The following is a 129,329-nucleotide window of genomic DNA, read 5'->3' as shown; positions in this document are numbered from 1 at the left end:
CAGCTGAATTTCCCTGGGCTGCTGGAGTATTGGAATGCATGAGATGCAAATGCATGTAAATGAGGGCATCCCCAGCTTTCTGGGGCGGGCGTGAACCTCCGGCAGGGCTGGGGGTGCTTCTGCAGATGCTGGGGGTGGGGACGGACCGAGAGAAGCAAAGCCCCCTCAGGATCCCCAGCTCCGGCTTGCACAGGGTTAATGCCTGTGCTGCCTCAAAGGAGTGGAGCTGCAGGGCGCTGGTTAGCCGAGGCCCCGCACAAGGACGTGCCTTTGATCTGGGAGCAAGGACCTGAATGCACAGGCCACGGGCACCAGCTGGCACCCCCGCCGAGCCTTTGTCCAGGCCGCTACCCCGAGAGAGCCGGGACTGTGCCAATAATTGCCTGGGCGGAGGGATGATCTGAAACTTGCTGTCGACCTCAACCCCTTCCCCACCCCCCACCATCCAACCTGTGCCTTGAGCCTGCATGACCACGCACAGCCACCGCCAGAAACCGGGGTGGCCACTTTCTAGTCTGCAGAGGACAAGTCTCCTTCAGCCCATCCCCCGCCCCTCCTCCTCCCCCCAAGCCCCTCCTCCGCTCCCCCCCCCCCCCCCGCATTTTCCGCTTCTTCCCCTCCCCCCGACCCCAGGCTAGCCGGCCATCCCGCCCCAAAGCAGGTGCAATGTTTTTATCTTCAGGAGCCATATTTTACGAAGTAAAAAGAACCAGATGAAATTAACTTTAACATATTTTCTTTCACCCAGTATATCCAAAATATCGCCAGTTTTAAATTGCAGTCGACATTTAAAAGTTATTCATGAAAGAGTTGACATCCTTTATCGCACTAAGCCTTCAAAGTGCGTGGGGATTTCCAAGCACACATCTGGATGGTCTCTAGCCACCTTCCAAGTGCTCGCCAGCCGCCAGCCACTCGTGGACGGGACAGGTCTGCAGTGCCTGAGCCGGAGAGAGAAACTGCTGGGGGTCCTTTCTGTCGGGGTAGCTGCTGACGCTTGGGTGCGGGCAGAAGTCGGGCACGTCTCCCTGGGAGCATCTGCCCGCTCATGGGCAGAGCCAGGCTGCACGGAGGGAGGACCAGCCTTAGAGGAGGCCCCAGGGCTGCCCCGTAGCTTTGAGCAGGGATCTCAGACACCCTTGGTCCAGGTGGGCGGGCCCCAGGTAAGCTATGACCCTCCCTCCCGACTCCGGGTGCCCTCCGAGGTGGAAGGCAGTGACGTGCCTGGTTATTCTCCCAGGCCTGGCTGCAGACAGACTGGGGCTTCCTTACCGAACCCCTCCGCATCGAATCTCTAAAGCGGGGGGAATAGCACCCCTCCTCCGTAGGGTTGTTGCTGCACTAAGGGGATCCACACTTGGTGCAGCCCCTGCTGGGACCACCCACCCCCTTGCTCATGGTTGAGGGTCCTGAGGTCCAGAAAGCGGGGGAGGGGACATGACATTGTCCAAGGTCACAGTGCAGGTTAGTTGGCGGGGCAGTCTGGTTAATCTGGCACGCATTCATTCGTTCGTTCATTCCTTGGGTCACCGGTCCCATGTAGGCACCTCTGCTGGGTGCGCCCATGCTTGGGGAGCTCAGGACACAGCCAAAGGGAGAGGCAGGTGTGGAAGTAAATGACTTGCCCTGTGATGAAGCTTGTGTGGGAATGCAGGGGTGCCAGGAACACAGAGAAGGGAGGGGCCGGCTGGCAGAGAGGGCAGCAAGGAAGGCTTTTCAAAGAAGGGTTCCCTGAGCTGGCTTTCTTAGGAGAAACATAAAGATAATGACCACAGCAGTGAGAGCAAGTGACATGCTTTGAACACTTCCTGTGTGCCCAGCATGTACAAGTACTCATGCATGTATGCCTCAAAACAGACCCTGTGACGCCCTGGCCGACTTGGCTCAGTGGATAGAGCGTCAGCCTGCAGACTGAGGGGTCCCGGGTTCGATTCCAGCCAAGGGCACATACCTGGGTTGCGGGCTTGGTCCCCAGTAGGGGGCGTGCAAGAGGCAGCCGATCAATGATTCTCTCTCATCATTGGTGTTTCCATCTCTCTCTCCTTCTCCCTTCCTCTCTGAAATCAATAAAGAAATATATTAAAAAAAAACAAAACACAAAAACAGACCCTGTGAAAGAAGGTCTGTTATTAACCCCACTTTACACATGAGAAAACTGAGGTAGAGAAACATCCATTAACTTGCCCAAGAACACATGGCAAGTTAGTGGCCAGGAACCGGATACACAAGCAATCTTGCTTCCAAGTCACAGATCCAACCACTTCCCTACCCCACATAGGAACAGGAATCGTCCAGACAGGGAGCGGTGGGTGAGGGGGGCGGGGGAGGGGGAGCAGAGCTGGACACAGGGCTGGGCTCTGTGGCCCAGGGCATTTCCTCACGGCCAGTCTCAGCAAGACGGAGTGGAAATTTCCCTACAAGCCACACGGAATCTCTTTGCTGGTGGCTTTTCCTCATTTCCCTGTCACCACCTGTCGATTCGGGATCCGTCACCGGGGAAGAAAAGTATTCTCTGATGTCATTTGCAGTACCCTCTCCACGGCGGGTGCTGATCACATGTGTAATGAATCACTCGATTAATAAGATGAGTCCGCAAGTCGAGATGTTAGTTTTAACGTGTTCTCCTCGAGAAAGAAAGGAAGTCCCTCCCGGTGCCCTTCTGTCCACCTCTGGGGGGTGAGCCCCTGCCTCAAGGGCACACCCACCCTCTCCCTGAAGGTGAAGTGCAAGGCAGTGCCACAGGGCCAGGCCACAGGCGGGAGGAGTGCCCGGGGTTTTGGGTGCTCCAGCCTGAGGTCACCCCAGACGGCAGGGCAGGAGGGGGTGCCCACAGAGGAGGCCAGCTGAGATATCCTAGGAAGTCGGCCCAGGGATTTTCCAGGAAGCCCAGGAACCACTTCCGCAGGGTGCTTTGCATAAATTTACATGGCAGAGAATTTTCTTCCCATGCTGTGTTCCTGAGGCTCTGACTCCAGGGAGACCAGAAGGCCAGACGTGACTCCGGATGCAGGCCTTTGCCTACTTTCTGACAGGCCGGAAGGGGCTGCGAGGAGGGGTGAGGCTGGGGTCGCCCATCTCACGCCGAGGGTGACCAGGTGTCCTGGTGTCCGGGACTGAGGGTGTCTCTGGGGACAGGAATCTTAGTGCTTGGACAGCACCCGCCGCTGCACATGCTGTCGTGTTCTGTGTCAGGGCACGTGACCACCATTGATTGAGCACCAGTCACCAGTGTGCCCCGTGTGTCCAGGAAAATCTCCCTTGTCCAGGTGGTGACCAAGAGGAGACAGTATAGGGGAGTCCATTTTCGGGTGTGAATAGTCAGCATTCTGCTCCCCTAGCATCTCTGCCTGGAGGTGACTAACCCACCCATCCTCAGTGACTCAGAGGCGCGCCAGCCCTGTCCACAGCACAGGCTGTCCGGCTGTTTGGGGAGGCCAGACTCACCCGACAACTGTCAGGACAGTGGGGACCAGGAAGGGGTCAAGGGCTGCAGGCGGGGCTCAGCCTCCCGGCCCGGAGGAGGGAGGTCAGTGTGGGTGGGCAGTCAGAGAAGGGGCCCAGAGGAGTTGGGGTACCGGGGTACTGTCACACAGGGCAGGGGAAGAGCTTGGGGATGTCTGAGCTGGGGAGTGGTGGGAGGTGCTCGGGGAGGGGCCAGGGCGGGAGGGCAGAGGGAGCATGTAGGTAGCAGTCTGAAAGGAGAGTTCACTCAGTTTGCTCCTATTGATTCTTGGGAGCCGGCAGAACTTAGGGAGAGGTGTTCTCGCTAGCCAGAAGCTGAAGAACTTGGGACAGGATGGAGTGTGGGGGTGAGGGGGTGTCCCCAGAGCAGGGAAGACTGGCCCAGGAGCAGGGGGAGCTGGGAGAAGCTGTCCCGGGAGAGAGAAGAGTATCATGGAGGCTGGTATTGACCAGAGTAGCTGTGGGCTTTGGATCAAATCAGATCCACGCTCCCCCGCATGTTGGAGCAAGAGAGGCCCCTGGTCTTCCCCAGCCGGAACTTGGTCCTCCCCGGAGAGCGGGGGACCTGACTGGCTGTGCCTGAGCCTGGAGCGCCCTCAGACCACCTCCGACCTTCGTTGCCCTGGCATCACCGGAAACCGCTCAGCCAGGGCTCAGCCAGGCTCAGCCACAGCAGGGCGTGGGCCCTGAGCTGCTGGAGGAAGGGCAGGGCCAGAGCCAGGTGCAGGAACAAGGGAGAGAATGGATCCCGCCCGCCTACAGTGAGCCGCCTGCGGGGGCCCAGGGACAAAGGACACTCCCGCTGGTTTACTTTGGAACCCGAGGCTGCCTGGCTGCTGGGGAGCAGGGGCCTTGGTCTGGAACAGGGGTGGGCAAACTTTTTGACTCGAGGGCCACAACGGGTCCTTAAACTGGACCAGAGGGCCGGAACAAAAGCATGGATGGAGTGTTTGTGTGAACTAATATAAATTCAAAGTAAACATCATTACATAAAACGGTACGGTCTTTTTTTCAATAGTTTTATTCATTTCAAACCGGCCGGATCCGGCCCGCGGGCCGTAGTTTGCCCACGGCTGGTCTGGAATCTGGTTTCAGAAGCCACTCAACCCCAAGGGCCCTTCCTGAGACCCAGGGCCCCACACTCAGGGCCTCTTTACTAATGTATCGAACAGTGCGCTGTAGCAGCGGGTCGGTGGGTATTGTAATCTTGACGTATCGACGAGCATAGACGATACCTGTTGTGCCTGTGCTGGGACAGGGACTTAGCCTCAGTGTCTAGTGGCCGTGGGTACTGCTAAGCACTTCCATTTTGCTACCTGCATTCATAAGGGGAGGAAACGCTAAATTTCAGGAAGAGGTTAATGAGAGTGAGATGCACTCTGCCCCGCCCGCCGCCCCTGCCCCCCCCCCCCCAATTCTTTCATTCTTTCCCCATCCCTGTGAGGGGTCTGTTAGGAGCTCGTAAACTACAGTAAACTACACGGAGAAGCAAAGCTAATCTATGCTGTTAGCAGTCAGAATAAGGGTTACCCTTGGTGAGGGAGGGTAGTTAGTTAGTAATGGGAGGGGAACCTGTCTGAAGGGCTGGGAGCAATTTATTTCTTGACCTGGACGCTAGTTACCAAGTTGTTCGGTTGGGACATTCACCCACCTGTACACGTAGGATCCATTCACCAATCTGCAGGAATAGTTGATTGCAATACAAATTTTAAGAACATCTTTCCTGCCCTGGCCGGGCAGCTCAGTTAATTGGAGAGTCATCCCGGACACCAAAAAGGTCACAGGTCAATTCCTGGTCAGGGCACATGCCTACATTGCAGGTTCGATCCCTGGTCAGGGCACGTTCAGGAAGCGGTCGGTGTTTCTCTTCTCTCTCGCTCTGCCTCTCTCTCTCTCTCTCTCTAAATAAAATCAATTAAGAAAACATCCTTGAGTGGGGATTAAAAAGAACAACAAAACCACCTTCACTAGAACAGACGTCCATGCAGGTGTGAGCTTGCGCGCACGTACACACACACACACACACACACACACACACACACACACACCCCGGTGTGTACCGGTCAGCCTCTGCAGGTCCATGACATATGCGTCTCTCCAGATCCGTTGCAGGCGTGTGGACACAGATGGATACAGTGAGGCAAAGAGGAGGTTTCCCAATTTACGGGTCTAGCGGTGGCTCACGGTGGCGAGGACTGCCTTGCCTCCAGGCGGGCTTTGTTGTTGTTGTTGTTTTGTTTTAGTAAAAAGAATACTGACTTTATTGTTCTCCTAAAAATAGTACGTGATCGCCTTCGATAACTCAAGCACCGAAGAACAGCGCAAAGGTGGTTATTACTGTGACCCCGGTTTCCACAAACTGAGAAAAGAGCGCGCCATTCCCGTTCAGGGACGAGGTCGTGCCCGTTGTGTTCAAAGGCGGAAGGTAGACAGATCCATGCTCTCATCCATGGGAACCTGCCTCCTCACCTGCCATCTTAACCAGGAGGCTTCTCTAACTTGACTTGGATGACAGGGGGCTGGGGGAGAGGGTGGTTGCAAAGCAGAGGTCCCGGGACCTCCAGGCCCTCCGCCACCGGCCGCACACACTCCGGTCTGCGCTTCGCGGGGAGCGGAGGCGCCCTGGCGAGGCCTGCCTGTGTGGTGTCTGCTCGCTGTTTACCTGCCACCTGGCCGGGTGCCCGACTCACAGCGATCCACGGCACTTGGGGCTGGGCGCCTTGGAGGGCTGCGTGTGGGGTCCCCGGTGACAGGTTTCGCGGGAGTAAGATCAGGGCCACGCTGGCCCTTGGGTGACAGAGAGGGATTCTGCCCTGGCAGCGATCTCCAACAGGTGTCCACCCTGCCCTCGGAGCCGGTGCTGGCCATTCCCGGGGCTGATGTAATTAGCGACACCGCTTCCCGGCCGTGTCCCCGTCAGGAGCTGTGCCGGCCACATCCTGTTTTGGTGGGACAGTCGGGAGCGCATTCCTTGGTCGCTGTGTCATGGGCAGAGCGTGTTCACACCAGGTCCTGGATCATTTGAGGGCACCAGGGGCCACATTCTCCCGGCCGGCTGCACGACCTAGCGGATGAGTGGCCACCGTTTTCCGGTTCTGTTGTCACTTGGGATCAGCCCTCCTTTGTTCAGAATGGGGGGCGGGAGGGGGAGGGGGTGTCTAGCGGAGGCCTGAGGCGCCTGAGGTGCTCCGTCAGCGTTTCCCGTCTTTGCCAGGATGCCTCACTGTAGGGATTTCATGGCAATCTTCTCAGCAGGGCTCCTCAGCAGCTGCGTGCCCCCGGGTGCCAACATCTGGATGACACCTCCAAACGTGTTATCCAGCTGTTCCCAGAAGCCAACACAGGATTTGCCTGGGTCTCTTGGCAGACACAGACGCCCCCGCCTGTTGCCAGATGTTGGCACCTCCAGGCCTCACGTGAAGTCTGGGCCCCCTCCCCCAGGCAGGCCCGTGGTGGCGTGGGGAGCCCAGACAGAGTGTCCCCCACTCTGCGACCCACCGCCCTGGCTGGAAAAGAAGCCCAGAGTGTGGGCTTCGGTCCAGGAGGCGTCTGATGACCCTCCCAGGGCCCCAGGGTTTCCTGTGGAAGGGACAGGCTTGAGAGGGGGCTGCACTGGGACCTTCTAATGCCCTGGCCCCTCACCGATGTGTTCTTTTTATCACTCAGTCCATCATTCATTGGTTCAGGACCAGCCCTGCTGGAGATCTGAGATAAAGAGAGGGCAGGCCTGCCCCTGCCCCCCTGGGGTGTCCCTCTCGGTCCACCGTGTGTCACACAGTTGTGGGAAGTGTCTCAAAGTGCACTTGGGCCCAGCCGTGGTGGCTCGGTGGGTGAACATCGACCTATGAACCAGGTTACGTGCCCAGGTTGCGGGCTCGATCCCTAGTATGGGGCATGTGTGAAGCAGCCAATCAATGATTCTCTTTCATTGATATTTCTCTCTCTCCCTCCCTTCCTCTCTGAAATCGATAAAAATATATTTTTGAAAACATTTTAAAAGTGCGCTTGGAGAAGGAGCCAACAGGTGCCGGAGTTTCCTCTGTGCTGAGCGAGGCAGAAAGAGGAGCTTCGATGGCGCCATCACTCTTGCCCACTTGCACTCAGACGTGCTCTTTGGGGTGTGAGGAGTGACTGTCCTGTGCACACCCGCAGCCTGGAGGGCCCCGGGCTTACCCAGGCCAGCGTCCACCAGGTGTGCCCGCGGGGAGGCCGGGCCTGGTCTGGCAGCATCTTTGCACACCGTGCCCTTCCCTCTGCCAGCACAGCCGCCCCCCCCCCCCCCCCGCAGGTCCACCACCCTGCCCTCTGGCCCTGGGCGTGGCGTCAGGCCTGGCATCTGTGTCTTCCGGCTTCCCCACAGGCGGCCGAGGACAGCCTGGGCCCCAGCAGCAGGATGAGAAGATGGCAGACGTCCTGGCACCTCGGGGCCCCAGCAGCTTCCACAGGTTCACCCGGGAGTCCCTGGCGGCCATCGAGAAGCGCCTGGCGGAGAAGCAAGCCCGCGGCTCGGCCACCCTGCAGGAGAGCCGGGACGGGCTGCCCGAGGAGGAGGCTCTCCAACCCCAGCTGGACCTGCAGGCCTCGAAAAAGCTGCCGGATCTCTACGGCAACCCGCCCCGAGAACTCCTCGGGGAGCCCCTGGAGGACTTGGACCCCTTCTATAGCACCCAAAAGGTGACTGTCGCCCCCCCCCCCAAACCCCACCCACGCTTCCCCACGGCAGTTAGGGACAGGGACAGGGCGTCACACTGGGCTCTTTGGGGCGGGCTCCTCTGGGTGCTGGGGGAGTGAGTCATCAGTGATCTATATTCCAATCACCTTCCTTTTGGAGTTCCCGAATGAAAGGCCAGACATATGCAGCCCGGGATTGTTTGGTGTTAGGAGGAGAGAGAGGGCAGCCACAGTGACAGTCTTGCTGCCCGGTGGAGTCCCTGCTTGGGGAATTGTCTGGGGTTAGCCTTCACCTGCGGAGCTCTGCGCCCCATCCCCATGGTGTGTGTGAGCTGGAGGCGGGCCCTGAGTCCTGACCTGAGTTGAGTTTGGGCCCCAGAGCACAGCATCCCCGCTCCCCACTGGGGACGGTGGGCAGCCTCGGACGACCCACTGGGCCTTGGCTGGCAGTGGGACCAAGCTGGCCGGTGGGAAGTCTGAGCGGGTGGGGAGGGGCTTGTCTTGCCGTTGTCCCTCCTCCGTGTAGGGAGAGGAGGTGGCTTTTACCCACTGGACAGGGTGAGTCAGGCTCCCGCCTCGTATAGATTTCTATCCAGAAGGTGAGCTCCCCGTCGGAGTCCCCGCCCTGCCCTGACCTCACCTCTCAGGACTGAATGCCCAGCCCTGCACCTGGCCAGACCCCGGGCACGCAGGGCTCCTGCAGAGGCCTGGTCCCCAGCCTCGCCACCCTCACTTCACCCTCACTGCTGGAGGAAAGTGGGTTTGAACTTGGGGGACAACTTTCCCCAGAAGGCAGGGACCGTGGACAGTGGCTGCTCACGGCGCTGCAGTCAGCACAGGGCGGAGGAAGCAGTGAGCGCAGCCGGGACCTGTGTTCCCAGGGCGAGTGCAAGTCCGTGGCAGGTGTAAGCGCCATGTGTCTGTGTCACCGGGCACCTGACTGTGTGAGATGGCATTTAGGAGACTGAGGGGCTGAGGGTGGGTGTGGCTCCAGACTGTCTCCACGCATGAAAGCTGGTGTGAGTGGGCGAGGGTGAAGGGAAAGCCACGTCTGTGTGTGTGCACAGGTGGGCAGGGAGGCCTTGAACCTGCCCTGCTTCCCCTGGTTCACGTGACTCAGGCGGGGTTCCGGTTGGTGGCTGGGGCCACAGTTTGGGTCAGAGTTAGGCTGGAAGTTGGGATTTGTCAGGGTGGGTGGCCTTAGGTCATGGTTGGTCAGAGCTGGAAGTAAGAATTCGGGTGGGGGTAAGTCAAGGCTACCGTGGCAACTCAAAGGGGTGGCTAGGTCGTAGTTCGCTGGGACAGGCAGCGGTCGTGGCACGGGGACCCAACGGCCGGGCTGAGCTGAGCTGAGCGGCGGGGGCTGATGGCAGCTGGGCCTGGAAGGAGTCAGGGACACTCTCTTCTGTCCCTGTGACCCGGAATACTTGAACCGAGGCCCAGGTATGATTCTGGTCTCTAACTGCTGTCTCTCCTTTCTGACCCCTACCACACTGCCCACAACCCAGAGGGCAAGGCGGGCACCATAGCAGCACATTTGGTCCTGAGATATCTGGTCAACTCGCCCCCCTACCCAGATTAAACAGAGCCTTGTCTCAGCAGCAACGGCCGCCTTAGAGAAGCGAGAGCCCAGCGCCGTGCCGCCTCGGCCGTGCCACCGTACAGCTGGGCAGGGGCATGGCCGCTGTCCTTGGGGGCTGGCCCAAACACCCACTTGATGCGCCTGAGGCTCAGCCACAGTGCTTATGCTCCATCGTGCTGTGTAGACAGTGTCTTCTGGAAGCTTAGGGAAGGGTCTACCTTGGGCTGCTCACAATCCCTCCAGGGGAGACACTGTGTCACGGGATGGGGCTGACATCTGTCCTGGGTTCTGGGAGACAGGGTCACGGGAAGGGAGACAGGGTCACGGGAACACTGTGCTCTGCTGGGCTAGGGTCTGCCCTTTCCCCACCCCTGGTCTTCACCCCTCGGGCTTCACTCCCCCGTGGTCCAGTGGGGAAGCCACACCAGGCAGGGAGGGGTCCAAGGGAGAAGGGAAGGAGGGACCGTCAGCTGGGCCCCGGCCGCGGCTGTGACAGCAGCTCAGCCAGGATCAGGAGAGCCCTTCCTGTTGGGATGGTCATTTTGAACGTAAAGGAAATCCCACCCACCCTTGACATTCTCCTGAACTTGACCTCACCTCCTCCCAGCCATGGTGTCCCAGCGAGAGTCCAATGACCTTCAGAATATGCTGCTCCCCGATCCCTCACCCCTCCCTCAGGCCCGCTCTTCTTACCACCCCACCCCTTAGCCAGGACTCTAGGGTTTAAGCCAATACTGCCCCCCAAACCTGTCTCCACCAGGGCCGAGGGGCTGCCACCCCGACCTAAAGCAGCTCTCTGTCCACAGACCTTCATTGTGCTGAATAAAGGCAAGACCATCTTCCGGTTCAGTGCCACCAACGCCTTGTACGTCCTCAGCCCCTTCCACCCCATCCGGAGAGCGGCCGTGAAGATCCTGGTTCATTCATATCCTTTGCGGGCAATGCCCTCTGGGCCCCATGTGGCGGGTGGACAGGGCAGGGCCAAGTCCTCAAACAAGCAGCCCGATCATCCGCCGGGAGGAGCCGGTTGGAAATGCAGTCTCCGACCCCAGCCCAGACCTGCCAGCCAGCACCTGTGTTGTAACACGGTCCCAGTGGAGTCCTGGGCCCGTGGAAGTTTGGGGAACCCTGCTCTGATTTTTCAGGGGAGAAATGTCCTAGGAGCTAAGCTACTGAGCGTGCCAGAAGGAATGAGGCCTGTCGGTGTCCCCTGGCTCTGGTACTGTCCCCAGGTGTCCCCTCCCCCTGCACCTCCCCACCCACTCGCAGGGACCTCCAGCAGGTCCCCCCGGCTCAGCCAAGGAGAAACCACTTCCCAAGAGAGAGGCCTCTGGCTCCTCAGCACATGGGCATCTTCCGAGGGGGGCAGCGCTTGCTTTTTGATTAGGTGTTGACACAATGTTTGCAGTTTCGGAGTATCTCAAACAGCCCGGGTTAGCGTTCAGTAATATATATAAACCACGGCCTAAAAAAGCCGCGGCCGCCCAGGAGAGCTGTGGAGGATGGGGGACATGTACTGGTCTTAGACCACCCATGGGACGGGGTGCCAGCATCCAGGCACGGCTGTTCTCCCCACTTCAGAAGAGGGGCCCCACAGACAGCCCTCCGAGAGGGCAGAGCTGGCCGCAGAGTCCTGGGCGTCCATGCTGCTGGGCTCGGCCGTGTGATTAGTTGTGGGTGTGGTGGGCTGGCCGGATGGAGCCCCCGAAGGTCCCTCTAAGTTCCCCACTCTGGAGGGCCAAAGGCAGAGACCTCACCCATGAACCTCTGGGCGGGCAAGAGGCTCAGGAAGACAGCTGCCCAGGGAGGGACGAAGTAACCAAGACCGTTGCTGACAGCTCTGGGGTTTTCCTGTCTGGGCTGGGCTGAGGATGGCTCCCCCGGGGTCCCATGCCGATCCTCACCCCAGGGGTTAACAGGAGGGGCTCAGTGTTGCATCTGTTCTCTGCATGCAGGCCCTCTCGCTCCCCTCCCCCACTCACGCCTGCCTTTCTCAGGAGGTGGCTGAGACACGTGTAAGGCCAGGGAAGTCCTACACTTAACGCTGTGCAGCGGCATCAGCTGGGTGGGCAGACACGTCCGTGGAAAGGGGCCTTATTCAGGGGGCAGCCTGCCATGCACAGCTACATCTTACTTGGTGAGGCGAGAGTGGTTCTAGGTTTAATTGTGGGCCCTTCTGCCACTGGTCCCAAGCGCCCTGTAGATGCCCGGGACTTTGCTGGGCACCCTGAGGGTATTAAGCTGAATAAGACCCTGTCCTTGCCCCCCTGGGGAATGTTATCGTCCCCTAAGAGCGATGAGACAGCTACAGGAATAGCTGTCATCCCTGCAGGTGTGTGGGCACAGCCTGGCGAGAACAGTGGGGCGGGCAGCGGAGAGGAGAGACCAGCCGCCTGTCTTGCTCTGAGCCTGACTGCGGCCTCAGTGCGAGGGCGTGGCCTCCCTGGGGTTTCTACTCCTGGTATCTAACCAACCCAGCACTGCCTGGCAGCGGCAGCAGGCCCCAGAGATGTGACAGCAGCCCCAGGGCCCCTGCACAGCCCGGGGTGGGGGTGGGGCCGATGAGGCCGGGGAGGAGGTGGGCCAGGGAAGCGGTAGGGACACTGGAGGTCCCAGCCTAGCTAGAGGGGCCATGGAACAGTGATTCTGAGGCTGGGAGGTCCTGGTACCACCCAGCAGGACTAGCCCTGAGGGCTCTGAGCCAGCCCCTATCTCCCAGGACAGCTGCCCCAGGGAAGTGGCTCAGTATGAGAGAGGCCCTGTGCTGGGCTCCTAGCGGCTGCCTTGGCACTCCACTGCCTGGGGAGGGGTGGGGAACCATGGCAGGTCCTCAACGGCGCCCCTTAGTGGGCTCAGGGGGCACTGGCAATGAGGAAGGGGCCTAGATCTGTGAGGTTTGGGAGCAGCTCCGTGCCCTGAGCCTTGCCATGTAGAGTGTGGTCCACCCACCAGTGGCATCAGCATCATGGGGATCTTGTAGGAACTACCAAATCTCAGGCCCAACTTGCAAACGTTTTAGCAGGTCCCAGGGATTCCTGAATATACTGTCGTAGGGCAGTTGTTCCCAAAAGCCAGTCTGTGAGGGCCACCTCCGCCTCACCTGGAACACCCAGCCCTTTGCAGCCCTCAGTCACCAGTGCGAGGCCTAGGCTCCACGGCCTTTTCATGCATTAAAAAAAAATAAAGGTATAATTCACGTACCATGGAAGTCACCACCCCAAGCAGAAACGCCCTGCCCATGAGCAGTCACTGCATCTCTAATGCTCACAGATGTCATGTTTCGAATTAGGAACTTCCCCTCTGCTGACATTTTGTATTGTGTTAGAAGACATCTAAGATGTACCTTCTTGCCCATTTGCAAGTGTACGGTACAGTGATGTCACCTTCACGCACGTTGCTGTGCAACAAATCTCTAGAACTTTTTCATCTTTCGAAAGGGAAATGCTGTACCCGTAGCTAGTGGCTTACATCTTTACTATCCCTTCCAACGCCTAAGTCCTCACAGTGCAGAGGTCTGTGCCAGGCCCTTTGGAAAGGGCAGGAGGGGCAGAGACAGGCGGAGAAGGGGGTGGGAACGCAGCCCCCGCTCACTGGCCACAACCCAGGCGCTCCCGGCCGTGCTCGCGAGCGCACGCTGATTCAGCTCAGCTGTGCCCCGTGCGCCACGCTGGCAGTGCATGCTGGGAAGGGGCCTCACAGGTAAATATGGGCATGTTGAATTATGGCTCCCTGTGTGTTTCTGCTAACATGCTGCAAGATGTGCTCCTGCCGGGATTAAATAAAAGGAACGGACTGAACTCCCAATCCCGCCGCAGTCACATTCAGAGGCCTCCTGTTCACACCAAGAGGCATTCGCCTGCCTGGGTGCCCAGGATCTGTTCACAGAGCCTCCCACGTCTCTAGCAGATTCAAATGGGCAATCAAACCGCATGTGTGTGTGTGTGTGTGTTCGCTTCATAGCACAAACCTATGAAAACACCCGCACCGTTCCTTCCCTTCCCTTGGGGACTTGGCTCCTTGGGAGGCGGTCCTCGCTGGCTTTTTAACCAGGAGGCCGGGCGTGGGCGTTTGGGGACAATGACACGACAGGATGGGAGATGTTCCGCTGAGCTCAGGCCTGGAGAGCTGGCCTGTGCTTCTGCCCACACACCGGACCAGCTCAGTCATCGGCCAGAAAGAACCAGGCAGTGCAAACAGGTGTGGCCTGGCCAGGAGTGCACCTGACTCATCTCTCTGGTGCTGGCTCCGGGCTGGGCTCCAGGGGGGACCTGGGGATGCTTTGGGCAAAGCCCGATGGACTTGAGGCTCAGTCTGGGTGGGAAGTGGTCACACACACACACACACACACACACACACACACGTGGCTGAGAGCAGTGGAAGGGGCGTCCTCAAGGCCAGGAGAGCCAGCAGGGTTTTGAGCATCAAGTGGCAGAGACCAGAGTCTGCTACGCCCAGACAGGCAGCCCATCACTTGTCTCTGTGGGGCCCAGACTGGCTGCAGGACTTGGGGGGTAGAGGGTGCTGTCTCCTCTGGCTCTTCCCTGAGTCCGTGCAGCTCCCCTCTGTCCGTGTCCAGGCAGGTCCTCTGGGCCAAGGCGGCCTGTCCACCCTGCTGCTCCCTGCCAAGGGGCCTTCTCCGCTCGAGTGAGAGCTGTGAGCGGCTCCCCCACAGCCAGGAGCGGCTTGGCTCCACGGAGGGGGTCTGCGCCTCCTCAGCCCACCCTGCTTTGCCACGACTGCTGGGCTGACTGATGGATAGAGGAAGCCGAGCCAGCCTCCGGGGCCTGTCTGAACACCTCCTCCAGGAAGCCCAGCTGGAGGCAGGGCTGGTTTCTTATAACAGCCTATCTCAGAGCAGCCCCGTGAATCCAGGGCCTCCCTGTCTCCCACACAGGGCCGGCTCAGGTGGCAGTTCTTAAAATGGCAAATAAGTTCACTCCTCCTGCATGGCCGTCTGCTTACACTTTTTAAAAATATATACATATATGTGTGTGTGTGTGTGTGTGTGTTGTGTGTGTTTGTGTGTGTGTGTTGTTATTGTTGAGAGAGAGAGAGAGAGACATTGATCAGCTGCCTCCTGCACGGCCCCTACTGGGGATGGAGCCCACAACCCAGGCATGCGCCCTGACTGGGAATCGAACCAGTGACCTCTTGGTGCGGGATGACACTCAGCTCTTGAGCCACACCGGCCGAGCTGCTTCCTCTCAGGTGTGAGCCCTGCGTGTGTTTGGTTCTCATGCTGCTCTGTGGGTGGCAAAGGCCCAGGGTGGGATCGCATTCCGCCTTGCTGGGTGAGGGGGCTGCAGTCTGGAGGCAGGGGGTGGCCCAGGTGACTTTTGTTGTCATTGTGCAGGGGCCCCGGTGTGGGGCAGCTGTGGCTGAGCTGGGCTCTGCCGTGGGCCAGCTGTGTGCCTGCAGTCATTTTCTGCGGCTGCTGTAGCAAAGCGCCACGAGCCTAGCAGCTTAAAGCAACACGAAACTATCCCGTTGCAGTTCCTGGAGTCAGAAATCCAAAAAGTTCTCCCGGGCTAAAATCAAGGCATCGTCAGGGCTACCCCAGTGTGGAGGCTCTGGGGGAGAATGCCTTCTAGGCTTTTCCGTCTGTAGCGGCTGCGTGAATTCCTGGCTCTCGGTCCATTTCATCTTTCAGCCCGTGACAGCTGGTGGAGTCTTTCTCACACGCATCCCTCCGAGGCTGGCTCCCTGCCCACCCCCCCCCCACTCATTTGTAAGGGCCCTGTGATGACCCTGGGCCCACCCAGAAAACCCAGGATAGTCTCTGCATCTTAGGATCCTTAGTTTAATCACATCTGCAAAGTCCCTTCGCCACATCAATGAACAGTCACGGTTTCTGGGGATCAGAGTCTGGTTGTCTTCAGGGGCTGTTAGTCTACCGGCGACAGTATCCTTCACCTTCACCTCTTTGTGCCTTGGTCTCCTCTGTCTGTGAAGTATCTCCTCATGGGTTGTTGGGAGAATCCAATTAGTTCATGGATTCAGACAGCAGAGCCTCGCACCCGGCTCCATAAGTGCTTGCTCTTAGCATCATTTCAGACTGCAGGGCTCATCTGGGATCCTTATAGAGGGCTTAGCAGCCTGTGGGGTGAGTAAAGGCTGGTCAAGGGGCTTGTTAACTGTCTGCCCGATGAGGAAAGACTCGGCATGGAGCCCAGGTGTGGGGTGTGTGTGTGTGTGTGTGTGTGTGTGTGTGTGTGTATGAGAGAGAGAGAGAACACTAAGATGGGAATCTGATCCTGCCTTTGAAAGCTGGAGAAGGAGGTGGGCCTGACACAGAGATTGTCACATAGGCAGGTGGATGCAGACACTAAGCTAGGGGTAAGGGGGGACCTCAGTGCCTGGGGTGGGGTGGGGGGGGGCGTTGTTCCCTGCCAGGGAGGGATGCAGGCTCCCTGGGGGCTGTGGCTTTGGAGCTGAGCAGCTGTGGTTTGATTAAGGGGTCTCCAAAGCCTGACCCCTCTCATCCCAGATAAGAACCTGGAGAGTTTATTGTAATTGGGGGCCAGGCTCGGCATGCTATTGCCCAGTTCCCTAGTCTCTCTAGCGCAGTGGTTCTCACCCTTCCTCATGCCACGACCCTTTAATACAGTCTCTCATGTTGTGATGACCCCCAACCATAAAATTATTTTCGTTGCTACTTCATCACTGTAATGTTGCTACTGTTAGGAATCGTCATGTAAATATCTGATATGCAGGATGTATTTTCATTGTTACAAATTGAACATAATTAAAGCATAGTGATTAATCACAAAAACAATATGTAATTATATATGTGTTTCCCGATGGTCTTAGGCGACCCCTGTGAAAGGGTCGTTCGACCCCCAAAGGGGTCGCGACCCACAGGTTGAGAACCGCTGCTCTAGGAGGACTAGGGGTGTGGAGAGCTCCCACCTGGATTACTTGAGAGGCCTCACTTCTGCCTCCAGCCGGGGCAGCCCCTCCACTCACAAGTCTGATCTCCAGCCTGACTGCATTGGTCTCCCCATCTGCCGGGGCCGGGTCGGGCCGTGGAAGAGGTGGAGCTGTGGTAGGAGGAAGGAGGCAGGCCCCTGGAGCTCAATTACCGCAGCTCCTGGCAGCCCGTGGGAGTGAGGGGCTGAGGCTGGGGCAGCGTGGGGAGCCTGGGGCAGCCGCAGGGAGTAGGAGGCCCAGCCTCTCCTCTCTGGCTGGGGAGGGGATTTGTGAGGGCAGCAGAGTATTCCTGTTCCAGGCCAGGCCTCTTGGGGGTGCCCCAGCCCACGGGGCGCCCAGGGTCTGCCCCTTGCTTCTCTGTAGGTCTTGCAGGGGTGAGGGAGGCCGTGGAGATCAGTCCAGCCTGAAGCAGCAGCTGGGACTTAACAGCCAAAGAGTCAGGGTCAGACGAGGCCTGAGGCAGTTCAGTTCAAGGCCAAGGGCCCAGAAGGATGCCCGGAAGGATGCCCCGGACAGTCCGAGCATTTGAAGAGCTCCCCTCTGGCTGGGGACATTGACAGTCAGAGAGCAACCACACGCTAAGGTGCTCCTGCTGGGGAGTGCTCTATTGGGGGTGCTCCAGCGAGGGGTGCTCCTGCTCAGAAAAGGGGGGGTGCGTCTTAGAGGAGGAGAAGGTGTGTATGAGGTGGGAGAGGGGACAAGAGTGAAGAGATGTGCAAAGGCAGGAAGCAGCTGGGGGAGCAGCCCCCTGCCTCCCGGGGCCAGTGTGTCCCAACAAGGTACAGAAGCTGTGGCCGCAGGACACTTCGACGGAGAAGTCCTAGGCCACAGGTCAGCCTGGGCTGCTCCTACAGAAGTGGGGGGGGGGGGGCGGGGGGAGGACTCGGACCCTGCACCATGGCCTTCCTCTCCGACAGTGGCCCCTGAGGAGGTTTACAAATGCCACCTCCCTCCAAAGAGGCTGTAAAAACCTCTGAGGTTTGGGCGTGCCCTTCCCCCCTTGCCTCTGGATGGGCCCTTCAGGGGACCTGCTAAAGGTGCAGGTTCGTGTGTCTGGTCCCTCTCAGGGGCTGCAGTGCCAGGGAGAGGACAGAGGCCAGCCTGGGTGGGGAGGTTGGTAAGGACTGGGCACAGCTCCAAAGTGTCTTCTTGGAGCCTCTGTCTCATGGATGTGGCAGCTCTGGCCTGGGAGTGACGACCCCTGGGCCAGGCCCCTCTGGCCCTGGTGGCCTGGCTGGCCCCCGGCGTGGTTTTCCTTGACCCCTGGCCCACGCTCTTCAGCATGCTCATCATGTGCACCATCCTGACCAACTGCGTGTTCATGGCCCAGCACGACCCTCCACCCTGGACCAAGTATGTCGAGTGAGTATCTTCAGGGCCTCTCCGGCTGGGCCCTCCCTCCCTTCCTCTTCTATCCTGCGGCCCTGCCAGTCACCCCTAAAGAGGGCTGGGCCCAGGCTCAGGGACGCACCCACCTGGGGGGTTCTTGGCCCAGCCCCCACCCTCTTTTGCTGCTTCCCCTCCTGCCAGCTTCCGGCTCTGAGTTGTGCCCTCAGGGGAGGAAGCTTTCCAGGTTGGCAAAGTAGGGGTTCCTCCCAAGGAGGCCTGAGGACATGGGAGAAGGCCCTCAAACAACAACAACAATAATAATAATAATAACTGATTGAGCGCTTAGCGCATGGCAGACGCTGCCATCGAACAGTAAACATCATCATCTCCTTTAACCCTCACGGCAACCCAGGAGGGTAGGTGCAGGCACATCCTATTTGACAGATGAGGAGACAGAGGAGGAGAGTAGTGCCTTGCCCGATACCGTGCCGCTGGGAGGTGTGGCCGCCCGGAAGAGGCGCAGGGCTCTCTCCACTTCAACACCACACTCTGCCGCCTTTTCCCTCCCAGTCCTGCCTCTGTCACCATGTGCACCGTTTAGAAAACTGCTTCTGCTCCGTCCTTCCCCGATGACAGCCTTACCCGCGGGTGCTGCGCAGACCTCAGAGGCCCTTGGTGCATCTGGCTCCTGTTTTCAGGAGATGGAAGCAGCTTGCGGGTGGCGGTCCCTGTTCACACAGGACCCCTCAGTGCTGCCCCCTCCCCGGGGCCTGCATCCAGCTGCTGGGACCTGGGAGGCACAGGGGGTGGCCCTCTCCCATTCCTGGGGGCCACAGCCCCCGCATCCAGGCATTTAGGAGCCTTCAGCCCACCCCAGGCAGAGAGAACAGTCCCTACCCGTCCTCAGGTGTTAGAATAGAACCCCCTTTCCAAGGTCACGATAGACCTCTGTAGCCACCTGCCCTGTAGGCGGTTGAGCGCGGACCATGCTCTCTCCTCACTAGCTGCTGAGGACCCACATATAAGGTGAGGGGCTGTGACTTGGGTGTCCTTACTGTCCCACGGGGCAGACCCAGTGGCCACCGTAGGCCTGTGCCCACGGACTCCCAGGGCTGGGGTAAGGAGGTCGGTGGAGGGTCCTCTGACATCAAGACAACCAAGAGGAGATGGAGGCACAGGGGGCACGCGGCAGGCACTCTGTGTGAGGAACCACATGGGAAGATGGATTGTTAGCTGGAGGTTGGAGACAAAGCTCAGCCCACACCGCCAGCCCAGCCTGGGGGCCCTGAGAGGGGACTGCGCAGGACTCATGCCACCTGGGGAGCCGGGGAGCCTGGCCACAGGCTTCGCCTCCCTGAGAGACCCGTCTCTCCTCCCAGGTACACCTTCACTGCCATTTACACCTTTGAGTCTCTGGTCAAGATACTGGCCCGAGGCTTCTGCCTGCATGCGTTCACCTTCCTTCGGGACCCGTGGAACTGGCTGGACTTCAGCGTGATTATCATGGCGTAAGTACCTCGCTCCCCCTCTGCGTTGTGCGGTGCCGCGCCAGGCCACCCTGAGGGGCAAGTGCATCTCGCTGCGCCCCGCCCTCCCGGCCTCCCCTACTGCCGTCCACATTGTGGCTCTGCATGGGGCCGTCTAACAGCCCACCTTCCTGCCCTGGCAGGGGGAAGTCAGGATGGAGCCCTCAGCTCATCCTGGTGGGATAGCTGGGCCCAGAGGAGCTTAGGCCACGGTGGTTAGGTCCACTGCCCGTCTGTAGCCGCATGGCAGCCCTGTGCTCAAGGGACACCGTTAACATTCTGGTTGAGCACCCTCTGCGCTATCCACCAAGGGAACCCAGTGTTACAGCCCGAAATGCCCCAACCACGGTGAACAGTGACTGTGAATGAAACCACAGTAAAGAGAGAGAAGGAGCCTGGGGAAGTGGCATCCCCAGGAACTCAGGCCACGCCCACCAGCATGTCTGCTCTGCCCAGTCGTAGACTCCACATCAGCTCATTTTAAGGCACCTGGTCCCTGACACGTCCCACAGGGTCCTCCCACCAGCCAGCGAGGTGGGCTGGATGGAGAGTCCCTACCCAATTTTACAAATGAGGAAACGAATGCCAAGGAGCTCACCAGGAAGTGAACGCGACCCCTGGCCTGCTGCCGCACCCGCTCAGGCCCCGCCTCCTCGCCCGGGAGGACACCCTGGCTGAAGGGCTGGGTAGGAGCCTGTCACTCATGTCCCAGGAGGCATCAGTGTCCCAGGCATCGGGTGCTGGGTTCTGGTGGAGACAACCCATCAGGGCGGGCCTCCCCAGCGGGAGCTGCGGGTCAGGGGCTCAGTGCAGACTTAGAGCAGCAGGCCGATGCTGGGGAGAGCTGAGCGAGTGGGAGAAAGAGTAGTGGGGCAGGAGGACCCAGAGTGGTGGGGCTGGGGCAGGCTCCTCCCAGGCCACAGTAAGAGCCAAGTGCAATGGGAGCCAAAGACCGCTCTGGCTGCTGTGTGGACAGGAGACAGAGGGGAAGGGTGGAAGCAACAGAGCAGTCGAGAGGCTATTTTAGTAGCCAGGAGGGGGGGGGGCGTGGACTAGGGTCCAGGTGGAGAAGGTGAGCGCCACGGTCAGATTCTGGATATACAGTGAAGATAGGGCTGACCGGGAATCCCAGGGCCATCTCTGGCTGGAGCCGCTGGGTGAATGGTGTTACCACTTGTTGAAATGGAGAATGGAGGGAGGAGCTGGCAGAGGGAGGCAGGGAGTCCAAGGGCCACTTTGGAATGTATTAAGTTTGACAACATCCAGGGTGAGACATGGAGTCAGCAGCTGGAGGGTCCAACCTGGAGCTTGGGCTAGAGGTCTGAGCTGGAGACGTACGTTCAGAAGCCATCGGGGTGCAGAGGGTGTTTAAAGCCAGGAGACCGGCTGAGCTCATCCAGGAGGGGGTGTAGGCGGAGCAGGGAAGCCGCCTGGGGGCTGGACCGAGGGACGCTCCACATCTCGGGGGTCCAGATGCGGGGGGGCGGAGGGGGAGGAGCAGAGAGCACTGCCAGGGAGGGTGGAGGGAAATCGGGGGAGAGCAGTGTCCCAAAAGCCAACCGAGGGCTGGGACCCAATTTGAAAGATACCACAAGGCCGGGTGAGGAAGGCAAGAACTGAGACTGGACCGTCAGCGTCAATATTGCTAATGACCTTGACAAGACAGGTCAATGAGTGGAGGACTTACGCCTGATTGTAGAGAGAGGGAGGAGGGGAGGCGGAGCAAGTGGAGACATCGATGTTGTGAGATTTGCTGAAAACAGGATAAAAAGCAGGGTGGTGGCCAGAGGGGAAGATGGGTGCGGGGAGGATGTTTAAAAAGGGAGGTGTCTTTGCAGGCGGATGGGCAGCATTCGGGAGAGAAGGAAAGTTTGGGGTGAAGGGGGGGATTGCAGGATGGAAGCTTGAGCAGGCCGAGGGCGGGGGAATCTAGGGCCAGGCGGAGCGTTGGCGTTGAGTGGGGAAGGCAGAATTTCAGGGGGAGAGGGAGGTGGACTCAGAGAGCCCATGACGAGAGGAGAAGAAATGTCTCTTCTGAGTGCTGCTGTTTTGCTCAGTATAACAAGCAGGATGGTCAGCTGAGAACATGCGGTCTGAGGAGAGTGGGAGCGGGCGTTTGCACTGACTTGGGAAGGGGTGGTATGGCCGCTGTGCCCCATGGGAAAGGGGCAGTGATCCATGGGCCCCTGAGGCCCCAGTGTCACAGGAAAGGGGCTCGGCAGGAAGGACACCGCGGCTGCCTTCCCACCCCGGAGCCTGAGCAGCACGGTTTCATGCGGACGATGCCCCTGAGCCTGGGAAAGACACCGTGCCCTGGACCCTTGTCTGATGGGCACCAGGCTCCGGCCTGTCTTCAGCCCATGACTCTGGGAAATGCTCTGCGTGACCTCAGGCCCTTAGCCAGTCCTCCTGTCCCGTCTCAGGAGAGAATCCCGGCCTCCATCCCCCACAGGACCCCACGGGGAACCGCTCCTTCCGCTCGGAATCACAGAGCAGGTGTGCCCGCCTGCCTTCACCCTGTGCCAGAGCCGGGACGGGGGGGACAGAGCAGAACAAGGCCTCAGAGGCCACCGTTGTCCCACAGAAGCAGCAGGCTCGCTTCCCCTAGGACCGCATGGACCCACTGGACGTCAGCGCTGTGCTCTGGGCTGGGTTGGCCCGGCAGCTTTGACTGACACCGGTTCTGTCTCATGAAAACAATTAATGGCTGCCGTGGGAATGCAGTGAAATGCATTTTGCTCTAGCCAACTGGTTCAATAACGCGGGCTCTTGGGATAATCAAAGGAGCCTTAAGTGGCAGCAAAGTTGTATTCGATGAAACTCCCCATCCCATCTCTGTCTTATGGAGATGGGGAAACCGAGGCTCAGAGAGAGCCTGCACTTGCCCAAAACGGTAGAATGAGTCGGCAGCAACGTCTCCTAGCTCATAACCATGAGAGGCACCCCAAGTCTGGTGTTCCTGGCCAGGCTTCGACCTGACCCCCCACCTCCACCTCCACCTGATTTCGAGGTGGTGGGAGGGTTGGAGGGGGTGCCAGGAAGCCCGCCAGACTCAGCCTGCAGCCCGCCAGCCAGAGCTCTTCCTGTGGCCCCCTCCCCGCTGGGCATTACCTGCCAGTTAGCACAGCCTCCCACCTTCTGGGGTTGTTATGGAAACGAAACCTGGAGGGGAAGGGGTGGGGGGAGCAGAGAGGAGAAGGTGGCAATCATCCCCGAAGCTAATGTGCTGAGGGTGCCCTCTGCCTAGCAGCCCAGGAGGGGCCATCGGCATCGAATGGGAGGGGGCACAGCAGGCCCGGGCGGTGCAGGGAGAAGGGGACGGGCAAAGACGGGCAGAATCACTTCACTGGAGCCTCAGGACAGGCAGGTCTATGAAGGACAGGAGGGGAGAAGCAGGGATGGTTGGTTCCCTCTCGGATCTACACAGTACTCCCCTCTCCCTGGAACCGGAAGAAAAAACCTTGAAGCCAGAGGCCAAGCACGGAAAGCTTTCCCCCCCGGCCACCCCCCTCCACGCCCCCGTCCAGCCAGCCGCAGGAGACAGGGCCCAGAGTCCCCAGCCGGCCGTGGCATCCATGAATGGCAGCATGGGCAACGTTTCCCGCTTAACTTGACCGTCAAAGTTAAGGCAGCACTGTGTCTGGACAGAGTCCAAGCCTGAGAGAGGAACGTGGAACAGAGGCCTGAAGGTCTGACCCGTCAGAGAGATCGGAGTAGCCATCAAAAGTCGAGAGGGAGCGCGGACCAAATCAGTAGGTGTATATGGGCCAGAACAAAGGAGGTGACTTCTGCTCCCCGCCGGAAGGTGGGGCTGCATCCGATTATCGCTGCCCTGGAGGAAGATCTGTTAGCTGAAGTGGGTCCAGGAGGCAGAGTGGAAGTGGAAACTGCCTGTGGTGTGACAAGAAGGAAAGTTCCGCGGACTCCCCATCCCTGCAGGGATGTAGTGAGCAAGGAGGGAGCAGACGTGGTCTGTAGGCCCCGTGCGTGGCCATGGAGGACGCTGGTGCCAGCCAGTGTCAGCGCTGGGCCACACTGGATGGACTCTGCTGACCCCCGGACACCGAGTCCCCTGACACAGCTGCCAAGTCCTTCTCTGTAGACACCCCCGGCCCGAAGGCCGATGCAGAAGTTCCGAGTAGAGTGGAGGGGCCTGGTGCCCCGACTGCCTGGCAGAGTGAGTCCCGCGGCACTGCCCGCCCACCCTTGGCACTCTCCCGGCGTCGCTGGGCTGACGTCCTGGGTCTGACATCACTCAGACACCAAGTCAGACACACTTGGTTAAACATCAGACGGCCCGAGTCCGCTGTTCTTTGTTAAACATCAGACACCTCCGGTTAAATGTCAGACACCCGGCACGCGAAGCCGTTGGTTAAATATCACAAGTCACTTGCCATTGTCCCGATGGCCCTGGTCACACACTGTCCCTCCGTCTCTCAGACATTCTGGTCATGTGGCCCCTCCACACGTGTCCTCACACTCTGCTTGGGCAGGTTCCTGCCCCCAGAGAGCACTCCTTCCTCCTGTGCCCACGGAGGCCATGGAGGTCCAAGCTGTAGGCGGGAGCCCCCGCCCACTCCGCTCTGCTCAGCACCACTGGGCTCAAGCAAACCCCAATGGCTGCTCACCTCCAGAGGTCTCTCCTCCTGGGGAGACCCAGGGCATCCCTGGGGGACAGTGAGGGTCGGGGGTGAGACTGGGGTGGACTCATGCCGGGGGGAGGGGTTGGAGTCTCCCTCAGATCCCTGGTCCTGCTTTTTTCTCTTCTTGTGTTGGCCACTGCCTGTGAGCAGTGGGGGAGCTGAATGATCAGGCAACCTCCCTTCTCATCTTCCAAAGCATCATGTTGAGGACTCTGTTTCTCGGTTGACTCCTGATGGTTGTGGGGAGAAAGTGGACAGCCCTCAGACACCCAGCCACACTTCCGGGGTGGTCTCAGCCGGGCCTTCAGGGTCCCCTGGTGTGGAGCAGCCAGGCAGGCACAAGCGGGTGATCCAGGCCATAGAAAATGCGGAGGGAACCCAGGCTCAGAAGCCCACCTGCGCCTCTATCGCCTGGCCAAGGCCTACTGGGAGAGTGTCCCTCTCCACCCCGCTGCGTCTCCATCCTCAGCCCCTGCCTGCCACGTGTTGCGTCACGGTCCCCAGTGTCACGGCGAATGTGGCCGAGTCGTTGCCTCCTGGCACCGGGTGTTCACGGGACCATCACCACGGAAGCCGCCTGGGGCTTGCTGTGTGGAATCCCCAAGGCACCCTCGCGGAGGTCCCCGTGGCAGGAGGGTTCGGCTCAGGGAGAGAATTTAGGGGAGCCCCGCGCCCATCCACACTCCTCCCTATGCGGGAGGGCTGGCCGGGAGGGCAGGCTGAGGTGCTGCTGTAAATCCCAATAACTGTGGTTTGATTCTGCAGGTATGTATCAGAAAATATAAAGCTAGGCAATTTGTCGGCTCTTCGAACTTTCAGAGTCCTGAGAGCTCTAAAAACTATTTCGGTTATCCCAGGTAAGACGCCAGGCGCGCCTCGCAGATCTCGGCGACAAGTGACTCTCTCTCTGTCTCCCCCTCCCCCCACCCCCTCCAACCCACCCACCGTGTGTCTCCTCCTGGCGTGTCGTCACTGTGTCGTGTGTGTGCGTTTCCCTTGTTGCAGATACACAACTGAATTTGTGGACCTGGGCAATGTCTCAGCTTTACGCACCTTCCGAGTCCTCCGGGCCCTGAAAACTATATCAGTCATTTCAGGTGAAAATCAGGTTAAACGCCAAGGCTGGAGGGACTTTCCGGCCGCCTGAGCGTCAAGGGGACCCTCAGGAAGGCCCCTCGCATGTGCCTGTCAGCAGAATACCTGCCCCAGAGCTCGGGTGTGGGAGCGGACGGCAGTGGGCACGGCTGTCTCCCCAAAGCTCCGGGAGGGGCTTCACCCACCCCAGCCAAGCCCACTCGCACAGACGCGGGGGGACATAGAAACCCCCTGGCAGGGCCTGGAACGAACCCAGATTCTCCACCAGATCGGAATTTCTTTCCCCAACTGACAGCTGTTTGAATAGCTGAAAGCTTGTATGTGACTTGCTTCTGCCTGAAGCATCCTCCTCATCCACACGGGGAACAAAAAAGGAGAACCCCGCCCGCCTTTCCTGGCGGGTGCCCAGCCCCTGCCTGCACCCCCTCCGGGGATCCGTGCAGAGCCCAGGCCCAGCCCCAGGCTGTGAACCGAGCGAGCGTACTCTGCGGACAGGCGCGGCGGCCTTGGCGTCTAACAGCCCTCGCTGCATGGTGCGGTAGAGGTTTAGCAAAGCGCGCATGGTAGCCTCCGGCAGAAATTCTCCTTGACAGATGTTGGCAACCGCAGCAGGAAGTCTCCCAAGGCCAGCCGGCTTCCCTAGAAAGTCCGGCAGCCCCATCCATCCAGGGAGGCTCCCGAAAGACACACGGTTTCAGAGCCCCGAGGGCCCTGCCCAGCGGCTTTCTAGGGCTTGTTCTGGAGCGGAGCGGGGAAGGCTCTTCTGCTCGGAAGGCAGCTGGAGACTTGCACGCCGCTGATCTGGAGGGTCAGGGCTGAGGAGAGGATTCCGTGAGCCGGGTGGTTGCACCTGCTCCTCTGTGACAAGCTGGTGGGTCCCAGCCCCTGGGCCTGCATTTGGCTGTTACTGCCCCCACCGAGGCAGGCGCCCTGCTCTGAGCTCCCTGGAGGTGTTCAGACTCCCCCTGGTGGGGTTAATTATCTTATGAGGAGCACTCCCCCCTTATGCGGTGTTCACACCCAGCCTCAGAAGGTTCCTCCTGGCCTCCGAACCCACCATGGGATATGCAGAGGGGCCACTTGCCCCTCACAGGCGGCCCAGATTCCTGCTGAGAGCCAATAGCAAGGGGGAGCCGCTGCTCCCAGCCACTCCCATGGAGCTGCCCCATTGGGACAGGTGTCCTTTGCCTTGACAAGCACATACATGCTCAGAAGCCTTGGGGTCTGTCTTCTAGGGTCTCAGGGACAGCCTCAGAGCACACCTCACAAGAGAGGTTAAGCACACTGACTATAGCAGTGAAGGACAGCCATGTTCTAGTCTCTTGTAAGAAAGGCTGACAAAGAAAACTATTTCTCAGTCCTGGGGGAAAGCAGAAGCCTGTCAACCTGAACCCAGCCCCCTGGGGTCCCTTCAAGGTGCCGGCAACCCAGGGAAGCAGCAGAGAGCAGACCCTGAAAGTGGTCACTAGGAAAATGCTGTGGCCCATATCCTGGAAGGCTCCCCGGAGGAGGTGCCCCCTGAGCTGAGTCTTACGTAGCCTAGGCCCTCTCCAGACCTTGGCCTCCTTTCCCATAACAGGGGGATGGAATAGGAATGGTCGGTTTCTGAGGGCTCTTTGCCCAGCCTGTTAGACTTTTAGTGGCCAGAAAGTTTTTCATCTGGTCCCCCCAGGACTTGGACCTTCCTTCCTGGGTCTTTTCAAAACGCATCTTGTTATTGCTTTGGAATTATTCTTGCCAAAAGTGAACCCTGTCATCGATATGAGAAACATTAAAGGGGTTAGTCTGTGCTCACCAACCAATGACCAAAGACCACTAGGTGCCTGGCTGGGCCTTGAACTGGATGCTTTAGGCCAAAGAGGCTCCGACCTAGCCGTTGAGACAGCATCCAATTTGGGTGTGCAAGCTGCTGCCCACCACCCCTCACCGAGCCCCCCACAGGCCCCCAGGCTATGGGCAAGGTCTCTGGGCCCAGTGGGCAGAACCAGAGTGTGCCCGCTGAGGGGTCCAAGAACCTCCACTAGAGAAAAGGGGTCCTGGACTCCAAAGGACTCGTGAATCCCACCACCACCACCACCACCGCATGCCCAGACCCCTGCGAGGTCCCCCCACTGCCCAGGCGGTTGCCAGCATCTGCCAGGACGATTTCCACAGAGAGTGCTGAGTGCCTCTGCACCCTGGGCAGGCAGCAGCGTTGGTGGCACCATGGCTGAGAATTCCTCTCCCGTGCCTGCCCCCCGCCGCCTCCCTGTCTCGGGTCATGGACACAGCAGCCTCAGGCACAGCTGCCACGGGTGCTCCTAACACATTAACCGGCTGGACAATGGATGGATGGAGCTTAATCTGAGATCTGGCCGCTTGTGGGGGTGGGGTGGGGAGGTGGGGGGAAGGTGGACGGGGTCGTGGGGCAGGGCCCTGCTGCTGGCAAAGAAGCTCCCTCACGCCCCATGCTGTGCTCGAACTTGAACTTCTCGTAGGGCAGTCGCTCAGGTGTCAGACGGACCGTGTCTGCACCTGCTTTTCTGTCACCTCACTGTGTGGCGCTGGCTTCTGTAGGGAGCTGGGCTGTGCGACTAACAGGTCACGGCCTCTCCGCTTTGGGGAAGGGGATGCGCAGGGTCGGGTCCCAGAGGCACAGGGCAGAGGAGGAAAATGCAATACAGGCCCACCCCGCCCCTGCCCCTGCACCTTTCCCAGAGGGGGACAGCGAGCCAGAACAGGCCCCTGAGGACATTACCAGCAGGGCCTTGCCAGACCTCCCCCCTGCCCAGCCCCCCAGCACATGGACTAGACCCTCCACCAAGGGTGGCTGTGTCTCTCCCCGTCACAGGATCAAGGCTGCGCCCCTCCATTGTCCTTGAATGGGCCTCACCTCAATCGCCTGTCTGTAGGCTATGTTTAAAGGGGCAGGCCCAGCATACCTTGGGACAGCGCCAGAGGGGGGCAGGCTTTGAGTCTTTGCTTCCTCAAGCAAAAGGCATTTTCCACGCCCAATTCACGTACGAGGCTAGTGGAGAGCAAGGGGGACTGGGTGCTCTGAAAACACACCATCGGATGGCTCCTGCCCCAGGGGAATCGGGACAGAATCTCAGAGAAGCAGAGTCCTCCTGCACTCTGCCCCCACCTCACGATGGCCCGTGTGGCCCAGCACCCCCTCGGGCCTGCCCCCGTCCGGGGGAGCGGGAGGCCCGGTGCCCGGGAGTGACCCCATGCTTGTGGTCGCCTCCCCCAAGGCCTGAAGACCATTGTGGGGGCGCTGATCCAGTCCGTGAAGAAGCTGGCGGATGTGATGGTCCTCACCGTCTTCTGCCTCAGCGTCTTCGCCCTCATCGGCCTGCAGCTCTTCATGGGCAACCTCAGGCACAAGTGCGTGCGCAACTTCACGGAGCTCAACGACACCAACGGCTCCGTGGAGGCCGGCGGCCAGGTCTGGGACTCGCTGGACCTCTACCTCAACGATCCAGGTACGCATTCGCCCCGGGGCCCGGGCCAGGCTTTCTGAGGCCACCAGGGCCGGGCCACCGCCCACACCGGCCTTGCCACTGGGCAGGCCTCCCTGCAGGGCCGTCCAAACCCTGTCTGACCCCCCCCCCTTCCGCCCGAGATGCAGCTGCGGGCTCAGGAACCCCAGCCCCTACCTTTGGACCCAGAGAGAGGAAGAAGGGGAGCAGATGTAGGGCTGCCCTCCAAGTTCTCGGGCTGGGTGGAGATGATGCTTCAAGGTTGGCAAAGAAGGGGTTCGGGCTCGATGGAGAGCCAGACGGGAGCAGCAGCTGCGACATGTTGAGGAGGGACTGACCCTAGAGACCGTCCTGTCTGCAGAGAGGGGAGTGTTGGATGGGGAAAGGGTGGGACACGGAGCCAGGGTAGCTTATCAGGCTCCAGAGCAGAGGCCCCACCTGCATGGCATGAGATTTTTTTTCAGTTGACCTCGGGGTTCCTTGCCAGGATGTTACTGCCACACACATGCTCCCCAGAACCCCATGAAAGGGATGGGGCAAGCTTAGTGATTGCACAGTCATGTGAGCCCCTGAGGTGCCATTGCCCCATGGGTGACACTGCCATGCTCCGGGCTGGTGGCCAGCACATCTCTTGGCGAGTGCCATGGGTCTGGACCGAGGGAGACACTGTCCTAGGCCGTATTCCACAAGGACCCTGAGGGCCACTGGGAAGTGAGGGCCTCTCGCTTGCCCCGGCGACCACTTTGGGAAAGCAGCATAGGCAGAACCTCAGAGGGGGAATTGGCATATGGCTCAGCTGTGGCCGCACAGCACTGGCTCCAAGGGTTCATGGGCGCCAGTCACCTGGAGGACTTCGGAAAACAGACTGCGGGGGGCCCACCCCGAGCTTCAGTAGATTGGGGGGCAGGGCACCCAGGAAGTTACATTTCTCTCCAGTTCTCATTTGACACCGCGGGTCCCAGGACCAGACTTGGAGAACTGCTGCCTAAGACTAAGGCAGGGAGCAGTGAGTGCTGGGGACGGACGGATGGCCACAGAGAGGAGAGGGCCTGGCCCTGCCCACCCTCCCCCCCGGCCCTGTCCGAAGAGACCACACTCTGGCCACGGTGACTGGGGCAGGCGCCACTTCCATCACTTTATGCACAAGGAAGTAGATCCAGACAGAGCCGGGCAGTCGCCTGCTGAGGCCACGCCGTGACTCGGCAGCCCAGCTGGAGCTCTGCCCAGGCCCCTGCCTCCTAGTGCAGGGCCTCTCGGCCCGGTGGCCCCGTGTGTGGCACGAGGCAAAGTGCAGATGCTCCCTGTGGGGCCTTCTGAGTCTCCCGAGAGAGCTAGGGACTCTGGCAGCTGAATGTCAGAGGAGGAGGAGGAGGAGGAGAGGTGGGAAGACCACCACCTGTGTCTCTACCTCTGCAAAGTCCTGGGTGCAAGGCCAGAGCCCAGGCGGCTGGGCCACCTTGACCCTCACCACTGGATATGTCTCTTCCAGGAAATTACATGCTCAAGAACGGCACCAGCGACGTGTTACTGTGTGGGAACAGCTCTGACGCCGGGTATGAGGCACTCCCCCCGCCCCCCGCCCCCAAGGACCACCTCGCCCAGCCAGGGGAGTCTCCTGGTGCTTTCTCAATATGCTTTCAGGTTTGGCCTGTGACCCCAGGGTCAGCAAGGCCTCCCCCTGCCTCCCTCCCTGCCAGGTCCCTGGCAGCTTCCCCAACCCTCTCCCCTACAGCAGAGATGGCTGCGAAAGGGGTAAAGAAAGGGATGGGGGTACAGATCTACAGGGAGGGCGAACAGGGCCCTGAAGATGGGGTGGGCCCGAGAGTAGCCTGGAGGCCCTGCAGGGCCCCCAACTAGCTCAACCCCCGCTCCATTCCTGGGCTGCTCCTTCCCACTCCCTCCCTGCTGGTCTGTGCATCGGCTCAGGAGTGAGTCTGGGCTCCCCCCGCAGCCTAGACCCTCCCCCAGGCCATGCAGGCCCTGGACCTGCGTGTGGTACCTGCGTGTGGTACCACAGGCCCAGTGTCATGTGCACACCGGGGCCTGGGTAGGTGATAGGCTATAGGATGTTAGGGGAGGGGACACGGGCTCACCTGGTGGGGAAGGTGTCTGTGGGGCTGTGGTCCCCCATCTCTGAGTAGGAAGTGCCAGAGCCCTTTGTGCCACTAAGAGATTGTCTCAGGGTCTGAGGACATCAGCAAGGCACAGAGGCCCTTGGCTGATCCTCCCGCTTGCTGAGCCCCCCCTGCCCCTTCTCTCTCCTGCACGGCAAGCACACGTGAAGCCAGCCCTGTGCTCCGTCTCTGGGGGAGAGGCTGCCCCTCCAGCTCAGTGAACTGTGGGTCTGCCTCGTTGCACCCCGTGCACAGTCATTCTGTAGACGTGGCCAGGGCCAGCCCGCCCAGCCCAGAAGCATCCCCCAACCCCGTGGCCCAGCCTTTGCTCTGGGCTCCATCCTGTTCAGCTCAGCCAAGCCTCACTGCTGGCCTGCGTGTTGGCACTGTGCTCACTCCCATGGGGTGGCAGGCAGAGGAAGAGACGTGAGCCAGGCCCTTAGCACTTCCTCTGCGAGGGGCGAGGTGGCTCCGACAGCAGCCGGGATGGTGTGTCTTATGGGCAGAAGGGGGCTGGGTTTGAGCCCAGCAGAATACAGACGGATGGAGAAAAGGGGAAGACAGGGTCCCCGGCAGGAGGAGGCACAGCATGGAAAGCCGTGCGGACAGCACCGGGCAGTGGGGCACACCCTGGGCTGCCCAGGAAGACGAACCAGGCCCAGCAAGGGTGTCGGGAGCAGAGGCCCCCTCACAGCATGAGACGGAGTCTGCGTGTCTGGCTGCAGGACGTGTCCCAAGGGCTACCGGTGCCTGAAGGCAGGCGAGAACCCCGACCACGGCTACACCAGCTTCGACTCCTTCGCCTGGGCCTTCCTGGCGCTCTTCCGCCTGATGACGCAGGACTGCTGGGAGCGCCTCTACCAGCAGGTGCGTGAGTGCTCGGGCCAGCAGAGGGACACCAGGAACGGGCTCAGGACCCCGCACCGGGGCCCAGGCTGTCCCTGCCAGAGTGGCTCCAGCAACTGAGGAGGGTCCGGGGACAGGGGGCCCTTGCATCTGAGGGATGGGGGCTCAGCAAACGAAGAAACTCTCTGCTGATGACCAAGTACCCAACCTTGGACACTCTGCTCTGTGAGTGGGACTGTCCTCCACCCTATGTGATGGAATAGTCCCCTCTGTAGGTACATGTCCCTGCTGACTGTGACAGGCTGCCCCTCTGTGGGTGGGACACCACTCCCTGTGCATAGGCCATTCTCCATAGGACACTTCCCTCTGTAGGTGGGACGCGCTCTAGCCCCTCCCCAGGTGTGGCCATTTGAGCTCCTGGCACATCCGGGCTAGGCCACTCTGAAATGCCATGACCATGACCCAGAAGGGGGCCCAGGGAGGATGACCTCTGCCCCCCGGCTCCCCCAGACCCTGAGGTCCGCAGGGAAGATCTACATGATATTCTTCATGCTGGTCATCTTCCTGGGCTCCTTCTACCTGGTGAACCTGATCCTGGCCGTGGTCGCCATGGCCTACGAGGAGCAAAACCAAGCCACCATCGCTGAGACGGAGGAGAAGGAAAAACGATTCCAGGAGGCCATGGAGATGCTCAAGAAAGAGCAGGAGGTGGGTGAGCGGTGCAGCCACGGGGCCTCCAGAGCAAGCCCTCCCCTGACGGTGGGTGCCTGTAAGCACGGTGCCTGCTGAGTGTGCTGGTGCCTGGAGGTGTGGTGCCCGCTGGGTAAAGGTGGTTCCTGTGAGCACAGTGCATGCTGGACAAAAGAGATCCATGTGTCCATGGACGTAGTTATCCAGGCCACTGGGCGCCTTCTGGTGGGGCAGTGAGAAGGGTCCAAGGTTGGAGGCCTGAGCCAGCCTAGAAAATAACCACAGAGCCATAGGCGGTTTGGCGCAGTGAATAGAGCGTTGGCCTGAAGGTCCCAGGTTCGATTTCAGTCAAGGTCACGTACCTCAGTTGCAGTCTTGATCCCCAGCCTGGCGGGGGCACATGCGGGAGGCAGCCAATCGATGTGTCTCTCTCCCATCGATGTTTCTCTCTCTCCCCCTCCCTCCCACTCTTTCTAAAAAAATCAATGGAATAATATCCTCTGGTGAGGATTACTAAAAAACAATAAATACAAAGAAAACCTCAGAGCAAGCCTGTTGGAAGCCAGGCTGTAGACATCTACTTTCTTCTCACTGCCCCATGCCACCACCCCCAGCACCCATTTTGGCTAGCCAAACCTTCTAGAAGGTCCTCTGACCTCTAGCTCTTTCACTTCAGCTCATTGACACCCCATCCATCTGTCCCCCACACTCGCCTCTTCCAAACGCTGCCATGTCAGCCACGATTCTCCTCCTCCCTGGACTAGGTTCTTTCATAGAACATTCTGGGTCTGTCTGAGCTCATCTCTCCATGATGCCCTGATGTGGGAGTAAGTGTGCAAGTCCCCTTACTGCTGGGGAAAACCAAGGCCCCGAGAGTTACCTGGTGGGTCTTAGCCTGCGACTGCTTGTAGTCCCGATGACCAAGACATCCCTTCTTCCGCCCTGTTCCAGGCCCTCACCATCAGGGGTGCGGACAGCGTGTCCCGCAGCTCCTTGGAGATGTCCCCTTTGCCCCCAGCCACCGCCCATGAGAAAAGGAGCAAGAGGAGAAAACAACTGTCTTCGGGGACGGAGGAGTGTGGGGATGACAGGCTTCCCAAGTCGGACTCGGAGGATGGCCCCAGAGCAATGGTAGCCCCCGCCGTGGCCCTGCCCCCGTTAGGGCAGATCAGAAGCCCTTCATGTCGGGCCCCTGGTACAGTCACAGATGGCTGCTCCCCAAGGAGGTCTGGGTGTTATGATATCCCACATTCAGCCAGGTCCCCAGCATTGATCTGGGACTGGTAGACACCCTACAGTGTCCATTGGTAGGACTCCAAGGACAGGCCCATATGAGTGAGGGGCATGGCTGCTCGGGCCAGGCTGGTCTACACTGCAGGAGCCTTCCTGCCTCCTCTCCCCCTGACCAGCCTTAGCCCAGGTGAGCGTCAATCTCAAAGCCCCAGAGGCACAGGCTGCAGGTGAGCAAAGGTCCCCGAAAGGACCAGATTGCTCTAGCCCCGCCCCCCTTCCCTGAACACCCCTCCCCTCGGCCCAGCTCACCCAGACTGTGGCCAGCTAAAGCCCGCAGTCGTCTGAGAAGGTGAGCTGGACGGATGCCACCAGGGATGAGCTGGGAGCACTGGGAGGGCTGTCGTGGTGATGTCCCCTCTGCCTGTGCCCTCAGAACCACCTCGGCCTCACCCAGGGCTTCAACAGGACCTCCGTGAGGTCACACTCCAGGCGAGGGAGCATTTTCACCTTTCGCCGGCGAGATACGGGGTCGGAGACAGATTTTGCCGACGATGAAAACAGCACGGCGGGGGACAGCGAGAGCCACCGCACGTCACTGCTGGTGCCCTGGTCCCTGCGCCGGCCTAGTGCCCAGCCACAGCCCAGCCCCGGGACCGCAGCTCCCGGCCACGCCCTCAATGGCAAAAGGAACAGCACCATCGATTGCAATGGGGTGGTCTCCTTGCTAGGGGCAGGCGACCCTGAGGCCACCTCCCCAGGGAGCCGCCTCCTCCGCCCCATGATGCTGGAGCGCCCCCCGGACACGGTGAGCCAGCCCTCGACGCAGCGCCAGGGCAATGCTGGTCTCCAGCTCATCACCAGGGTCGGGTCAAAATACACTCACCCCGTATTTACTGAGCACCGGGTGTGTGCCGGGTTCTGGGGGTGCGTTATGCTGATAAACAGGGATGATAGTTAAGTATTTAATAATTGGTAAATGGTAGCTCAGTGTTTAATCATTGGTAAGGCCGGGGCACTGAGATGCCACGGTGGCACGGAGCCAGTGTCCTGAGGACCCGTGTGTGCCCTGTAGACCTGTAGACCTGCTGGGTCCTTGGCAATCCGGAGCCTCCTGGGAGAAGGGCCAGAATGGCAAGGGGACACTTCCCAGGTTTTGGCCAACAGTTAGTCACCAAGTCTGAAACGTGTCAGTACATTAAAACCGGTGACTCGTCGTGTGGAGGATGGGAACAGAGAAGAGGGAGAAGGAACCCCATTCACTAGGAGGCATTTAGACAAATGGAAGCAAAGGTGGGAGCCAGGCTGCTCTCTGAAACTCCCAGGGGTCGTTTAGAGGAGTGGACGGCACCCCAGGTTCTGGAGACGAACTGGTTTATAATCCGGCTTTGGCTGCATGGCCGTGGGAAAGTTACTGTGTGTCTCTCGCCTGTAAAATGGGTTAAAAATGCCCATCGCAGGATTGTTGCAAGAGTGAAGGGGCTCACGTGGGTAAGGCGATTAGGATGAGCATATGATGTTGTGATAACATCATCATAACGTACTGTCATTACCTCGTCTGGGGGAGGCAAGTTCCAGGCCTAGGAGACAGCAGTGCAAAGGCCCTGAGGCAGAAACGAGCCTCGCCGAGGGGAGGACGTGCCATGAGGTCAGTGTGGCCGGAACCCAGGGAACAAAGGGGAGAGGAGTTGGAGTTATTGTCGACAAGGTAACGAGGAGGGGCAGGCTAGGTCATGAGAGACCAGTTAGAGTTGTAACCTCTCAGTCAGCCAGTCCCGTGACAGACTGATGGCCGCCTGGTCAGTCCTTGCTGACCCCTGACCCCCATCACAGTGCCCAGAACAGGCCACCCAGGCAAAGGGCAAACACGTGGCTCAGACCCCAATGCCTACAGGGAGGTGGAAGAGGACAGGCTCTCTGAGGAAGCTGGAACAGGACAGGGAAATGGTCAGGAAGCAGGAGGTGAGGCTGAAGAGGAACAGCTCACAGCCAAATGGCCTGTTTTGCTCAGACGCTTGCTCTAGCTGCGCGACTCTGCACAGATTCACACAGCTCTCTGTGTCCCCATTCCCTCATCTGTAGGGACAATAAAGGGAATGTCCACGCCAGCAGGTTGTGGCGAGGACTGAGTTAACACCTGCCCGATGCCCAGCCCAGTCCTTGCCTCACGTTCCAGTCATGATTATTATTATTATTATTATTATTATTATTATCATTATTATCTGTGATTGTAATTATTGAGCAGGAAGGAATCAAGACTCCTGGGGCATAACGCACAGCGCCTGGGGCCCTCACACTCTCTGGGGAAACCAAGGAGGTGGGGGGGAGCAGACCGCAGCTTCCGGGTGAGTCCGGGAGGCCCCAGGCCATCCCCTGTAGGGTGGGGTATCTGACTTCCCAGGAGCACCACATCCCAGTGGCTGCAGACCCCCTTCATGCCCAGCCCTGGAGCCTCAGCCCCGTGGTTACAGGAAGCAAATAGAACCTCCTAATCTCGTTAGGGAGAGAATCGTCTCGTAGGGCACATGCCGGGAGGAGTCCGAGTTCAAACACTTCATTACCGGGAATTCTGACCTCAGCATTCTCACTTCGGTAGGGCCCATTTGTAACCTTAAAGGGATTAGGTTGGCCAAGGGGGTCACTTGCGAAGTTAAAGGAATTAGTGGGCCGAGATGGAGACTCTGAAAAGTTAAAGAGATTAGCAGGCTGCAGGCCCCGGGAATGCCTTCCTGGCTTCTGGTTCCCGGTGAGACGCGTCTACCCATTTCTCATCGGAAAACAAAGCAGTGTCAGGCACGCAGTGGGTGCCGAGTCAACATGGGAGGGCAGGGGGGAGGGCCACCCCAACAGACAGCGCATGTTTCATTTATCCAGATTGCTGACCCCTTGCTGACCCCTGACCCCCAACACAGTGCCCAGAACAGCCCACCCAGGCAAAGAGCAAAACACGTGGCTCAGACCCCAATGCCTACGGGGACATGGAAGAGGGCAGGCTCTCTGAGGAAGCGGAGCAGGACCCGGAAATGGTCCTGTTCGCTGTTCCCTGTCTGCCTGGGAGTGCCTGTCCCAGAGGGTCAGGTGGGGCCGGGTGAGGCACAATGAAGAGCCACTCCCTAGATTTCATCCCCCGCCCCCTACCATCTAGCAAGTGAGGGGCAGAGCTAGAGCTCTAACCCCAGCCTCCCCGTTCCCAAGGATCTATCCATCCACCAGGATGTATCCAGGGCCAGCTGGCTGCCTTGAGTGCCACGCAGTGTTTGAGACTCCAGGGTTATTGCAATGAACAGAACAGACAAGAGCCCTGCCCTGGTGGAGTTCGCCTTGTAGTCAGGAAGACAGATGGTGAATGGGTCAGCATTCCCAGGTAGCAATAAGGGTCATGTTATAGGAAGTTGCCAGGGGGAGGGATGGGGATGGGAGCTATTAGTTAGAACAATGGGGGAAGGCCTTCCAGCGGAGCTGACATTAAAATTGGCAGGCAATGATTTAGGGAGCCAGCCACAAAGACATGGGGGTGTAGTGTTTTAGGCAGAGGGAACAGCAATTTGAAAGGCTCTGAAGAGAAATGGGCATGACCTGAGAGAGCCGGGCAAGACCAGGGGTGGTGGAACCTGCAGGAAGGGATCTGGAATGAGTTTGATGAGTTAGGATTTGGACTGTGCAGAGCCTTGTAGGTCCTAGGAAAGTTTGAATTTATCCTGAATCAGATGGGGAGCAGTGGGCTGGGGGGAGCTGTTGATCAGAGGCATAGCATGATCTGATTTTTAAGGGACTCCCTTTCTGCTGTGTAGTGGATATAGGGAAGAGAAGAAGAGGCCAGTTAGGAGGCTATTGTGGTAGTTTTAGGAAAGGGGTGATGGTAACTTGCACTAGAATGGTGTATCCGTCAGCTATTGCCACACGTAATGGTGTGTAACAAACTACCCCTGAAGTCAATGGATGACAACAAGTTTTTATGCTCATGCTCAGTCCTCTGCAGGTTGACAATGGTTCGGCTGGTCTAGGTTGGGCTTGGCTGGGCAGTTCTGCTTCGGACTTCATGTTGGCTTGGCTCCACACTGGGTCAGATGCGGGGCTGCTCCTGTCTGTGTGCTGAGTGAGGCCCAGGCTGCAGGAGTGGCAGCTACCGAGGGAAGCTCTTTTCTGGGAGGATGACTGGAGCACAAGAGCAAGGCCAATGGCACAGCTTGTTTCAGGCTTCTGTTCGCACCATGTCCACTGACATTGCATTGGCCCAAGCAAGTGTGTCACCAAGAGGACAGGGAAGTTTGTTGGTCCACCCTGGAAGGGGAAAGAGTAAATACTTGCTAAATGATAACTCGAACTCTTACCAACAGTAGAGGAGGAGGCGAGAGGTTGGGAGGATTTAAGACAAACTGGTGAGTTCAGCTGGCCAGGAGTACCTAGGTACTGTTATTACACCAGCCACCTCAGCCCTGGCAGGTGCCTCTGCTCGCATACTTCCAATGATGGGGAGCTCACTACCTCCCTGGGCAACCTTTCAGGGCAGTCCCCCCAATTGCAAAGGTTGACCGGAACTTGAGCCCAGATAAATTTAGCTCCCACCCCAGGCCCTGGCTCTGCCACCCTGAGCAGCCTAGGCCTATCCTCCCTGTGACCTATAAATGTCATAGAACCTTGGTTTTGCACGCTGAGCAGCCAGGTGCCTTCAGCAACCCCCGGCGCTGGCTCACAGACTGTGGCTATGCAGGGCCGCACTGATGGGCAGCCTTCGTGGGCCGCCCATGGTTCTGTGACGGGGAGGGGGGTGCTGAGTGAGCCTAGAGACGGCTGCTGCATCCGCCTTCGTCAGGACACGTCTCCGTCTGCAGGCCTGGTTCCTTCCCCTGCAGCAATGATGCGAGCACATTGAAAACAGGCCCTAGGGTGCAGACCAGGGCACACACATGGCACTGCCTCGCTCTCTTCATTGTCTGTATCAGAGTCAGTGTCCCCACAATTGATTTTCAGATTCTTCCTACTGATGCGTTGCTTTGTTCCTGTGGTACCCGGGGCAGTGCTGCAATGGGCATCATCGCATGTATATTTTTGGCGCGTGTGCATAGTTATTTATGAAGTCCGATTACCAGATGAGTAATTGCAGAGCCAGTTTACCATTCTCTTGGTGGACAGAGCCAAAGTGTCTCCGCAGAAGTCCCCACCAGCCACGCGGAAGGAAGCCTCGTGCTTTATGCTGCTACGACTGTCGCCAGGGAGCGTGGCAGATTTTTTTTCAGCTTCGTTATGTTCTTGACTCTAGGGAGCTTGTGGTCAATTAAGACTCCCGGATCGTCCTTGCATGGACTAACATGTACGACAGCATCTGGTTAATAGAACTGGGTCATGTAGTTCCTGTCCACAGTCAAGAACCACCACTGCCTGGAGATGGTGAAGAATAGAGAATGAGGGAGAGAATAATTGTTGAGAGGGGTGGGGGCATGTTAACTGGGAGGGAGGTGGGAGCAGAGAAGCCCAGCACCCGCTGTCCCATCAAGACCCCCATCCTGTCTCCCTGTGACCTCCCCAACCTGAGTCTGAACCAGCTGCCCCAGGCCCAGCAGCTGCCCCAGGCGCAGCGGACACCAGTCCCCAGGCTGACGCATATCTCCCAATGGTACGCAGACCACTCCGTCGGAGGAGCCAGGCAGACCCCAGATGCTGACCCCCCCGGCTCCGTGCATGGATGGCTTCGAGGGGCCAGGAGAGCGGCAGCGGGCCCTCAGCGCAGTCAGTGTCCTCACCAGCGCCCTGGAAGGTCAGCACCCCCCGGCCCTGGTCTCATCCAAACACTCCCACTTCTGGCCTGGGCACCCTCGTCCTTAACCCAGACCTGAGCCAGGCCTCCCCCAGCTGCTCGCCTGCCTTGGACCATCCCCCAGCTGCTCCAGACTTCTCCGTCTGTGTCCCCTGCCCCAGATGTTTCATTCCTTTCCGCTTGTCCTTTCCTGGGCGTTGTCAGGAGCCGCGTCTGTCGCTTTCAAACTTTCCCACAAGTGTCCTGGCCTGTCCCAGGTGCCGATCAGTCTCATCTGGTCCTCCCCTGAGCACCTCCCTGTCTGCCGGGGGCCATCCTCTCCCCAGCATGCCTGCTCTGGCCTCATCCCAGCCAGTCCCACCCTCGGCAACCCCCACCTTGTTCCTCCTGCCCCATACGTGTTCACAGTTTCTCCGGCCTGTCCCAGGCACCACCACACCCCCTGTCCTAACACGTCCACAGCTATTCACTCCTGAGTGTCCCTAATATCTGAACTCGCCTGTCTCGGATGGTGCCTCCTTTTCAGTCTGTCCTGATCTGTCCTGTCCCAGTTTTCCCCACATCCATCCCTGCCCCCTGCCCCCTGCCCTGTGGTCCTCTTCTCCCATATTTCCAGGGTAAGGAGTCAAGACACAGCCCGCTCCCCTTCCCTTTGTCTTCCCTGCCCCTTTCGAGGACCCCCTGCCTTGCATGCATCAGCCCTGTCCCTTCCTCGGCTAAGCCACACATCTTTCCGGAGCACCCTGAGTTATGTATGAATCAGTCAACAAAAGCAAACCAGCTCCCCGGTGTCCCCCCAGAGCTGGAGGAGTCTCACCGCAAGTGCCCGCCGTGCTGGAACCACTTCGCCGAGCGCTACCTGATCTGGGATTGCTGCCCCCTGTGGATGTCCATCAAGCAGAAAGTGAAGTTCATGGTCATGGACCCCTTTGCCGACCTCACCATCACCATGTGCATCGTGCTGAACACGCTCTTCATGGCCCTGGAGCACTACAACATGACGACGGAATTCGAGGAGATGCTGCAGGTCGGAAACCTGGTAAGGGCCGCTGGGAGCTGACTCCAGAGGGGGCATCCGGATGCGAACTCTCGGCCAGCTGTCCCAGCCTGCCTGGCTCTGGGCGCAGGGACCCAGAGGGCAGAAGGATTTTCCGATGGTGGGGTTATGGTGGAAGGCATCGTGAAGTACGGAGTTTCAGCATCAGCATTTAAGGAACTGAGAGATGCAGTTGGGAGGGAGAGGTTGGGAATGAAGGTGAAGGAAGATGCTCAGAGGTGACAAAGCAAAAGGGAGGTGGGGGTGAGCCTGAAATGGGTGGGGACATGAGATTTGGCAATAGTAGATGGAGGAGGGGAGGGGGTGCAAAAAAAGGCAATTCTCTTATAGCCAGAGTTTCTGTAGGTGGACATCGATGTTTGTTGGATGGAGAAGAGGATGGATGGATGGATGGATGGATGGATGGATGGATGGATGGATGGACAGCTGGGTGAGAGGGATAGAGAGATGGATGGATGGATGGATGGATGGATGGATGGATGGACAGCTGGGTGCAGCGAGTAAATGAGGCAGAGCCAGATTTGAATTCTGACTCAGCTCTTACGAACTATATGTGACCTCAAGCAAATCACTGTGGCTCAGTAATTGCACAAAACATATTTCTTGAATTTAATAAATGTGAAATTAGTATGACAATGTCAGCTTCATGGGAAGCTAATGAGGACTAAATAAGTTAATACGTGTAATGTCCTTGGCTCAGAGTTTGATAAACAATAAGCAGTAAAGATAAATGATGGCTGTGGTTATTACTGCTGTTGTTATTATTAAAGAGACTGTCCCTGGAAGTCAGGATGTCTGGGTTCTAATTCTGATTTCTTTCTCTTGAGATGAAACCAAGCCCTACCTCTTCACTAGAAAAAGGGGAAACTGAGGCCTGAGAGGGGGCATAGTGGTGACAGAGCTGGGCGTGTAGCTTCTGTCTCCTGACTCTGAGCGACAGAGCCCGCTTGGCTGTGTCCAGATAAACACATTCAGCCCTTCCCCCAGGGGAGCCCCGGGAAAGGCTGGCAAAGACCCCACTGGTTTCCAGAAGGAGCTCCTAGGATCATCACCGAGTTTGGGGAGAGGAAGGGAGTCATTTGCTCTAACCCCTCTCTTCCTGCAGACCCAGCCCTGTCTTGTCCAGCTGCACAGGGGCCCACCCCCAACCAGGCAGGCAGGTCTCCCACACTTTGGGGTGTGAAGATTGTCTTCTCTTATTACTGTCCATATCCAGGACTCTGGACAGTTCTCTGCAGGATCCAGTCAGATGTTTTTACAATTGTGTGCATTTGCTATCATTCTAGTTTTATATGCAAACAGGAGGGAAAGCTGTGTCCCAGTCTGCAGGTGCCTCATCACCCAGCTGTGCCTCCCTTGCGTTGGTCTTCAGATGGCGGTTACGTCGGGTTTCCGTTGAATGTGGTTTTAGTGGAATGTGACCCTTGGTTTGGACCGAGCTCCAAGTCAAGGTGATGGGGAGCTCTGTTGGCTTCGCCGGATCATTAAGTAGTGATTGAATCGCAGCTGTGTTTAACCTGTGGTTCGATTATTACTAGTAGGTCATGTAGTTGGATTATAGCTCTGTTTGGTTCTGTTTTGAGGGCTTCATTGCTAGCATGTAAGGTTTGTATTGTCTTGCAGTTAATATATTTTAGATGGTTTAAATAGTCAATGGAAAGAAACAAAACCACAAAAATAAACATGGGTGAATAATCTTGGTAGGGGAAAAGCCTTTCAAAGCGTGACACTCAAGACAAATTCCAGAAAGGAGGAGATTTCTAGAGCTGAGTAACTTTTAGCCCATCATATAATCAAGCATTAAAGGCCACGCTGTAGGCAAGCCTGAGAAGTCTCTGACTGCGAAACAATGAAAGATATAGCCAACATTCTTTGATGTGCAAAGTTCATGAGAACATAACGAAAATGCCCGCGTGCCAAAAACAAAGAGGGACTTAAAAACCATAGCAGTAAACATGACATGGTTCTGTCGTTGTTCTGGATGGGGTGGGGAGTCGTTGATGCTGTGAGTGATCTGGGGGTTTGGATTTCAGTGTCCATGTAGAGACTTTGGGACAGTGTGAATAGGGGCTGGAACTAAGTAGCCCATAGGTATATGACCCTACATTCAGTAAAACGGTGAATCAGAAAAACCCACACACAGACGCTGGGAAATGATAAAGAAGGAAGCTTATCAGTATCAGCCAGCGAATGCAGTACTTAGAGGGAAATTCATAGCCTAATGCAAAATTAATAAATAATAATAATAATACAAGAATGAACTCTGTGTTTCATGTACTCACAGCTGTAAACCCACTCTTGTCCTTCCCTATATACATTAAAAAAGAAAAGTTGGAAATTAATGAGCCAGTCATTTGATTCAAGTCGTTAGTAAAAATGTAAAGAAAACTAAAAATAAAAGCAGAAAATTAATACATAATTTTAAAAATGTAATTATGGAGAAGTTTATTTTCTTTTATCAAATGAAATGCTTTATTTTTTTAATAGTTCTTTATTCAAAGTATTACATATGTCCCCTTTCTTTCCCCATTGACCCCCTCAACCCCCCCTACCCCCCACCCCCATCCCAGGCCCTCACCACCCCATTATCTGTGCCCATGGGCCATGCATAGATGCATACAAGGTCCTTGGTTGATTATCTCCCACCCACCCACCCCCACCTTCCCTCTGAGATTCCGCACTCTGTCCCATACTATGGAGAAGTTTTTTTTAAACAAACACATTCTGAAGCAACTAGTAGACAAATGTCTTAGCAGGATTAAAATTTAAAAATTGAAGGTACAAATACATTAAAGATGGAAAAGAGGCATAACTACACAAACAGTAGAGATTAAAACACAATGTAAAACATTATAAACAACTTAATGCTAGTAAATTTTGAACAGACTAAGTGAAAATTTTTCTAGAAAAAATGGAAGTTACCAAGAAGAGATTTAAGACCATAAAGAAAAGAGAGAGAAAAAAAGCCAAAACAAATCCAGCAGTGTATGATTAAGAAAAATCAAATAAGTAAAGTATAAACTCCTCGTGATCAAGTTGTGTTTATTCCAGGCACATATGATCTTCCCTTCAGTGTGGAAAAATCATCTAATAAAACCAAACTCTTTGTGGTAAGAACTCTTAGCAAACTAGAAATAATCCGACCCAAATGATCTATAGTATCATTCTTGACCATGAAACGTTAGCAATCTTCCCATTAAAAGTCAGGAACGAACATAGATGTGAAGCTGGTGGTAGTCGTAGCTAATACTTGTTGAACACCTAATTTCTGGCAATAACCAGTAAGGGAGATGCTATTATTACTATTATTCCCATTTTACTGATAAGGGAACAGAGGCACAAATCACTTAACCACGGTCACACAGCCAGGAAGTGGTAGAGTCAGGATTCGCAACCGAGCAGTTTGTATCTAGAGCCCTTGTTTATACCTGGGGCACTCCACTGCCAGGCTATAGCTCTAGCTTTGTGCCTACCTCCCTGCTTCCAGTCCAAATTATACTGGAGGTCCTTATCACCATGGTAACAAAAGGAAAAGAAGAAAGAAGAGAAGAGATAGAACATTACTTTTCAGATTATATTGTTATCTATATAAATAATTCAAGAAAATCTACACAGAGACTATCAGGACTAGTAAGAGAGTTTACCAGTGTTACTAGGCACAGGCTCCATTTGCCCACATTAATTCTGCTCCTCGCCACCAGGGCCATTTGGAGAGAGTCATGTTTAAAAGTTGACACTCTTAAAAATAAATAGCAGTAAAAACTAGGAGGAATCTAGGAAGAAATGTAGCAAAAGATCATAATTTTTATATGAAAAAAATTTAAACTATTAAAAAGCACAAAAGAAGACTCAGATGAGTGGAGAGATAGACCATGTTTGTGAATGAACGTCTCAATTTTGTAGAGATAGCAGTTCTTCCCAAATTAGCCTAGATATTTAATGTAATTCTAATAAGAATTCCAACACATTTTTTTATGGGAATTGACAAGGTAATACTAAAATTCATATGGAAAAGTAAAGTCTATCAAGATAAATTAGGAATCAGGTGGGGAATTTACCCTACATGTATTAAGATATATTATAAAGTTATAGTATTGTTGCAAAGATAGAAAATTGGATCACTGCTACAGAATTGAGAACTCAGAAATAGAAAATGCGTATTTGGTGACTTGATAAATAATAAAAATGGCATTATAATTCGGTAGGAAAATGATAGACTATTTAATAATAAATCACGCTGGGCAGAATGGTTATCTATAGAGAAGAAAATACATTTAGATCCCTACCCACACCGTACTCATTAATTAGTGGTGGGGAATTGGATCCAACACCTAAATAGGATAAAGCAACATTTTTAAACTTTCAGAATAAAAGTGAGAAAAAATCTTGGGGTTTGGAAGGCTGTCTTTAGCAACATGAAGAGTTTATACCATGAAAGAAAAGATTGATAAGTTTACTTATATTAAAATGTAAAATACCCATCGAATAAAGGATACGATAAAACAAAGTGAAGTCACTGCCATAAACTAGATAATGATACTGTGAAAAGTATTCAACTAGAAAGACAGGAAATCCAGAATCGATATTGAACGCTTACGCATCAGTAAGGAAAAGAGGGACAGACAAGCCAGGGTCAAAAAGCACAGTGGACAGAGGAAATGACAGGCAAATCCCAAAGGGGACACGCAGATGGGTATAAACAAACGAAAAGAAACACAGACGGAGGGAGGCGGGCTAGGATTGGGGGGCGGGGGGGGGGGCAGGGAGGCAGGGAAAGGGACATATGTAATACTTTCAGCAATAAAGATTTTTTTTTAAAGAAACACAGAGGAATGCAAATTAGAGCAACATTGAGATACTATTTCTCACCCCTAAGAGAATCAAAAATAAACTTGCACGTGTTGACAAGGATGTGAAACACTGAGAAGTCACACTTTGTAGGAGTCTGGATTTGGTACAACCATCACAGGGAGCAATTGTACAATCAGGTAAATCACAGATGTGCATACCCTACAACTTAACAATTTCATATATATATATATCCAGTATATATGCGTGCGTGTGTGTGTGTATATATATATACACTATATGTATACATATATATAGTATATATATATACATATATATATATATACACACTATATATATATGTATATATAGTCTCTAGAAAGTCTCACATGTCCGTAGAAAGAGACTCGTACGAAAGTTCTTTGCAGCATTGTTAGGTGTAGGTAAAATTGGAATCAACATAAATGTCCCTCCATCCATTAAAAAATAGATAAGTCAGTTGTGGTGTATTCGTACAATGAAATACACTGAGAATGAATACATATACATGTATCGTTATGGATAAACTTATAAGCATGATGTTTAGAATAAAAAGAACTTGCAAAAAAGAACACATATTATTTGATCAAAATAAATTCTGCTTAAAAAATGCAAAGATACTACATATTGTTATCATATACATTAAAACGGTAAAAAGCTTGCATGTTTTCATACAAACGCACACGTCCTCAGTGCCTCCCCACTGCCCTCGGGATAACCCCCAGCTCCTCCAAGTGGCCAAGAGGGCCTTGTGGGCAGGCCCGCCTTCCCTCCAGCCCCGCGCCCCTCCTCCTGGGACCATGTCCCCGTGGTAGCAGTTGGCACACCTCGGGGCAGGTGGCCATGTTCCCGGCTGCCTGGCCCTCCGCAGGACGGGCTCCTTGACCACGGGTCTCTGCCAGCTGAGGCCGGGCGTCTCAGGACTCACGAGTCCACGAACCAGGCGAGGCCCCGCCTCTGCCCACCTCAGGAACGTTTCCAGGGGGAGAGGCGGCCACTCTACATCTTGAAGGACAGCACTGAGGTCAGCTCTGGTCCCCAGACATACTAGCCACGTGACCCGGGAGAAGCTACTTGGCCTCTCAGTGCCTCAGTTTCCTTCCCTGTAAAACAGGGATAATGATCATTTCTCTGTCGGCTTGTTGATGAAAAACAAACCCCAACGTTTGCAAAGCATTCCAGCCCAGCTCTTAGGGCAATTAAGAAATAGTGGCTGGTTATTATTCCCGTGAGAAAAGATCAGCAAGTGGACAAGGAGGGGGCGGGCACAGCGCGACAAAGGTCTTGAGCCACGAGCGCCGTGAGTCACTGTTGGGATGAATGCGTGTATCTGGCACGTGGGAAGTGAGGGTGTGTCCTGTGGCAGCACGGGCTGGAAGGAGTCTAGGGCTGGCTCCCCGGCCCTCAGGTGCTTCCTGAACGGAATTTCTGCCGAGCCCTCAATGGGCCCGGCTGTTTCTGAGGGGCAGGCTGACAGCTCATGCTCGGTGAGCAACAGGGCGGGCTGGAGGCATCGGGGCAGAGGTATCCCTAAGGGGCGAGGCCATGGCCAGGCAGGCACCCACCGGGAGCCTGGGTGCAGTCAGAGCTGGCAGCCCAGAAGGGAGACCCTGTGGGAACAAGCGCCCCTGATGGCCAGAGGCTCTTTCCAGCCCAATCGTGGGGAACCCCTGTTTTCCGCGCCCTCCCAGGTCTTCACCGGGATCTTCACCGCAGAGATGACCTTCAAGATCATCGCTCTCGACCCCTACTACTACTTCCAGCAGGGCTGGAACATCTTCGACAGCATCATCGTCATCCTCAGCCTCATGGAGCTGGGCCTGTCCCGCATGGGCAACCTGTCGGTGCTGCGCTCCTTCCGCCTGGTACCTGCTGGGCCCTCTGCAGGGGGGCGGGGGCCGGTGCCTGGGGCACCCCTCACTCACCCCAACTCTGAGCCATCATGCCTTCACCCAACAGCTATTGGCTAAGTGCCCCTGGGTGCCAGCCCCAGATTGGGGGGTGGTGGGCAAGACAGAAAGAGATATCCCTCCAGAGGAGCAATTGGGGTGGTCATTGGATGATTTGCAAAGTCCTCTATGATTCACCCTGTAGTCCTCACAGGATCCCAGGAGTGGGGCTGATATTACTATATCCCCATTGCACAGATGAGGAGACTGGGACTCAGGGAGGTTGTCACCCTGGGTGGTTGGGGTGGGAGTTCCTGCTGCCCTGTCATGAGGGATCTGGGCCTTTGCTTTCATGGTCCCCCGTCTGTCAAGGGCAAGTGCATCTTGCCTTGTGTCTGTACAAGGTGGGGAATCCCAGAGTTGAGAGAGCTCAAATTCTACATGCCAAAGAAGGGTTCTTTGGAAGAGTCATGGTTGAAGCAAGTCAGTGATTCAGAAAGAAGTCAGAAACAACTTCCCAAAGCCCCCTGGCAAGTAGCAGGTGGAGCCAGGTCTGCCGACAGCTCTTCTGGGGTTCTGCCTGCTGGTTTCAGAATCCGCATTTTGCAAACAAATGCACACACAGCTCGCCCGCGGATCTTGTTAAACTGCAGGTGACAGTTCAGTGAGTCTCAGGTGATGCCAGAGCTCCTGATGGACTCTGCTTTATGTTTAAAATACCTGAGAGGTCCAGACATAGGGCTGGAGGGAGGTCAGGGAAGGCTTCCCGGCGGACGTCTGAGCACTGTTGGGGCTCAGGAAGGCAGCCCGGTGGGAGCAGTTGAGAAAGCCTAGATGGTGAGTTCTCATCCCAACTCCACTGCCATGAGCCAAGGAACTTAGACAAGTTACTCCACGTGTAAGGTTGTCGTCTTCATCTGCCAAAGGAGGTAGTAAGAGTCCCAACCCCATGTGCTATTGGGAGTTCTGTATGAGTTGATGCATCCTAAGCACATGGTCTGACACAGTAGGTTTTTAGTACATGCTAAGCACAGGCTCCCTTTCTCTGTTATAACTAAGAGGAGAGAGAAACGGAGGTGATTGGGTAAGTTAGAGATGGCTGAGCTGGCCTGGAAGAGTATTTGATGAAGGGCCTGGCAGGAAAAGGACACGCCCTATTGGAGGAATCTAGGAAGTTCCTTGAAGTGAGACCAAGGGGAGTAGGAGGCTGGTGTGAGGACAAAGAGAAGGGCTGTATGGGGGGAATGAGGCTGGAGCTGTTGACCTGACTCCCAGAGCAGAGTCCGCTGAAGCTACCTTCAGGCTGTGGGAAGAGACGGCGGTGCGTGCTCTTGGAGAAACCCAGAGGAACAGGTGTCAGTGGCTTTCAAGGGCTCCCCCGGTTTTCAGGCAGGAAGTGTGGGAGGGAGATCAGGGTGTCCGTGGGCACTGGGAACCAGAGCCTATCCCAGGACCCCTCCCTCCCCAGCTGCGGGTCTTCAAGCTGGCCAAATCATGGCCCACGCTGAACACGCTCATCAAGATCATCGGGAACTCGGTGGGGGCCCTGGGGAACCTGACGCTGGTGCTGGCCATCATCGTGTTCATCTTCGCCGTGGTGGGCATGCAGCTCTTCGGCAAGAACTACTCAGAGCTGAGGCACCGCATCAGCGACCCAGGCCTGCTGCCCCGCTGGCACATGATGGACTTCTTCCATGCCTTTCTCATCATCTTCCGCATCCTCTGTGGCGAGTGGATCGAGACCATGTGGGACTGCATGGAGGTGTCTGGGCAGTCACTGTGCCTGCTGGTCTTCTTGCTTGTGATGGTCATTGGCAACCTTGTGGTAAGTTGGCCAGTGGCTTGGCATACACACAATTATCTACTCATCTATTCCTCCACCAGCTACCCATCTATCCATTCACTTATCCTTCCTTCCATTCATTCACTCAGCCATCTGTCTATCAAACCACCTATCCACCCACCCACCAGTCTCTCATCTATCCACCTATTTACACATCCATTCATCCGTCTACTCATTTACTTATCCTTCCATCTATCTTCTCATTCATTCATGCATCTACCCACCAATGTACCCACTTAGGACTTTTCATCAATTCACCCATTCCCTTACCATTTATTCTTCTATCTCTCTACTCATCTATACATCTATCTATCCAGCCAGCCATCCACTCATAAATCACCCACCCACTACCTCACCCATCCATCTGTCTACCTCTCCATCAATCTGTCTACCTATTTACTTACTGACTGACCCATTCATTCATATCACTCTTTATTTGTTAACTCATTCTTTAATTCACCCACTAACTTGCCTGCTTATTTATTATTTTCTCATTTTACCTTCATTAATTTATTTACTTACTACCTAGTATTTTATTAGTCATTCACTGGCAATGATTTATCGCATGGTTTTTCAAGTCAACTTAACAAACATTTGCTGAACCCCGTTGCATGAAAAATATTGTGTCAGAGGCTATTGGATATACAGAGGTGAATGGGGCCCTGACATTACTCATAAACTTGAGAGAGTGGGGAGGTGGGGAGTTCAAAGAGGCATGAAATTAGAACTTTCAAATTAGTCAGAACGATCAGAGCCATTAAGTGGGAGCTTATAGGTGCTGATCCCTTCCAACTGGAAATCAAGGAAGGCTTCCTGGAAGAGTGTTTAGAGCTGACCTGCTAGACATGTAATGCTAGAGAGGAAGGGGGCAGGGTGAGCAAAACACAGGTGCCAGCAGGTGGTGGTCCGGGTGAAGTGGGCCCGTGGGAGCCTTGTATGTCTCCCTGGGTAGCTAGGGTGGGAGTTCCTGCTGGTCTATCATGAGGGATCCAGACCTTTGCTACCATGACCACCTGCCTGTCAAGGGCAGGTGCGTCCTGCCTTGGGTGTTTACAGTATGAGGAATCCCGGAGTTGAGAGAGATCAAATCTAAATGCCAAAGAAGGGGCCTTTGGAAGGGTCAGGGCTGAAGCAAGTCCAGTCGTTCAGTGTCCTCTGTGGACATGGTGCCACCTTCCTGGGTACACAGGTGGCCCACACACGCTCAGACACCACACCCGCAGGGGCTGGCGCCCGAGGGCATGGGGCGTCAGTTCAGAGAGAGGTTTTAGGTGGCGGGAGTACTGTGAGCGGCAGATTCTGGTGCCCTTCCTCAGATTGGTCTGTTTTCTCCTCCCGTGTGCCTTCGCGAGGCCAGGGCAGGCCCAGGCTGTGATGGGGTCAGCCTCCCGCAGGCCCCGCGGGTGGAGGAGCCCCGAGAGGAAGAGGGCGGCGTCGGTGCACAGAGCTGCCGGAACCCAGCTCTTCTGCTGGCCTCACAGCCCTCCTCCCATCTCCTCACACTGGTGGACTCCATGTATTCCAAGGGCGGCGCCAGTACTGAGCTCTCAGAAAAGGGCCAGCCTGAGCTGCCCTCGCACACACAGCCCTGCCATTGCCAAGCGGATCTGTCCGGGGATGAGAAGATTAGAGTCTGCTGGGGAGGGAAGCTGACAGCCCACGCAGGCGCCCCCCCACCCCCCCGGAATTGGGCTGCTGCCGGGCGTGGGAGGAAGCAATTGCCATTAGAATGGGAAGTGATGATCAGGCAGGGGCTGGGCAGCAGCAGCGTGATTGACAGGGAAAGCACTGGAAGGAGACAGACTTCTGAAGCTGCCGACAAGGGAGGCCCTAGTGTCCTGTGTGGGTGGACGAACGAGGCTACCCAGGCACCCCCTGCCAGCCTGGGCCGCAGCCTGGGCCACAGACACCTGGAGGTCAGGGGCGGTGGGCCGGCCGTGGGTGAGGGCAGTGTGAGAGGATCCAGGGTGGGCAACAGGAACGGAGCAGGCCGGGCCAGAGGTCTGCGTGGACAGCAGCTCTGAATCACACCCCAGGCCCCGCCCCCAAAGACGACACAAGAAAGGCTGCAGGTGTCAAAAGTGATCATTTCTCCGTAGACATAGGATCCAGAGGTCCTCCTTCTTAACCCTCCCGAGCTGTCCATGTGAGTGTGTGTTGCTCTTTTTTTAAAAAAAAAAAAAAAGGCCAGTCTCTGAGGGCTGGCACTCCATCCAACCTTCTGTCAGAGTCTCCTTCCCAGCTGCTGACAGGTGTGTCTGCGGGGCTTGTGAGAAGCCACAGCAGGGGCTCAGAGTGAGAACTGCACCCGCCTTCACACACCACCCTGCTGTAGGGGCCCCCATCCAACTGAGCTCCCTTCTGGGGGGACCCCAAGCCCAGCGTGGGGAGGTGTGTCGCTGGCCTGTCGGCCTGGTGATGCTCTGAGCTGGGACTGGCCCACATGAGGGAGGGAGCCCACCACCTGCTTCACTGAACCTTCAGGAAACTGAGAAATGGGCCTGTGCCCAGCCCCTGGTCACCCAGCAAAAGTTTTCTTTCGTAGCAAAGCTAAAAATTCACATTTGCAAGAAAACGTCTCGCTTGCAGGATGGTTTAACACCAAGCAGTAACCCAGACCATACAAACAGAGGACCATGCAAACCTCCCTTCAGGGTCAAGTCCTTAATCCCTACATTTTAAATTTTATCTTTATTGTTAAAGGTACAACCGATGTCCCCTTTGGCCCCACTGACCCCCTCCACCCTGCTAATACATAATTTAAGTAGCGTGCCTTCGAGCACCTCTGAAACCTCGGCCCCTCCCCTGGCTCCCCGCAGCACAATGGGCCTTGGAGCAGGGCTGGCCCCTGGCACCAACCCCAGGTCCCTTCACCCCATCCCGCTGTCTGGTCCCACACACAGCACCCATCCAAGTACCCCTCACCACCTGGACACAACCCCGGCTCAGGAGCCTGACCCGGCAGTTGGTCCCAGACGCCTGAGGGCTGCTAGCTGGGCTCTTGTCCGGCCATTGTCCCCTTCTCTACTCAGTGCCCCCTGGGCCTCACCTGGGAAGCTAGTCAGACCTGGGGACACAGGCGGAGGGTGCTCACAGCAGGAGCCCCAGGTGTTTGAGTGGTGAGTGGCCTGGGGGCGGGGGGGGACGCGGAGACGCGCCACTACCCCTCCCTCCTTCACCAACGGATGCAGAGGCCCCTCCCCAGGAACCCCTCTCTGGGTGGGGTTCTGTCTTGTCCCCGGTGGCCCCCCGATTGGATCCCACTTCCCAGGAGCTGCTGACAAGGGAGGCCTAGGCTTTGACATGGACCCATTGAACCTGGGCCAAGACACAAGAGACCTAGGTCTGTGCAGCCTCAACCCCCACAGATCTGAGACCTTGGGAGGGAGGGTTGGAATGTGTCTTTCCTCTCATAGCCACACTCTCTATGTTCAAGAGAATGGGGGTTAGGACCAGGCCCAGGACCCAGGTTCCCACCTCAAGCTGGTGGCCTTTGGCGGTCCTTACGGTCCCTGGGCCTGTTTCCCCATCATGGGCCCTGGCCCGGCACCTGCCTCGGTGAGCCGGACCCATTGTCTCCCCAGGTCCTGAACCTCTTCCTGGCTCTGCTGCTCAGCTCCTTCAGCGCCGACAACCTCACGGCCCCGGACGAGGACGGGGAGATGAACAACCTGCAGCTGGCGCTGGCCCGGATCCAGCGCGGCCTGCGCTTCCTCAAGCGGACCACCTGGGACTGCTGCTGTGGGCTCCTGCAGCGGCGGCCCCCGAAGCCGGCCCTGGCCCCCCGCGGCCCGCTGCCCAGCTGCATTGCCACCTCCAGCTCCCCGCCACCCGCAGAGACAGAGAAGGCGCCTCCGGCCCGCAAGGAGACACGGTTCGAGGAAGGCCAGCGGCCAGGCCAGGGCCCCCCGGGGGATCCGGAGCCCGTGAGCGTGCCCATTGCCGTGGCTGAGTCAGACACGGATGACCAAGAGGAGGACGAGGAGAATAGCCTGGGCACCGAGGAGGAGTCCAGCAAGCAGGTGAGCCCCCACCTGGCCACCTCTCCCCGGCTCAGAGGCAGCACCTGCTTACATAGGGCCCAGGGCTCTGCTGCCAGGGCAACCAGCCTCACTCAGAGCCGCCGCCGCTGCCCCTGCCAGCCTGCCCCAGCCGGGCTGGGCGGTGGTAGAAGACAGGGTGTCCCCCAACAGCATGCCCCGTAGAGGGGAGCTGAGACCAGCTCTCAGCCCTCTCCCCAGCCCAGCCCGGCAGGGGATCTTGGAAGGGGTTGCTGTCCATGGTTTATCCCCTGGCTGGTCATGGGCAGCTGTTTGTATGGGCAGGGAAACTGAGGCACGGCATGAGAGAGAGAGACCAGCTAGGAGTTCCTCATGCCTCTGGGACAGAGCCAGGACCCCGGGCCCTGCCCCCACTCTGACCACTGTCCCCGTCGGGGACTCCCCAGGCCGATGTCTTGGTGAGAAAAGAGTGCATCTCCTGACCTCCCACTGCCCCTTCCCCTCCTCCCAGGCCCAGGGCTAATTCCGAGATTTAAAAATAAGCATCCCGAAGATGGCAGGTGTCAGAGACGGCACTATCTTATCTCCCAACCTGTTATTTTTAACACTTAGGACAGAGTCTGGACCAAAGAGACAGTGCCCCCCACCGCTCCCTCGGCTTTCCCGTGGCCCGAGCAGGCTCACATGGCTTCGTCTTGTGTTGGGTCTTTCAGTCCAGCAAGGCAGACGGGCTCTCTCTGTGTAGTTGGGCCCGTCCTGGCCGCTTCCTCTGGGCCTGCACCGGGTGGGTCTGGCCTGGAGAGCAGCTGCCCTCCCCCCCCCCCCCCCCCCCCGCGTGGAATGTGATCTGAGGCTTCAGACTTGGTGCCACGGCCCCCTGCCGCCCTGTGGTCCAAGGCCGGCTTCAGCCGTTCAGTCAGGCCCGGGGCAGTGCGGGTGTCGGCAGGGGGCAGGGAGTGCTCACAGCCTCCAGTACCTCCGGGATGCTCCCAGCACCGGAGTGGAAGTCCCACTGCCTGCCCCTCCTTTTCCCTCTCCTTTGCTTCTCTTGAGCCCCTGGCGTCTGGCTCCCTGGGGCATGTGTGTGTGTGTGTGTGTGTGTGTATGTGTGCGCGCGCGTGTGCAAGCTGGGGTGCCATGGGGACTCACAGGAAAAGTCATTGTGTCCTTCCAAAGTGGGGGTGCCACCTATGGGAGGTGCACCCTGCCAGGTGGCCCAGCTGCACCCTGCCAGGGAGTGGGAGAGGGCTACCGGCCCTTTACCTGGACCGACCGGGAGCCCCCCAGCCACCCGTTCAGGGCTTCCGAGGGGGGGGTCATCAATGAGATGAGGCCCCTGAGGAGGGCAGGAGGCATGGGCGGGGCCTGGGGCAGAGCCAGGGCCCTGGAACCTTTGGGCCGGGAGCTCATGGGCTGGAGGTCTCTTCAGCAGGAACCCCAGCCTGTGTTCAGCGGCCCAGAGGCCCTTCCGGAGCCCAGGGCCTGGAGCCAGGTGTCAGAGACCGCCTCCTCCGAGGCCGAGGCCAGTGCGGCCCAGGTGGACTGGCGGCGGCAGCGCAGAGCGGAGCCCCAGGCCCCAGGGTGCAGTGAGGTAACGCACAGCTGTGCCCCTGAAGCCAGTGGGGTGCTGCCTCTCGGGCTGGAGCCTGCATGGGCTGGTGGGACCCACAGCAGCCGGCACGGGCCGTGTGGGAGACCATCTGCAGAGGGGACCCCGGGCAGCCCTGTCCACGCAGGGGAGGGTGCGATGGCGTGGGACCAGGAGCCACGGGGAAATTCTAGAAGCTGCCATTCCCAGACTGTGCTGCAGGACTAACCCCAAACCTCTGTGTGTTCACCCCTCCTCACTCGGTCCCTGTGCTTCTGTCCCATTTGGCAACCATGTGTCCTGTGAAGACCCCCTCACCCCCACCCCCACCCCTGCCAGGGGACTTCCGGGAGCTCTGAGAACAAGTGCCTGGCTTCTTGGTGCATCGGCCACCAGCTGCTTCTCACGGGGCTAAAGCAGAGGCCGCAAATGGGAGGCCTACGAGAGGGTTTTGTTCTGACCACAAAAAGGGTTTTAATCTGAATTGGCCACCAGCCTTTAAAACCTGGGAGCTTTTATGTAAAAAATAATCTGCATTTCTGGCTTCACTTGAAAAATAGTTGGAAGAGCCGCCCTGCTGGAGGCAAGTGGCCGCTGCGCCCGGAGTGGGGCTCTGGTTCGCTTCAGAGCCCACCTGCCTGGCTCCCTTTAATGACCGGCCTGGCCCCCCGTACGCATCTGTGTGTGCGGCCCCTGTGCTAGCAGACCGTGGCCCCGCTGACCACCCCCACCCCCTCCCACTCAGGCCAGATACCATGGAAGGTGGAGGTCACATGTTGCGAGACCCTGGGGGCGGGGGCGGGGCGGGGGTGGGGGGGCGGGGCGGGGGTGGGGGTGCGGGGCATTGTCCAGCAGCCTGACCTCAGGCCTCAGGCCAGCAGTTGAGACCTGCTCCAAGGGGACGTTTCTCCTTTGCCTTGTCCATGGCATGGGCTGGGCCTATGGGGAGCTCTGCCATCAAGGCCAGTTTGGGAGCCAGAGGGCCTGGTGGGGCCATCACCCTGACAGCAGCAGAAGGCACCTGGGAACAGGAAGACACGAGGGACCGAAAGTCATGGAGAGTAGGGCTTTCCTACTGGACTGTTGGCCTTGGAGCGGGTTTGGTGGCTCCTGGGAGAAGGGCCCCATCACCTCATTGGATCTTGAGAACTCAGCCTCCCTGGTGACAAGCCCGCATCCTTGTGAGCAGCTCCCGTGTGTGAAAGGAAGAGCAGGGTGAAGACCTCCGGCTGTGCCTGTCCCAGCTTAGTGTCCAAAACGGAGCTGGGAGGAAAGGGATGACCCTCCTGGCAGCGGGGACCTGGGGCATGGCTCCACCCTGCACCATGGCTCCACCCTGCCCAGCGGAGGGCGCTCTCCATTCCCACCAGCGCTTCCCCATCGCAGTCTAAAGGTTAAAGCTAAATGCTAAGGCTGAGGACTTGGAGACACCAGCGCGGTTCGTCCCGTCCCGGAAGGAAGAGAAGGGAAGGCAGTGGGAAGAGCAGGGGCGCCAGATCTCAGACCGGCACATCTCTACGTGGGGCCCGAGCCTGTGCAAGGCGGCGGCCACTGAGCTGAGGATGGAGACGTGAGCTGAAGCCAGTGAAGGCTCCCTTCCTTCCCACAAGCTCTGCCCGGCCCCCTGTCCGTAGGTGGGCTCCTGGAGGCAGAGCCTGCCACGGGCTTCCAGCCCCAAGGACGCAAGGAGGGAGCGCTCTCCGGAGACACCCACAGGAAGAGACGCAGGATGAGGCGGAGGCGTGGTGGGGCGTGGTCGCTGGATTCTGGCCTCAGCTCCGTTCCCTCCAGATCATCCCTCACGCTGGCTTTCATGGCAACCCCCAAGCCATTTCCAGAGACGGCAGCTCCCAGGCTAACGACAGTTTTCTGGAGATGGAGCCAGGCGGCAGCCAGTGCTCACAGGGGCTGGGATGGGTGCACTGGCCTGAAGGGGGGAAAGCGGGCAGAGCGCCACGGGCCCCACTGCCAGCACTCACACGTGACGCACGCAGACACGCACAGGGCACACCGCGTGCGCACCCCTCTCTCTAATCAGGTTACGTGCGGCCAAGGCAGCAGAGCCCTGCGTGCCAGCCCGGGAACGGCCCAGCCCCTTCCCGCTCTTACTGCAGGCTCTGCGCCTCACGCCAGCACCCACACGCATTGCGGGGGGTGGGGGGGGAAAGCAGGGATGGGTTGCCGGCCTGTTCTCTGCATGTCTGACCTGGTGCTTACGTGTGCCAGGATGCTGGTTCCGACTCTGTTCTGGGTGTGGCATGCCTGTTTCCTCTGCGTGTGCCAAGCTACCCCTCTGTGCCATGTGCCCCTGTGCCAGTATGTTTCTGTGTTGCCACCCGATGTCTGTTTTGTTCCCAGCTGGACTGATGCTTTAGCCCCATATTTTCTCCCACATCCCTGCCCTAGACCCCAGCCGACCAGAACCACAGGCCCAGAAGCCTGAGGTCCAGCCTCAGCTCAGCCCTGACTGGCCCTAGGTGACCTCTGGGGCAGGTTCTCCTTCATCCCGGGCTCAGGTTCCCCGGGAGGTTAATGGATAATAGTGGGGGTACCTCCCCCCGGGGAGCCCCAGACTCCCCAGGCTCTGGGCTGGGGGATGGAGGCTGCTACATGGCCCACACTCGTGTCCTTGCCCACCCTCCCCTCACTCCTGCCCACAGACCCACGAGGACAGCTACTCCGAGGGGAGCACGGCGGACATGACCATCACCGCTGACCTCCTGGAGCAGACCCCTGACCTCGGCGAGGACGTCAAGGAACCGGAGGACTGCTTCACCGAAGGTCTTTCCCTGGGTGGCCCTTTGCCCCAGCCTCAGCCCTGCCTGGAGGGGCAGGGAGGACCAGCAGCTCTTGGATGCCGGGTCCATATTACACCCCACCCCGGCCCGGCTGCCTCCCCTCCCTCCCCCATTCATCAGGGCCCTGCGGGCTTCTCCATCATGACTGAGTCATGGCGAGTCTGCCAGCAGTCTCCTGGGCTGGGCAGCTGTGGGTCAGCTGCACAGGGACTGGTGCCTCTGCATCTGTGGGGTGGTAGCATGACTGTCCGCTCCCACAGCGGCAGGGCCCGGGTCTCATTCACCGCTGCCCCCTCAGGCCTTGGCATGGTGACCGGCATCTGCAGCTTTTATAGCGAATGGGTGGTGTATTTGGAGGGCAGCTGGGGATACAATGAGGGATTGTCCTCCACGTGGCACATCATTTGGGGCTGCCAGTGAAGGGCCCATCCTTCCCAAGGCTCAGCAATTGCAAACATGGAGCAGGCCCAAGGACAGAGCAGCCCAGGGCGTTCTGGAACATTCTGGCAGGGGGAGGGTTTCCCAGATGAGCAGAGGACAAGATGGAGCCCACCCAGCCCCCGCCGGGCCCTTCCTCCACTCCCTGGGTGCCTGGTCCATGTGGCCTCTGCACAGAGTGCCTGCTGAGTGTGGGCGGAGCAGACAGCACCCACAGCCCCCCCTGCCCCCCAGGGCCCCGCCCACCATGGAGCCCTGCTCATCACCCACCATGGTAATCTCTGTCTCCCGGTCATTCCTTCAACCACCAAACGTTCTGCCATCGGACATGGGCATCCACTGCCCCTGGCCGGGGCCTGACCCCTCCCCCTCCCCCACAGGCTGTGTCCGGCGCTGTCCCTGCTGCACCGTGGACACCACGCAGGCCCCAGGGAAGGTCTGGTGGCGACTGCGCAAGACCTGCTACCACATCGTGGAGCACAGCTGGTTTGAGACCTTCATCATCTTCATGATCCTGCTCAGCAGCGGAGCTCTGGTACCCGCCCGGGGATGCCGGGCTGGGCAGGGAGGGGTGGCGGAGGAGGGGAGGGTGGGAAAGGGAGCCTCCAGCTGGAAAGCTGGGTCAGGAATGGGGGCAGAACCTCTGCTGAAAATGTGCTCTCGCAGGGCCCCAGATCAGGAATCAGCTCGCAAACTCTCAACAGCTGAGAGCACGGAGGGCGGGAAGGGCGGGAAGGGCTCAGCAGCGTCATCGGTCCAGGCCTCCGTGTTTCATGAAAGGGCAGTGATCCGCCCCAGGTCACAGTGCACAGCTGGTATAGGTCACAGGCCTCCAGCCTCACACACCTGAGCTCTGGTGACCCCCCACCCCCCCGCCCCCCCACTGTGCCCGGCTTCAGGCGCTCCATCAGGCTGATCCAATGCAACTCACGGTTCTGGCTGAGACGACAGTGGTGGCTCCGCTCACACCAGGTTTCCCAGGGCTGGAGACCAAGCAGTGTTGTTCACACATGTTTACATGTCACCCCACACCAGGCTTCTGTAGAAACATTAAGTAGCTCGCCCAAGTCACCGCCACCCACAAGCAGCAGGTGTGGCATTTGAACCCAGACAGTCAGATTCCAGAGTCCTCTGTCCTGACCTTCCATTGGTTCCACAGGTCTTCTCCAAGCTCTCCTCTGTCTGCCTCTGTGAGCCATGGGAGGGCAACAGGAGGAGGAGACGCTGGCCCTGGCATCAGGGGATCCCTATGTAATTGGGGAAACCAGACTGAGCAGGTTTGAGAGAGTCGGAGATCAGTTCAAGAAAGTTGAGCAAAATTGAGTAGATGACTCAGGGTGATGGGAGGTCAGGGGGAACTGGAGCAATCAGGAAGGCTTCCTGGAGGAAGCAGGTGGAACAGGACTGTGGAGGACAGGGAGGTTTATTGAGCCCTAGAGAAGCAGTGAGTCCTTCCAGGGATGCCCTCATCTGGCTCCCAAGCACCCAACTCTGATCTCTCAGATCCCCTACTAGAAGAAATGGAACAGCCCTAGAGAGGGCTCTAGAAGGTGCTGTTGAGCAAGGAGAGGGATGATCAAGATGGCAGAAGAAGCAAACTTACCTGACCCAGAGGGAGCAAGCACCTGATAGTGTTGGGGATGAGCAACTGACAGGAATGCTTGGGACTACAGAGTGGGAAAGGGTCATTTTGATCCAAGACTCTGTGCCTCCCGTCTGTGATGCCCCCGGGGGGCAGGCCCAGGCCGTGAGGAGGCACTGTGGCTGTCCCTTCTAAACCCCTGAGCCTCCCACCCCACCCTGACTGCCCCACTCCTGTTCCGGGGTTGGCCCAGACCCATGACTTGCAGACTCCGCTGTTTTACCATTGGCAGCCAGAGCGAAATCTCTGCAGACTTCAGAGAAGGATGATTTGACAATATGTTAACGAGTTTTGTTTTTGAACAACCACAAACAAGGGCAGCCAGAGCCACTCAGTCTGGGCTGTGGAGGAAAAACTCAGCCTGGCATACGTGAGGAGGAGCTTTGGCAAGCAAGGATGCATCTGATCAGGGTAGGCAGCCAAGCAGTGTTAAAAAAAAATGTCAATGATATATTGAGAAAAGAAGTCTCAGTGTGTTATTTCAAGTTATAAACTTGTTTAACAGAAAGCAGACTATATATCCCTTCCAAATTACTGAAAGAAAACATAGATCTTACAGTAAAAGATGGGGGGGGGGGGAAATAAGCAACAAGGAAGCATTAAATCAGAAAACAGAAAGTAATATGGCAGAGGCGAGCTCAAACATGTGTTTTAATAATAAATGTAACTGGATAAAATTCATCTTTTAAAAGAAAAGGACTCTGAATGGATTTTTTTTTAAAAGCTTCAGCTATTGCTCTCAAATGACAATCCTGGAACACTGTGACTCAGAAATATTAAAAGTGAAATAATAAGGCATTTCAGGCAAATGGCAACCAAAACCAGAGTGCTTTTGTTTGTTAATATTAAACAAGGTTGAGTTCAAGGTAAAAAGCTTGAGATATAAAACAAAAGGGACTCCTATTAGTTATTGACAAAGCAAAGAGAAAGAACAAGACCATGGGAAATCTAAAATATTTTAGATTTTACTAAATTTGAGCAAACCTAATAATAATAATAATAATAGCTAACACTTAGTGAGTCTAGATATAGCAAAAAAGAAAGATTAAAAACAAACCCTTAGAAATGTAAAGGTCATTTTACAATAAGCCTTGGGGTAAACAAAAACTATTTTGCTGGTAGATTCATGGGTGTTAATTACATTCATAACTAGGCAAATAAATAAAATAAAGAGACTATACATGGACCAGAGATGACAGCGTGCTATAAATCACACATTGTAACTCAACCAGTTATGTCCACCTGAAATCTAGAAAAATAAGAAATGAAAAATAGAGGTAGAAAAAGAAAAACTGTGACTGGGGGGTGGGGAGGGAGACTAGAAAATAAGAACATTGATAATATTGCATGTGAGATTCAGTCGATGCTGAAGTAAGAATAAAATTCAGACACTTAAACAATTTTTTTATTCAGTAGAAAGAGTGTAAACTAATTACTTAACTCAATAAATTAGAAATATAATAGCAAAGTAATCTTAAGAAAAGCAAAGGAAGTGATTAATAAAATAAAGACATAAATTAATAAATTAGCAAATAAATAAAAAGTAAGACTGATTAAATTTCAGAGTAAAACAAATAGAAAACCTCACACCTCCAAGAGTAGAATCTTTCACATTCTCAAAGAAGAAAATAATTCCAGTCCTATTTAAAATATTCTAGTATATGAAAACAAATGGAAAGTCTACAAATTATTTTTATGAACGCTAAATAATGCTGATTTTTAACAGCCTAAGCATACCAAAAGGAAAATTATAGACCAGTTTTCATATTCCATACTTATAGTGATGCAAAAATCTTAAAATGTATGCAAATAGGATCCAGCAATATATTTAAAAGATTAAGTATATCATAGTTAGATATATATCAAAATGATACCACATTAGAAAATCTATTTACACAATTAGGACAAAGATAAGAAATTATCTCAACAAATTCCTGATTTTTAAAACTTTTTCTGTCAAGAGCAGAAATAAAATAGATTTCCTTAATTTAGTGAAAAACACTCTCAAATTAACTTCTGTCATCATCATTAGCAGTAAAACACTTGAACATTTTTATTAAAGTCAGAAATAAGAAAAATGATGATTTAATTACTTTTTAGTTGTTGTTCATTACTTAATAGTAATCTTGAAGTACTAGCCTCTGCAAATAGTGAGGAAAATTAAGCATACAGTAAAAATAAATAGAAACGTATCATTACTTTTAGATAATGATTGCATAGAAAAATTTTAAAACTTATAAAAAGCATTATATGGCCAATCATAAAATATATAAAGAATTGTTGCTATTGTCGTTGTATACTAACAGAAACCTTTTAGTCACAGGTAACATTTCTCAAATATTCCTAACATGCCAGGCATTGTAAACAAAGTAACTTGCGATAAATATAACATAATATGTACCAGTGGCCCGGTGCACGAAATTCATGCACGGGGAGGGGGGCAGGTAGTTGTCCCTCAGCCCAGCCTGCACCCTCTCCAATCTGGGACCCCTCCGGGGATGTCTGACTGCTGGCTTAGGCCCGATCCCTGAACCAGCAGTCGGACATCCTTCTCACATCCGGGACTGCTGGCTCCTAACCACACGCCTGCCTGCCTGCCTGATACCCCTAACCTCTTCTGCCTGCCAGCCTGATCACCCCCTAACTGCTCCCCTACCAGCCTGATTGACGCCTATCTGCTCCCCTGCTGTCCTGATCACCCCCAACTGCCCTCCCCTGCTGGCCTGATCGCCCCCAAGGCTTTTATTAGTATAGATAAGAGGCACATGAAGAAAACTTCAAAACTTTGCTAAGGAATGTAGAAGGAGACAAATAGGTAAGTATGCTATAAATATATGCTAGTGTTGGGTAGGAAGGCTGTGTAACAGTTAATAAATTTAATGCAATATCAATAAATTTCCAACATCTTTAAGGGAATTTACAAAAATGTTGCCAAATTTTATCTTGAAAATTACTAAAAATGACCAGGAAAATGTATATAATACTAATTCAAGTACAGGTAGAGAATAGAATCACATAGAGAGGTCTGAAATTAAGGGTAGTATATGATAAAGGTAACTTCTGTGGATTGTGAAGTGGATTCTTAAAAAAGTATTGGGACAGTTGACCAGTCACTCAGAAAAATATATTAAAATGTTTGCTCTTTACCAGAATTAGATTTTTTAAATTGTAATATAATATACCCTCGATTTTGCAGACCTCAATTTAACAGACTTTTGATTTAACAAAAAAAATTTCCTGTCCATATGTCATATGTGAAAATTAATACCCTGTTAATTTTTAAATGCTTTTAACCAATATTTGTTTATAATTAAATTAACAGGTTATTTTTTGTTATTAATTCGCTGTTATTTTTAACAAATTTTAGCAAATAGGCCATATGTTAGAAAAAACACTGTAGTAATTTCACCAACATAAATAAATATTACATATCGACGACTATCGTCTACATATTTAAAGCCAAGAGTCACTGCTGTAAATGAATGACTATCACATGGTCAAACCACCTGGAGCACAGGGATCAGTTGTATGTCACGTGGTGTGACTTTCTGCAGCAGTTTTAACTGTGCTGTGTGCTAAGCCACGCCCCCGCCGTGTGCTAAGCCACGCCCCCGCCGTGTGCATTTGTTTACTCTCAGTGACGGGGAATGCAGGCATTTGCTAGACCTATTCTCTGTACATTGTAAATTACTGTAATAAATATAGAAAACTTTCCTGTGAAATTTAACTTTTCATGTGTACTTAATTTTAAGTACACACACGTGTCTACATAAGTAAAAACAGGCAAACCAACTAATTTGTCAATTCTTTAACATATGCATTCAGAAAACCTTTATTCTATAAAGGACTTTCGGCTTTAACGGGCATCCCTTCATCCAAATTAGTCTGTTACGTCGAGGTTTTACTGTATAAAGCAATGAAGCCAGAAAGTTCTGTGTGTGTTTTTAAAAGAAAAGAAGGGTCATTTTTTTTTTCTAGCCTTGGAATAGGCAAGGGCTTTCTTAACATGATGCTAAAGGTCTTACTAAATGAAAATCATAATAAATGATCTCATTATATGAAAGGATATAATAAAGGAAGACGAAGTGTAGAACTTCAGTATGGTAAACAGAAGGAGATGAGATCGAAAGGCACACAACTAGGATAAAGTGTATCAAATGAAGAGTTGATGTCCCCCGATAAACCAGACCCTCAAGAAAAAGAAACAGAAGCAGAGGAGATGAGCACTGCAAATACACATCCAAGGGAATGATGTCAGCATCACGAGCACTTAAGAAAAATGGAACAAAGCACCGTTTTGTTCATGAGGCTGGGGAGAGTGACAAAGGAGACACCCCCCCCCCAGTGTGGGTGGCGTGGCGAGGAAAGAGCCACCTTCGTGCGTGGTGGAGGGGGGTCACTAGGTGTCCCCTTCTGAGGCCCTGGTCCCAGTCTGTACCAAAGCACACCTTTGACTTTCACCCCAATTCTAGAACTTTACCAGACACATTGTTCATGGCAGTGTTGTTCCTACTGGGAGTAAATTGGGAACAATGGAAATGTTCTTTCTTGACTAAATAAACAGTAGTATATGCAAATAATGAAATATTATGCAGCCTTTTAAAAGAATGATATTGTACGTAATCACCTCATTGAGTTGATCAGTGTCCACAGAAGACTATTTAGTGGAAAAAGACGTTTCAAAGCAAAGACATTTAGTATATCTTATAGTAAAATTGTGCACTTACACGCGTGCGCGCACACACACACGCGCGCACACACACACACAAATAGTGCCAAAACAAATGTTCGCCTAAATGTTAGCAGTGGCTACTCTAGTGTCATGAAATTGGAGGTGCCTTTTATTTTCTTTATAATTTCTAGATTACTTTTAAATAATATGTTTTATTGATTTTAGAGAGGAAGGGAGAGGGAGAGGGAGAGGGACAGAAACATCAATGTGAGACAGGCACATCGATTGGCTGCCTCCAGCACACCCGCTACTGGGGATCCAGCCTGCAGCCCAGACATGTGCCCTGATCGGGAATCAAACCAGCGACTTTTTGGTGCATGAGAGGACGCTCAAGCAACGAGCCACACCGGCCAGGGCTCCGTGTTATTTTTTTTATAAAAAGCATACAGTTTTATAATCAGAGAAAATTCTTTCTTGAGCAACTCCCCAAGTCCATATTGGGACCTGGGTTTCCTGTTGCCCTGTGGACACTGGCCGGATTAGCCACGTGTAGGGCTCAGCAGCCCGGGCTCAGGCACTGCAGACAGCGCCGGCCCCTGGACCACTGCTGCCCACGGGGCCCTGCAGTCAGCCAGGGAGGCCCAGCGCCACAGGGGGAGGCCGCTCCCAGGGCCCTCGGTGACGCGTTCAGTTGCCTGGACTGGGAGGCTGGAGGTGGCAGAGGGCAGCTGGGAGCCACGGGGGTTTCTCCGGTAGCCCAGGAATTTGGGTTGAGGCAGGAATGAGGAGGCGCAGAAACTCTGCGCGTTTTAGAAACGTGGACGCCTCGGTTCTGGACTGCAGGGGGTTTGGCTGCATCTGGTCCTGTGTTTCCTAACTTCGCAGTTACAAGCTGTCCCTGCCATCATCTACGTCAGGGTTTCCTTAGATCAACTCTGAGCGTTTCTGTTTGGTTTGATATGCTTATTCTAAAGGGAAACTTCTAATGATGGTTGCAATCAGAAACCAATATTCTTTCCTATGAAAAGTTGGTAACGGCATACAGGAGAGTGAAAACAAAACCAGTTTTATGTTGTTTCCTGCAGAGGGCTGTGAGCTGAGCCTGCACGCCCTCCCTCGTTAAAATTGGAGCTCAGCAAGTTCTAGAAAGGTCTTTAAAATGCCCTAGTTACCCCCCCCCCAAAAAAAATATAAAAAATTAATTAGTTAATTAATGAACAAAATGCCCTGGCCTAGGACTGAGACTTGCTCTGTAATGTGAGGGAAGAAGTGTTCTCACTCCACTCCACCCTGTTGTCTGCTCACTGCGTCAGGTCATTTCCTGGCCCGCCCATGGCCCACGCTCCTGGGAGAGCTTGCTGGCCTGTCCAAAGCTGACCCTGGACGAGTCCCCTCCACTAGCATCTCAGCTGTGCCCTCCTCCGCCCCCCCGCCCCCTGCCCTCCTGGGTGAGAGTTGATGCCTCGGGCAGGGTGGCCCTGGCTGTGGTCGGGATGCCATGTGCCCTTGTCCCACCTGGTCCGCAGGCCTTCGAGGACATCTACCTGGAGGAGCGGAAGACCATCAGGGTTCTGCTCGAATACGCCGACAAGATGTTCACCTACGTCTTCGTGCTGGAGATGCTGCTCAAGTGGGTGGCCTACGGCTTCAAGAAGTACTTCACCAACGCCTGGTGCTGGCTCGACTTCCTCATCGTGGACGTGAGTGTGGCCCTGGAGGGAAGGGTGAGGGGAGGCCATCGCCAGCGCGGCAGGAGCCGAGACGGAGTCGAGGGACAGAATGGCCGGGCTGCCCGGAGGCTGGCTAAAGTGGAGACACTTGCCCTGACCGGTTTGGCTCAGTGGATAGAGCGTTGGCCTGCGGACTGAAGGGTCCCAGGTTCAATTCCCGTCAAGGGCATGTACCAGGAGGGGGTGTGCAGGAGGCAGCTGATCGATGTTTCTCTCTCATCGATGATTCTAACTCTCTATCCCTCTCCCTTCCTCTCTGTAAAGTGGAGACACTTGGCTATGCCCTGGCGCGGGCAGAGGGCACGGAGGCTGGGGTCCCGGGGAGAGACCCAGGCCCTGCTGTCCAGGAGGAAGAAGAGAAATAGGAGACCTGGGCCCTGTCGTAAGAACCCCTAATTTGGGGAGACAGAGGAGCAGGGAGGACCTAGGCCCGGTCCTAGGAGGCCCCTGGCTTTGGGGGGAAGGCTAGACTCACCATATGAATCGGTGAAGAGCATTGCAGGCCGGGTGTGAGCCAGGGCAGGAGTGGGGGCTCACCCTCTCGGCATGGCTGTGCTGTGCAGGGGCCATGAGTATGTGAGAGTCTGTCAGGCCCGCTAGCCACGGGGCCAGGGTTGGTGCTGGCCAGGCAGGCAGGAGAGGGCCTCCTGGCTCAGGGAGATCGGACCACCTGGGGAGCAGGAGCTGGGGGGGAAGGGAAGTGGGGGAGGTGGGAGAGGGGGAATCACCTGTGAGAAGGAGGAAAGCCATGAACGCTGACCCAGGGGTTCTGGGGGGCTGCCCTGCCCAATCAGACAGCTGGCAGGGCTTGCCTGCCCAGTCTGTGTCCAGGGAGGGCCTGGAGCAAGAGGTTGCACCCAGTTGGCAGAGGAGTAGGAGGCGCCTACCCCACAGCTACCCAGGCCCAGGACACTGCTGGGTGCCACGCAGGGTGCGTGCAGGGTCCCACGGGGAGAAGGACGGGGGTCCTGAGCACAGTCAAGCAGGAGAGTGGCCAGAGGCGGGAACTGAGCCGGGCGTGGAGCAGCTTGGGTCTGCGCTCCCTGGGAGCAGAGGAAGCCCGGCGAAGGCCAAGGGCTCCGGTGAGGGCTCCCCCTCGGGTTGTGGTGGGTCCCACAGAACAGAAGTAGGCCAGTCCTGCAGGCTGGGGAGCGCTTTCCAGAAGTGACCCTCGGGCCCTGCCCAGCAGCAGGGGCTGTCCTTCCTGTGGTTGCAGAAGAGGCTCCGGCCTGTGCTCCGTCCCACACCCTCTCAGAGGCCCCAGGAGGCCAGGGCCAGGCTGGGCGGAGGTCAAGCCTTGAGTGGCTGTGGCGGGAGAGGCTGTGTGGGTTCGAGTGCATGTGGAGATAAGATCAGGTTGTTGGGCCTGCAGTCCGGGCCTCTTTCTGTCACCCTGTCTGTGGCTGAGAGGGTGCTAGTGCTGGGGTGTGGGGGGTCCGGGGGGAGAGAGGGGGGAGAGGCAGTTCTAGGTGCCCTTGCAGCCTGGAGGCCTCAGAGCCTCCTGGAATGAAGGCGAGGACCCTGAGGCCTCCCTGCCTGAGACGCTGGCAGGTCTGCCTGGAGGCCGGTGACCCAGCCTCTCACCCAGAGGTCAGGCCTGTGCCCGGGCAGCCCGAGGAGTCTGCTGAGACTCCTGTGGGGGCCCACTCACACCCCACCACCTGCCACCTTGGGGAGCTCAGCTGAGGTCAGGGCTTGGGGCCCAGTCCCAAGACTGGCCAGGCAGCTTGTGGAGAAGGAAGCCGGGGCTCCCCGAAGGGAGGGTCTTGCCCAAGGTCGGGCAGAAGGTCGTGAGTGTTGGAATCCCGCTCTCCTGACATCGGCCATGCTGCCCCCACCCCCACCCCCACAGCTGGAGGGAAAGGCGGGCTTCAGGCCTCAGGGTCAGGAGAGGGATGTTTTCAGGGCAACTTGTGCATTTTTTCAATAAACACTATAGCGCATCTGTGGGCAAGGGCTAGTGTAGGCGCTGGGGGCCTCGGGGAAGAAAACAGACAAAAACCCTGCCAACCTAATACGTGAGTCAGTTTTATATTATGTCAGAAGGTGATGTGGACCATGAAGAAAAAGGAAGTAGGGAAGGGGTTGGGTAGACACGGGTGGGGGTGGGGGAGTGGGGGGAAGAGGGTACATCACAACTTTAAATAGGCTGCCGGGAGCGGGCCCACTGAGGGGACATTGGGGCAGATTTGAAGGAAGGTGGGGTGAGCCAGGCAGATGTCTGCAGAACATTCCAAGCACAGATTGGAATGGCAGTGCCAAGGTCCTGTGGTCAGTGTGTGTCTGGCACACTTGAGCTACAGGGATGCCCAGCCGGCATGGCTCAGTGGTTGAACCAGGAGGTCACGGTTCGATTCCCGGTTGGGGCACATGCCTGGGTTGCAGGCTCAATCCCCAGTGTGGGGCGGGCAGGAGGCAGCCGACCAATGGTTCTCTCTCATCACTGATGTTTCTATCTCTCCTTCTCCCTTCCTCTCTGAAATCAATAACAATATTTTTTTTAAAAAGAGGAGCTACAGGGAGGCCAGAGCAACTGGAGCAGAGTGAGTGGGGAAGGGGGTGCGGGAGATGAGACCGGCTGCACGGGCAGGAAGATGGGCTTTTATTCAGAGTGAAACGGGGAGACCTTGCAGGGCTCTGACCTGACTCATGTTATAAAAAGTTCACCCTGTGAGTGGGGGGAGGGAGCCCGAGTGGAAGCAGGGAGAAGACTTGGGAGGCCGTGGCAGTCATCCAGGGGAGAGGTGACGGTGGCCTGGCCACCATGGTGGCAGTGACAGTGGTGAGACATAGCTGAACTTCTGATGCATTTTGAAGACAGAGCCAACAGGAAATCCTGGTGGGTGGGAAGTGAGGTGTGAGACACGGAGAGGAGGCAGGGATGACGCCAAGGCTGTGGCCTGAGCAGCTGGAAGGATGGAGTTGCCATCATCCGAGTTGCGGGGAGGGGGGGGGGGACCATTGGGCGGGCAGGTGGGGCAAGTACAGACGTCAGGGGTGGCCTGCTGGGAACAAGGCAGGCCAGCTGGCCCCGGGCCCTGCCCTCGGGAGGCGGTCCCTGGAAGATGCCCCTCTGCCTCTCTAGGAATGCCCACCTGGAGCTGGGCATCCTCAGTGCTTCCAAGCCGGGGAGGAGGCTGTGGCAGTCAGGCCCTTGCCCGCGGCTGCTCACCACCCCCAGGCTGCCCTGAATGCCAAGGTGCTATTACTGGTGATTGCATGCGAGGTCAGGCAGGAGGCCATTTCTAAGCTGTGTTCCAGGCCAGCAGAGAAGTAAGAGGAACTGGATGCCCATGGAGCTTGAGAAGGATGAAGTCCACGGGAAGGAAATGCCGTGGTGGGGGCGGGGCAGAGGGGACAGAGCGGGGGGTGGGGGGGGGTGGCTCTCATTGCCCCGACTCTCCACCTAAGCCTCCCTTCTTTGAAGATGTCAGAATGCTGCAAAGTCTGGCTCTAGGGAAAGGCCCCAGGAGAGGGTCTGCTCATACTCAACCCAGGGCAGTCCTTCCTTCCCCAAAAGAACTTGACCTCAAGGAGAACACAGGGACCAAAAGCCCAGGCCTTGTGTCCCTGCTCCTCCACACCAAGGAGGCGCTCGGGAAAGGGGTGTCTCAGCCAGGACACACCTGGGACGCCCCCAGCCTCTGGGCCCCAGGAAGGCTCGCCCTGTGCCCGAGCAGCCAGTCGGCAATCATAAAGACGGGCCTCTCACGCCCAGCCCTGTTTTAGGCGGCCGAGCGCGCTCCCCCGTCTGTCACCGGGCCGTCGCCACGTCTCCCTCCTGCCTCCACAGGTCTCGCTGATCAGCCTGGTGGCCAACACCCTGGGCTTCTCTGAGATGGGCCCCATCAAGTCGCTGCGGACACTGCGGGCGCTCCGGCCCCTGCGAGCCCTGTCCCGGTTCGAGGGCATGAGGGTAAGAGGAGTGGCTGCCTTCCCGGGACACACTTTAGGGGAGAATACCCCCAACCCAGTAGCAGCAACCCCCCAATAAACCAGAAACTTAGCTCAGACAGTGTATCTCCAGAGGCCCTCTCCCCTCCGTCTCTGGCCTAGTCAGCGACCCTGTTGAAAATGCAGTTTCAAGGTCATGGATTCGGGAAGGGAAAGGCGGATATTGTGGAGTTGCATCAGACTTTAGGGTGCCGGGATGAGTGTGTGTGTTCTTTCTCGCCCCCCTCACTCCCCACCTGGGCTTCCAGCGATGGGTTGCCCTTCCTTGGGGGCAGGGAATGTTCTGCGCCCCTCCCCCCAGGGACCTATGGCCGGGGCATTCAGTGGGCTGGGGGTGGAGGGAAAGGGTCTTGAACATTTCCAAGCCTCCCCGGACAGGGGAGGGCCTCATGGCGTCAGGGCCTGAGTGTCTCCTCTGTCCGCCTGAGGTGGTGGTCAATGCCCTGGTGGGCGCCATCCCGTCCATCATGAACGTGCTCCTCGTCTGCCTCATCTTCTGGCTCATCTTCAGCATCATGGGCGTGAACCTCTTCGCGGGGAAGTTCGGGAGGTGCATCAACCAGACGGAGGGGGACATGCCTTTAAACTACACCCTCGTGAACAACAAGAGTGACTGTGAGTCGTTCAACATGACCGGCGAGTTGTACTGGACCAAGGTGAAGGTCAACTTTGACAACGTGGGGGCTGGGTACCTGGCCCTGCTGCAGGTGGTAAGTCTCGGGGAGGAGGGACTTCCTCCCTCCCTCTGGTTCTCTAGCCACAGGCGCCTTCACGCGTGGTGTGGGCAGGAGGGGGACAGTGGGGCCCCTCTGAATCCTCACGGTCGGCTCACGTTGCCCAAAGGAGACCAGGGTTCCCCCCAAGACTTCTTGGCTCCCTGGGAAGTCCCCAGACTTTCCTCTCCAGAGCAGAGGCCACATCCTCCGAGATCTGTGGCCTGGGGTTGGGCACTAAGGCAGAAGCACCTTCCCAGCCAGGAGCCAGTTGGGCAGTGTGATGGCACAGGTTGAAACGGAAAGCCCACAGACACCCAGGGCTGAGCTGTTAGCAACACTGTGGCTCTGGCCACCCTCTGTTACCAAAAGTAGTGATATCTCCTGCGTTGCTGGAAAGAATAGATCTACTTCCGTTTCCGATGTTCAAGATGCGTGAGGTTTAAACACACCCAGCTCTAACCCAGTCTTTCCAGAGTTTTCATTGACATGCCATAAAATGAACCTACGAATCGCCTTAACAACGGAAATGCAAAAAGAACCATGACTCATGAAACGGCAGCTTGCTTTTCTTGCTATCCCAGCCTTCAGCTCAGACACCTGCCTGTAATCCCCAAAGCAGAGGAAAACAGCGGGACTCCCGCCTGGGAACAGACCTCCACCCACCCCTGAAGTCCTAGTAGCAGTGCTCTCCAAAGACTCACGGAGAACAGGCTGAGAGCCTCCGATCCCTGTGCCCACCCCACTGACTGTCAGAACGTGGGAGGGCAGGCCCCTGGTATAGACTGAGAACCGCCTACCATTCCAGACAGACCCACTCAGTGGTGGGGAAGCGTTTAGTTGCAGGCATCTCATAACCTTGGGTGGTTCTCAGCAGTTTCCAAAGCATCTCCAGGCTCCTCCAGACAGGTGAGGGCCTCGTAGCCTAAGGGGCTGAAATAGCTTGCCTTCCGTGGAGCGGCCTCAGTTTCCCCATCTGCCATCTGCCTCATAAAAACTCTCAGACATGCGCCATTTGGACAAACTCATGCCCGAAAGGAGGCGTGGGGCAGGATTGGATTTTGCCAGGGGCACACATGAGACCCACTGGGCGGTTGGTCTCACCACCGAGCCCGTCTTTCGGACTCTTTCCGAATCTTCCTCGCGGCCCAGACTGGGGCAGACAGTGCAACCGGCACCAGGCCCCGTCTCATTGCCACGGTGTGCTCCAGCCAGATATTGGCAAGCTGTTATTTAAAATCATATTTTATAAACTTATAATTAACTAAATGATATTAAAACAAAATGAAACCTCACCATCACCATGTAGTATCGTCTGTGCTCTTGAGGGTAATACATCTATTATATCCCTACAGTGGAAATCCTGCAACGCAGTGTTCCTGCGCATGTCTCCCCAGCTCTGTTCCGTAGCTGCACCTCGGCAACTTGCAATCGGCCATGGTGGGAGGATTTTCACAGGGAAATTGACAAACGCAACTATCAGGGCTTTTTGTTCCTTCTAGAAAGTCATTTGTTAGCCATTTACCCACACACCACTGGCAGAGGACCCCCCTTAAGTACGAGGGAAGGTTGGGATTCTTTAGAGACTTCCTTTGAACGGCCACAGAGCATAAGCCACAAGGTTCTCTGAGGTGCATGACCAAGGGGACCAGGTCAGCACTGGGGCCCACCTTAAGCCAGACAGAGAGCCCAAGCCCCACCTCTCTGTCCCTGACACCTGCTGTAGGACTCTGTGTCGTTTTAGAATCCGGAACGAATGTGGATCGGAATGAAGGGCCAACCTCCTTCAGGCCTCAGTTGTCTCTCGGCCAACATCTAGAAGCTTATTTCCCCACTGTGTGGCCTTCGAGGGGTGTCTGCTCAGCTGGCTTCCCCTCCATAACCAGCTTGAACTACAAGTTCCTTGCCTGACCACCTAGTCATTTGGACACTGCCGCAGGGGTGGGGTGGGCTGCGAGCTTCTTGCAGGAGGGCACTTCCTGGCCTCACCTATCCAGTCAGGAGCCCTTGTGGCTCAGTCGATGCAGAGTTAAGTGATTTTCTGACTCTTGTCTTTTCCTTTCAGGCAACATTTAAAGGCTGGATGGACATTATGTATGCGGCTGTGGACTCCAGGGGGGTAGGTTGGCCTCTCCCACAAAGTCAGGCACTTAAGGCTCCCAGCTGCTTGGCCACCGGAGAATCAGGGTCCACATCTGAAGACCCACCTTCTAAGGGCCAGATCCCTTGCGTCAACCTGCAGTTGAACCTCTCTGGGATGCCCAAGCCTGGCCCTGGGGCAGTGGTCTCCCAAGGAGTCCCACAGTTCTCAAATATCTTCCAAATTGAATTCACTGTAGTTTACTTGCATCTTAAAGTCTTCTCCCAGGAAGATCAAGCTTCTCCTTTGTCCTCATAACCACCCATTCACACTGACAGGTCACAGGAGACTGAGAGATGCCCCTTATTCTCAAACCTCCCAATGGCCTAGGGACAGAAGCCATGCGGTGACACTGTGCCACCCCTGAGCCCAGCAGCCTGTCCTCCTCACCTGCCACTGTCCATTTCTCAGCTCCACCCCCCACACACACACCCACACCTTCCTCTGGACAGCCCCTCTCTCCCACAGAGTGGACGCCCCCAGCCAGCCCACCTCCTGCCTGCCTGACCTCCCTCTCTGGCTTCGCCCCCTTAGTATGAAGAGCAGCCCCAGTGGGAATACAACCTCTACATGTACATCTACTTCGTTGTGTTCATCATCTTCGGGTCCTTCTTTACCCTGAACCTCTTCATCGGCGTCATCATTGACAACTTCAACCAACAGAAGAAAAAGATACGTAGAGCACAGGCTCCCCCTGGGCTGGCAGGGCTGGGCGCCAAGGGTTCTGGCGGCTGGCCGGCCCCATTTGGGCTTTCTGTTGAGGATGGTCCTGCTTGCTCCCGCTGGATGGAGTGGAATGGCAGGGATCTGTGTCCATGAGGTCATATGCCCAGGCCTACAAGAGTGTAACAACGGGCCCCAGGCCTGCCCTCGTCTACCTGAGAGATGAGGCCCCTCAGAGAAGCTGGGTGAGGCTGGGGGCTCGTCACCTGGTCCATGATCAGGGATAATGGGTGGGGCCTGTGCAGAGGGCCAGGGTCTGCCTGGAGCTCCCTCAGAGGGCCATGATTGGTTTACAGGTAAACAAAGTGAGCAGAGAGAACCTCCAACGGGCTGTGTTGGGCAGGTGAGAGGGTGAGGGTAGGGACAGGATTTGCAGGTCACAAAGCCAGAGAAATCTCAAGGCGAATGGGGACAGGGCCCCTGGAAAAGCAACTCCGGGGAGCAATCTGTGGTGCAGGATAGTGACATACTTTAGAGGGACAGGAAGTGAGGGGGTGACTGGTCCTGGCACCTCATTATTGAAGCAGGATCCCTGTGCTGTCCGTGCTGGAGCCTCTGAGAACCCCAAAATGAGTCTGGTGCCTGTCTCTCTGCACTTAGGGGGCCAGGACATCTTCATGACAGAGGAGCAGAAGAAGTACTACAACGCCATGAAGAAGCTGGGCTCCAAGAAGCCCCAGAAACCCATCCCCCGGCCCCTGGTGAGCCTGCTCCCGATTTGGAAAGAGGGGGAAGGATCTTCTGGGGAGGGGGGGAGCCTGGGGGGCTCCCATACCACACCGCCAACTATCACGGTCTTTGGCGCAGCCTGGGGCCCTCAGCCAGTCCCGTGTAGTCAGGCGTCTGCCTACACACAGAGGTCTCGGTCTCATAGAGGTAGTAAGGCAGGCAGGAGCAGGCTGTGGCAACCAGGGGACACTCCCCTCCTATAGAAGCTCATCTGCCTCTGAGTGAGCCCCTCCTCCCCTGCAAGGGCTCAGGCTTTCCCCAGGGAGAGCAGGGCAGTCTTTGCAGCCCCCACCGCATTCATCGCCTATTCTTACAACCCCTGAATGGTAGATCCCCTGGTGCGTGGGGCCAGGAGGCGTGTTGGGTCCTCCATAGGCCGACTCCCTTGCCTGACCAAGCCATTCTCCAATAAAGTGTGTGTATGTTGGAGCAGGGTTGCGGGGCAGTATTCAAAGTAATTAGGTGACATAACCTAAATCACCAGCTGGTAAGTGACAGCCCCAATTTTTTAATCTAATTCATCAATTTCATCTGATTCTTTTCACCATACTCTGTTGTGCATGTGTGGGTGGGGGAGGGGGGGGAGAGAGAGAGAGAGAGAGAGAGAGAGAGAGAGAGAGAGATATCTGGGGTGACTTACAAACAAAGACACAAATATAGTTAGAAGAGTAAATAAAATCAATTCCTTAAAGAGTGGAGAATATTTATTAACCTGAGGGCTAATACAATTACTAGGATTGACCTTTAAATTTGACCTTGAGCTTTCAGACAGTGGGAACAAAAAGAAAAGCTCAAAGAATGTCTGCTAAGGAAACTCCGAGTAGGAGAAATCCCTTCCTGAAGACCCATCAGAGAAGGAAGAGGGAGCCTCGGGCTGGGCCTTGGAGCCCAGGTAGCGCTTCAGCAGGAGGGCCAGGCTGTTCCAGAGCTCCTGACTTCTTCCTCTCACTGTGGCCGTCTGGTGGGGTGTTGGCCTCACCAGACAGGAGACTAAGAGTGTGGGCGATCTGGACAAAGTCAGCGACAGGGGGGACCTGCTGGCCTGCAAAATCCCTGCTGAGCCCATCCTTTGCCCCTCCTTTCAGAACAAGTACCAGGGCTTCGTATTCGACATTGTGACCAAGCAGGCCTTTGACGTCACCATCATGTTTCTCATCTGCTTGAACATGGTGACCATGATGGTGGAGACAGATGACCAGAGCTTGGAGAAGATCAACATCTTGGGCAAGATCAACCTGCTCTTCGTAGTCATCTTCACGGGCGAGTGTATCATCAAGATGGGTGCCCTGCGGCACTATTACTTCACCAACAGCTGGAACATCTTCGACTTCGTGGTTGTCATCCTCTCCATTGTGGGTGGGTATACCAGTTGTCTGAACAGAGATGCCTTCCCCAGGCCAGGTCTCTCCTCCAGTCTGAGATCTGTACTTAATGCCAAGTACACTTAGGCTCCTTCATTCTTTTCTCTCTGCATTCCTCACCTCTCCCCCATCACACACACACACACACACACACACACACACACACACACACACACACACACACACTTGAACTCTTGACTCTGTCCCCACGGAACTCTGCCTTGGAGTGACTGACTTTCATCTTTCTGCTGTGGACAGTCCCAGCATTTGGTGAACTTGGAGGGAGAGGCAGGGGCTAAGGCAGGAGCTAAGGCAGCTGTGGTGATGGGCAGATAGTTAGAAGCTGGGAGAAGAGTCAGGAAATGCTCAGGGAGGTCCCAGGCAGGGGTGAGGGCTAGAGTGTGCCAAGAGGGGCTAGACTATGCTGGACATTGGCAGTAGGAATGGAGCTGATGATGGGCAGTCTCAGAGTCTTCGGGAGGTTCAGCATGTTCCTCGGAACACCTCCTGGTCCCGGTGCTTGGCCATGCTGGAGAGGCACGGCTAACAGGTCAACTTGGAGCCAGAGTGTCTGAGTCAAATTCCAGCTTCTCACTGACTAGGTGGCCAGTTGGGTAAGTTACCTCACCTCTCAGCTTCCTCTTCTGGAAAATGAGGCTGAGGGTATCAGCTTACCTTCTAGGGTGACTGGAAGGGCTTAATGGATGATATAAAGTGCTCAGCTCAGTGCTTGATTGACAGTAAACACTGGACACATGTTAGCCAGTGACATCATTATTATATGAGGAGTTGGGAAAAATCACTTGGGCCAATATGAGGCAAGTCAGTATCACTCTTTCTCCTATAAGTTATGTCCCTGCTCCTTAAAAATCCCAGCCCAGAGCAGTCAATAGAGACCAAGGGGTGGGTAAACCCTGGAAGCTAGTAGAGTTGGGAAGATGATAGGAACCATCTCAGGGAGCCTGAGATGTAACGTGGAGTGGCATGGAGTGGCATGGCATGGCAGAGGGGAGAGTGCTGACTTCCAGGCTAGTGCCTCTTGCACTCCTGGGCTTGTGCACATGCAGTGGCTCTGGGGCAGAGCTGGGGTCCTGCATTTCTGATATGTGCCCAGGAGATCCCAAGGTTGCTGATCCTCAGACCACACTTTGAGTAAAAGGCCTGAGTTCTGGCCCAAATTAGGCCACCAAAACGCTGAGCAAGTCCCCTCAGGACTCAGAGCCCATGATCTAGATGATAGGCCTAGTACAGCTCTACTTTGCAGTGCTCTCAGAAGACTAAGAAACAAAGGGGCTGAGAAGGCACTTTGCAAAAGTCGTGAGTCCTCATGTTCTGGATCATATGCAGAAATGGAGATTCATGGGAACGGGGGGAGCAGGGCCTTGCAGTTAACCCGTTCCTCTTGGAAGGGCCCCCTCTTCCTTGTCCCTTGCTGCAGAGAATCCCACCCAGCAGCACTGGTCTGGAGGGAGGACAGAGATGCCATGGGTGGCCACAGCCTCTGCTGTTTCCCACAGGCACTGTGCTCTCGGACATCATCCAGAAGTACTTCTTCTCCCCAACACTCTTCCGAGTCATCCGCCTGGCCCGAATCGGCCGCATCCTCAGGCTGATCCGCGGGGCCAAGGGGATCCGCACGCTGCTCTTTGCCCTCATGATGTCCCTGCCTGCCCTCTTCAACATCGGGCTGCTGCTCTTCCTCGTCATGTTCATCTACTCCATCTTCGGCATGGCCAACTTCGCGTATGTCAAGTGGGAGGCTGGCATCGACGACATGTTCAACTTCCAGACCTTCGCCAACAGCATGCTGTGCCTCTTCCAGATCACCACGTCGGCTGGCTGGGATGGTCTCCTCAACCCCATCCTCAACACGGGGCCCCCCTACTGCGACCCCAATCTGCCCAACAGCAATGGCTCCCGGGGGAACTGTGGGAGCCCAGCTGTGGGCATCCTCTTCTTCACCACCTACATCATCATCTCCTTCCTCATCGTGGTCAACATGTACATCGCCATCATCCTGGAGAACTTCAGTGTGGCCACAGAGGAGAGCACTGAGCCCCTGAGCGAGGACGACTTCGACATGTTCTATGAGATCTGGGAGAAGTTCGACCCGGAGGCCACCCAGTTCATTGAGTACACGGCCCTGTCCGACTTTGCCGACGCCCTGTCTGAGCCGCTGCGCATCGCCAAGCCCAACCAGATCAGCCTGATCAATATGGACCTGCCCATGGTGAGTGGGGACCGGATCCACTGCATGGACATCCTCTTCGCCTTCACTAAGAGGGTCCTGGGGGAGTCTGGGGAGATGGACGCCCTGAAGATCCAGATGGAGGAGAAGTTTATGGCGGCCAACCCGTCCAAGATCTCCTACGAGCCCATCACCACCACGCTCCGGCGCAAGCACGAGGAGGTGTCGGCCACCGTCATCCAGCGGGCCTTCCGGAGGCACCTGCTGCAGCGCTCCATGAAGCACGCCTCCTTCCTCTTCCGCCAGCAGGCGGGCAGCAGCGGCCTCTCCGAGGAGGATGCCCCTGAGCAAGAGGGCCTCATCGCCTACAAGATGAATGAGAACTTCTCCCAGCGCCTTGGCCCGCCCTCCAGCTCCTCCATCTCTTCCACATCCTTCCCCCCTTCCTATGACAGTGTCACCAGGGCCACCAGTGACAACCTCCAGGTGCGGGTGTCTGACTGCAGCCGCAGTGAGGATCTCGCGGACTTCCCCGCATCCTCAGACAGGGACCGAGAGTCCATGGTGTGAGCCTCGCCCAGGCTGGCCAAGACACCCCTAATGGCAGCCTGTTGCCTCGAGGCAAACCCATGTGCAGCCAGAAGCCAGCACCTGTGGGGCCTTCTTTGAAAGGGGCTTCAGGAGTGAGAGATGAGCCTCAGCCCCGTGGGTCGACAAGAAAGAGTTCTATGGCACCCGCGTTGATGGCCGGGAGCAGTTGGCCATGCCCACCACTTGGGGCGGCCTGTCCCCGGAGACCCCCACTCATACCAGTGGCCTGGTCCGGTCAGGCAACACCCTGGGGCTCTGGAAAGCAACCCCACCCCAGCTGCTACGGCAAAATAGAAAACGAAGACTGTGTATGTTGTGAATGGCTTTCATAAATTTATTATATTTGATATTTTTTTACTTGAGCAAAGAACTAACGTTTTTTTCCATGGACCTGGGCAGCAACTCACACTGCTCTTCCAAACTCTGAGCGGGTGTGAACTGTTCCCAAAGGCTGCTGGGACTCTGTTCTCAATGCAGAAGTGGGATCGGTGTGGCTCCCTCAGGCCTTCACTGCAGCAAGGGGGTCCCCTGCCACTCGGGCTGCAGACCAGGAGGGCTGCACCCCTCTTCTCACACACATGTGCACACCCAGGCCACACACCAGCTGCTCTCAGACGAGTGCCAGGGAGCCACCCCTGGCCCAGCCCCAAGGAGACAGACCTTTCCTCCCAGCCCCACGTGGCGTCTTGTCAGCGGGGAGGGACCCCCTCTGGCCTTCCTTCATCCCCAAGGTCCTGCTTGCCCCTGTGTTTTTAGGCAGGACCTAGTAGGACACACTGAAAAGCAGCCTCGCAGCGTCGGTTCTACAAAAGCAGGAGGCTTCCGGAAGAGAGGTCCCAGGGCTGGTCCTGGGGGCTGAAGGTTGGCCTCTGTACGAGTATTAACATAAAACTGACGGGCCTGAGGGAGCCGGCCCACCCGCAGCCTGGCACCCAGCTCTTCTTGCTCCCGAGCCGGGCAGACCCTGCCCACAGGCCGGGTAGAGAAGGCTGAGCACCGTGGGGTTGGGGCTAAGAAGCTCAACAGCCCTCGGCCCACGTGAAGACGGGAACCTGTTATCATGGCCAGAGTTCTCTTTCCGGACTTTCTCCCTCTAACCGTGGGGGCGAGGTGATTCCTGTGTGGTCCCAGCTCCGTGCGAGTGGGGAGAGCAGCCTGGGTCCTAGGCAGGGGTGAGCAGGCCTGTCCCCGTGCCCTGGGTGGGGAATGAACCCTGGGACCCCTTGGGAAGGGAGCAGTGTGGCCTTGGCCCAGCCCCTCCGGCTCAGCTTGGGGTCCTGGTGGCACCTGCACACAGGACCTCCTGGGGGAGGGTCCAGGCTGTCCCACAGGTCTTGTCCGAAGGCTTTTTCAGGGAAAAACACTTTTTCTAGTCCAGTAACCCTCCAGGGGCCTCTTCAGCTGCTGACAATCCTATTTAGCATATGCAAATCTTTTCATGTGGAGAGCTGTCACCCTGAGAGTGACAGCGTGGGCGGGTGGGCGGAGCCTGAGCAGGCAGGAGCCGGGCTGCCCCCTTCCAGCTCTCCAGCGAGGCCGCCCACCTCCGCGGGGCATCCAACCTCACAGGCCGCCCGGGAAGCCGGACACGGGCTGCTCCCAACCTACCTCTCCGAGCTGTCAGAGGGCTGGACGTTCTGAGCTCATGGCAGTGCCGGTGGCGTTGCCAGGGAGTCAAGTATTACAATTCTCCTTGTCACCCCGGCCCCAGCCCCCCTCCTCTCCAGTGATTTCCCTCCTGCCCCTGCTCCCTCTGAGTCCAGCACGGGACAAGGTTTGAACTGTCCCAGCGACACTCCTCCGAGTGGAAATCTTATTTTTGTAGATCTCTGTGCTTTGCTCTCAGCCTTGGAGAGGAATGCCACCACCACCCCCCAACCCCCCCAGCACTCGGCTCCCTGCACGGGCGGGAATGCGGCTGGGGAGGCGCCGGCTGCCAGCCCAGCTGCCGGAAGGAGCCGTGGTGTTGGGTGGCCAGCCCGGAGCCTGAGACAGGTGCCCGGGGCTGGCCGCTGGCAGCGCCAGAAGCTGCGGACGGTGTGGTCGCGGGCAAGGACGGGCGAGGCCCGACTCCTTAGCTTTTAGTGTGGCTCTTTTTTTTCTTCTTCTTCTAGGACTGCACACTGGCCGGCAGGAGGGGAAAAGAGGGTAGGAAAAAGGAGGGAGGGACGCGCGTCAGGTGCCAGCTGTTGTCTGAACTAACCGAGCACTTCTCACCAAACTTCGTGTGTAAATAAGATGCATATTTTTAAAACAAACCAATAAATGGCTTCCATGACCTGGCCTGGCTCTGTTCTTGCGCAGGGGGTTGATGAGGCCCCAGGAGTCTGCGAGGAGGCTGGTCCTGCGAGTGCGCACACACACCACCCCCCTCAGACACACAGGCTTTTGGGAGAGCGGGCTGGGTCCGAGAACCTGCAGGACTCCCAGGTGTCTTCCTGGGACGGAGGCTGGGGAAAGTGTGCTGAGGGTGGAGCAGTCTGCCCCACCAGGGGACCCCGGGCCTGGGGCCTTCCAGGATTCCAGGCAGGGGTATGGCAGAGCGGGAGGACTGGGATTGGGGCTCACACCATAGGAAGGATCTGGAAAGGTGGATGTAGGAAGGGGCGGCTGCCGTGAAAACAGCCAGGTGGTGGCACCTGTGCCTCGAGCCAGGCTTGGACGCTGGCTCCCTCTCCGTGCCCCCCGCCCCTCTCACTGCTGCCCCCCAGCACCCCACCAAAAGCTCGCGGCCAGCCAGCAGGGCCTCCGTGTGGCTGGCTGCAGCAGAGCCTTCTCCGTCCTCCGTCCTCCGTCCTCCGTCCTCCGTCCTCCCCTGTGGGTCCCGTCCATCCCAGCATTTAACTCGGGGGACAGCAGCTGCTTCTGGAAATCGTCAATTCTCCAGGCGCCCGAGGCGCCACCCCCTCCAGGGTTCCCTCCAGTCTCTTGGATTGCCTCTTCTGGGGCACATTTTCCAGTGTCTGACTGAATGCGCCAGGTCTTTAGGCCCTGGGCCCTCTTGCAGGAAGAGTGGGAAACCCCTCACTCCCTGCTACGCTTTAAGAAAGCCCAACCCGCCCAGCCCTGAGCTCATCCATCCCGCCTCTACGCCTGTCGGTGAAGGTGCCCCCTACCCCTGCAGGCTTTCCCGCGCCCACTCGCCCAGTCCACACCCTGTTGGCACCACCTTCTCAGCGTCTTTACAACCCCACCCCTGGCCTGCCTTGCGGCTGCTTCCCCAGTGGAGGCCCGCATCTCCCTCATGGCTTCCCTTCCTCTGACCTCAGCCATTCCAAACGACTCGGCTACCAGAATATTTTAATCCAAGATCATTGCCTCCTGGATAAAACCCTCCAGTGGCTTCCTGTTGCTTCGGGGTCCAGGCACACCCCTCCCAGAGCCTCCAGCCCTGCCCACTCGTAACCACATTTCTCTGTTCGTCCTCTCGGCCTCTCCAGCTCCCACAGGCGGCGTCCCTGTGTTGGTTTCTGTGTATTGGGTAGAGCTGCCATGTCTCCTGGAATTGGTAGAGTGGCCTTGTGTCCCGTAGGGCCAGTGGCTCAGCCTCCCCAGTTCCCGAACACTATTCTCCCGAAGGCCGCATGCGGTTTTTTGCTTTGTTTTTCCATCTTTATTGTCCAGAGTAATATAGAGGTCCCTCTCTTTTCCCCCCAGTGCTCCCCTCCACCCGGTTCCCGCCCCACCCCAGGCCTTCACCACCCTACTGTCTGTGTCCATAGGTGAGATCTTTGTTCATCTCTTCCCGCCCCCTTCGCCTCTTCCCTCTGAGACTGTCAGTCTGCCCCATGCTTCCATGCCTCTGATTCTGTTTTATTTACCAGTTTATTTTGTCCATTAGATTTCTTGTTTATCTATTTTGATTTTTAGATCCGATTGTTGATAGATATGGATTTGAATGCTTAACATCTGATTGGTCCTTTTTCATGTCTTTGGCATTCTCACTACGATCTTTGAAAGTCTCCTGAAGATCCCTGAGTAACCTTTTCACCGTGGTTTTGAACTCCGTATCCAGTAGTTTGCTCCGTATCCATTTCTTTCATTTGTGACATGTGTCCTTGTCTTGGCATTTTGGCGGCTTCCCTGTGTCTGTTTCTGTGTATTGGGTAGAGCAGCTACGTCTCCTGGAATTGGTAGAGTGGCCTTGTGTAGCAGGTGTCCTGCAGGGCCCAGTGGCTCAGCCTCCCCAGTCACCTGAGCTGGGCCCTCTAGCTGCGCCCCTCTGTGGGCTGTGTGCACAGTCTTGTAGCTGAGCCTTGATTGCTGTTGGCGTCTAGGAGGAGTTGACCTCCAGGCCAATTGGCTGTGAGGACCAGCTGTGAAGCAAGGCCAGCTGGTGCTAGAGCCGGGTCTCGGGCCTTTTATTGATCGGTTTGGGACACGCTGTCACCAGCTGGAGCTTGTTTGAGAGATTGGATTGGGAAGATGGCGGCGTAGGCAAACGCCTGTACTTGCCGCCTCTCACAACCACATCAAAATTATAACTAAAATACAGAACAACCATCATTCAGAACCGCCTGAAAGCTGGCTGGATGGAAGTCCTGCCACTAGAGAGGTGAAGGAGAAAGCACGTTGAGAATAGTAGAAGGGCAGAGGCATAAAACCGGCCGAGCAAAGGGTCCCAGCAAAAACCTGCGGGGTTTTGGCCGAGTGACACGGAGGCTGCTGGAATCCCAGGTGTTCCTCTTAAAGGGCCTGCACACAAACTTACACGGTCCCACGTCTTCTGAGCTCCAGCGCCGGAGACCCAGATACCATAAGGTGAGGAACTGGATTGTCTGGCATCGGAGCCGGAACGCGGGGGCAGCTTTCTCCCAGACAGGGGTGCTCGCCAGGGCGACTGTTCCTGTGCGGGCACCTCCCCTGTTGCAGGGCTGACGGGCAGCCACGTCTGAGTGTGAATCAGCCTGGAGCACACCGTTTGCTCCACCCTGGGGATTCCCGGAGACCCCTGCACCACCCAGTTTGCAGCCTCACCCAAGCTGTTTGCTGCAGCTTTTCTCCTATGAATGGCCTGTCCTGGCTCAGGCTTCAGACTTGGCTAAAATCTCTCCAAGAGGCCTCATCTCAATGTCTCCTCCTCCGGGAGCCCTCCCTCCGGGACCAGCACCCAACCCCCGCCCCCGCTCCTGGTACTGCCCTTGTCACCGGTCTCTCCCTTCCCATAGGGACCGCCTGCAAAGCCCGTAGTGTCCTGGAAGCCAGCCCTTGCTTCTGCCCCTCGGTCCCTCTTGGTTCGGTTCGGCACAGGCCATCTTCCCGGCCCTGGATGAGCCTCAGCCTCTTCCTGAGGGCGTCCAGGCCGAGCAGCCCCGGCTGCGGGGCAGGGCAGCTCCTCCTGCCAGGCCAGGCAGAGGCCAGAGGGCATCTCCCTCCTGGGCGACCCCCTGCACGTCTCTCAGCCCAGGAGATGCTCTCCTTTCCGGGGGCCCCTGTGACCCTTCCCTGTGCCCCTGGGCACCTGTGGGTCCATCCCCAGCCTCTACCTGCCAAGGCCCCAACCCTATAGGGCAGTGGTTCTCCACCTTGGCTGCACATTAGAATCGCCTGGGAATCTTTTTAAAATCCTGATTTCTGGGCCCCATCCTCCGGAAATTCTGTTTCTTTGTTACTCATGTTGTGGCCTCACCCCATCACAAAGAAACAGAATTTCTGGGGGATGAGGCCCAGAAATCAGGATTTTACAAAGATCCCCAGGCGATTCTAATGTGCAGCCAAGGTTGAGAACCACTGCTCTAAGGGGCCCGGTCATGGTGCACACACAGGCCCTCTCTCCACCTGCCGCCTCTGCCCACAGGAAGGCCCCGGAGCGCTTGCCCCGGCCGCAGCGTGCTCCACGCCACCCCCAGAGCATCTGGCCGAGACCCTCTCTGCAGGACCCCGTCTCCTGTCCACTTGAGCTTCTCCTAGGCCAAGCGAGGCCCGGTCGTCCACATCTCCAACAAGCCAACGTGCGCCCAGAAGACCCTCACAGGCCTGGGTTCAAAGGTAACATCCCCCCCACCCCCGCCCTCACCACCGCTCTTCCCCAAGGGAAGGCCACTGGGTCCTGGAACCTCTGGACAGTTTTCTCCAAAGAAACCAGCCGACAGATTTCTAGGCCCTTGGCTTCCTTGGACCCCTTTCTACATGGGACCTGATGTGACTGTGGGTCCCCCATTTCCCTTATTAACAAGCCCCATAGGACAGACTCCTCATGTGGTACTCTTGGTTTCAGTTTTCAGTTCTTTGGTCAAAACTGGGGCAGGGACAGTCCATTGTAACCCCCTGCGACACTGTTTAATCGTCTTTTCCCAGCGACGGGGGCTTTGCAAAGGGCAGGCCATGTCCTGGGTCGTGGGCCAAGCCCAGCTCTTTGTTGTTTATATTTTTTAAATCTGTATGGTTGAGAGTATTGCATAGGTCCTCCTTTTCAAGCCCCGCTCTTTAAAAAGAATATCGGACATGTCAGTCGCCGTGTCTCCATGTGGCCAGGAGGAGGCTGCTCTGTGAAACCGTTGCTTCGGCCGCATATAAACCTTGGGGAGTGCCTGTGTGCGCCTGGATGGTGATGGGAAATCTATTTCTTACTAGAAATCCCCGTGAAAGAGGGAAAGCAACATGAGGACAGGGGCGTGTCTGTTTCCGCTCCCGGTTGCCGCCGGGACTCAGTAGCTCTGCGGGGAGTGTGTGAGGGGCTGGAAGGAGGCTGCACCCACCATGAGCTGTGAGGGGGTCAGGCCTCTTCTCTCACAAGCTCCGGGACACGGCGGCCACGGTCAGGGCCAGCGCGGTGGCTTCCCGATCGTTCTGGGAGCCGAGGATTGACGTCTGGGGTTCTCTGTGTTCTGTGGGGTCTGGCGGGCTCGTTTGAAGGGAGGCAGGAGCGGGGCCTTGTGCCGGGAGCAATACCACAGCTGTCGCCGGCCGCTCCGGGGTGAGGCCGGGGTCCAGGCGGCGGGCAGCCCTGAGGGATGGACGTGGGTCCTGTGTCAGCAGGAAGGCATGCGGCCAGGCCGCTCAGCCCTTGGCAGGGAGATAGATGCTCCTGGACAGACGTCAGCTGTCACCCTGGGGCTGCGGCACTGGCAGCTCCCTAACCCCGTGCCAGCAGCTCATCCCGCCCGCCAGGCCTGAGCCACGAGACTCAGCGGAGGCCAGGAGGGGCAGGGGCAGGGCACAGGCGCTCCTACAGGCGGGCACGGGATGGGCAGCCACAGAGAGCAAAGCCCTGCTGATGGCTCAGGGAGCCCAGGCCTGGGGCCGACGCCCCAGCCGCCTCCTGGAGCATCTGTGCCAGCAGCGCCTCCACACCTAAGGGCTCTGAGCCCACGGCATTGCATGGGGACCCCCAAATCTGAGAGCTGGGCCAGGCCTGGCCAGATGGGCCCCTGGACTTACCCCAGTGCCGGGCACAGATTGGAAGAGACAACCCAGTCAAATGCACAGTCTCTCCACCGAATTCACCTGGGTCCTCTCCTCCACCTGATCCCTCCTGTCCTCAGAGGCCCCGCCCCTTTTCTCACCAGCTGTCCCACCCCCCACACTTCTTTCTTCTGGAAGGAGGTCAGACACGGGGCTATTTGAGATCCTCACTACATGGAGACAGGCGGATTCGCATGCGTGTACACACTCAAGGCTCAGGAGTGAGGGTCCCCAGTAAGGGACGTATGTGCCTGAAACCCCAGCCATGTGCCTCAAGCTTCCTGTCCCAACCCCCCCCCCCCCTTGGACCAGGCTCCTCAGGACACTCCCAGGGACAGAGGCAGGCAGACAGGCCAGAAGGGACTTGATTCAGAAATGACACTCAGAGGCTGGCAGCCGCCAAGCTCTGGGGTGAGGGGGAGCTCTAGCAGCGGGACCCTGGGAGCCCTTCTGGGGGCACCACTCCCCTGCTGTGTCCCAAGGCAGAGGTGGGGCCGGGCCAGCCTGAGCCCAGCACGTGTCATGCCCACCCTGACAAGCACTTCCTCCCGGGCCAGCTCACAGAGCTGGCATCCCTGGGCAGCGGCCAGGCACCTGCTGCCGGAGAGAAGAGCCCGTCATCCCTGCCTTGTGGAGAGACAGGCCGGCTAGGATTCCAGACATGCGTGGTACCGGTCCAAGCAGAGCCCCTCGCCCCGATGTGGGCTGACCGGCAGGCGGTATGTCCTGCCTCCCACCCTGCTCGGTGCCCGCCTCTGGGGCCAGCGCCTGGGAGAGCCGGTGCGGGGATTTTAGGTGTGGCCGGCCAGGGGGCTGAGCCTGCCTCCAGGAGTTGTCCTTGGAGCTGTGTCTCCCGGGAACCAGCTGTCTGCCACTCGCCCTCTCAGGTTGCACTCCCTCTTCCTGGAAGGCCAGGGACGGGGCTGCTGCTCGGTGCGAGGCTGGGGGAGGAGCGCGGGGACGGTGGAGTGATGGGAGGCTGGACCAAAGAGAAGGGCCGGCTTCACGGCGATAATCGGGCCTCCCGCATCCTGTGTCCATCCATCACATTTATAGCCTCCTCTCCGGACAGGAGACAATGAGGAAATGACCAAAGCCAATAAGCCCAATAAATAAAAGGTAATGGAATAACCAGCATGTGCGGCCCATCCCCTGAGACCCAGAGCCAGGCGCAGGCTGAGCCCCTCCCTTCTGACTCTGTCCTGCCTTCGGCCGCAGGCCCCCAGGGACAGTAAGACGGGTCCACAGCCCCCTCTGGGGTGCCTGGCTGCGTTTCAAGCGGCTCAGGCTGAAAACCTTGGCGTCATCCCTGCCTCCTCTCTCTCACATACCCCACATCCAATCCGGCAGGAAATCCTGTTGGCTCTGCCTTCAAAATATATTCCAAGTCCAACCACTTCTCAACACCTCTGCTGCCTCCATGCTGGTCTGAGCCACCATCATCTCTTGCCTGGATTCTTGCAAAGGCCTCTTAACGGGCCCTGCCCAGACTGTTTCCAACACAGCAGCCGGTGGTCTGTTCAAAGGCAAGGGGGTCGTGTCACTGCTCTGCTCAGAATTGGTCCCAGGCTCTGCCCCAGCCCCCAGTCCTGCCGCCATCTGGTACACCCCCTCAGCCCCACCAGCTCTTGACTGGTCCCTGCCCAGACTGAGCCCCACCGGCCTTGGGACTTCAGTACCCACTATTCCCTTTGCTGGACACACTCTTCCCAGAGATGAACGCCTCCATTTCTCTCAAATGTCACCTTGGCAATGAGACAACCATGACCATCCAATTTCCGACCCTCGCCAACCCACTGTTTCTGTACTGCAAGCAGGCTCAGTGAGGTAGAGTTTACTTAAAATAAAACTCACCCTTTTTAAATGCACGTGTGATGAGTTTTGACAAACGTATAAGCAGTACAGCCACACCAAAGTCATGACAGCAGACATTTCCATCGCGCCAAGAAGTTCCTTCACGTTCCTGTGCAGTGGTTCTCCACCTTCTGGCCCTTTACATACAGTTCCTCAGGGTGTGACCCAACCACAAAATTATTTTCGTGGCTACTTCATCACTGTCATGTTGCCACTGTTATGAATCGTCATGTAAATATCTGATATGCAGGATGGTCTTAGGCAACCCCTGTGAAAGGGTCGTTCGACCGCCAACAGGGTCGCGGCCCACAGGTTGAGAACCGCTGCTTTAGAGGCAACCCCTCCCCCAGCCCCATGCCCTGGCAGCCGCGGAGCTGTGCTCTGTGCCCCGGGAGTTGCTATTTCTGGAAAGTTCATATAAATGAGTGAATATGTGTGCAGCCTTTGGGTCTGGCTGCTGTCGCTCAGCACAAGGCACTTGAGACTCATCCATGCTGTGTGTGTTGGTTTGTTCCTTCTCTTTGCTGCGTGGTGTCCCATTGCATGGCTGTACCGCAATTTATTTTCCATGTAATAGTTGAGGGATAGGCTTTGCTATCATGAATATAGCTGCTGTGGCCATCTGTGTTCAGGTAGGTGCGTGGACATAGGTTCTTATCTGTTGGGTAAATTCCTGGGACTTGAATCTCAGGGTCAGCTGATGAGGGTGTGTTTAACTTTCTAAGACGTTGTAAAATGTTTTCCGAAGTGGTTGGTTGGTTTTTATTCCCACCCGCGACGAGGGTCCCAGTTGTGCCATATCCACGCCAATGTTTGGTGTTGTCGATCTTTTTATTTATTCCTTCATTTTAGCCACATGAATGGGTGTATAATGTCATTTTAAGTTGCCTTTCCCCGGCGACTGAGGGTGTCGAGAACCCTCTCATGCGATTATTGGCCATTCTTACATCTTCTTTGGTGGAATGTCCGCCCCTGTTCTTAAGGAGCTCTTAGCAAGTGCTTCCTATGCTTAGCTCAGCACTGGAAGGAGCAAGGCTCCCGGTGCAGTGGGACAGCATTCCATTGCCCGTGGGCCTTCTGTGTGAGCTAAAGAAACTGCCGTCACCGTGCTACTCTCCGTTTCCCCGTCTGTAGAATGGGCATAACCACGCTGACCTCCTAGGGTAGTGTGAGCGCTGCAGAAAGTGAGGCATCGTTTACAGTAATGGAGAGAATTTACAGTAACCCCGGTACGTGGTGAGCACGTAGTAAACGTCCAGTAGGAGCATGACAGTTATTATTACTAACCCCTACGTTGTTCTTGTCAACCCCCGTTCCCTCTTCAGAGCCCTGTGTTTCCATCTGTTAGTTGTTGGGGACAGTCGCTAAGTCCCTTCTACAGTGACACCCACTGGGGCCCAGCATCGCCCTCCATTTACTGACACACTCCTTACAGGTCTGTCTCTCCCTCCACCAGGGGCACCTTCCACAGCCACCCAGGGGCACCCCCTGACAGACACTGGTTACACAGCATTAGAAAGCTTCCCGAACTCCTGGCCCACAGAATGGCCCAGGCCCAGCTCCTCAGTCACCAGCGAGAGGGACCATGAGAAGCCAGAAGGACTGGGGAAACGGAGGAAGAACTGGGGAGGGCAGGCGACACCAGGCAGACGGATAGACCCGGGAGGCTGAGAAAGGAAGTACAGCCTTTGTAGGGACACCCCCTGCCCCACAGTGTCTCAGTATGTCCTCCCCACCTCCCCACCCCCCACCACCCCTTCCCCGCTTTCCAGCTCAGCTCCACAGCTCGAGGTGGGCCAGACCCCTATCACCCCACCCTCACCCCGCCTGACCTCTGGAGGAAAGCTGGATCCCCAGGGAGCCCCTCCCTCGGGGAGTGAGGCGGGAGGAGGGCAGGAGTGTTGGGCAATCAGTCCACACAGATCTGGGCCGGGGCCAGGGTGCCACAGGGAGTGAGGAGGAGGTGATGAGAGAAGGGCAGGCCAGCGGGGCCCAGGCCACTGGCAGGACGGGCCAGGGTGGGGACTGGGGAGCTGAGGGCCTGGAGGCTGGGAGAGCTCAGGGGGTGACAGAGGCTAGAAGCCGGGGGTTCCAGAAGTCCAGAGCAGGGAGAATGGGAGGCACTGAGGGGCAGAGAGCAGGAGGGTGAGGAAGGTCAGAGCAAGGAGCCTGGCTGGGTCAGGAGGTGGAGGGTGGGGGACGTGAAGCTGGAGCCCTCCCACCCCCCAGTCCTTCACGCCCATAAGCATGTACTTCACCCTCCTTGTCACCTCCTCAGCTGTGGGCAGCCCGTCCAGCCTGCCCTGCCACCAGCCCTTGGCACCCTGGCCGCCCATGGCCTCTTCTCTTTAGGGGCAGCCACCACCCTCACCACCCACCTGCTGCCAGGCCCCAGCCACAGAGCCCCCAAGTCCATTTCTCTGCTCCTGAGCCCCCCTGAGGACCACCCGGCCCCTGCCGCATGGCCCAGCCCCCCTCTCTCCTGTGGAGGCCCTGACGCTTGCAGGAGAAATGAACGCTGAGCAGCGGGGCCAAAGCCCGGCCAGCAGGGCCGGTGCCTGCGGTGCACCCAGGACCGATGGCAGGTGGCAGCAGACCCGGAGCCAGCGGTCCCCTTCCTCGCTCACGCCCACTAGGTGATGGGACCAGCGGGGAAACGGAGGCACCTGTTCATTCATCAGTAACTGGGTTATACTGATGAGCCAAAACAGACAAGGCCCTGCCCTCATGGAACTCACAGTCAAGTTCTGGAAACAGCTCTTAGCCTCAGGATCCACAAACGAAGGCTGTTTCCAGTTACAAAACTGTGGGGGCCAAGTTCTGTGGGTGTCACATGCAGTGAGTGGGAATCCCCAGGCCACGGGCAGGGAAGGCCTCGATGGAAGACACAACACGTTCGTTGACCTGAGGGGGGGGTGTCCAGGCACAGGGAAGAGCAGATGGAAGGGTCCTGAGGTGGGAGGGGCGTGGCCCAGCCCCCAAGGGAAAGGGGGCTCCCCCGTGGCTGACCAGCCCTGCGAGGCCCAGGAGAGTGGCCCTAAGGCCGTGGAGCTGTCGGAGGGGCTCATTGTTGGGGTGCTTATGCTTTGGGGGGAGGGGCGAGTGCTGACTGGCTTTGTGCTTTAGAAAGATCCCGCCTCCTGCTCTGAGGGGAAGGCTTGTGGGGACAAGAATGAAGAAAGGGACACGGGCCTCTGTAGGGACAGATGATGGTGCCGGGACCCGGATGGGGACAGTGAGGCCATCGGGAGCTGTTTAGGATACGAACGTGGGAGGCAGGGCACCCAGAGGTGAGGCGGCTCCTCTGGCCTCGGGCTGGGACAGGGGGGCAGGTGCCACAGAGGCCTCCTCAGGTCGCCTCCGGGCTGGCCCTCTGGCCCCGATATCTGCCTTCGTGGGCACTTGGCAATGATTCAATGATTCAAGGGCGGATGATTCAATGGGGCTCCTCTATCCAAGAACTAACTCCAGGGCCCCTGTCCCCTGCCGCCTACATCTGTCATGACTAGCACAAGCGCCTACAGATAGCAGCCCAGGACCTCGCTGGAGACGGGGACCGCCGGCCTCTCGTGGCTGTGCGTGCAGCTGCGGGCTCTGTCCCTGAGCACGGAGCCTCCATGGTGGCCTCGAGTCCTGCTTAACTTCTCTTCACCACCCAGGAGTTCCCCTGACCTACCCAGTACCTCCCTGGAGGGAGCGCCACCTTCTGCTGGAATTGTTAGAAAACAGAATAGGGACGGCATCCAGGGTCCGAACAGCACTGCCACGTCACTGCTGAGGACCCTTCGATGCCTCCCAGGTCCCAGCACCGTTCCTCAAAGTCCAGGGGAGCCCCTAGGGGTCCCCGCTTTGCCTCATCTGCGGGTGACAGTCCTGTGGACGAATAACCACAGTCCCCTGCCCAGAGCACAAGCACCATCTCGGCAAGGCAGTCTCCAGAATCCCAATAGCAGCCTCACTCCATGCTAAAGCCATGCCAACGCCACACTAAAGCCATGCCAAAGCCATGCTAAAGCCATACCAACGCCATGCTAAAGCCATGCCAAAACCACGCTAAAGCCATGCCAAAGCTATGCCGAAGCCATGCTAAAGCCATGCCAATGCCACACCAAAGCTATTCTAAAGCCATGCCAAAGCCACGCTAAAGCCATGCCAAAGCCATGCCAAAGCTATGCCAACACCATGCTAAAGGCATGCCAAAGCCACGCTAAAGCCACGCTAAAGCCATGCCAAAGCTATGCCAACACCATGCTAAAAGCATGCCAAAGCCACACTAAAGCCACACTAAAGCCATGCCAAAGCCACTCCAAAGCCATGCAAAAGCCATGCCAAAGCCATGCTAAAGCCACGCTAAAGTCACCGGACTGCAGGAAAACACAGGCAGCCCCTGTTGTAGACCTCGGTCGCCACCAGACTCCTGCTTTTCTCGAGATAATTTCATTTCAGAAGCCTCTGGCCCAGGGCCTTCCATTCCCCTCCCAGAGGCTCTGGGCTCCTGATCTGTAAATGGGGCCAGCGTTGTGCACCAGGCTCTCAGGGAGAGGCCCCGAGTCTAACTGTTCGTGCTTCCTGTGGACCCGGCAAGAGGGCCGTCCTGGGCACCTCCTCCTCCCTGCTGGTCCCCGAGCCCCCGAGGCTGACCCTGAGAACAGGCCCCCAGCGGCACCCCAGCCCCGGCCTCAGGCCTCAGCACCGGCTCTGGTCTGAGTGCTGCTCCTGCAGGAAGAGGAACGCTTCCAGGTGGAAATCTTCCAAATGCGTCTTCCCCAAGCACCTTGTCACCAGACTGCTCTCAGCAAAAACTTTCTCGTAAATTATCTTTGCCTTTGGCTGCTCACACACGAAGGTCACATAGTTCTCTGCCTCCGATATCGCGCACGGAGCTGGGAAATGGTCTCCGAGGTTCCCACAGCTGGAATCTGCAGAGGAATTCTGGCCAAGAAAGAGGAGATGAGGTCATGAGGAAGAGGGAGAGGAAGGAGAGAGAAGGCGGGAAAGACCTCCAGGCCACCTCGCTCCTCTGCCCTCCCGTCTCTACGCTGCCGTGTCTCCGTGCTCCCCCCAGCATCACACCCGTGTGGACAGATAAGAAGGATGGTCAACAAGAAGCAATAGAACACCGGTATCCATGAGCACGCGCAGCACGCAGACCGTGGTTTCTAAACACCATTCTCCAGGAAAAGGTTCCGGACTCCTTGGTGAAGTGGCTGATCCAATGCCAGAGCAAACACAAGATGAGCCTGGGACAGCTTGTTGTGCCAGAGAGCGAGCGAGTGCTCAGAGACGGGTAGAGACAGGCGAAGACACGGGAACCGGTTTAAATGAGCCAGTGAGTACGTGTGGAAGGAGAGACAGAGCAGAAAACTACCAACAGATGAAAACTAGTGGGCGCACAACTTCAATGAGGAACATAGCATTTCCCCACCGTTACTTTTTTAAAAATATGGTTTTATTGATATTTTTTTTAGAGAGAGAGGGAGAGGGACAGAGAGCCAGAAACATGTATGAGAGAGAAACATCGATTTGCTGCCTCCTGCACCCCCCTACTGAGGACTGAGCCCATAATCCCAGACTATGGATAGAACCTATATAACATAGGGTACAGGGCATATTATACACACACGTGGACAGAGAGAATTATAAAATATAAATAATTGGTGAATCTGCGTAAAGGATAGGTGGGAATTGCTTACAACTTTTCTATAAGTTTGGAGTTACATGAAAACAAAACTTAGAATAATAATAATAATAATAATAATGGACAAAACTCATGTGGGCTTACTCTGTGCCAGCCACTGCTCACAATACTTCACATGCATCAAGTCACTGGCTACTTGCAACCGCCCTACTCGGTAATATCCCTGGCATCCGTGCTGTCACCGTCAGTTTACGGATGGGGAAACTGGGACACAGAGCAGTTAAGCACCTTGCCCAGACCCCCACCCAGCCTGACAGCATGCCGAGCTGGCACACGACTCCAGGCCCGGCTGCCTGGCTCCTGAGTCTGCGCTCCTGGCCAGGTGCTCCGCGGCCTCAGACGCCGAGCAGGGCTGAGCGCGGAACCGTGGATGGGAACTCACACGGAGGATGAGCACACACTCAGACCCAAACACGCACGGATGGGCCGCCTGGTGCAGAATGGTGGCGGCCTGAGAGCCAAAGTAACCTTGAGATCGGGACGCAGAAGAGAGCCTTTGAGAAAGTGGGAGGAAGTCCCAATTCAGCACCTGGACAAAGCCCCTCCCTCAGGAGGAGGCCCCCTGCAGACCCACCCAGTCCTGTGGGCCCCCCTGCCCTTCCCTGGGGCTCCCAGCTCTGTCTCTCTTCCTCCCAGCCTTCTCGCTTCCCTCACCCTTTGCCCACAAATGAAAAATTAAGGTATTTCTGGCCTTGGCCTCCTGGGGCACGGTGGCTGGGCCTTCGAGGAAAGAAGGAAAGAAGGGGTCCCGGGTGGAGCAGTGGCCCCAAAGCCAGAGTTGAGGGCGGATGACTGAAAGCTGATGGCGGCGGACACTGGAGGAGGGGAGACATGACCAGCCTCGAGGTGGGCCCAGGGCTACGCACGGGTGTGCCAGCCCCAGCACCGTGCCAGCAGGAGCAAGCCTGGCGGGGGAGGCCCTCCTCCTGGAAGAGAGGTCTGTCCCCTACCACCCCCGGGAGGCAGGGCGGAGGGCCGGTGGATGCCTGCCTGCTGGGGCCTGCCGGTCGGTCTGGCCGGGAAATGGGTGCGGGGAGGCAGGTGCTGACGTCTGAATGCAGAAGTGGATGGACCCCCGCAGCCCCTCCCTGCTGAAGGGCCTGTCACAAGGCAGCGTGTCTCACACCCGCTTATCGGGGCCGGGGTGTGGAGAGGGTGTCGCAGACGGGAGATAGGGCTGGGACAGGGCTGTCTGCACCGGCCTGCTCTGCCTCCCTCATTCACACCTCCTCAGAGGCCCCTCAGCCCACTTGTCCCCGCGGCCTCCAGCTCCCAGCATGCCTGCCGCAGCCACCCCACTGCTTTCTGGAAGAAGCGCCCTGCCCGGGCACCGCACGGGGAGGGGACCCGGGGCCGCCCAGCCCGACCCTCACTGTCCAGGGAGTCACGCCCCAAGGGAGGAGATCCCGCTCACCTAGCAGCTTCCTGCGAGGACGCTAGGCTCGCGCCCGGGCCCAGAGCATGTGGGCGTCTGAGCCTCAGCCTGGGGGCCCCTGAGGCCGGGTCCCAGGGCCACAGGGGGAGCAAGGGGCACCTTTATCCCTGGGAAGCACCAGCCTCTTCAAATGTCAGCCTCCGGTGGGGAGAGGGCACAAACGCGTCATCCTGTCCTGGACTCCGTTCCAGCAGGAGCCAGCTTGGCAGGGGCGGCCATCCTGGATACAGTCCAAGTGGCAATGGGTGGCCAGGGGCTGAAGGCCCCGTGAGGTGGTGGATAGGGGCGCAGAGGTGAGAGGGGCTTATACATTAGGAGGCCGAGGGGCGGTCGGGCCCATCCTGGGTGGTGATAGGGAACCAAAGCATTTGTCACGTCTGGTGGCCAAGGAGGGAGGCTCTGTCCCAAAGCCTCAGAGGTGCTGGGAGGCTTGGCAGACGGGCCCCTGCCGCCGCTGTCCCGCCTGCAGCCTCAGAGGACGTTCTGGTGGGAAGGGGCCCTGGCATCACCAGAGGCAGGACGGAGCACCTCGGGCCTGTGGGGGCCTGGGGGAGGGAGGGAGAGAATGACTAATTCCAACATCCAGGCTGGGGGCAGGGAGGGGGCAGGGCTCCACACCTGCACACAGCTGGAAGACCTAATTCTGTCTCTTCCTCCAGAACCCAACACACAAGCCCCGCCCTGCTCAGCACACTCGCTGCCTCCTGGCTCCCATCTTCCCACCAGGGCAGGGCGGGCTGCTCAGACTCCATGAAGGGCCCTGGGAAAAGTGCCCAGGGAACTCAAGCCCTCAGGATGCTACGCTCAGGGGTTATCTCAGACACAGGGCCCCTGCGCCCCTCTACGGACACCTGCCTGCCTACGAGCTCATAGCCGGCGCCCTGACCGGAGACCTACGCACCGGTGCACCTGCCTTCTGCCTCCCGAGCCGCCTCCCCCACAGCCCTTCTCACTCTGTCCCGGCTGCTAACTGGCCTGCAGTCCCTGCCCTTCCCGGGTCCTCTGAGCACAGTGGGACTCACGCAGGTGAAGCTCGCTGTTTCTGACGTGTTGCTCGTTGCCAAACGTTTTGTGAGCTATTTACAGAGCCCTGTGGAGGCCTCAGAAAGGAGTCCACTCCGTTATTTGCCGGGCTCCAGGAGTTGGTAGGGCCTGGCGGGGGTAAGATGAGTAAATGCACGAATGACGGAGTTACAAAGCAAATTAAAATAGCCAACAACCTTGCGGGGTGGAGGGCACGCATTAGCGTGGGAGTCGGGGAACCTTCCTGAGGCATGCAATCCTGGGGTGTCTTCATTGTGAAATGGGGGGACGAGCAGCTGCCTGAGTGGGGGACAATAAACTCTGGTGGCTCAAGGTTGGCAGCAACACACTGTAGTCCTAGGCTGGGGGGCAGACAGAATTGCTTCCGCCCGGTCCAGGACTTCACCCCACACCAAGGTCAGGCTCTGTCCCGCCCTCACAGGACAAGATGATCTCCATCAGGCTGTCTTAGTCCACGCGAGCTGCTGTAACAAAATAGCATAGACGGGGTGGCTTATCAACAGAAGTGTCTTTCTCTCCGTTCTGCATGTGGAGAAGCCAAAATGAAGGTGCTGGCAGATTTGGTGTCTGGTGAGGACCTGCTTTCTGGTTCCGCTGTCCACCCGCCGTGTACCCCATCCTCCCACCGTGTCCCCTCATATGATGGAAGGGGCAGAGGGGCTCCCTGGGCGCCTGTTCCATAAGAGCACTAATCCCATTCATGAGAGCAGAGCTACTCACTTCCCGAAGGCTCCACCTCCCCAGACCATCGCACTGGGGATTAGGTTTCAACATACAAATTTGGGGGGCGGGGGGGACGGACACATGGTCTATGGTAGTAACTGATCATCATTCCCAAGAATTCACAATAGCTCTGACCGGTTTGGCTCAGTGGATAGAGCGTTGGCCTGCGGACTGAAGGGTCCCAGGTTCGATTCCGGTCAAGGGCATGTACCTTGGTTGCGGGCACATCCCCAGTAGGAGGCGTGCAGGAGGCAGCTGATTGATGTTTCTCTGTCATCGATGTTTCTAACTCTCTATCCTTCTCCCTTCCTCTCTGTAAAAAATCAATAAAATATTTTTTTTTAAAAAGAATTCACAATAACTGGCTCCCACTTACCAGGGGGCTTGCCAGACTCCCTGTCCTCTTACTCACCTGTCCCCAGATGAGGAGCTCGACTCCGATGGAGTCCGTTGCCAAAGGCCGCCCCGCTGGTGCCTGTGCCTCCCCACAGACCACAGGCGTCCAGGCGCTGGCCCGCCACGCTGTGTTCCCAGAGATGCGGCAGGCGCGCGCTCTGCCCCACAGTGACTCACAGGTAAACTGTGATGGAGGCCTATTTCTGCATCGTGCAATCAATTTAGTGTTTTTCTTTCCCAAGAAATAGGAGAGAATTGAATTCAAAGAAGATATCAGAGCACATTATTAGCCCATGAAGGCTGTTGGGTGTGCAAAACAGGTTGCTCGGTAAAATGAATTTTTTTACCAAAGGGATCTTCCTTGGCTCTGGCTCGTTCGATGTTTTTAACGGACACGTGGAAGGCTTGTTTACCCAATCTGCCATCTCAAAGCTGGGAGGCATAGCTAACAGTCAGATGGCCAAATCGGGGTCATCAGGAATGTGAACGTGCTTGACGATGAGTAGAAACTGCAATAAAATGAAATCTTAACAGCGGGGCATACACATAATCCCGTATTTATGTTCCAAAAACTGTCTATGTAAGTGCCTGATGGGAAAGTGATTTGAAAGTAGATCATGTGAAAAAGACCTGAGGCGGTTGGTTAGCAGGAGCAGGTTCCGCGCGAACCAAGGGTACAGTGAGAAGATGGTGGCCTCACAAGGGAGGTCATCCCCTCGGTCAGCACTATCACCGCAGCCTGAATGCTCTGCCCAGACGTGACGGCCACGCCACCGGGGCCTTAATCAGGATGGTGTAGGGCAGTGGTTCTCAACCTTGGCTGCACATTAGAATCACCTGGGAATCTTTTTTAAATCCTGATTTCTGGGCCTCATCCTCCGGAAATTCTGTTTCTTTGTTATGGGGTGAGGCCACAACATGAGTAACAGAGAAACAGAATTCCCGGAGGATGAGGCCCAGAAATCAGGATTTTAAAAAGATTCCCAGGTGATTCTAATGTGCAGCCAAGGTTAGGGTCTGAAATCCAGGACGCCTGAGCATGGAATGAGAAGGCCTGATGTCTTCAGGAGCTTCCTAGCTCTAAAGGACTATCAGGTGAAAGCAAGTGCCAGCTAGTTGTGAGCCTGGAATGGCCCCGGGACTTGTAACTGATGGGTAGGAGTTATACAGGGCGGGGGGCGGGGGGGTGGGGGGGGCTCGGCTTAATGTGATGAAGCTCTACCACACAGCGAATTGGGTACCTGGGGGCCAAAGGGGATGGGAGGAAGTTCTCCCTTGATATTTCACAAGCTCACAAGACCACCTGCTTGCCACAGGACTCCTGCCTGGGGAATGTGTCTGCGGAGGGTGGGGGCAATGCAGGGCATGGTCTGGTTCCAAATCCGGTCGGTCATTAGAACCACCAGTACTGCTTGTTTAAAAATATAGACTCTGGCCTCACACCAGATCTACTGAATCAAAATCTCCAAGCGTGGGATTGGAAAAGCTCACCAGGCAGGCGGTTCTAGATTGAGACTAGACAAAATACAACATACGAAACGACCGATGCCTAGATGTCTTAAAAAATATGAAGACGTTCTGGGAACACCCAGGCAAATTCTAAGAGAGGTTGTTTATTAGATAATACTGAATTCTTGGTAATGTTCTTACATGTGATAATAGTATTTTGGAAATATAGGGAATGGCTTTATTCCGAGGTGATACAGGTCAAAGTATTAGAGAGAGAAGTGCCATGTCTACAACTTTTTTCTTAAAACAATGAATGAATTTTTAAAAAGCAAAGGAGAAAATATTGAGGCCGAGAGCATTCATTGTACGCTTCTTTCAACTTTTTGTATGCTTGAAATTTTTTTAAAAATGGGGTGGAGGGAGGTAAGCTACCTGGGCTCTGATATGAGCCTGTGAGGCCCACAGATAAGACAGCCTTGCGGTCCCGTGTGGCCCGGGAGCCTGCAGCGCCGTGAGGCTGGCTTGTGGCTTGCAGAGCCTGAGGCTGTGTTGGGGCGGTGTTCGCAGCTGAGGCTCTGGTCTGGAGTCTCTGGGTGCGATAGAGGCCACAGCGCCCCATAAGGTGCGGTGCACTCAGGGGCCGACCAGCCCCTGGGCCATGTTGGCAAACTCAGGAACTCATCCAGCACATCTCCCTGCCCAGTCACACACAGCCATGTCACAGCGCGGTTCGTCCTGCGGCCCTCTCTAACCCCGGGGTGGGTCCCTGGAGGTGGGGCTGGCCTGGAGCAGTCAGTGCTGGACTCCTCGACGGTCTCCATGAGGACATCCAGAAAAGCAGGCCAGACCGAGGCTGGGCATGGAGGCAGCGGGAGCAGGAGGTCCGTGCTTGTCATGAGGCCTTCCCCGACCAGCTCCACTGAAATGAATTCTAGCAAGTTACACGGGAGAAGCTCATTTCCCTCACATCCCTGTAATCGCGTTACATGTACATATTGGTGTCACAGTCTCAATCCAGAGACCGAAATAAAAATGTCGCGAGGGATAGACATTGATTAGGGAGTGAGCCCCTCACCCAGACGCTGCCAGCAGCAGAGCCCACCCGACGGGACTGGCCCTTCCCCCCTGCAGCCTCCCCTGAGAAAAGAATCCCTGGGCGTAAATGGAGCAGAAGGCAGGGTCCCAGGCTCAGCCTGAGAATATGGCAGAGCTCAGGAAGGGAAGACTGGATGGTGATACGCTCGGGTTCCATGTGAGGCGCTCCTTTGATCAGATGGACACACGTCATGCAGGGGAGAGGCCCAGGGGGTCTGTGCGTCCGAGGCCACTGTGCCATGGAGGGGACCAGGGGGTTTGTGCGTCCGAGGCCACTGTGCCATGGAGGGACCAGGGGGTCTGTGCATCTGAGGTCAATGCCATGGAGAGGCCCAGGGGGTCTGCGCATCTGGGTTCAGATAATCCCAGTCACACTGGAGGAGGCTGAAGTGGGCTAATCCAGAGCAATTCTAAGCTCTGCCCAGTATTTCCATTTTAAAGTTTGTTTTGCTGGGACTCTTAATTGAAACACTGAGGCAATTCAAACATCACCACTGTATACCAACAAAACTTCTACATGTAAAATGATAGGGCCGCGCACTTTCTAAACCAGTTATCTCTGCTTTTCACAATGATCAGGTAGTATTTTACAAAGTGAGTAAACACTGAAGATACTGTATTGACTTAAAAGTCATGAGTTCCTGCACAGCAAGGACAGAAACGGAGGCTGTGGATATTCAGGTCCGAACAGCACGGTGGCAGGGCGGGCGGCAGGCACCAGGACCTCTTCCCCAGAGCCCCGCTCAGGCTCCTGGAGAAACACTGGGACCCACTGTCACCTCGCCAGCAAGGAAAGTAACAGCTGTTTTGGTCACAGTGACATGCTGGCTCTCTATCCCTGGGGAGAGGCTGGCACAGCTAATGGGGAACAGTGTGCTGAGAGGACGGTATTAATCAGACTACCCTGTTCTGTCGGCCCCCCACTTCTTCTTTAGCCACAAAAAAAAGCAGAACACGGTTCATCCCTGTCATCTTGCCTTTACCTTAAAGCCTTGGCGTTTTTGTGAGACATTTCTGTTCTGGTGACACCACTTGGAACGACAGCAGTGATGTAGCGCGTTCAGACAAGTTCCTGGGTCCTGATTTGACATCTCATTGCCTATCCTTAGGACGCCCATGACAGATGCCTCGCAAACCCCAGTCTAGGGATCTGGCTCAGCAAACACCTTCCGCCAGCGATAACTGCCTGTGGGCCACTCGCTCCAACACCACCTGCCCTGCGCTACCCAGGCAGACACCGGCACAAAGGCAGCAAAGCGTGAGCAGGTGAGTCGGTGCACAGAGCCCTCCTGGGTCCCTTAATCTGTGGAACAGAAGGCTCACCTGGAAAGCAAGGAGCGCACCGACTGGGCACCATAGAGTGCCTGAAAGGAGCTGCATTTCCGCAGGCCAGTAGGGACTCTGCTAAACCCACAAAGATGTCCTCCAGCCTTCCGATACGGTGACTCTCTTCCCAAAGAGCTAAAGAGGGCGGGAGCCAGAGGACAGTAAAGCCCCTTTGGCTTGAGGACAGACAAGAAGCCAGACGCCTCTTACCCAGCAAATCCCGTATTTGAGTCCAAAGCCTGTGTGCAGGGGAAGCTTTGAACGGACCTCGTGGTTCCTTCTTAGTCCTTGTGCCTCATTCCTGGGGGGTCACTTCCTCAGAAAGGTAAACCCTGGATTTACCCACATATTTCCTCACGAGTCAAACGAGGCGAGTGGTATTTGCCTCAGAGGGCCTACGGCAGAAATCGCAGGCCCATGAGAAGAGCAACCAGAAACAAATACACGGGTGGCCTAAAGCAGGCCTACAGTTGTGAGAATGCGAGAGTTTATCTGTATTATTACATTATTGTATGAACAACCGTAGAGCTGCTTCTGCCCTGCCCAGCACCATCCTGTCGACAGGGTAACACAGAGGCGCTCCAACAGCTTCTCTAAGACCCACTCGGGTCCTACGAAGGAAAACACAGCACAACGCTGGGTTCCAAGAGCGCCGAGCTGATGCATGAGAGACTGTGGACTCGGAGACGAGAAGGTAAGATGCCTCCCACACAGTACACGCCGGGCACGATCTCGCCATCTCACACACAGTCCTCCGGCTGACCCGGCGCAAGGTCAGCCCCGGATCAACAGGTGTTGCAGTTCCTTTAAGTTAGTTCCACATCAAATAAAATACTAACCAAAAAGGTTTAGCTCTTTCGTCTTTTAGGGAGTTTAGTCCTACATTTAGGATTCCATCATTTTTTCAAAGAAGCAAGCCTCTTAAATACATGAGCCTGAAGAGGGCATGTGTCTCACTGCAGTGACACCCCACTTCCGAGGTGAACACTAGGACGGCTTTCTCTCCGGGAGTCCTGCCTGCTCCTTAGCTTTGAGTTCTTCCAGTTTCCTCTCATAGCAAGTCATGAAATAATCATCGGGCTCAATCCCTGCGTTCTTCAGGTTCTCCATGATCGTTTCCAGTCTGGGGACCGATCGGGCTCCCTCAATCTTTCGTGTGCTCAGGTACAGAGTGAACTCCTGGAAATCCAGGAGCTTACAGGTGTCCACAGAACAGATATTCCTGATCCCATTAGTTCTATCCAAATGAGGGAAAAACACCAGTCCCGACAATCTCTCCAGGTCCTGAAGGCTCACTTGGAATTCACTGAGTTGAGGTTGGAAGCCAATGGCTTCATTGGGCACCACGAAGGCCCCTAGTGCCAGCGGTTCCGTCGACTCTGGGCTTCTGCGAGCCAGGATCACCTTATAAAGGTGTGAGGGGACCGCCACGTTGTCCTCACCGATCACCTAAAAACAAGGCAGCCCTATTAGTGATGCTAATCGATGCTAACAGTTCCCAAATGTTTCCTGTGAAAACGTTAAATGCATTTCTAAAAATGCACTGACAAGATACCCCATCACAATGAACTTACATTCAACTGCCAAAGGTAAAAATAAACCAAAACACAGATTCACAAGGAAGATGAGCATTTAGTAGGCAGTTTCTGATCACAGTCTTAGAGATAATGCCACCCCAGAGAGCCGGGGTCACATCCCTGCTCTGTTTGTAAGACAAAGGGATGCCAGGAGTCCTAGGTTTTTAATGGACAAGAAAGGCTGTAATTTTCACTTCATCTCATAATCAGAACTTCTGGTCTCTAAACATTTAAAGGTCAAACTGCCAGCTTGGAACTCCCGCTCTAGAAATCAAAAGATGCTCTTAGTTTATCAAACTCACGAGGGAGCTCAACAAACAGCCTTTACTTTAAAATGAAGTAAACGTAAACGCTGCGTGCTGGGAGGCTTGCACACGCTGGGGCCAGACACAGCTTCTGCAGGTCATCAAATCAAACCCTTTGCAAAGGTGTCCACACAGCAAGAGGGCCAGGGCCAGGCCTGGAAACAACATGGCTGCTCGTGTAGCTTGGCCATCATGATACAATAACACTGTGATGAGACCTTCAAATCTCCTTCCAGTGGGTTTAGAAGCCACATCTGTTTTCTCAGAAAGGAACCTGCACACGCATTTCCTTAATGGCCTCCCGTACAACGACACAATCCAGCACCACTGTGCTTGGGGCCCCCTGCCCTTCTCAGGCCTCCTGCCCGAGCAACCCTGCTGCGGCGGGGGCCCTGCGGGGCCAGATGAGGCAGAGGGCCGAGGGCCGCAGAGGGCTCTCTCTGCTTTCCCCAGGCTCCTACCTACATGGCACGCAGCCTGAGAACTCCGTGGCCATCTGCTGTCTGGCACGTACGGAGGTCCCACTGCCAACACCACGTGCAGAGCCGCAGGGAAGACCCATCCCAGGAAAGATTTCTATAACTGACTGCCTCTGAAGTTAGTGAAAATGGCTGATCAGGGAACAGTTTAAAGTCTATGAAATTATACAATCTATAGACACAAAACCCCCACCCCCTCCAACAAGTCATGTATGCAGCTGGGAGGAAAACACACTCTTCAAGGCAAAAACACACTGAAGGTGAACTCCATGGAGGTCTACAATGAGCCCAGAGATCACCAGCAGATGTTAATTCAACTGTGCAACCCCAGGGTCCTGTGCCTGGCACTGCTGGAAACACAGGGATAAAGCTTTAAAGTAAATACCTGCTCTCCAGAAGCCTCCCATCTCGAGGAGGAATCCACACACAGCTTTCACTGCAGGTAGGATGCGGTGAGACACCACTACAGAGCACAACAACAGCCTGAGGGGCCGGTGCAGGGAAGTCAGGGACCAGGACGCCCGCACAGCTGCAGCTGAACCAGGATGTACCAGGGGGGAGTTTATATGGGCATCAAGCGATCCAGGCACTAGCTGGGGAGCCTGAGGTTGAGCAAATCCTTGGTGCCACCTGGTGGACATCCCCCCTCACTACAGTACAGCGCTCAGACCAACTGAAAGGAACCTTGGACACCATTTGATTATTTTCTCTCCTCAGGGGCTCTCTGTCTACAAACAAATGGCGATTTTCAAAAACAATTAATTGGTCAGGTTCATCTGTTGCCAACCAGGGCTTCTAACCCAGTTCATTAAATTCCAGCCCAAAGCAAGTAAGTTTGACATTTTAAGATTCATCGTTTTACCTCAAGGAAATATATCATTTCTATTAGGTTTTCAAAAACTCTCACAACACCCAGAGGACCCCTATCACTGCTTTTGAGGAACCTCAGAGACCAAGAAGTTCCTGCTACGCACAAGGCGTGATTCTCCCACCACGACCTTCTCACACTATTTCAACAAAGAGGGGAAACACTATCCCTGGAGATAAAGAGAAAAATGAAAACCTAGCCACTCACTATCCTTTTTGATTCAGTCCGCTTTGTTCTCAGGAAGTAAACATCTTTAAGACAATATAGAAACCAGTCCTATTTGGAAATTGAGAAAGCCCATTGTTTCTTGAATTTAAGACTTAAAAACAATCCTGAAGTATTTTAGAGCTACCATCTTCTTTGTAGACAATTCAACCTACATAATAAATTTTTCCACTTTTGAGGAAACTGGAAGACTTTCAGAAAATGTTTCTGGACACTATGAGGGTACTGAAGCAGAGTTAGTGGCAGGGTACTAAATCCCAGAGACCTGCTCAGTCCTGGCTTTGTGAAGCTGTAAGACACGCCCACCAGGATCGTCTTCACTGATTCATAAAATCGGTAATAACCCCAACTGCCTATTTCAGGGGATAGTTATGAAGACACACAGACATGTTCATTAGAAAAAGGAGACTTTTAAATCTGCAAGACTTCAATAAACAAGCTATCTTTGTAGTGCATATCATTCAAAAGACAAGAACACAATTGGTACAAAAGACAGTTCTGCAGAGGGACCGAGGGGAAACCTGGGTCGAGCGAGATGAGACCAGTTAAGGGAGCCACTAGGTTTCAGGAGGAGAAAGCATGGATGCCCTAAGCAGAGGACTCGAAGACTTAACACAAACGAAACCCTTTCCGCAGACGACTTCGGTATAAAAGTACTTTACAAAGAAATCCTTGCTGCTGTCCAAATACCAAAAAGCCCTGAACTCTTATCAGATGGTAACAAAAACTGGAAATCAGCTGGGAGTGACTAGAGATACAACTATACGCTGGCACTCACTCGGGACTTGAAGTTAGTTTTAGTCTGTGCTGGCCTGGGTGTGTTTCCTTCCGCGTAAGAGACAGAAATGACCATCTGCTGCTTTCCCCCACCTCCATCCCCACCCCCAAATCCACACACACAGAGCTGGGCCTTCGTGATGTATCAGTGACCAAAGACACCAGCAGTCTGCCGTTCTTCACATCAACTAGGCCTCAGGTGAACTACGAAGCGGGATCGTGAGAAAAACATCTGTACCTGATAGAACCAGACAGACATAAGATACTGGGGTTTCAAAAATAAAACTGTTGGACACATCAAGAGACCATGCCCTTAAAAAAGTCATGCTGTCCTGACTGGTTTGGCTCAGTGGATAGAACGTCAGCCTGCGGACTGAAAAGTCCCAGGTTCGATTCCAGTCAAGGGCATGTACCTTGGTTGCGGGCACATCCCCAGTGGGAGGTGTGCAGGAGGCAGCTGATCGATGTTTTTCTCTCATCGATGTTTCTAACTCTCTATCCCTCTCCCTTCCTCTCTGTAAAAAATCAATAAAATATATTTTTAAAAAAAGTCATGCCAATCAAGTGAAAGAAACCATGATCCTATATAATAAAGAGCTAATATGCTAATTAGACCAAATAGCAGAACAACTGTCCAGATGACCTTCCGGACAAAGCCAGGGCTGCGAGGGCCGAGCCCCTTGCATGAATTTTGTGCACTGGGCCTCTAGTAATGTCATAAATCGGGACTCCATACTTGAGAGGACAGAGGACAAGAAAAGAGGGACTCACACAAGTGTGGAAAGTCAGCAGGAACGTGGCCAGCCCGTGTGCCATCTGTAAAGTCTCTGTATGTGCTGCAGCTGTGCAAACCCTGGGAGACAGGCCTCTCCCACTGGGGTACCTGCTCTGGGCAAGACACCGGAGACTGCAACATCACCGTAAAACAAGCCCTGTCTTCCCAGATGTCAATTCTACTTGAATATTAACCAGTAAAATTACTTTTCAATTAAAACAGATACAAAAATGAAAAGGTTTGCCTAAAGATAAAAAAGGAATTTTTTTTTTAAATTACTCCCTGATCACTTCAAGTGATGCCTTAAGATCCCTGGGCAGGTGTTCCATGCCCTGCGCTCCAGGAGTGGGTGACAGTTGGTAAGTAATGCTGCAGAGGGAACACAGACTGTTAAGCACCTGTTACCAGCACCACCGGGTCATAAAACCTGAAGCTCACTCTGTTGTCAGGTCAATTAGAACGTTCAGGCCAGAATCCTCCGGTGTGTTTCTCTTGTGTGGAATCGGTCTCTTCTGGAAGCACGCACATCAGAGAGAGCACATGGATGGCCTCAGCTATAATAAAGGGGGTGATTCTGATTAGAGCTGTCAGGTGACTCACTTCTGGTAAAATCACTGCTACTTACATTCCCTGAGGCTCACATTCACACAAGTCCTAGGATGCTGTGATCCTTCCCTACATATTCTACAGGACATTTCTGCCTGCCTGTCAGGAATCCTCCTCTTGGCCCATTTTCTGCTATTTTTGTGCGCTAGCAAATATCACTCCTAACTGCTCTCCAGCCACACTATCCTTCACCTCCTGGCCTTCAGCTTCTGTATATGAAGAGCGCAGCAACCCCTCGGGAGACTTCTGAGAGCTTCAGAGAACAGTGCTCCGAATAACTGGCAATTCTCATACAAGCAGACAGACCCATGCCCGCATCTCGCCTTCGACAATACTAGCTATGCAACTTGGACTTGACCCCTCGAAACCTCAATTTCCTTACCTACAGAAGATGACTACTTGGATGTGAGGGCTGTTTGTGAGGACTGAATGAGAGAGATGTATAGAGCTACTTATAGTGTGGTCTATATGGCCCTCAATAAATACCAGTTCATGTGCTGCATTTCCTCCAAAGTATACACATGGATGCTTCATGCCACATAGAAATCTAAATAAATACCCTTACTTTTATTAGGTACATTCTCCTAAGATACGGTTCAGAGAATACTTGTAAATAAGCAGTAAATATTAAAAGGCGGGATCCGAGAAAACAAAATGCTTCTGGGCACGGGGAATTCCCTGGGAAACAAGAATTCACAATTCAAACATTTACTCCTTGGAGGAACAGACCGCCATCTCGGGCTGGGCAATGCTGGGCCCTCTCTCTCAGCATCGCTAACGGACATGGTTTTACCCACAACTATTTTACGTGAATTGCTAGCAAACAGCTGAACTTTTAACCTGGGCGCTCAGGTTTTTAACACCTGGCCCCAGCCACCTTTCCTTCTATTTCTGTCTCTTTCCTAATATGAACGCTCCAACCCAAATGTCAGGAGCTCACTGCTTCTCAGCACACATCCTACCTTTTTCTCTGTCTTCTGTTTTCCTCCCATGTCTGTTTTTCTTAACCAATTTTTTTGTCCATGCACACATAAAAAATCTCTAGCCCAATTAAAGTGCCAAGCTCTGAGACAATTTTTCCAATTTACTCAGGGATTATATTTTGCTTTAGATATAGACATAGATATATGCTGATATGCTAAAGATTTTAAGTTTAAAATTTCACCTGAAAGCAAGTTCCATTTGAAAAATAATGCTAAATCTAACAAAAGCTGTTAGTTGATTACAGAGAAATTGTTAGTAAAAAGTAAAATATATAAAGGTATATTTTACTTTGATATAATTCCAAGAAAGAATGAAAAACTATATGCCTCACTAGAAATATAGATTCCTATTAACATTCAACTTTACATTCACATCCACCTTCCCTGCCTCTCTCTCTCTCTCCCTCTCCCTCTCCCTCTCCCTCTCCCTCTCCCTCCCTCTCTCTCTCTCTCTCTCTCTCTCTCTCTCTCTCTCTCTCTCTCTCAGACACACACACACACACACACACACACACACACACACACACACACACAGTATGCTTTCTTTATGACCAGGAACTATAAATCTCATTCTCAAAAAACCAGAGAAAAATGGAAAATGGAGAAAAAAGGCTCCCAACAGCGAGCCACTAAAGCAACAGAATTCACATACTTCTTTCTTAAGGCTCTCCCCACCTATTATAAAAGGCTAAAAATAAATGTGGTGAACACACATGACAAGCCAAACAGCCGACCGAGCACTCAAGAATCAACTTGTCATCCAGATCTTGGTTTCTAAATACCAACCTCCATTAAAAGGAACGAGGGCTTCTCGGAAAAACGGATAATCCCAGAGTTTGGCCAAGATGAGCCTGGGAAATCACGTTACCCCAGAAAGCAGGAAATGCTAAAATGATTAGAACGTGTCAAAAGGACACAGGCGACAGCTGGGAGGAGCTCCCACTGCCCAATATGGGAAAATCTGAGCATCAAAATGAATACACAGTAAACTGATTAAAACTCACTGAATAAACTAAGAGCCCATGAGTTCACACTGATAATATGGAGGCTAAGCTCCTCCTCAGTAGAGGGTCAACTAATAAAGCAGACGGGGTGGCTCAGGTGGTTGGAGCGCTGTCTCAGGCACCAAAAGGTTGCGGGTTCAATTCTCAGTCGGGGAGTGTGGCAGGCAACCAATAGATGTTTCTCTCTCTCTCTCCCTTCCTCGCTCTCTAATATCAATAAACATATCCTCTGGTGAAGATTTTTTTAAAATGTAGAAGGAATAAGAATTAGAAAATCGTCATTTGGCAACTATTACAGTAATAACTGATTCAGGGAAGAATCATTAACAGGTGCTAAAACTAGCAGGTGAAGGGAAGAAAATTTACATGGTCTCAAAGTATTTCCAGAGATCACTACTTCATTTCAAAGGGGAAAATGGTAACTGAGCAGCGACTGAATCTGCAGGAGACCACCTTAACCACGTGACCGAAGCTATTATCGTCAATAGCAGGACAAACAAATCACATGCATCCTGAAACGACACACTGAGGCGCACACAGGAGCACCGCTGTGGTGTTCTGCCAGAAACACGACTGAACCAAATCACCAGGAAACAACAGATAGACCCAATTTGAGAACATACTGCAAAACTGGCCTGTATTCTTCAAATGTCAACGTCATTAAAGACAAAAAGGCTGCAGGACTAACTGTTTCAGATTAAATGCATCATCCTGGACTGCATCCTGCATCAGTTCTCCACTGACCATTCCTTCCTTGAAGTGCTTCCGTCACTTGCCATCTGGGACCCCACTGATTCTTCTCCTGCCTCAGAGGTTGCTCCTTCTGTCTCCCTTGCTGGGCGATCCTCCTCCTCTCAACCTCTAAAGCAGTGGTTCTCAACCTTCTGGCCCTTTAAATACAGTTCCTCATGGTGTGACCCAACCATAACATTATTTTCGTTGCTACTTCATAACTGTAATGTTGCTACTGTTATGAATCGTAATGTAAATATCTGATATGCAGGATGGTCTTAGGCGACCCCTGTGAAAGGGTCGTTCGACCGCCAAAGGGGTCGCGACCCACAGGTTGAGAACCACTGCTCTAAAGGTCTGAGTTCTCTGTGGTCCGGACCTCAGATCTGTCCTCTTTTATCTATACTCATTCACATGATCTCATTAGAGCTTTAAATACCATCTGTGTGCTGACCAGTCCCAACAGCCTCTCCTCTGAAATCCAAACTCACAGCCTAACTATTCAGTCTCCATTTGCACATCAGCAATTTCAAATGCATACAGCCAAAACACAACCCAACTTCTATCTAGCCCCTAAACCTGCCCCCCTCTGGTCTTCATGATCTCAGACTGAAAACACAGCTGCTATCCTTGCCTCTTTCCCTCTTATTCTACTACTAATCCTCTAGGAAGCCCCACGGGTTCTACCTGCAAGGCACATCCTACATCAGACCACTTCTCACCATTTCTACCACCACCTCCCTACTCAAGTCATTATTCCTCATTTAGACCATTCCATTCGCCTCCTAATTGGTCCCCTATTTCCACCTCACTTCCTGTTCTTCACATGCAGCAGCCAGCCTGGGCTTTAAAAATGTAAATGAGATTATGCCACTGTCCTGATCAAAACTGTACAAGTGTCCTATCTCACTTAACACAACCCAGACTTCCTCCCAGTGCCTCCCTCTGTGACTTACCCCTTCCCCCCAGTGCGCTCTCCGCTCCAGCCACACTGGCATTCTAGCTGTTCCTGAACACACTGAGCTAAATCGCGCCCGTGTCTTGCACTTGCTTGACAACTCTTCACATGGGTTGCTCCGTCATGTCCCTTAGATTTCTGCTCAGCCTCACTTGCCCGAGTGGCCCAGCCTTTCTTTCCCTCCCCCACGATAACTCTCCATGGGTCTTATTGTTCCTGGGCATTTTGTTGATGGTGTACCTCCTCCACTATAACGTAACCTCCATGTACTGCTGTGTCAGAAGCACACAGAACAGCGCCAGGTATATCTTGGAAGCTTAGGAAATATTTGTTGAATAAAAGGGAGGGAGAGCGGAGGGCTAGAGAGAGGGAGGGAGGGAAGGAGGGAGTTAACAAGTAGTCTAAATTAGAAAGGAAGTCAGGGGCTCCAAGAATAATGTCTCAAGAAGAAACTGATTTACCTTTTTTAAAAAAAATAGTGATAAGGTTAAATGCTCTGAATTAGAAAGTAAAAGCATAGTATTACATTTTTAAGAACAGTAATTATAATACTGTACACTGCCACCTTACTTTCCACTTCTCAGTGTTTTGCTTGTGGCAATACTCATCTCAAGTGGCATAGCCGTAATGATATAGGATTATATCTACTTCTTTACAAGTCCAAACATACTACTTACACATTCATGATACTATAAATGCTGGTTTTATATTTTCGATAGGCCCAGGATTATAAACTCAATGACCAAGGGCTAAAGGGAAAATGTAAATGGTGAAACGGGCCGGGTGGACTACGGCGAACCGAAGCGCATGCGCTCAGCCTCGGGAGCAAGCGGCTGCTCTCATCTAGTGAGTGGTGCCTGTGGGAATCTGCCACGTGTGACCGAGTCAGCTGACGTGTTTAGGGGAAGCTGAAATCTGGATTTATGTGACAACTCCCAATTATTAAACATTATCAACTAGTTCAAAACAACATCCTATGCAAACCAAATAAAGCCTCAGTTTATAACCTCTGATACAGGCAAAGCTTGGACTAAATTATAGCTAGCAAACATAAATGTTAATTCTGTTCAATAAGTGAAATAAAAAGTAGAAAACCAGGAGGAGATTATAATCTCATACAAAGAGCATAAGCCTGAATGTTAAAACATGTCCCTACCTGGTAACTAACTATTTTCTTTCCATCACTTCCAGTCTGAGGTAAGGTCAACGGTCCAGATACAATCCAAACATCGTCAAATCTCTCTGTCAGTTCTCGACAGTACATTTCTATTCTGAAAAACAATGCAAAAAAATGTATGATATTCTCACAGGCTTAAACGCAGAAAAGAAGCAAACCATACCAAGTCCCTAGGAAAGATGCCAAGAATACTTAACTAGAGACATTAATATAAACAAGAGATATGGCACAAAACATTGTAAGCATGTAAGCAATGCTTTTCCCAGTTTGTTTACCACACAAAAAAACTTAAAAATCACACACATTAATACAATTATCTAAATTTTACTCTGTGTGCACTGTGTTCATTTTAGAACTAAAATTTTGTTTTGTTTTCTCCCTTATTTTTCTATGTTGTAGTTCTTAAACTTTTACAAGAATGAAATATCATTCCAACTAAGTTGATCTTTTTATTTAAGGACTAGAGGCCCAGTGCATGAATTCATACAAGGGTGGGGTTCCTTGATCAGGCGGGTGATCAGGGCTGACTGGGGTCAACTGGGGAGCGGGGTGGGGGAGAACCGCAGGAGGTTGGCTGTGGAAGCGCACTGACCACCAGGGGGCAGCTCCTGTGTTGAGCATCTGTCCCTGGTGGTCAGTGCACATCATAGTGACCAGTCTTTCAGTTGACTGGTTGTAATGGTTGCTTAGGCTTTTATATATATAATTTCCTATTGTGGGGCAATTGGGTTTATCCTAATACTTCTTATATAATGCAACATTATATTAATTCCTTAGGATAAATTTCAAGGGCCAAAATTACTTTACTGAAAATTGTAATGACTCCTAATTATATGTCCTACTAATATTTTTAATGGAATTGTTCCACTTTACTCTATAAACTGCAAAATGACACAGCAGTTCTACAGCAATCTTTACCACACTGGGATGTGTCACTTAAAAACGGTTTTTGCTCATTTACTGGATAAAAATGGCCAGTCGTTTCAATATGCACTTCTTATACTGCAGTTGAGCTTCATGAGACAACAATGCATCTCACCATTCCTGTCTCATTATCTAAAAAGTAAAGTCACAGCATGTATGCCCAATAACAAAGTCGAGTTTTCCTCCCCAAAATATATCTCTTAGGATGTTAAACACTTCCATGTTTGTAATCAGACAGAATATGAAAAGGAAACCGTAGGACAAATATCCCAGATTTTCAACAAATAATTTACAAGAAAAAAAGGGGGGGAAGGGAAACTTATGATTAAAAGGGAGTGAAGAAAAATATCACCCAAATCTACATGTAGACCTTGTTTTAAGCCTGATTCAAACCAATCAACAACAAATTAAAGACAATCAGGAAAATTTGAACACCAACTGTAAAATTGGTATAAGGAATTACTATTAATTTTTGGTGGCAATAATAGTACCATAGTTATATTTTAAAAGAATCTTTATCTTTTAAAAATATATAGTGAAATAGTAAAATAACATATCTGTTACCTGCTTACACTAATCTGAGTAGAGTAAGTGGGGGGGGGGGGCAGGGGGGGAGGTACGTAGATGACACAGATGCGGCCCCAACTGATAACCACTGCAGTCAGCTGTAGCGTGCAGGTGCTCTCTTAGTTACTTCATTTTATTCCACAAAAGTACTACTTGGGGAAAACACAGCAACTGGAAACAGTCTCATTCAGTGCTAGTTTTAAATGCTTAAAGAGATACCCTGACAGAACAGATTTAAAACTGGTTAATGGTTATATTTAATTGTACCAATTTTTTTTTTTAAGCTAGCAACTCTAGCTTACAAGTAGAGAAAAACACAGTGTTTTCTGGACATATTAAAAAAATACTTTATGCCTTAGCAATAGTATTTTCTTCCAGAATTTGACTTCTGACCAATGGTAAACATGATCAAAATGACTGGCTATGGCCCTAACCAGTTTGGCTCAGTGGATAGAGCGTCAGCCTGCGGACTCAAGGGTCCCAGGTCCAATTCCAGTCAAGGGCATGTGCCTTGGTTGCGGGCACATCCCCAGTGGGGAGTGTGCAGGAGGCAGCTGATCGATGTTTCTCTCTTATCGATGTTTCTAATTCTCTATCCCTCTCCCTTCCTCTCTGTAAAAAAATCAATAAAATAAAATAAAAAGAATGAAAATGACTGGTTATGTTTTGAAGTCTGTCCTCCCATAGAAAACTATACTCCTGAAATACAGCAAAGAAATCTAGTCCAAAGTACTCCATTAAAGTACTTCCAGTAGAAATACCTTTTGATAAACAAAGACAGAAACAGCTGATAAGCAACTAGCAAATTCTCCTCACATCATTCATCTCCCACAGAATCACACCTTTAAAACTCTCACCTCACCTGTTCCAATATCCAGCATTATTATCAAAATTCTGAGGCACAATATTAGAAAGGTAGAAGGTTTCAGCCATGGCTTTCTGTGAAAAGAAATAACAAGAGTAACTTGTACTGAAATGCCTTCTCCCCCGGAGATTTTACAAAGCAGAGAACACCAGCTCCTTATTCCTGTGTTAGCTCTAAGCAATTAACTTATTTAGATAAAGGAAAGCCAGAGGTATGCCGGGACACAAAGTTCAATAATGATTATTCAGAATAAGGACTATAACAAAATAAGTAGATTGGTGTGCTAGCTTTCCTCATAATTTATAAAATTCAAACCTATAGTGTAGATTCTAAGAACTAGAAGTTTCCAATATGAAGCTGAAGAGTTTTACCCTAAATTCTGGTTTTAAGCCTCTGGCAATTTTTCAAAGGTCAACTTTTAGGAATTTTATTTAAGTAGCACAGTACAACTTATCAGTTCAAAGGTGCAGAGAAACATTCTTGTTCTGACCCGTAGACACAGAGCTCTGTAAGTATATTTCTTTTCGTTGAGCTACACTAACTGCCAAAGCCAGTTACCTCCTCTTCCAGCAGTGGCTCTCACCCTTGGCTGCACACTGGAATAAACCAGGGAACTTTAAAAACATGGATGCCTGGCCCGGCCAGTGGCTCAGTTGGTTGAGCATCCATCCTGCGCACGGAAAGATTACTGGTTAGGGTCCCAGTCAGGGAAGAGACCTGTGTTGCGGGTTTGGTTGGGGTACATACAGAGGGCAACAAGTTGAAGTTTCTCTCTCTCTCTCCCCCTTCTTCTAAGCATGTCCTCAAGTGAGGATGCCTGCATTCCACCACCAGAGTTTCTGACTTACCTGCTCTGGGTTACAGGCCTGGGCATCAGGAATTTTTAAAACTCCCCTAGGTGACTACAATCAGTACCTCGAGTTGAGAACCACTATCTTAATGATGAAAATCACCAACAATTCATGCAGTAAATGTCAATGTCATAAAAGACATGTATCTTCTTTTTTAGCAGAGAAATTATCCTAAATTAAAGGAGACTGGAGACATATGACAACTAAATGTATTATGTGATTCATAATTGGATACTGGATTCGAAAAAAGCTGTAAGAAACATAATTAGAACAATTTGGCAAATCTGAAATGCAAACTGTATATTAGAAATTATTGTACAAATATACAAAAACACATATGCACACATTTTTGGGCATAATGACACTCTTGTCATATCTACAAATATTCTTTCTTAAATGATACAATCTCCTAAGCCATCTATTTTGAAATGAAGTGTTATGATGTCTGTGACGGCTAAAATTTTATACACACACACACGTAAAGTAAATGTATCAAAATGTGTTTGCTGTACTCTCTTTTCAACTTTCCTACAGGTCTGACATTTTTCAAAATAAAAACGAGTAGCTTTAGCTCCTTTTGGCTTTCCAGTTCCCTTTTACATAGCTTTAGTTTTCCTCAACGTGTTTAAAAATGTCTCAGCATCTGAGCAAGAAATAAAGTCAGGGAGGGGAAAAAAAAGTATAGAAAATCTCAAGTTTTAAGGTTTGGCTGCTTGATGGTTAATCTCCACGTCCCCCAGAACAATGCCATCCCGCCCCCACAATGTGCTTACAGATGAAAACTTGTTATTTCCCGCTGGAGCCATGTGTCCTCGTGACCAGCCACTTCCCACGTAGTCCTTGTTCAGGGCACTGAAGGCTGGCGGGATGTTGGGATCGGGCTTGAATTTACAGTTTCTTCTGTCTGCAGCACCTGAAGAAAAACACACAAATGACTACGTTATCAGTGGACCAATGTCCCTCACAATTCTCTAGGCAAGGCAAGCTGGCTCCTCTGGCCAGTCTCTCTCTGAGCAGCTAGTAGCTAGTGACCGCATGCATGTCTCAAGTTCCTGGGATAGTTCAGATACTTCATCTGAATTCAGCAAGGACTAGTCTAGGGAAGAATGCTTTTCATACAGTGTAGTTATCTCATATACTTTTGTTTCTAGCCTTTCAAGTTAAAGGGGGAAATATTTCCTGGATAGTATTTACATAAAAACAATAACCAATTAAATAGCTGAGCTGTCTAAATAAAAAGCTTAGCTACTAAATAAATTCTTGCTTTTAAAAAAGACCCCATATATTGTATTTTGTACAACTGTATTTGACAAGTTTACATGGACTGAAATAAAGGATATATATAGACACAAAACAATTTGTTCTGGGCAGGCACAGCCTAGCTGAGGGGGAGAGTGTCTCTGATATCTTGCTTACTGCCTCTTAAGCCATGACAAAACAAGTATTTAAGTTATGAGCTCAATCCAAAAAATTCCAGAAATAAAACATCTAAGCACCACATGGGAGAGAAGAAATCTCAATTTTACTTATATTCTGATACCTCTGAAATAGTGTGCCACAGTGGACATCAGCAAATCCTAACTCTACATTTTCTATCATTAGGACAGAGCTTATTAAATTACAACAATTATGAGGATAGATGGAATATACTCAGACTGCTACTAAAAAAAAAAAAAGTAAAATGGAGATCAATAAAGTTACTGACTGCAATGTCATTTCATTCAGCCAGGAATAATTTTTAAATTATTAGATTCCAAGGTTCAGAGTAAAGTATCTAATACCTAGCTTTTTAGAATCTTCATAAAGAAAACGTTACTGGGTATACAGAAGAATTATTAGTAAACTTCTCCAAGTGTCACTACCACTGAAATCGCTTCCTTGCATGCTTGCTGCTCACTGCCCTTGAAAATACATTTGTGGGAATTTCTAAAGGCCTAGGATGAAGATGCCTTCTGGAGCATGCATATAAATTCACTTCTTCTAGCAGGTGTCTGGAGGCATCAGCAGTGGAGGACCATTTCAAACCAAGCTCAGGACTTAAGCTTCCTTGAGCAATCCAGGCTACATGGCTTCAGGCTACAGGTCTGCACAGGCAGTCTGCGGCCTCGACTTCCCCAGAAGCAGCTTTTATTCTACTTGTTAACCCTTCTCTGCTCAGGGCAAGACAACCTGCCATGTAGCCCCGCATGGTGGGCAGGCAAGTTAGTTCTGGTTCACCCTTCCCTAAGGGTGCAGCCCTCTGGGGTTCTCGGTTAATGTTGGGAGGGTCTCTGATAAGACAGTCTACCTTGGGTGAACCCTAGGTCTTGCCTTCAGGCCGCCTCACTCTAAAAGGCTGCAGAACCAAAGGCAATGTGCCTTTGGTTTGCTAGGACTGCCCTTACCTCTCTGGATTCTAGCTTTTTCCCAAATATAAGTTGGGAACCACCATCTTAATGATGAAAATCACCAACAATTCATGCAGTAAATGTCAATGTCATAAAAGACATTATTCCTTTTTGGCAGAGAAACTGTCCTAAATTAAAGGAGACTGGAGACATATGACAACTAAATGTATTATGTGATTCATAATTGGATACTGGATCCAAAAGAAGCTGTGTAAAGAACATAACTGGAACAATTTGGCAAATCTGAAATGCAAACTATATTCTAGATATATAGCCTGGCAATTCTCCACTATCCTGTTGACTCTGCATTTTCATGAGTGTATGATTTTTTAAAATATACTTCTTACATACCTCTAATAACATTCTTGTTTTTAGCAGGAGAGTTAGTCTGATTAACTTCTTCATTACTAAAAACAACACACTTTACATTAAACTTAAGTAAATCACAGGTATATTCCTTCCTGTTTTCAAATATAAGTAATTGGCTCTATTTTACCTCCTCAAACCTTACACAGCTCATGGGTTTATTATATGAAACTCAATGCTTTTCTTACATGCCCCTGAAAGAAATAACTTAATAGCAGAATAAAATTAGTACAAGCCAAAATACCTTATTACCTTAGGAAAATTTTTGCATTTAAAGGAAACTCATTAGGTTGAAGACTAAATCAAATGAGTTTCCCTTGATGCAAATTTATAATCAAGTCTCAACTGCTGTGATAACTGCTCATCAGCTTCTCTCCGGCGGCAAACACATTCCTAGCCTCCTGCTGTTATGCTGGTTGGTGTGCACTCTATGGAGGCACACACTCGTTTTAATAGCAGCATTTTTATATACATAAAGATGACACATGCTGCAAAGCAAAGGAGATATAACTTGTGGGCCACATAGCAAATTAAGAATAAAACGACTACGACAAAAGGCAATATCCATAATATATGAGAACTACTACAAATCAATTCAAAAGAGTATCCCACCCTGACCGGTTTGGCTCAGTGGATAGAGCGTCAGCCTGCGGACTGAAGGGTCCCAGGTTCGATTCCGGTCAAGGGCATGTAACTTGGTTGCGGACACATCCCCAGTAGGGGGTGCGCAGGAGGCAGCTGATCGATGTTTCTAACTCTCTATCCCTCTCCCTTCCTCTCTGTAAAAAATCAATAAAATATTTTTTTTTAAAAGAGAGTATCCCAACTGAAAATAGTAAAGGATAATTCACAAAATACTAACCCTCACTGGCAACCAATAAGTGCAAGTAAAACCAGCTATCAAACTGGTAAAGCCCAATAATGCCCATTATGGGTGAGGGTTGAGAGAGAGGAAAATAGTGATGGCAAGAGTGTAAATTGAAATCATCTACCCAGAAATCAATTTGACATTGAATATCAAGACCTGGCCATCTTAATTACAGGAATCTACCAAGACTTAAGGACACATGAACAGACTTCACACACCTACCTACCTCTCCAGTCTCATTGCACATCATGGCCTCCCTTGCTGCAGCCACTCTGGCCTTCTTTTAGTTCCCAAACGAACACAACTCTTCATATTGGGGCCTTGAAAGATGCAACTGTGCTTTTCTTTCTGCCTGGAATGCTCTTCTCCATATCGCATGGCCCCCCGACTCCTCTGCCATCCCCCCTTTAGGCCACTTGGTTAGAGAAGCCTCGCTAATCAAAATCAGGTTCCCCTGTTATGATCCCTTATACTCTCCACTGTTCTTTGATTATACAAACCCAAACTACAATCACGTTTCCCTCAGAAAAGTTATCACCAACTGTAATTACACATTCATGATTGTTTGGTAAGTCAACCCACACCCACTCCACCTCAAAGTGCCATGGTCACTCCTCTATCCCCAAGATTTAGCCGTGTCAGACACACTAAAAGTAGCTGTGGAGATAACGAATGAATGTTGCTTATTGCAGCAATACTGATGACATATTTATGTGTCAACATATGGATCCTCTCAGCCCCTGAGGCAGCTGGGAAGGGTCGGGGGCTCCCTGACTGCCAGACAGGGTCCGTTTATCCAGTGAGCTACACACACACCATCTTCTAACCGTGCTGTCACGTGAAAAAGGTTGAGCTGATCGCTAATGCCCCGTGTTCTACATCTGGAAACACCTTCCAGCGATGCCTTCACTTCTAACCACCTACCCATGATCTTGCTTTTGGATATATGCTCAAGAACCCATCTAGGCACCCGCTTCGACTGGTCGTAAGACAAGGCATGGTTAGTGTAACACCTCGTCTCCGTTCCAGTTAGAGGAAACCCAAACTGTCCCAAGAGAGCCTTTTCTGCAGAACCTAAAAACGAAAAACAAAAATAACCCAGTTAGTGACTCTTATTAGGAACAAAAAATTATAAGTACAGGAAGAGGGGCAAGACTTACAAAGGACCGGCTCAAAAGTTAAACAACCAAGAGATCTTGTTTTTGCAATTACTTGTAACACAGACAAGAGACTGGAGACAAAAGGCAGGTCTTGCCTATATCCAGTTGTGTAGTTATAGCAAGATAAACTGCAGCTCTCTCCTTCACTTTCAAATAAGGACCTGATCTGACTGGTCTTTCACATCGAAGTTGCAAATCTCTGCCCCACAAAGTTCTGTGTATACAAAAGCAGCAGAGGAACAACTCGTGTCATTACTAGTCACTGGCATGACTGAATGGGAATGAGCCGCCCTACTCATTATGTCTTAAGAGTTAATGTGGGGCCTGGCTGGCGTGGCTCAGTGGTTGGGCAGGAACCTATGAACCAGGAAGGTCACGGTTGGATTCCCAGTCAGGGCACAGGCCCAGGCTGCCAGCTGGGTCCCCAGTAGGGGCAGCCAATCTGTGATTCTCTCTCATCACTGATGTTTCTCTCTCCCTCTGCCTTTCTCTCTGAAATCAATAAAAATATATATTTTTTAAAAGAGTTAATGTGGGGACCAAAGCACGGCCGTTTTAAATGTATTTATGTATTTATTTGTTAATCCTCATCTGAGGATATTTTTTCCATTGCTTTTTAGAGAGCGGGAGGGAGGGAGGGAGGGAGGAAGTGTATAGGGAGGGATAGGGGGAGAGAAAGAGAGACACATTGATTGGTTGCCTCCCACATGCACCCCAACCAGGGTGGGGATCCAACCTGCAACCCAGGTACCTGCCCTTAACCGGAAATCGAACTCAAGACCCTTCAGTGCATGGTCAACACTCTAACCACTGAGCACACCGGCCCGGGCTTCAATTTTTTTAAAGGTCTTCATTCACTGACACTATGCCTCATGGTTCTGGTATTGCTGCAGCAAGACAGTAGTAAACCTGGTATTTTTCCTAGTGGGAGAAACCCCTCACGCGTTCAACGGGGAGTTCAGTTTCAAAATAAACCTGCCTGGGTGCCTTCTCCAGTCTTTCAACAAATAGGAGAGGCCCAGTGCACGAATTCGTGCACGGCCAGGTCTGGCCGGCTGCCCCAATGGGGGCTGATCAGGGCCTGGCCGGTGGCGGGGAAGGGACAGGGGAGGCTGGCCGCCCGCCCCTGATCCGCCTGGTTGGTGGGCTGCAGTGGGCACCATAGGACCGGTCATTCAGGCATCATTCAGGCACCGAGGTCGCTGGCTTTTTACATACACGGACTAGCTCTCTTGCTAACCCGAGTCTCAGAGGAGCACGTTCAATGAGCTCGCGGGGGAAAGGGTAAGACCGGGCCCACCTGGGGGCGTGGGTTCGGACAGACTCTGAAGACGGGCTCGCCGTACACTGAGAGCAGCACGGCGTGTGCGCTCACCCGTCCTCCGCACTCAGTGAACGCCCATCACGTTACCCGCCAGCGGCCGGAGTGAGGATGGCCCGACAGACTCCGCCGCCTCTCGGGAGCCAGCAACCCGGGGCGGGCAGACAGGAGCTCACGCACACGGTGACAAACACGGTGAGGGCAAGGCGAGGTGGAATCCCGGGGGAAGGAAGGGGGTGGGAGAGGCAGCCTCGGCTAGGGGGACGCGGGGAGCGGAGGCCGAGCAGGGAGCCGCGCGGGGAGGAGGAGGGAGACGTGGACTCGCGCCCGACAGACACCTGGGTCCGGGAAGGGGAAGAGGAAGGGGAAGCAGGCCCCGCTCACCTCCCGGCTCCCTCGCCGCCAAGGCAGCCTCAGTGCCCTGACTCCGGAGGAACTGCCAGGCCGTGAGCCCGGCTCCCGCGGCGCCCACCACAGCTCCGGCCACGAAGCCGCTGAAAAAGCGCCGAGAGCGAGCGAGCCGGGCTGCAAAACTTTTGGCAGCCATCGTTGCCGCGGCCCGGGGCTGCAGCGCACGCGCACACCGCTTTGCCGCCTGAAAGCCAATCCCAACCTCGGGACCGAGACGCGCATGCGCAACCTGAGGCTCCCCGGAGACGCGAGAGGCCCGGAATGCGCACGCGCGCGCGCGCGCCCTCTCCGCGGAGGGCCTCGCGCGCCCCCTGGTGACACACCTGGAGGCCCAAGCGCACCCCCCTCCATCCCTGGTTCCACTTGAAGGTCTTGAAGACTCAGTCATGTGTATACCCAGCCCCGCGGGGAAAAAATACCTTTAGCTCAGTCCCACCTAATAGATGAGTAAGCCCCTTGCGCATGGCTACACGAAGGTCCTCAGAGCGAGATTCTAACCCAGGTCTGACTCCAAAGCCTGTGCCACCTTGGATGTCTTCGGGACACCTGGCTTTGAAGCCACAGCATACAGATCATAACTTCCAAAAATACCTTCGCGCCCAGGCTGGTTTGGCCCAGTGGATGGAGTGTCCGCCTGCGGACTGAAGGGTCCTGGGTTCGATTCCGGCCAAGGGCACATGCCGGGTTGGGGTGTTGCAGGAGGCAGCTGATCGGTGATTCTCTCTCATTGATGTTTCTCTCTCTCTCTCTCTCCCTCTCCCTTCCTCTCTGAAATCAATAAATATATTTTTTTAAAAAAAAATAAAAATAGCTTCGCACCTCCTAAGGATTTCCTTGACAAGACAGTACTCCATGACCGGGAATCAAACCCAAGAACCCTTCACTGCATGGCCAGCACTCTAACCACTGAGCACACCGGCCGGGGCTTCAATTCCTTTAATTTTGGTACAACATTTAGGCTCAGGATCCTGAATCAGAGTGCAGCGGTATGGATGCCTCCCTCCCTCCCACCCCCAAACCACCTTCTGTGTCCAGTTTCTTTTGGTGAAAAAGTTCCTTTGTTGGAGGGAAAACTTGACCGTAGGACTCCTACAGACCAACCTTCCAGCGTTTCCAGCTCCAAGGTCCTCATTCAAAACTTGCCTTCCTCTCCTCTGTGCTCAGCACTGGGGCCACTCACTCATAAAAGGTGAACTTCCTAAACCTGAAAAAGCGAACATCAACCAAACGCTGGACAACTGCTCCCTAAGTAAAGGGCTCCTTTATTAGAAATTAGTCCCCAAGAATTCCAAGCAGGTTATTTAGTCCTTATAAAGGGGCCAACAAAAAGGCATCAACCCCACCAGGATTCAAAGCTGGTGTTTCTCCCCTTACCAAGTTTTAGTCGCCGGCCAAAAAATTTTTTTAAATGTCACTGCAGAAAGCAGTGGGGTGGTTTCCGGGGCTTTCCGTGTTTTTGTTTTGTTAGGTAGTAGAAGAGGCTACGTTTCACTTAGTGAGAGAAGTCGGGCACTCCAAAACGTGAGAGCTGGCTTGCCGATTCAGATCTGGGGTGGTGCCCCAAAACTCTGTGGTTGAATAGCTCAGCAAGTGAGCCTGGTCCTCAGCCACAGTTAGGAGTGGCAGGGCGTGTATTCTGCAGCGGTCCTGCATGAAACCCATTTTCTAGGCACTCCGCTCTGCTTACAAAAATATGGCTCAGGACTGCCTGTAAAGTGTAAGACTGGCATATAGGTGGGGGGATCTTGGGAGATTTGGAAAACATACCCCTGCCCTAAGGAACTTAGCCAAAGTCCCAAGACAGTTCATTTTAGAAGCCCAGTGTCTCCACCTGGGCCCTGGGCTTTGGAAAGGTGGAGATGGAGACCCCGCTTAGCTCCTCCCCACAGGACCACGATAGACTAGGCACGCAACCACCCACCACCCCACGTGTACCGAGTAGGAACTCACAGGTGTCCGAGTCGGCCCTGTAAGTGGGAGAGCACCCTTTTAATTATTCCGAATCCCCATGAAAAGAAACTTCAATCCCCTGCCAAGTGATTGAGACAACAGGATTTTTTAATTATTATTATTTTATTTCATTTTCATATACAAAAAAAAAGATAAAACTTGAAATAGTTCTAAATTTGTCCTCCTATTCTGTTGGGGTGTGGCTGCTTCTTCACACCTTGAGGGGGGAGGGAGGGACTACATTCACATCGGTTTGAGGACCCAGTGCAGAGTTCAAGCAGCAAAACCCCAATGTAGAGCTAATTTCAAACTTGACACTCATTTCTAAAATTACCACAGGAAAGAGGAACAAAGAGCCACTGCAAATGAATGAACTATGATACAATGTTCTTTCCAAAATGTCTTCATTTTGCAACTGTAATTACATGGATGTCTGCTTTAGGCCATTTTCGATGTGTGCGTGTATATGATATATATATGTGTGTGTGTAACATATATATCAGCACACGGTTTGAAATCCAGACAGGGTAACAGCAACAAACTTAATTCTGTATATATATAGATATAGTTTTAACAATATGATACTTCAGTAAGACTTTTGTTAATTCAGTAGTACAAGCTATTTCTGTCCTACAAAAATTTCATTTTATAGCTACGAGGGTGAAAGTGACCTATTACATTTACATCTCACATATCCTGGTATACGAACAGTACTTAACTGAATTTGAGCCAAAAACTAGAAGTCTTTCGTTTTAGCACTTGAAGAGCTTCCTCACTTCTAATAGCCTTAAATCATAGACGAGTCACATTTCCAGAGTCTGCAATTACTGGTTTTAAAACTGCAAGAAACAGGTGAATCCAAACTTTTAATTACAATGTTTTATATACAAGTTAGATAACACAGCTCAGTAAGACTTCGCTATCATCCTAAACCCAACACACACATTCTCCACTAAGTTAGACAGGTCTTAGGGTTTTCCTTCTCCTTACAAATAATGCACAAATTTAGAAGTCGCTGGTAAAACTGATATATAAGATGGCAAATGAGAGGTGACACTTTCCGTTGGTTCCAGAATTGGTCCAGCAAATTCTGTACCCTGCCGCTATGTTTCTTTTCGGATCTGTTACATGCAGGAGCTCTTTTCACAAGAATTGACTTCAAACTCGAGAGAAGTTAAGTTTACAGTACTGTATAGAGACTCAGATTCAAGGACAAATGTGGAGAAACATTAACAGGTGAAAAATTCGGCCTTTGACGCTGCCCTTAAGATCATGTCAAATGCATAAGCAGATTCTTCTCTACAGTTGAAAATGGCATTGTGTTGATTTGTGGTGTGGAAGTGAAATCTAGAAATATGTTTCTGATCTGCGGTAACCCTCACCCTCAAATCTCAAGTACCACTCAATGTCCTTTGCCTTTTTACAGAATTCTAAGGGGGGGGGAGGGAATAGGGGGGGAAGGCGCTGGCATTCTCACAATCCTCCCCCCGCAGACGGTCTCAACACTTTCAGATGAGATCGCCCAGGAATCTGTATGATCACTGGCTCTCAGATGGCATGGGACAGCGACATGGATGCTTCCCAAATCAAAACCCAACTGTTGCCTAATCTTTCCTACTCTCATCTGTCGTTGCTGGTAGAATTCGGATGAGCGCGTTTTTCCCTTAAGGAGAAATTATTTGGCTAAACGTACACACAACTCGCGGCAGTGCTGGGAGAAAACCCCATCTGGGCTAAAGCACTTGCAGGGACTCAAGTCGACAGTCCGTCTGTCCGCGGAGCAGGGCAGAGACCACACACCGTGAGGGCGGAGTGGGGACCCAGTGGGAACACTGGCCTCGGGGGCCCCCATGCCTGCAGGCCGCCCACAGTCATACGCCCACAGTCATACGGCTGTTACCGATTTGATCTTGGTCTGCTGTCCGTGCCCCAGAGACAAAAATTCAGATGTGGTGACTGCTGGTTAATTAAACTTTTTGAACTCTTAAAAAAGACTCTTTAAAAAATATATATATTTATTTAAAATACATCAAAATGACAAACAGCCAATCCCACAAAAGCCTAATTCACAGCAACATATGCCACAGACATCTTCCCCAAATGCACTGCGGTGGAGGGTGGGTTTGACGCCTGCCACGAAAGGAATGTTCTGCATTTGAGCTTCAGCGACTGGAAATGTGTTACCAAGAGCTCATCTTTGGAACTAATGGGTGTGCGAGCCCAGTCCGTGGGATCCCTTTGCCCGTCCAGACGCGAGAATACTGAAAATGGCAGAATTCGAAGAGGAACTCGGGAAGCACCGTGGGGATGCCACTCCAGACCCCCGACCGCAGTGCAAGGGGAGCTTGCCAGACGCCCCCCTCACAACACAGAGCTCCCTTCACAACACAGAAGTGCCCACGCGAGGCAGGGTTCCTGCCTGGGTCTGTGACAAGCCTGCGCTATCGAGGGCCTGGATGGTGACAGTTCGACATGAGGTCTGAGGTAACTGGTTCTTAAAGTACCTGGAGCACAGAAACTGCACCCAGAGATGACAGCCGGGGGAAAAAGGAAAAAGGTGGGGCTTGGGCTAGAAAAGACAAGTAGGAAAAAAGCTTACAGCAGTTGCTTTTAGGGGGCGGCAGGTGACGAAAACAAAGGCACAACAGAATTACATTCCCAGAGACGGGCAGGAGGGCGCAGGAACGGGGACGCGGAGAGGAACGATGGTGCGTTCCCGGCGTGCTACTGATCTGCTGGAGTAAAACGCTTGTTTCCAAGTACAGGACGGCACAGGGTACAACTTCAGTCTGCGCCAGACTGATGAGAAGCACAGCTGGCTTACGGTGACGCAGGAGGGCCTCCCTGACAAACCGGCCCACGCGGGGCGCCTCTGAGCCAGGGCCGGGAACAGGCCCTCCGCTGCCAGTTACGGAGACAAAGAATCAGCTTCCTTCCTCACGCCCCCGATTTCCCCATCAGCGAGGCTCACCCAAATAACCACCCACTTTCTACCCCAAAATAAAAAGGCGGACATGAAGACGCCTCGCGTGGCAGCAGGGATGCTGAGCTCGGTGGGAAGAGCAGGGCCCTGAGCAGACCTTAGAAGGACGCCCTGCTGGTGCGAGTGGAGCTCCCCCACGGGCTCCCGGCTGACTCGCTGGACTAAAGTAGCAAGTTACCCCCCTCTCACCTCCCCACCGCCCTGACCAGAGAGGACAGGCTGTGCCTGGCAGCTCACCATCCCATCTGACCACTGAACCCACAGACCACCCGCTCCACCCTCCCCCTCTTTCCAAATAAATACTCAACTGGCAATTTTATCCTGCAAAACGGGATAATTTGGTCCTAGATCACCCAGTTTGGTGAATTACTCCTATCACCAAATCTAGTCCCAACCTGCCCCAATCTGCACCCCCATACAATTTCTGTTCCCCCAAACACCCTCACACGACCGCAGCCTATGACAGGAGCTTACAAACTGATTTTTAACCTCAGAACCCCTTTGTTCAGAAGAAATCTCGGGAGGAAGCGCAAATGTGAAACACCGCAAGGCTCCTCTAGCCTCTGCCCGGGCCCCTCCTCCCTCTGCAAGCAGCCCCGCCGAGGCATCACGCAGCTGCAGTGGAGTTCTGGCCCAACAAGACCCATCACTGGACTCCCACCCGCCAGTGTCCCCCAAGAATCCAGCTGGGCGCCCAGTCAGAGCTCCACACCACCCCTGCTCCAGTGTACATTGATGCCGAGAGGTAAAGCTCATCACTGTGGTTACTACATCATTCTTCCTCAAACTCACGAGGCTTTATAAAAATAATCTGGTATAAAACAATCTCCACGCTGCGCGGAAGGGTCTGTCGGGTGATATAACTAAATACATATGTAGAGCTATAGGTTTTTTAAAGTAAAATTTCAAGTGTCGTCTCTCTATTATAGAACCTACTCTCTTATTTACAGTGCTAGCTAACCACATTCCGATGCCCACGTGATGGGGACGGACAGGGCAGGGGCCCCACCCAACCGACAGCAGGCGACAGCAGGACGCCACCTGCAACATCACCCGTCCTCGCCTGCCTGGACGGCAGGAGCCAACGGGCCCTGTCTCTCGTGACGCCAAGCCCAAAATGTAAACTTTGAAGATGTGACACTTTTCCACCGGTGTCCAGAAGAGCCCACATCTGTATAACGTACTGCAAACACACGTATGTCCATGCGTCTATTTCTTTAGTGTCCTGTAGTGGGCTTGCAGTTCTCGGAATTGCCCAGACCCCAGACAACCCGGAGACACGCCAGGGCCGTCGCCAAACACTGGCGTTTAGAAAATGGGCATTTTCATTCACGAGGAAAAGCCACTAGCGTTACCTCTACAAGCTGCCAAAGGAGCAAATCAAGTATCCCTGGTTTTGGCACTACAGGGACCCAGGGAGTACCACGGTCAGAAGTCCTGCTTCATTCATACCTGGAAGACACCCTCACAAAACGCAAAAGCTTGGTAACAACACAGACAGTGATAAATCCTTTAAATTCAAACTCCTGTCCGAACCGAAGATTACAGTAGACCCAAAATGAGTATAAAAAGGAATATTAAAAGCATCCCACTAGATCATCTGGACTGTCATTGGATGATTGCTTGTGACAACGTGGCTGAGTCAACTGAATTTCCAGGGGAAAATGGGTGTTGTAAACTTCAGTGTATTTTTCCTACAAAACTAAAACATTATCTTAAAAAACGTTTCCAAGCCTCCTAAGGGTTTGGGATACATTCATAGGTGAATTGCTGGTTACAAGTCAACGACCAAGGAAGCTTACTACAAGAACTATGGGTATGACCCTGAATTCGTTAAACACGTACACATCTAGACGGAGGAGATGAAAAACGTCATCAACTGAATTACCGGGCCTGTTTCTTTACCGGAAACATCACAGTTCGCCGAGATGTAAACCCGTCATGACTGGGTTGAACACATGCGCTGCTGAGTATCTTACTAGTTCACAGCTTGTGTAAGCAGCCACTGACCAAGGAGAATTCACATCGCCCAGATGAGGAAGAGCCACCACCCGTCTCCTCTCTGACTGCTCGCCCGGGTGAGGGGGGAGGAGTCAGCTCGCTGTGCTGCTTAGGAAGGCGGTCCGTGCCCCTGAAATGTGAACCCTGCCTGGCTCCCTCTCCAAACAGAAGCCGTGAAGAACCCGTGAAGAACCCGATAGGAGACGGAAACAGCCGACACTGACAATCACACGAAGTTAAGTTGTGGAAAATGCTTTACAAACCAGGTATTTTTCTAGCGAGCCAAGTCCTCAGGAATAAAGCCTGGCTCTTTTAGTACCGATTCTTAAAACTGACCGCCGTACGCTTCCTCTAACCGTGTATTACCAGTGGGTGCCGGGGATGCCACCCGGCATTCTAAAAAGAGCAAAATTCCATTTGCAAGAGTGCCGGCCAGCCCTCCCACCCTACACGGCACAGCCACCTCCCTGCCCTCGTGGCTCAGAGCACAGGGGCCACCTGACTGGCCTTCTGAGCCACACGCAGCACGTGGTGGACATTCAAGACTCAGCTGGGCATGTCACCAAGGAAACACCACACCCACAGTGGCAGGGTAGCAGCAGGGAGCAAGAACTCGGCCAACTGGAGAGAACGTGATAGGATCACCTGCTTTGCTTCCCAAACATGACATGACAAGAGTTAGCCTGGCCCCTAGGGGCCACAGAAGAACTCTCTCAGTGGCCTGGAGATGAGACCCTTCCCTTGGTTGAGAAGATGTGTGTGTGGGGGGGGGGGGGGGGGGTTGGAGCCTCCCAAAGATGCTCAAGGCTGGACACCCATGGCCACATCTGGACAGGAGGGATCCTGAGTCCGCAGCGGCTGGTGCACAGGGAAGCCCTCCACGGGCAGGGCTGAAGCCAGCACGCCAGGAAGGCCGTGCTGAGGAACAAAGGTTGGTGACGCTCCCACCTTCCCTCGTGGCCAGGTCTCCCTTCCTCCTGAGAACGTCCATCTACAGCCCTTGCCCTGAGGAACTCGCTCAAAGGACCCCTGATGGGGACCAGCGGCCTCAGGATAGCTAATGGCTCCCTTCACGGCCTTCCCCTCCCACTGCCCTCGTGAAGAGCCCCCTCAGGACGCTGTGAACCGTGCCTCTGTCCTCACCTGTTCCTCTCTCTTGCTCATGGCTGGACTTCTCTGGCTAAAGATGTCTTCCCACAGTGATCGTGGGTGTTTGCAGACAGAACACATTCTTCCCTAAAGCCCGTCCCACACAACCAGGCGCCTGGACACCAGCTTGGAGACGGGACACCAGAAAGGAGAGGGCGAGGGTGCTCGGCCCCTCGTCTCCCCGGACGTGCCGCCTCCCACTGCAGATGGGGCAGCCCCCCCCGCCCCCCCGTGGGAGGGACAGGGACGCAGACTCCGTTCCCACCGTTGTCCAGAGCCACCTGAGCTCCGGGAAGTGAACGTCACCTGAAACCTCCGTGGAGAAGAGAACAGCCAGAGGCCCTGTGACCCCATAAACACAAACGGGGCTCGGGATGGCACTCTCCACAAAGAGCACGTCGGCCAACAGACAAGCCCC

General features: G+C 54.3%; 2 protein-coding genes across 11 annotated transcripts; one reads left to right on the top strand and one right to left on the bottom strand.

The window, feature by feature from the left end:
- The first annotated feature begins 7,834 nt into the window (after nucleotides 1–7,834).
- SCN5A (sodium voltage-gated channel alpha subunit 5) lies at nucleotides 7,835–80,486 on the top strand. 4 transcript variants are annotated; one of them, XM_059664430.1, is made up of 27 exons: nucleotides 7,835–8,136; nucleotides 10,522–10,640; nucleotides 17,918–18,007; nucleotides 19,354–19,482; nucleotides 25,149–25,240; nucleotides 28,472–28,702; nucleotides 30,189–30,252; nucleotides 31,539–31,680; nucleotides 32,170–32,367; nucleotides 33,301–33,480; nucleotides 34,016–34,387; nucleotides 39,202–39,334; nucleotides 40,135–40,373; nucleotides 46,910–47,083; nucleotides 48,576–48,932; nucleotides 52,535–52,972; nucleotides 54,381–54,542; nucleotides 57,200–57,320; nucleotides 58,156–58,310; nucleotides 65,616–65,789; nucleotides 69,613–69,735; nucleotides 70,202–70,483; nucleotides 72,552–72,605; nucleotides 73,161–73,298; nucleotides 73,946–74,050; nucleotides 75,164–75,434; nucleotides 76,957–80,486. In XM_059664430.1, the coding sequence occupies exons 1-27, from the start codon at nucleotides 7,864–7,866 to the stop codon at nucleotides 78,195–78,197; spliced, it is 6,057 nt and encodes a 2,018-aa protein (XP_059520413.1). In that variant the 5' UTR covers nucleotides 7,835–7,863; the 3' UTR covers nucleotides 78,198–80,486. The 4 variants fall into 4 exon arrangements, with proteins under 4 accessions (XP_059520413.1, XP_059520414.1, XP_059520415.1 ...); XM_059664431.1 differs by lacking the exon at nucleotides 25,149–25,240 and adding an exon at nucleotides 24,909–25,000; XM_059664432.1 differs by lacking the exon at nucleotides 54,381–54,542.
- Nucleotides 80,487–91,891: 11,405 nt separating this feature from the next.
- Nucleotides 91,892–121,002, bottom strand: EXOG (exo/endonuclease G). Of its 7 annotated transcripts, none has more exons than XM_059664422.1 (7): nucleotides 120,802–121,001; nucleotides 118,861–119,010; nucleotides 115,089–115,228; nucleotides 113,462–113,538; nucleotides 111,088–111,202; nucleotides 105,645–105,761; nucleotides 98,370–102,091 (listed from the first exon to the last, which is right to left on the bottom strand). In XM_059664422.1, the coding sequence occupies exons 1-7, from the start codon at nucleotides 120,962–120,964 to the stop codon at nucleotides 101,630–101,632; spliced, it is 1,224 nt and encodes a 407-aa protein (XP_059520405.1). In that variant the 5' UTR covers nucleotides 120,965–121,001; the 3' UTR covers nucleotides 98,370–101,629. The 7 variants fall into 7 exon arrangements, with proteins under 7 accessions (XP_059520410.1, XP_059520405.1, XP_059520409.1 ...); XM_059664426.1 differs by lacking the exon at nucleotides 120,802–121,001 and adding an exon at nucleotides 118,159–118,256 and having other exon boundaries at nucleotides 118,861–118,996; XM_059664427.1 differs by lacking the exons at nucleotides 98,370–102,091; nucleotides 105,645–105,761 and adding an exon at nucleotides 91,892–92,408 and having other exon boundaries at nucleotides 120,802–121,002.
- Between the last annotated feature and the right edge of the window lie 8,327 nt (nucleotides 121,003–129,329).

Source organism: Myotis daubentonii, chromosome 14 (genome assembly GCF_963259705.1).
Source record: "Myotis daubentonii chromosome 14, mMyoDau2.1, whole genome shotgun sequence".
NCBI classification, from domain to species: domain Eukaryota; kingdom Metazoa; phylum Chordata; class Mammalia; order Chiroptera; family Vespertilionidae; genus Myotis; species Myotis daubentonii.
Note: the sequence above shows the minus strand (reverse complement) of the source record. Positions and strands in the feature narration are given on the sequence as shown.

Excerpts from the sequence above, each read along its gene's own strand:
- EXOG (XM_059664422.1), bottom strand. The coding sequence starts at position 120,964 with ATGGCTGCCAAAAGTTTTGCAGCCCGGCTCGCTCGCTCTCGGCGCTTT. Across the intron at positions 119,011-120,801 it reads GGCGGCGAGGGAGCCGGGAG|GTTCTGCAGAAAAGGCTCTC; the intron begins GTGAGCGGGGCC and ends TTTCGTTTTTAG. Across the intron at positions 102,092-105,644 it reads TGCTGACTTTCCACACTTGT|GTGATCGGTGAGGACAACGT; the intron begins GTGAGTCCCTCT and ends CCTTGTTTTTAG.
- SCN5A (XM_059664430.1), top strand. The coding sequence starts at position 7,864 with ATGGCAGACGTCCTGGCACCTCGGGGCCCCAGCAGCTTCCACAGGTTC. Across the intron at positions 18,008-19,353 it reads CCCTGGACCAAGTATGTCGA|GTACACCTTCACTGCCATTT; the intron begins GTGAGTATCTTC and ends CTCTCCTCCCAG. Across the intron at positions 31,681-32,169 it reads GGGAGCGCCTCTACCAGCAG|ACCCTGAGGTCCGCAGGGAA; the intron begins GTGCGTGAGTGC and ends CGGCTCCCCCAG.